At 60.3% G+C, this 136,464-nt stretch overlaps 6 protein-coding genes across 8 annotated transcripts in view; 3 read left to right on the top strand and 3 right to left on the bottom strand.

Annotated features, from left to right (window-relative positions):
- The window catches only part of SLC6A3 (solute carrier family 6 member 3), a 34,192-nt gene extending 6,252 nt beyond the window's left edge, over window positions 1-27,940 (top strand). The window contains exons 3-14 of the mRNA XM_007191657.3: window positions 1,151-1,376; window positions 5,598-5,736; window positions 6,703-6,837; window positions 10,477-10,580; window positions 12,029-12,153; window positions 15,785-15,897; window positions 17,055-17,183; window positions 17,823-17,922; window positions 20,340-20,440; window positions 21,601-21,768; window positions 22,538-22,609; window positions 27,917-27,940. Of these exons, the coding sequence (XP_007191719.2) occupies window positions 1,151-1,376; window positions 5,598-5,736; window positions 6,703-6,837; window positions 10,477-10,580; window positions 12,029-12,153; window positions 15,785-15,897; window positions 17,055-17,183; window positions 17,823-17,922; window positions 20,340-20,440; window positions 21,601-21,768; window positions 22,538-22,609; window positions 27,917-27,940 (1,436 nt within the window). The remainder of the gene's footprint in view (window positions 1-1,150; window positions 1,377-5,597; window positions 5,737-6,702; window positions 6,838-10,476; window positions 10,581-12,028; window positions 12,154-15,784; window positions 15,898-17,054; window positions 17,184-17,822; window positions 17,923-20,339; window positions 20,441-21,600; window positions 21,769-22,537; window positions 22,610-27,916) is intronic.
- Window positions 27,941-28,890: 950 nt separating this feature from the next.
- On the bottom strand, window positions 28,891-33,170 carry LOC130707066 (splicing factor 3A subunit 2-like). Its single transcript, XM_057539726.1, has 4 exons — window positions 33,080-33,170; window positions 31,196-31,229; window positions 30,118-30,929; window positions 28,891-29,036 (listed from the first exon to the last, which is right to left on the bottom strand). Exons 1-4 carry the CDS (start codon window positions 33,168-33,170, stop codon window positions 28,891-28,893), a joined length of 1,083 nt encoding a protein of 360 aa, XP_057395709.1.
- Window positions 33,171-51,917: 18,747 nt separating this feature from the next.
- On the top strand, window positions 51,918-65,090 carry CLPTM1L (CLPTM1 like). 2 transcript variants are annotated; one of them, XM_028168897.2, is made up of 17 exons: window positions 51,918-52,329; window positions 52,717-52,817; window positions 53,807-53,996; window positions 55,494-55,639; window positions 56,762-56,840; window positions 57,134-57,251; window positions 57,462-57,556; window positions 58,056-58,140; window positions 59,079-59,182; window positions 60,107-60,172; window positions 61,123-61,173; window positions 61,966-62,048; window positions 62,538-62,572; window positions 63,076-63,131; window positions 63,233-63,277; window positions 63,978-64,093; window positions 64,597-65,090. In XM_028168897.2, the coding sequence occupies exons 1-17, from the start codon at window positions 52,168-52,170 to the stop codon at window positions 64,679-64,681; spliced, it is 1,617 nt and encodes a 538-aa protein (XP_028024698.2). In that variant the 5' UTR covers window positions 51,918-52,167; the 3' UTR covers window positions 64,682-65,090. The 2 variants fall into 2 exon arrangements, with proteins under 2 accessions (XP_028024698.2, XP_057397359.1); XM_057541376.1 differs by having other exon boundaries at window positions 55,491-55,639.
- Window positions 65,091-74,214: 9,124 nt separating this feature from the next.
- TERT (telomerase reverse transcriptase) lies at window positions 74,215-94,182 on the top strand. Of its 2 annotated transcripts, XM_057541224.1 has the most exons (16): window positions 74,215-74,433; window positions 74,539-75,901; window positions 79,582-79,777; window positions 80,981-81,161; window positions 82,046-82,225; window positions 82,856-83,014; window positions 85,578-85,673; window positions 86,179-86,264; window positions 87,038-87,151; window positions 87,568-87,639; window positions 89,340-89,528; window positions 91,003-91,129; window positions 91,772-91,833; window positions 92,516-92,640; window positions 93,444-93,581; window positions 94,079-94,182. In XM_057541224.1, exons 1-16 carry the CDS (start codon window positions 74,215-74,217, stop codon window positions 94,180-94,182), a joined length of 3,411 nt encoding a protein of 1,136 aa, XP_057397207.1. The 2 variants fall into 2 exon arrangements, with proteins under 2 accessions (XP_057397207.1, XP_057397208.1); XM_057541225.1 differs by lacking the exon at window positions 89,340-89,528.
- Window positions 94,183-97,751: 3,569 nt separating this feature from the next.
- On the bottom strand, window positions 97,752-115,402 carry LOC103011305 (sodium-dependent neutral amino acid transporter B(0)AT3). The gene is given in 23 exon segments (XM_057539725.1): window positions 97,752-97,983; window positions 98,821-99,202; window positions 99,572-99,719; window positions 99,836-99,867; window positions 99,870-99,997; window positions 101,142-101,301; window positions 101,617-101,645; window positions 101,647-101,807; window positions 102,386-102,429; window positions 102,432-102,476; window positions 102,479-102,531; window positions 104,698-104,835; window positions 105,469-105,581; window positions 106,411-106,521; window positions 108,249-108,433; window positions 108,966-109,012; window positions 109,014-109,098; window positions 109,776-109,849; window positions 109,851-109,887; window positions 109,890-109,913; window positions 114,829-114,855; window positions 114,858-115,025; window positions 115,333-115,402. Coding segments are annotated over 23 exon segments (2,493 nt in total).
- A 1,229-nt stretch (window positions 115,403-116,631) lies between these two features.
- Window positions 116,632-134,437, bottom strand: SLC6A19 (solute carrier family 6 member 19). The gene is made up of 12 exons (XM_007191658.3): window positions 134,140-134,437; window positions 127,544-127,684; window positions 126,992-127,129; window positions 126,020-126,201; window positions 125,513-125,623; window positions 125,131-125,243; window positions 122,951-123,079; window positions 122,692-122,848; window positions 120,830-121,034; window positions 120,507-120,666; window positions 118,776-118,938; window positions 116,632-118,619 (listed from the first exon to the last, which is right to left on the bottom strand). The coding sequence occupies exons 1-12, from the start codon at window positions 134,339-134,341 to the stop codon at window positions 118,416-118,418; spliced, it is 1,905 nt and encodes a 634-aa protein (XP_007191720.1). The 5' UTR covers window positions 134,342-134,437; the 3' UTR covers window positions 116,632-118,415.
- Window positions 134,438-136,464: the final 2,027 nt, after the last annotated feature.

Raw genomic sequence — 136,464 nt, 5'->3', positions numbered from 1 at the left:
GTTATGGTTATAGCCCAAACTAGTCGTAGCAACAAAGCCGGGAAAGAAGGCTGAAACAAGAGAGCTCTGCGTGGAGCCTGACACGGTGACCCGCAGTAATGGGACCCGGCACTGCTTGTCCGGCACTGAACAGGGAGGAGGTCTCCCGGCCAGACCACCCGTCCACCACAGCCAGGAAGATGCGTCTCCAAAGACTGCTCACCGCTCTGTTCTGCTCCAGGAGCCAGGAGCCCTTCAGGGCCTGTCACAAATTCCAGGGCTTGTGATCCTGGAGAGGGCACTCTGACGAGCCCTGGGGGGCCCTGTGTGGTCATAGGTGACCCTTGGAGACCCTGGATGGTCGTGCATGGTCCTGGGTGATGTTGGGTAGACCCAGCTGACTGTGTTTGCCCTGAGTGGCCTAGAGGGGCACGGTTAGCTGTGGGTGGCCCTGGATGGCCTTAGGTAGCCCAGGGAGGCATGGCTTGTCTTGGAGGCCCTGGATGGTCCTGGATGAGCCTGGGTGGCTGTGGAAGAGCGTGAAAGGCTCTAGTTATCCTTTAGTGACTATTGGTGGCCCTGCATGGCTCTGGGAGGCACTGGGCATCCCTGGGTGACCCTGGATGGCCTTCATGGCCCTACTGGCATGGGTGGCCCTGGATGGCCTTAGGTGACCCTGAGTGGTTTGGGGTGGCCTTTGTCGACTTGGTGTTGTTCCTAGATGGCCCTGGGTGGTCCTGCGTGCCTGCGGATTATTCTGATGGTTTTGTTTGGCCGGTGGCCCTGGATAGCCCTGGGTTGAGTTGCCCTGGGTGACCCAGAGTGGCCCTAGATGACCTTAAGTGCGCCTGGATGACCCTGACTGGCTGTGAGTGACGGTGGACAGCCATGGATGGCCCTTAGTTACCGTGTATGTCTGCGGGTGACCTGGCTGTACCAGGGCGTCCCTCGATAGCCCTACATGTCTGGGTAGACGTCAAGGGCCATGGATGGTTTTGGAAGTGCGCAGCCCCTTCTCTGACCATGATGCCAAGTCTGGGACCCACCCTTTCCCTCGTCCTCTGGCGTGTCTAAAGGCGCTGCCTGGTTTCAGGACAGCCCAGGTGGAGCTGCGACCCGTGAGGGGAGGGGCAAGGGTGAGCTGCTGATGGGGCCGTTCTCTCCCCACCAGGCGTGGGCTACACGGTCATCCTCATCTCACTCTACATCGGCTTCTTCTACAACGTCATCATCGCCTGGGCGCTGCACTACCTCTTCTCCTCCTTCACTACGGAGCTGCCCTGGACCCACTGCAACCACACCTGGAACAGCCCCCGCTGCTCCGACGCCCGCGCCCCCGCCTCCAGCCCTGACCCCAATGACACCTTCAGGACCACCCCTGCCGCCGAGTACTTTGAGTAAGTGGGGGCCTCGGGATCTGGTGACACCCCCGGGGGTGGGGAGGGGGAAGCCGGGCCAGCCACCCGCCCCTGCTGCCTCCCGAGGATGTGGGGAGGACCCCTCCCTGGCCTGTGCCGCGTCCCGTTCCTCTGGGCTCTTGTGGGCTTATTTCTGGCCCCACCTCTAGCAGCTCAGCACAGCTCCTGCAGGGAGACCTCGCAGGGAAGGGAACCTGGGTGGCCTGCCCCGCCTGCTCCCTGCGGCCCTTTGGGGTCTGTTGGGGGGGATGGCCTGTGACCCTGCAGATGCCGCAGGGAGGAGGCGTGTGGGGCTGGGCTCCGGGGGCTGCAGCACCGCCTCCAGAGGGGGCCGGGCTCCCCTTTCTCAGTCACCTTCCCCTTCTCCCTCCGCTCGCGTCCGGCCTCCAGCCGGAGGCGGGATCATCAGACAGTTGCCCGAGGTCTTCCCTGAGGGAAGGCACTGTCCCACTCCTGGGGCCTGTGGAGCTGGGTGAGACACCCGGTGTGCAGGAGAGAAACTGAGCCTTCGGGCCCTGGGAGAATCTGTCGTGTGGGTGTAGGAGTGACACCGCCAGAGGGCAAGGGATGTTCATGGAACCTGCGGACATTCAACGTCTGAAGTTGCGTGTTTCAGATACTCAGGGTCTAAGTCCTTTGCTCTAGAATCCCCGCCACACGTGGGGAACGTATCTCCAGGATTGGCTGCTTCAGAAAGTGGCAGCAATGGGCAGGAATGGAGTGAGGCGGGGTTTGAGGGGCCTGGGGGGACCGCCGGAGGGATGGGGTGCCTTTCTCAGGCATTATTAGGAAGAGCATGGTTAGGCGGGGACGAGGGTTGTGTGTGATGGGACTTGTTTAATTTTTTGGAAGATACTCTTTTTGGCGGTTTGGGATTAGAGAGTGAAGGAGTCTGGGGAGGGCAGGGAGGGAGGTTCTGTGAAGGGGGGAAGAGAGGGGACACTGAGAACCCGCCTGCCCAGAGGAGGGAGAGTCCAAAGCTGGGGGGTGAGGGCCTGGGTCTCCAGGAGCTCTCAGGAGGGGGCGAGCGGGTTTCAGAGGACGGGCTGGAGACGAGAGTCCACCTGGGATGGGTCCCATTAGATCTGCCTGATAGACACCGATACGGACGTACCCGCGAGAAATGGAAACCCAGACCCTGTCACCTGAGTGTGTGGGCAGGACTCAGAGTGACAAGCAAGCAAGAAATGATAGATTCGTCCAAGTAAAAAAGAGCAGAGCATTCATCAAAGTTGCTTGTGCATTCTTAGGAGCTTGCTGCCGGCCGGTTCATTACTGCATTTCCCAAACTTAAGAGCATCTCATGGACAGGTCAAAGCCCGGGCTGCAAGTACTCTCACCAGTGGCCCAGCTCTCAGGTTTAGCGTGCGATGGGAGACGGGGGACCAGGAAAGAGAGAGGGAGGGGTGGGGACCCCTGCACCAGAAAGCAGAAAGGGGAGACACAGACATGGCTGTGGGCGAGCGCCTGGGAGCGTCCCACCCGTCCCACCACTGACAGACGTGTGGAGACAGCTCTCGCTAGAGCTGGGTTTAAGTTATCATTTCACCAACAAAACGATGGCTAAGTTTTCAAGCTAGTGTGTCTTTTACAATTTTAAGATGGATTTTGGTGTAATTTAGAACATTTAGAAAGCTTTAAGAGGTATCAAATGTGTCAGGTGAGACCATTTGGGGATACTTACCTTTTGTTTGGGAGGTGTGGAAAGAGTTGATTTATCTAAGTGATTTTTCAGATGAGAAAAATAGAGGGAAAAAACTGATGAGTCAATGATTTATTATTAAGAATGCTAGAAGGAAACATATGTGATAGATGAATTAAAAAAAAAAAAAAAAGAGCTGACTAGTGAAGTGTGTTTGGAAATTCCAAGTCTGGAAGAGAAAGATTGAGCTGGAAAGCTGCCTGAACCCTCCGCATAAAGGGCTGTTAGCGAGAGCAGATGTCCAACCGCAGTTGGAGGTGACCCTGGGACAAAGGCGGGGCCTTTGAAGGTTTACGACGAAGTCATAGATCATTAACGACACGATGAGTTATTAAACTGCACTGATGACACACCAGGTGATTTCACTAACGGTGGTGACTGGGTTTCCCTAAGACAGGCCCCACTGACTGTCAGGTCTGCAAAGGTTTTCTGGAATGTAAACCCACTTTATAAAGCGGATCTTTGTGGAAAGCATTACATGTTCTTGAAGGCACATGTAATTAGGGAGCTCACATCCCACCATGAAATTCCATAAAGGCCAGGATAACTATAGTCATTGAAGTAGTAAAGCTGTAAGTGCTACAAAGTGCATGTGGGCTTTGGAAACCCCAAAATTGGCCCCTGTAACTCCAACTAGTTTTAAATTTCCCTCAACTCCGTAAACACTTATTAAAACCACCTTCACCTACTTTCTAATATAAATTAGAAAGCTATATATTTAAACCTACAAACTTGCCTCTAAAAGACTTCTTTAGCTGCCTCCTGCACGTTTAATATGTTGTGTATTAAAGTATTCCCTGATCTGCCTTGTGATTTCTCCTTTGATTCACAGGAGATTTTTAGAAGTTTGTTGTTTGATTTTAAAATATTTGGAGGTTTTCTAGATATATTTCTGTTATTGATTTCTAATTTAATTCAAATTTGGTGAGATAATATATTTTAAAACCTCATTATTCCTAAAGATACTGAGATTTGTCATATTGCCCAATATATAGTTTATCCTGGTAAGTATTCCACATGCACTTAAAAAGAACGTGTATCCTGCCGTCATTGGGTAGACGTGTTGGCTAGGTCCTGTTAGCTCCTAGTGCTGTTTAAGTTTTCTACATCCTTACTGTCTATTTGTTCTATCAGTTACTGTGAAAGGGGTGTTGAAATCTCAATTATAATTGTGGATTTGCCTATTTCTCTTCACAGTTCTATCAGTTTTTGCTTCATTCATGTATTTTAAAGCTCTGTTCTAAAGTGCACACATGTTTATGACTATCAAATCTTTTAATTGAGCCCTTTTCCATTATGAAATGTCCCTCTTGGTACTATTCTTCATTCTTTTTTTCTTTTTCTTTTTTTTGGCTATGTCGGGTCTTTGTTGCTGCGCGCGGGCTTTCTCTAGTTGCGGTGAGTGGGGGCTACTCTTTGTTGCGACGTGTGGGCTTCTCATTGTGGTGGCTTCTCTTGTTGCGGAGCACAGGCTCTAGGCACACGGGCTTCAGTAATTGTGGCACGCGGGCTCAGTAGTTGTGGCACACGGGCTTAGTTGCTCCACAGCATGTGGGATCTTCCCAGAGCAGGGCTCAAACCCATGTCCCATGCATTGGCAGGCGGATTCTTAACCACCGCGCCACCAGGGAAGTCCCTATTCCTCGTTCTGATGTCAGCTTTGTCTGATATTAATATGATCACTCCAGCTTTCCTATGAATAGTGTTTACATGGGATATCTTCTCCATCCTTATGTTTTAAACCTATATGTATCATATTTGAAGTGGGTTTCATGTAGACAGCACAGAGTTGGTTCTTACTTTTTTATTCACTATGACAATCTCTGTCTTTTAATTAGAGTGTTTCCAATCAATAATTATCAGTATGGTTGGGGTTTAGTCTTTCATCTTGCTTGTCCCTCTGGTTGTTTCTTGTTTCCTCTGTTTATTTTCTTTGGAATTAATTAATTATTTTGGCTTCCACTTTATCTACTCCATTTGCTAATAAGCTCTAGCTCTTTTTTTCTTGTTTTGTTTTGTTTTCTTGCCCACACCACACGGCATGTGGGATCTTAGCTCCCCGACCAGGGATCAAACCCGTGGCCCCTGCATTGGAAGCGTGGAGTCTTAACCACTGGACCACCAGGGAAGTCCATCTAGCTCTTTGTCTTAATTTTTAGTGGCTATTACAGGGTTTGCAATCTACGTCTTTAAGTTATCACAGTCTACCTTCTCCTGACAGTGTGGCCCTGGGCCAGGGCTGGGCTTCTGTGGGCTCCCAGCGTGCGGTGGCCCACCTGCTCTGCTCACCTGGAGGGTGGGCCCTGCATCTCCACCTAGGCTGGAGTCCTGGCCTTTCTGGGGTGGGGGGCGAGGGGTGGGGGTCTCCAGGCCCATCAGGCCAGGTCCCTGCTGCCATGCCGAGTGGGGGAGGGCAGGTCTCTGCACAAGCGCAACCCCCTGGTCCAGTTCTGGGAAGGGAGGCAGCCCTCCAGGACCCCCATCTCCTTCCTCTCCAGGCGCGGCGTGCTGCACCTCCACGAGAGCCAGGGCATCGGCGACCTGGGTGCCCCCCGCTGGCAGCTCACGGCCTGCCTGGTGCTGGTCATTGCCCTGCTCTACTTTAGCCTGTGGAAGGGAGTGAAGACTTCCGGGAAGGTGAGGCAGTGAGGCTCGCCAGCTGGGGAGTGGACAGGTGGCCATGGTGGGGTGGGGAGTGGGCTGGTGGGCCGTGGTGGGTTGGGGAGTGGGATAGTGGGCCATGGTAGGGTGGGGAGTAGACAGGTGGGCCCTGGTGGGTTGGGGAGTGGGCTGGTGGGCCATGGTGGGGTGGGGAGTAGACAGGTGGGCTGTGGTGGGGTGAGGAGTGGGCTGGTGGCCGTGGTGGGTTGGGAAGTGGAAAGGTGGGGGGGGGGAGTGGGCTGGTGGCTGTGGTGGATTGGGAAGTGGGCTGGTGGCCATGGTGGGTTGGGGTGTGGGCTGGTGGCCGTGGTGGGTTGGGGAGTGGGCAGGTGGGCCGTGGTGGTTTGGGACAGGTGGCTGTGGTTGAAGAATGATGTCAGGAGAGTGCTTTCAGCATGAAGACAAGCACAACAACATATTTTTGCTGATGAAAATATTTTGGTCATTATCTGGGCGCCCAAAGCAACGATGACCAGAATGTCCCCGTCACTTGGGCTAACGCTTGCAGGGACCTTCCAGCACCTGAGAGTCTTCCGATGGCCACAGGTGCTCTCCTCCACTTCCCCCACGGCCCAGAGTCCATCTTTCACAAGTGATCCAGGTGCCCATTTGCACAATCAGTGCAAATCACTCACATCTCCCTCATCAGAAATTCAGCCACTGCTGCCTACTGCCACGGCCCAAATGCAGAGAAGGAGTGCTCCTTCCTTGCCAAATTGTTCGTCCTATTTTAATCCCTGGGAAAGACAATGTACAGGATAGAAGGCACTGGACAGTCTCGCTCCAGGAGGCGTTTGTTGAGCTGGTGTCCTGTGACTGTTTGGGAGGCCGGGCTTCCCAATCCGAGGGCCCCCTCTCTGAGCACAAGCCATGAGGGTGACCCTGTGCCCGGCCACGCCAGCCGGTGGCCGGTGCGGCCCAGTGACGCTGTGCTCTCCCCAGGTCGTGTGGGTCACGGCCACCATGCCGTACGTGGTCCTCTTGGCGCTGCTTCTGCGAGGCGTCACGCTCCCCGGGGCCGTGGACGGCATCAGAGCGTACCTGAGCGTGGACTTCCATCGGCTCTGCGAGGCCTCGGTGAGCATGCCCTCCGCTCGCGGCCCCAGTCCGTGTGGGCTGCCAGGTGGCTCGTGGGGCTCTACATCCCAGGCAGGAGACCCCAACGTCTGCAGCCGGGCAGCAACTCTCACTCGGCCCGCTGTGTGCTGGGCCTAGCCAGCAGAGTTCCCTGTCCAGGTGGGAAGGGGCCATGTGGGCACAGCGAGAAGCTGAATGGACCAGAGCAAGGCCGTTAGGGGAACAGGTCGCCTAGGTTTCTGCAGGGAGAGAGCGGGAGTCAGCTGCCCCTCGACCTCTTGGCTGTGGGCCACGCTCTCCCTGGAGGAACGCTCCCGCTTCCTCGGATGAGCACCTGTGGGCCGGCGGTCTGTGCCCGAGGGCATTGCCGCTCAGCTGGATCGCAGCCGCAAGCTCTGGCCCCGGAGGCATCCTCGGGCTGGGCTGAGGCTGCGTGAACCAGGGCCCCCCTCGGGGAGCCAGACCTTGAGGGTCAAACACCCCGGCGCCCCCGGCACAAAGGTGTGACGTGACCGCATCGTGGCCAAAACTTAGTCCACAGTCAGCCTGCAGGTTTCTTCAGCAAAGGAAGAAGTAATTCTGGGTTGAAATATGAGAAGACAACCTCATGAAGAGAAGAGGCTGGGCCGGCAATGGTGGGGCGGCGGGGGGTGGAGAGAGAGAGAGGCAGCAGCATGGCAGGGACACAGGCCCAGAAGCAGGGTGGCCATGGGCGGGAGGCGGGGGTCATTGGAAAATCAGGTGGACTAGACTGGGGCAGAGGGAGGGGCCCCAGGGAGGCTGAGTTACCGGGGGCAGCAGGAGGGGGAGGGCGGTCTCGGCTGAGGTGTGGGGCCGGGGCCTGACGCTGCCAGGTCATGAGAGAGTCGGCTGTGGGGCTCATCGGGCTGGAGGAGGTCCCCCGGGGCAGCAGTGGGGAGGAAGGGCGAGAAGGGGAGGCAGACGCGGCTCTGACCCCAGGAGCCCTGGGAATGGGGGGAGCTGGCCGGGCGGAGGTCGGGCGCTGAGAAGCAGCGGGAGGAAAGCGCCACGGTCTCGGCCCCGTAAGCGCACAGGCGAGGGCGGCCGCGAGCAGTGCCGGGCACCAGCTCGGCAGCCCGCCCGAGGGCCGAGGCTGTGAGGGCAGCACACGGGTCTCCACGGACGGCTAAAGGGAGAGTCCGTCCAGCGGCGGGTCCGGGGCCCCACAGCTGCGGAGCCGAGCCCGGGGAGCGGAGAGGTCAGCAGGGCATCTGTCCTCGGGAAGGCCCGCGGCAGCTGCGGGGTGCTGGCAGGAGGAGGTGGCCTTGGGCGTCCAAGGCCAGGTGGGCGTGATCTGGAAGTCAAAGAGAAGTGGGGCGTCAGGCAGGAAGGGCAGGCAGCATGGGAGTGCGCGAAACAGATGCCAGGGGTGCGAAGAAAGCAGAGAACAGTAGGAACCGGTGGTTGTCACAAGTGAGGTACAATGGCAGAGGGATGAGACAGATAATAGATTTCAGGTGGACGGATGATAGATCCTAGACAGGCGGTAGATGACGGATGGATGACAGACGGACAGGCGTAGGTGGTGCGCGACGGAGACACAACAGGACTGGACCTCACCTGCGTGTCCCTGCCTCTAACAGTCCCGTGAGCTAGGGCGGGAAGGAGCAGAGACCAGGACAGAGCAGGCCCACAAGCGCTGGGCTCCTGGGAGACCGCGGTCCCCGAAGGGCAGGTCTATGCAGTCCCAGCTTGGAGGGTGGGGCCGTTCCCGGTCCCTCCGCGGGGCTCTGGCTGACTTTGCTCCATGTCCTTCAGGACAGGGCAGGGCCTGGGCCTCACCAGCTTGATGGCCGTCCTGAGCTGTCCTCCCAGGGCTGCTCGGGCCCCGGTGCTGCCTGTACGCCCCCTCCCAGGCTCAGGCCAGCCTCCCTCGGAGACCGAGCGGCCCTGGCACCCTTCCCCTGGGGCTTGGCAGTGGGGGGCCAGGTCCCACAGGCCCCGAGGGGCTGTGGTTGGGGGCTGGCCCAAATCGGGGCGCAGGGCCCCAGCACCGTCCCAGGCTCGTCCCTGACCACCCCCTGGGGGTTCAGCCATGGTGGCTCAGTCCAGAGGGTCCGCAGGGAGAGGCCTGGCCAGGTCCTCACTGGTCCAGGCCGGGTGGGAGCGGAGGTTCCACTGAGGGGCCTGCCCAGCAAGCGGATGGGGCGGAAGTAACTGTCGGCTCCGTCCCTTCTTGTGCCCGTGGCGCCGGGGACCCTGCGCTGCTCTGACGTGGAGGCTGCCCTGCCTCCTGGGGCCACTTCTAGGTCCCCATGGGGACGAAGGGACCGCCTTTGGGGTCGGCGTCACTGTCCTCAGTGGCATGCAGACACCCAGCCCTTTCAGGCCGTCCAGACTCTCAGCCGTTCATCTGCAGCTCTCGTGGCGCTGCTCCATCGGGCAGGCGGGGTCTGGGCTGGGGCAGACAGAGTGCTGTCCGGGAGAGCTCCATTCCAGCAGGAGAGAGGAGGCCGGGAAGTAAAGGAAGGGCAAGTCCAGGTCAGTTCTGAGAGGCTGCCCAGGCGGGTCCCAGGGTGGACCGTGGCCTGGGTCTGGAGCTGGGTCCTAGGAGCGGCAGTGAGCAAAGGCCTGGACAGATGGCCGGGAGGCGTGTCCTGATGGGTGAGCTGCACGTGCAAAGGCTCTGGGGTGGTTGCTGACCACTGTGAGGACCTGGGGTTGAGAGGAGATAGGAGCCCCCCTGCGACACCGGCTCCTGGCTGCAGCTACCTGCCCAGACGGGCTGGCTGATGACCAGCACGAGGGGGCCCCTTGGCCCCCTGCCCACCCAGCCGCTCTAGGCCTTGAGCTGGGAAACATGCTGTCCCCAGCTGGGGAGCTCTGGAGTCGCTGCCTGAGGACCCCGGCCCACAGGCCTGCACCACGGGCTGTGGGGACAGCCCCCAGGACCCGCCAGCCCAGCAGGTCTGGCCAGTCCCCCAGGGTGGGTTTCCACTCTCCTCCTCATCCCTGCCCCAGGCTGTGCAGGGCCAAGGGGGCCCACATCACCATCACCAGGTGGTCTCCACATCACCCTGACCCAAGAGGGTCGTGTCTGACTTTTAAAATACCTCCTTGGTCCAGTATCGACTGCAGGCCTTCACTTGTCATGTGTGTCAGCGCGTGGATGTCACCTGCGCCACCCCCAGCAAGCACACAGTGTCAGAGCCACGGTCGGCTCCACAGGCCTTTCTGCATGTCCCGCCGCGTGCTCACCCTGCACTCACCACGTGCTTCCGTGGGAAGGACAGAAAGCGGGTGTTGGTGGGCACGTGTCTGATTGAGGCATGCACGTCACACAGCGTTTTCATAAATTACTGCTGTTACCAGGGTCACGGGCCAGACCAACCCTCACCAGCTGGAGTGATGGGAAACCGCAGGGCCTGCAACAAGACGCAGCCCCCTGTGTATCAGGCTCTCTCAGGCCAGCAACACGGGAAAGGTTCATTCCCTGAGATGACATTTGCTTGTTGACAATGATGTCGAGTTTAAGTTTGACCCTGTTCCTTGGAGCCCCTGGCAGCGAAGGTGCGGCCGTCTGTGGGACCACCCCAGGACCGCTCCCTGTCCTTGGGCTGGCTGGGCCCCCGCAGGGACCTCTCACCGCCGCTCTGTCTGTCTCCCTGCCCCGCGCAGGTCTGGATAGACGCCGCCATCCAGATATGCTTCTCGCTGGGAGTGGGGCTTGGGGTGCTCATCGCCTTCTCCAGTTACAATAAATTCACCAACAACTGCTACAGGTGAGTCCTGGGCTCCCGCAAGAGGGTCTGCAGAATCAGGTGGGGACACAGCTGATATGGGGGGGCCATCGCTGACTTTAGGAAATAATGTGTCCCTGGATGAAAGGAGGGGAAAGTGAGCTGTGCTTGCAGCTCTAAGCCAAATGGCTTTTAAAGTGGAAATTAAACAGGGAAGCTGTAGGCACAATGTTGACTGTGGCTTTAAGGGAGCATTGAAGCGGTGGAGATGCTGATCACCTCCCTGGGAGGAGGCCTCCCGGACCCCCCCCCACCCAGGCCCCTTCCTCTGCCCCCCTCCTCCATCCCTGCCCCACCCAGCCGGCCTCATCCTCCCAGCACTCAGGGTCGGTCTCCTCCCCCACGTGCCCCACGAGGAAGGGCCTGCGTGTGTCCCCACCCGGCCTGCACCTAGGGATCCTGGACCCCAGGGGCTTCCCAGACTCTGTGCAGAGGCCGCCGGGGACCCGGCAGCAGGACAAGCAGGGAAGTGGCCGCACTGTGTACCCAGAGCTGTGGCGGCATCTCAGCTGGGGCCGCCCAGCCCGGATGACCTGAGCGACCCGCAGCCACTTGCTGGCCCTGAAAGCCTTCTGAAAACAGAGAAAGAATTTCATCCAGGACTGCTTTCTTTGACCTTCATGAGCCTGTATTTATTCTCTTTCATATCATGAGGATAAAAATGCAAAGGCGGTGTGCACAGCAAAATGGCCAGACTGACTGCTACCCAGAGGGCCACACAAAGGTGGAGTCTGGATGGCAGGGCCAGACAGCGCCTGCCAGCGCCCACCCTGTGCCCACCTGGGTCTGAGCACGCTGCAAACGTCCTTCCACTCGGGCACCAGGAGGGCTGGCCCCGCACCCCCTCCTCCCCTGCTCTCTGAATTCTCAGCCGTCAGAGTGGGGTCCACAGCCCGGCAGCACTGGACCCCCAGCAGCGAATGGGAAACACAGCATCTGGGGCCCACCAGAGCCGCCCCGTCAGAACCTTCATCTTAGCAGGCTCCCCGGGAGACATCTCAAAGCCCCGCCTGGCAGCCCCTGTCGAGCAGGGGTAGGGACCCTTGTGGTCGTCTGTGCTGCCCACCTGGAACCCCAGCTTTGCTGGTGGGACTGTCTCGCCTTCAGCACTGAGTCGGGAGTCCCAAGAGTCCCTTGGTCCCCAGGCAAACATGGACGGGCCTAGCCAATGTCTGGCCAGAGCCCAAAGCCGCTCAGCGGGGGGTCCAGGTGGGAGGTCCTGTCACCGTCACCGTCACCGTCACCGGGTGCCAGCCTCCCTCCTGCAGGGCAGCGCTGGACAGCCTCTGGGGCTGCAGGAGGGGCAGGCCTGCTCGACTGGGGAAGCGCCCCCGGAGCTGCCTGCCCCAGACGCAGTAAATTACGAATAATGACGGGAAATTGCAGCGGCTCCAGGCCGGGTGCTGAGACAGCGCGTCTCGTTCCTGCAGAGACGCGATCATCACCACCTCCGTCAACTCGCTGACGAGCTTCTCCTCCGGCTTCGTGGTCTTCTCCTTCCTGGGGTACATGGCCCAGAAGCACAGTGTGCCCATCGGGGACGTGGCCAAGGACGGTGAGTGCCCTGGGGCCGGCAGGTCCCCCCCGACCCCGCCCGCTCCCGAGGTTCAGGCTGCCCAGTTCTTGACGAGTGTCTTCCCTGCAAACCTAGAGGGAAATGCACAGGCCTCCAGAGCCCTTCCCAAAGGCTGCTGATGCGACTGAGAACAGGATCCTGGGTGCAGCGCACCCACCGCCTCCCCGCGCCCCCCGCTCCTGCCCCCTCGGACCACCGTGCTGCACGCGGAGGCTGCCGCATGTTTGCCCCTTGTCCCCGTGCTCCTTGCAGAGGCCACTCGGCTGCAGGACGAGGGTCTGGTTCCCCTCCCTGGGCGGCCCCCGCCATTGTTTACACCTGGCCAGGGACGTGAAGTTCAGGGCTCCGAGTTGTTCCAAGCGGCACGGACCTCGGTGTGGTCAGCCAGAAGGAAGCTGGGCTGGTTTGGACATAGCAGTTAATCTGTTCCAAAGCTTTTCCTCCAAATACCCCGTGGCCGTGGCACGTGTAGACGGGATTTGGATAATAGCCGAGAGTCCCCTGAAGTCTCTGGACACGGTGACAACAGAGACCCATGTTCCCAACCTGCTCACCACGCCGACACGGACACGGAGTGTCTGCAAACTAGGAAGTTAGCTGAGGGGGAGTGGGCGGGGGAGGGCATGGGCCCAGGTGACACAGGGACCAAGCTGGGCGCCGCAGGAGAGAGCCCCCGGGGTGCTGGGCAGAAAGTCACGGCTTAGGCAGTCTGAAGCTAGGTCAGTCCAGGACCCCGAGGCCTCCCGCGACGGCTGCCACCCTCACCAGCCTGCAGGATCACTCTGTGCGTGAGCCAGGAGGACCCTCCCCCGGGACTGTCCCGCTCAGGGCTGGGCCCCTCCCTTCCCCTGGGGAGCCCCTATTCTCCCGGGGGCTGGGGGACTGATCTCCTCCTGGGTCTTCTCGCTCTTGAGCGGGAGGGTGGCCTTCAGGGAGGGGCTGAGGGGAACAGAGGGCCAACCCCACCTGCGCCCTGAGCTCTCAGCGGGTCGGCCCCCTCAGCCCATCCGGTTCTTGAGATGTTGAGTGTTGGGAGCCGCACTTTTTTTTTTTTGAATTTTTGAATTTTATTTTATTTATTTTTTTATACAGCAGGTTCTTATTAGTCATCAATTTTATGCACATCAGTGTATACATGTCAATCCCAATCGCCCAATTCATCCCACCACCACCACCACCACCACCCTCCGCTTTCCCCCTTTGGTGTCCATACGTTTGTTCCCTACATCTGTGTCTCAATTTCTGCCCTGCAAACCGGTTCATCGGTACCATTTTTCTAGATTCCACATATATGCGTTAACATACGATATTTGTTTTTCTCTTTCTGACTTACTTCACTCTGTATGACGGTCTCTAGATCTGTCCACATCTCTACAAATGACCCAATTTCGTTCCTTTTTATGGCTGAGTAATATTCCATTGTATATATGTATCACATCTTCTTTATCCATCTGTCTGTCGATGGGCATTTAGGTTGCTTCCCTGACCTGGCTATTGTAAATAGTGCTGCAGTGAACATTGGGGTGCATGTGTCTTTTTGAATTATGGTTTTCTCTGGGTATATGCCGAGTAGTGGGATTGCTGGATCATATGGTAATTCTATTTTTAGTTTCTTAAGGAACCTCCATACTGTTCTCCATAGTGGCTGTATCAATTTACATTCCCAACAACAGTGCAAGAGGGTTCCCTTTTCTCCACAACCTCTCCAGCATTTGTCGTTTGTAGATTTTCTGATGATGCCCATTCTAACTGGTGTGAGGTGATACCTCATTGTAGTTTTGATTTGCATTTCTCTAATAATTAGTGATATTGAGCAGCTTTTCATGTGCTTCTTGGCCATCTGTATGTCTTCTTTGGAGAAATGTCTATTTAGGTCTTCTGCCCATTTTTGGATTGGATTGTTTGTTTTTTTAATATTGAGCTGCGTGAGCTGTTTATACATTTTGGAGATTAATCCTTTGTCCGTTGCTTCATTTGCAAATATTTTCTCCCATTCTGAGGGTTGTCTTTTCGTCTTGTTTATGGTTTCCTTTGCTGTGCAAAAACTTTGAAGTTTCATTAGGTCCCCTTTGGAGCTGCACTTTGAAAGCAGGAAACAGAGGTTTGGAGACGGGGCAGGCAGACCCCTCCAAGACTGCGGTGGGAAAGCCGGGGGCTGGGATGAAATCTCAGCAAGTGTTTCCAAATCCATACTCTTTCCTGTAAGAAAAAAAAAAAAAAATCCAATATAGGCAGGAGAAAGGGAACATAATGCAAATAAATACAGAGCAGTGAAATTTACTCACTGTTGCATTTATGCATTTTCACCGCTCTTTTGCCCTTTATTATGATAAATAGCAATAGTTTGCAAGAACCTCCATTAACCCCTGAAAGTAAGCTGAATGTATTCTATGCATTTCCGTGACAAGCAAAGTAAATGTCATTTATAGCTCTAATTCTCAAGAAAACAGGGTGAAATGTTAGCCCAGGAACAGAAATGAAAGGTGAGGATATTGGCCTTACGTTCAGCCGAGCAGATGGTTATCTTCCTGGGTTTGTGGCATTTAGACTTTAGAGCTTTTCAAACGAGCCACCCCTTTGTTCCCCACCGGAAACCCTGCTCCTTCCGTGGGGTTGGGAGTCGCAGAGCACAGGCCTGACACGAGGGCTCCTAAGAGACCTTGGGAGGTGGACCCTGGCTCTGGCCTTCGTTTGATTCTCTAGAAGGGTCAGTGAGTGCCCTGTTCCTAACAGCTGGCACCCGACCCAGGCCCCGCTGAGGACAAGGGAGCCGGAGAAGCTATGTCGCGCCTCAGTGATCAAGTGCGCGGGAGATCGTGCCAGTGAGCTACATGACACACCTTTTTAGGTTAACCACGGAGATGATCGGCTACCAGCTTCCTGTGGGCATCTTGTTTTACTTTGGGATCAATTGCAGCCAAAGTGCCTGAGTCTTGGTTGAGTCCTGAGCCGCTCCGTCCCCACCTCCACCCAGATCCCGCCTGCGGGGGGTAAGGGAGCAGGTGTGGTTCCCGCCTGTGCCCATCCTGACCCAGCAGCCCCGCTCCCAGGAGTGCGTCAGCGGGTCAGAGGAGGCTCGTGCGTGAGCAGAAACACGCTGCCTTGCCAGGAGCGTATGGAGAAGCGCTCCCTAAACTGTGGTATCTCTGTAACAGCACGTGGTTTTTAAAGACGATACTTAGAGTAATATGTCGGCGCAGAAAAATATCTACAGTGTGGGCTACACGAACCACAGCATGCCCGAGTGTGTGCGCATGTGTCCACGACAGGCACAAAAAACCAACCAGCAGGCGCCCCGAGTGTTTGGAGGGATGAAGGGTAGGACCCCGGGAAGCCGCTCCCGCCCTCTTCCCGTTGGCTGTGCCCCCTCCTCTCCCAGGGCCCGCGCAGCCCCGGGAGACGGCTGGGGGCTGGAGGGGACACAACAGAGGCCCTCCCTCCCATGGATCCGGTTTCCATTCTCCAGAGCCCTGGGCCCTGAATTCCAGGAGGGAGGACTTTCCAAGGAGAGCGGAAAGAAGGCAATGGGCAGGGTTTTGTGCCCTCTTGTGGTCTCCGGGTGGGGGCAGGGCTGGGGGTGACGGGAAGCAACGGCGGGGTCTGCTTTCAGGGCCGGGGCTGATCTTCATCATCTACCCCGAGGCGCTTGCCACGCTCCCGCTGTCCTCCGTCTGGGCCGTGGTTTTCTTTGTCATGCTGCTCACCCTGGGAATCGACAGCGCCGTGAGTGACCTCGGTGCTCCACATGCCGTGGGCCCACCAGTGACAGCCAGCCCTCACAGGGCCAGGCCGGGCCCGGATGCCCTTGCGGGTCTCCCAAACCCCGGTGCCTGCACAGAGCCCCTGCGTGGGAGGCAGGGTCCCACAGTAACTGGCAAGGAGACTTCGGACCAACTCTCCCCTCTTCTTTCCCTGGGAGGGGGGCACAGCAAGCCCCCTGCAAGTCCTAAACACACAGGCACAGGGCCGGGGGCAGCAGGGCAGTGCAGGAAAACGAGGCAACGGGGTGACGGGACACACAGGGCCCAGGCAGCCTGGCTCACGCTCTCCCTGCCCCTCAGCCGCCAGGAGGAAGGGTGCCCCTGCAGGGTGGGAAGCCGAGGCTCCGGCCTGGCCCTCTGAGCATCCTGTGGCGGCCCTGCGTGCGCGCGGGCGCTGGCTCGGCAGGCGGACTCCCTCAGGCTCTTCCTGCACGTGGCCTGCTGGGGACCGACAGCCGAGACCTCAGGCCCCATGTTCATCCGAGCTTCCTGGAAAGTGCAGAGGACCACGGATCCCCACCACGTGACCGCTGGCCACGCCCTGTAGCGCTCCCCCTCCGCCTCACCATCAGCCTTGTCACCTGCCCACTGGGTGGGCACAGCCCTTGGCGGTGACCCCCATAAACAGCACTTCCTGGACGAGGTGGTCCCAGCAGAGCAGGGCAGAGAGGCTCCCCAGCTGGCCGGGCTTCGTGGGCGACACCCCATCACGACAGTGCTGAGGGTCAGGAGGGCTTCATCAGTGAGGACGTGGCCAGTGGCCGGGCCAGGTCCTCCCTGGGAGCAAAACGAAGCTGTGCTTGTGGGACAGACACTTGCTTAGAAAAACCCAGCAGAGCTGAGCCTTTGTGGCGATGCAGGGGACGGTATTACGTGGGCCACGTAGCACTCCTCCCCCTCTGGCAACTCCTCACCAGAGGGCAGGGTATCCACCCCAGGTCCTCCCTCTCCAGTGGCCGTGTCACCAGAGCAGCCCTTGCCGAGGGTGCATTCCGCACCCCGGACACCGCGCAGCTCCCGGCTCTGCACGCGTCCGCTGAGTTACCCGTATAGCGGCCTAGGCGGGGTGCAGAGCGCCGGCCCCGCCCCCAGCGCTCCTCTGCCCTGTGTCGGCTGCAGATGGGCGGGATGGAGTCGGTGATCACCGGGCTCATCGATGAGTTCCAGCTGCTGCACAGGCACCGGGAGCTCTTCACCCTCCTCATCGTCCTGGCAACCTTCCTTCTCTCCCTCTTCTGCGTCACCAACGTACGTACCTGCGTACCTGCGCTCGCCCGCCCGACGATGTCTCATTAGCGTTTGGTGTTGGGCAGCAGTGGTTAGTGCTGTCAGACCAGACAGAACCACAGCATTTCCAAGGGCTGCACCCCTCCACACAACCCGTGACCTGTAATACGCGGGTGGCTGTGGTCACACTCGGGGTGGCCTTGGACACATGCTGGGATCCACGGCCACTCCGAGTCGCCATGGTCTCACGCGGTCCCTGGGCGCCTGAGCGCTTGGTCTGGAGTGTTTCAGAACCTGGACAGCTCCCTGGGAAGAGCCCTTGGATTTGTGGGGCAGGAGGGTCGGGGGAGGCCTGTCGGGGGGGTGCAGGACCCAGGTCCTCCCCCTCACAGAGGCCCTGCCAACTTTGGCATTTGCTTGCTTTCATCCCTAATTGTTGGGGAGGAGAGGAGTTTTTCTTTTTGGTAATAGGTGGGTCCCTAAGTAGCTGCTTGTGGACTGAATTTTAGTGATTCAAATAACACCCTCTAGGGAGTAAAATAGAAGTTGTCTGTCAGCTGAAACTGCAGGCCAGGTTTATGCTTTGGAAAGAGCACGTTCGTGGGCGAGGCGTGCCACACCGGGCACCCCGAGTTCAGCAGGCGCTCCCCTCTCTCCTAGGGTGGCATCTACGTCTTCACGCTGCTGGACCACTTTGCGGCCGGCACGTCCATCCTCTTCGGGGTGCTCATGGAGGTCATCGGGGTGGCCTGGTTCTACGGTAAGGACGGAGCTTTGCTCGGGGGGCTGGTGTGCTCCAATCGCAAAGACCCAGCCACTGTGCCGTCATCGCGACCGGCCGGGCCGGCATCCTTGGGCTTGGTCGCTGTGCTGCTTGCTTTCTGGCAAAGCTGCCCTGCACTGTGGTCACCACACCTCCCAGAGGAGGCTTGGCAGCCCGCTGCCCGATGGATCAGTGAAGACAGCCTGGACGGCAGCCCGAGATCCTCACTGCGGTCAGAGCACCCGGTGTGGTCACATAATCGTGCTGCTGGTTCTCGAGGAGGAAGGATTTGCGAGGACGCTGGGACACTGGCTGGTGCTGGAGGCGAGGTCCCCGCATTTGCTGAGCGCGGTCGACCAGCGCCGAGGCGGCAGGGGAACAGGCTGAGTGGGCTTCTCTCTGGGGACGTACCACTAAGGCCCTCGGCTGACGGGGGGGATGGTGGTGTTCAGAGAGCCGCCGCTCAGCGTCAGGCCAGAACTCCTGACCCTGCACGACAGCACCACCCGGACCCCAGACCACCCCCCACCCCGGTCCAGCGCTCATTCACGCCTTAGGACTGGGAGCCCCTCGAGGTCAGGGACCTGCTGGTCAGCAGGCAGCCCCTGGAAGAGGCGCGGCCCAGCCTGCAGCCGTGCGCCCCGGCCCCTCCTGGGGTGTCCCCCATGTTTCCCGGGATGTGCTGCTGTAGGTTTGACAGCTGCAGAAGCTGTGCCCTTTCCAGCCTGCTGCCCGGGCCCACCTTTCTTTCTCTCTGTTTCTTCCCTGTGGCCTGGGGCCGTGGTGCCGCTCAGCTCTCCTGGCCAGGTGTCTCTGGGGGAGTTTGCAGTGAAAGCTCGAGATAACGGGCACACTTCTCTGCATGTGCATGTGCTTCAGCCCGAAGCCAAAGGCCTGTGCTGCTCAAGAACCACAGTTTCGCAGCAGCCCTGGCGTCACATGAGGGGTCATGGTCTCTGCCTCGGCCCTGGAATTATAACCTGAAAAGCACTCTAGCTTTGAGAGGCTTAACCTGGCAACTAGTTCATGTTCCAAGAACACTCTTCCAATTATACTTACTTTTCTACAGAAAAGGGAAATATCAAGCTCTCTGTGCTTTCATTGGCACCTGGAATCAATACTTGCCTATAGCTTTAAATTATAATCTCCCCACCCCAAAATAAAACCTCAGAGAAAGAGAGAAAGTGCTTCAAACGTATCCCACAGCCATGAACATGGGGCTGGCGGAGATGGGAGGGAGGTTGGCCCTGAAGTGACAATGTGCTCCCCAAAGCCTCCGAAGACAGAGGTCACGCCGTTTCTCCAGACGGCAATTCACACCCAGAATGCGCCCACCTCTCAGTGACCCCAGGTCCCTGTGGTCTCAGAGAGGATGGTCGGGCGCAGGAGGGGCTGGCCTGCCCTGGACCTGCTTGAGGGGCCGAGGGGCCTGGTGGACACTCCCGTCTTTGCTGGCCTTTGGGTTCAGCCTCCTCCACCCCACTTCTCCAGGGTCCGAGTCCGGGATCTGACGATGGGGTTGGAGTGTGAAGAGGGGATTCTGCATGGAGGTGTGGCTCTGCTGTGTCCCCACATGTGACACAAGACTCGGCCAACCAGCTGCTGTCACGTGACCAGAGGCCAGGCCAGGCTCAGGGCAAGGGAAATCACTGTAAGATGTGGAGAAAGCTGCGGCACATGGAGCTTCTAGAGTAGCTTTCCTTACAAAAGAATGACCGTTTACATAAACGGAATGTCATTCAGCCTTAAAAAGGACGTTCTGACACGTGCTACAACATGGATGGACCTTGAGGGCATTATGCTCAGTGACATAAGCCAGTCACAGAAGGACAGATCCTGTAGGATTCCCATGAGGTCCCTGGAAGAGTCAGGTTCACATAGACAGAAAGTAGGATGGGGGTGTGGCATGGGCTGGGTGAGGGGATGGGGAGTGAGCATTTAATGGGGACAGAATCTCAGCTGGGGAGGATGAGAAAGTTCTGGAGATGATGGTGGTGGTACTTGCACAACAATGTGAATGTACTTAATGCCACTGAGCTGTGCACTAAAAATGGTTAAAATGGTAAGTTTTATGTTATATATATTTTATCATGATTTTTGTAAATGAAAAAAAAGTGATTACAGAGGGGAAGCAGGGATGGCCGTGGGCCACAAAGAGGAGGACCTGAGATGGGAGGAGGGCGGAGGCCCCATGGGCCCCCTTGGGGTCATCAGTGATCCCAGTGTCACCACGGGGACATGCACCGGGCCCAGGTCAACAAGACCCCTGGGCGGCTGGGTGGGGCGGTCTGGGCACCAGCGTGCAGCCCGAGCTCCAGGTCTGCCGGGGGTGGCCCGGGGTTGGTGAGGGCCCGGCAGGGCCCGCGTCTTGGGCAGGTGCCGTGCTGACCGCCTGCTTGGCCACCTTCCCGCAGGCGTGTGGCAGTTCAGCGACGACATCAAACAGATGACCGGGCAGCGGCCCAGCCTCTACTGGCGGCTGTGCTGGAAGTTCATCAGCCCCTGCTTCCTCCTGGTGAGGCCCCTCCTTCCCCACTACCCTGCCACCGGGTCCAGCAGGGGCCACGCACGCCTGATGCTGGGGGAGGGGCTCGGTGCTGCCCGGGGACCAGGGTCTCCACGGGCGGGAGTCAGCAGGTCACCGGACTCAGGCAGGAGGGCAGGCTGGCCCCCCAAATCCTCTGGTCTCCTGAAGATCCCCCCCGACTGGAGCCACTGAGAAACCACTCACGGGAGGCAGGGCTCCCGCCCGGTTAAGGCCCGTGTGCGTCCCGCTCGGCCCCTGTGCTTGGAGGGCGTCAGCTGACCTCTGCCTGGAGGCCCGAGAGAAGGGTTAGAACCTGGGAAGACAGGTGCTCAGACGCGAGGCCGGACGGGAGCCGCTCCGGTTCTGTGACAGCGCGGCCCCCAGGGCTCCCCAGTAGCTGCTTGTCGTCCCGGCCAGGGGTCTGCAAGCTCGGGCCTGCGGCCAGGGCCACCCACCGCCTGTTGCGTTGGAGCACGGCCGTGCTGGTTCATCCACGCATCCGCACCACAGCCTCAGAGCTGGGTGGCTGTGACCGAGCCCCGATGGCTCACGAAGCTGGAACCTCCTGCCCTGTCTGGTGGCCCCGGGCCGCCGTTCAGCGGCCGTCCAGCTCTGAGTGCAGAGCCCAGGCCGGCGAGCACCTCGTGACCTCGGCCCTCCTCCTGCCCAGCCAGCCCAGCGGCCCCCAGGGTGTCCACGGACTGGGCAGGGGCCTCGGGCAGCACCCCCTCCACCCCGAGGACCAGTGAGAGAGGAGGCAGAGTCGGGGTGAGGTTCCCAGTTCAAGCCCCCAGCTCCCTGAGCTGCTCCAAACCTGCAGCGGCTGCTGGTCACCCCCAGCGACCCAGCAGCCTGGGGCATGTGACCTCCAGACCAGCCAGGTGTCCTGCTTCTCCCCGTGTGGCAACCTGTGAGGTTTACAAGGGACAGTGAGAGAATCCCCGCCCATCAGACCTAAGAACTGGAGGGATGTGCGCCCCCCGGGCACCCCTGCCCCGTCCTGCAGCAGCGCCAGTCTGCAGAGTGCACACAGACGCCCGCTGCCCAGGTTCACGGCCTAGTCCCGTTGCGCGGGGGACCCTCCCCTGGAGCCACCCGCTCGGTAGCCCTGCCCCCGGCCGCCCCTGACCCCCGTCCCTCGGTTCCAGTTCGTGGTCGTGGTCAGCATCGCAACCTTCAGGCCCCCGCACTACGGAGCCTACATCTTCCCCGAGTGGGCCAACGCGCTGGGCTGGGCCATCGCTGCGTCCTCCATGTCCGTGGTGCCCATCTACGCTGCCTACAAGTTCTGCAGCCTGCCCGGCTCCTCGAGGGAGGTGTGTATCTGGATGGGTCTCCCTCACCTGCCCTCCCCCCCTCCCCGATTGTGAGGCCACCAACAAGGTCAGGCGGGTGTCCCTGTCCCAGGCCTGCTCCCGCCTGCTCATCTCTGCCCAGCAGGAGGGGCTGGAGGGGCCGGTGACCATGCCAGAGACACGTGGGCTGGTGTGGGGGGCTGTGCCTGTGCGTGTGTGTGTGTGTGTGTGTGTATGCCTGTGTGTGCCTGTCTTGATGTGTGTGTGTCCTCACGTGAGCACATACACGTGCGTACTTGCCTGTGTGTGTCTCTGTGTGTGTGCACACATGCTCTACAGCGTGCAGTGCAGGTGGAAGGGCAGTGGTCTGAGGGTGGGGTGGTAGCAGGGGACCCGCCCTCTCCACCTGGGGCCAAGCAGGGCCAGGGGGATCCCCAGGCAGGCACCCTCGTGTGGGCTGGGGGTGGCTCTGGGCCTCGCAGTCGGTCAGGCATGCTCCTGCGTCACCTATGAAGGAGAGGGTGGGTGAGCTGGGCACAGGGGTCCCTCCACCTCATATCTTGGTGCCGGAATTCCTGGAAGAGACGGAGGACACCTTTGCTCAGGGCCCACCGCGAGCTTGACGTGGAGACGAACCTCCTCCAGTAGCGGCTACTTCGAGTTGGGCTGAACTTTGCTCCAGGGTCTAAGGAGACCCAAGCCATCAGCTCCCACATCGACAGCAGTTGACCAGGGCCCGTTCACCCCGCTGAGGCCGGGCCAGCGCCCACAGTTGCTCCTTCTCTTCTAGAAACTGGCCTACGCCATCACGCCCGAGAAGGAGCACGAGCGGGTGGACAGAGGGGAGGTGCGCCAGTTCACAGTGAGTGCCACTCTCCCCACTGCCGGCCGGGGGCGGAGGTGACCTGGGTGGGTGCTCCCTGCTCCAACGCCAGGGCGAGGTGCTTGGTCAGGACGCCAGCGTCAGCTGTGAATGCTGCACAGCCAAGTCCTTCCAGGACGTGGACACTCTGACTCAGAAGCTGTGTAAGGGGCATGATTTTAGGCAGGGGTGGGGTGGGGGCCTATTGGGACAGAGAACTTCCCCTTATGCAGTTTGAAGGGTCACGACTTGGTGCAGGATGCTCTGTTTGTGCTTTGCTTTCTGTCTCGTTCATTTCAGCTCTGTCATTATTTCTCCCTTCTACTTTCATTGGTCTACTCTGTCATACATTTACTAACTTCTTAATTTGGACCGTGGATCATTAATTTTCAACCTTTCTTCTTTTCTAACATAAGCATTCAAGGCTAAGAATTTCCCTCAAAATGCCCTGTTGGCTGTGTTCCACAACTTTTTTTTTTCTTATAATTAGAAATTTTTGTTAACGTCTTTATTGGAGTATAATTGCTTTACAATGTTGCGTTCGTTTCTGCTGTATAACAAAGTGAATCAGCTATATGTCACAACTTTTAACATAGCATTTTGTGTATCATTTAGTTCTAAGCATATTTTAATTTTCATTGTGACTTCTTCCACCCATGAATGCTTAGAAGTCTGCCTTTAAATTCCCAAATATATGGGGATGTTTCATTTATCTTTTTGTTATTGATTTCTAAATTAATTGCATTGTGTTCAGACACCTTTTTACTCATTCTTTGGAGTGTATTGATACTCCTTTATGGCCAAGTACCTAATCAAATTTTATAAATGCTACGTGTATCTTTAGATGAGATGTATTCTCCAATTGTTGATATGCAATTCTCCTTCTGTCCATTAAATTGGGCTTGTAACTGCGTTGTTCAAATCTTTTGCAATTTTGCCCATTTTAGCTCTGTTTAACCATCAGTAATCAGTAGATATTTATGGGATATCTGACCTTGAAAGCATATTTGTCCAATTTTCCCTTGTAGTTCTACTGGGTTTTGTTTTGTCTATTCTGAGCCTGTTTTCTGGGACAGGTATGGGTTCAGAATGATCACATCTACTTGGCTGATCCTTGCTCCCTTGCTGTGTTTTTGCTCTTAAAGTCCTTCTTGTCTGAGGTGACTACAGCTGCACTAGGTTTCTTTTGAGTTTATCTGAAATGTCTTTTGTGATCTTTTAACTTCCAACTTTGCAGTCATCTTAACATTTAGGTGTCTTTTGCAAACCTCGAATACACTGGAATGCTTTAGTCTGGCAACTGGGCAGATTAATCCATTTATATTTGCTGTGATTATTGGTACAGTTGGACTTGATTCTGCTATTTTTTAACTCTGTTCCATTTTTTAATGTTTATTTTTCCACCTTATTATTGCCTTTTATGATTGATTTTTTGGTCTTTTTTTTTTCTTGTTCTACTCTTTCCTCTCTGGAAATTTATATACTTTATTCTATTCATTTTATAGTTGTTTTTGAAATTGTGCTATGCATATTTCACTTTAAGTATAAAGTTAAACATTATCTGAACCCCCATCCTGAATATCACAAGGACTTAAATTTTCCTCCTACAGATTAACAAGCTATTATTGTCCAATATTCCATTTATGTCATTTTTAACCCACAAATTAGTCACTATTTTTATTTGTTGTTATCTTGTCCAGAAACTTCCCTGGACAAATGTGCATGTCCAGTGTTTATTTGTTTACTCTACTTTTTGGCATATACATCTTTCCTTTGAGGACCATTTTTTTGCCTTTTGAAGAAGCATCCTTCAGACATTCCTTTAAGGGGGTGTCTTAATAAACTTCCTCACTGTTGTGTGTCTGTGAATGTCTTTACTTTGCCCTTATTTATGACAGAGTTTCCGCAGGCACGTGGCTCTCGATCAAGTTATGGTCTTTCAGCATTTTGAAGATGTTGGTTCTCCACCTGCAGCCCTGCGGTCCTGCTGAGACATGTGGCCCCATGGGGCGGGGTCCCCGGACCCGTTCCAGCTTCCTTTGCATTTGGTGCTGCAGTTTCCCTGTGATGTGTCTGGGCATAGATTTCTTTTATTTATATTATTGCAAAGCTATTCTAAGTAGTTTTATTTACTTATTCCTCCCGGCATCTCTTGTGTGCCCAGGGTCTGTAAATTCATGTTTTTTGTGAGTTCTGGGAATTTTGCAGCCCTACTGAAATCTTGCCCCTTGCCTCTCTGCTTCTGTCCTGGGCTCTGCCATATGAGGCTTCCCTGCCTCCTCCAGGTCTCATACTCTTTCAGGTGTCTTTTTAGGTTTTGTGTCTGGGTGCACCATTGTACATTAGTCCACCCGTGGCTGGTTTTCATTTATTTAATCACATTACAAAATAAACTCTTGTGAACAACCGTACAAAACTCCACCTTGATAGTAACTCACATCTACCTCCCTGTCTACCACCCTCCTGCGCCTGAAGTCAACACCATCTCAATCTAGCTGAATATTTCCCATGCATTTTCTGCTGCACAGTTTTGTTGCATCTGTAGGTGCTGCTATATTCCTGAAAAGTAGACTGTTTGGTTTCAGTTGTTTTTAAACGTATTGAAAGGGCATCACGCTGACTGAGTCTTTGGGTTCATTTCTCCACTGTGCTTGGTTACAGCACCGTACTTCATGCTTCTCACACCCACAGTCCACTGAGCCTGTTAGAACGTTGGGTTTATCATTTTCAGTGTATTTGGAAATTTTGGGCTGTCATTTCTTCCATTTTTTTCTGTCCCACCCCCTTCATGGGCTCCAGTTACACATATTTTAGGCCACATTAATTCTCTTCCCTGTGTATGTTTTATTTTGCGTGTTGCTTTTGTTTAGTCCACTAATTTTTTTCCTCTGCAAAGTCTAATCTGCTAATAATCCCGTCCAGCACACCTGTCATTTCACACATTGTAGTTTTCATCTCTAGAAGTTCATGCTGGGTCTTTTTATGTCCTTCATGCCTCTACTTACCTTTTTTGACATATGGACTGCAGTTATAATCACTGTGTAAGTCTCTCATCTGCCAGTGTCAACATCTGTGTCTGTTCTGGGTCAGGTCAGTTGACTTTTCTCATAAGGGGTTGAATTTTTCTGCTGCTTCACACATCTGGTCATTTTTAATTGGATTCCGGATATTGTGAGTTTTACCTTGTTAGAGGCTGGATATATTTGTGTTCCTTTACATATTCTTGAGCTTTGTTCTGGGTCGTCATTAAGTTACTTGGAGACAGTTTGATCTTTGGGGGAGTTGGTTTTTAAGACTTGTTAGGTGGGACCAGGGCGGCATTTAGTGTGGGGCAGTTTCCAATGCTGGTGCAAGACCTGGGTGACACTCTACCCGGCGCCCTGAGATCCAGGAGATGCTCCAGCCTGGCTGCAGGGCGGGCACAGCTCCCGTCCTGTGAGTTTCAGAGACGTTTCCCGAATCCTGCCGGGAGGGTGTCTCCGGCCTCGAGTGCCCTGAATGCTCAGCTGAACCCTCGGGTCCCCGTGCACGTGCCCAGGGCTCTCAGTGCCGCACTCGCCCCTCTGCAGCTCCATCCTGTGAACTCCAGCCGCCTTGGGCTCCCCAGCGCTCACCCCACCTCATCAGGCCAGGGGTTCACTGCCCCACCTGGGCGTCCCCTCCCCCGCTGAAGCCTAGAAAGCCCCTCGAGGCCGCAATGGGGCAGTTGGACAGATTGTCTGCTTGTCTCCCTTGGGGAATCCGTCCTTTGTCGTCTGGCCTCCTGTGTCTGAAAACCCATTATTATATATATTTTGTTCATTTTAAGCTGTGTCAGATGGTAGAATATATTCAGTCCCCATTACTCCATCTGGATCAGAAATATCTTTTTTTTCTTTTTGGCTGAGCTGCGCATCTTGCGGGTTCTTAGTTCCCCAACTGGGCAGTGAAAGCGCCGAGTCCTAACCACTGGACCACCAGGGAATTCCCTGGACCAGAAATATCTTTGTCTGCAGCTGTGGCCGTTCACTTTGACGCTGCACGTGGAAGTGTCACGTGTGCAGTTATGGAAAAGCGTCTCCATCACGTACCCCCTTCCTGTGTCCCCCTCACTGACAGTTACACTGTTCACTCTCTGGAAGCAGCACTTGGCCTTGTGAATTGTGCAGAACTGTAAGTGGCATCTATCACCTTTTAAACCATTTCTTACACAGCTGCCCGGTAACCTGAGGACCACGACCGCTCTGGTCCGTGGGCATCTGAGCTGAGCTTCTGGCTCTTGCCGACCCGCTCGGAGTGGTTGCTGCCTCTGCTTCCCTGCGTGCAGCTTCTGGCTTGATCTCCACCTGTGGGGGCTCTGAGGGGCCCCGTAAGCACACCTTCCTCTGAGAAGGTCGCCTTCGGCTCATCTGCGGCCAGGACAGAGGGCCACTTCACCCCCGGGGGCGGGTCTCAGCTGGGGTCCCAGGTGTGGCCCCCCCGGCCTCGGCACTGGTCTGAAGTCACCACAGAGCCACTGCTCCGGCCCCCGGGGCGTTCCTGGTCCAGCCCTGCCCTCTGGCTGCCCTCTGGCTGCTGTGTGGGTGTGTCCTGAGCAGGTTCTCCCGATGGTGACGGAGGGCCCTGCGGTGGGGCCAGAGGCAGCATCTTCCTACCCCCGGTGTGGCTGTGTCAGAAACAAGCCCTGCCCGTCTTTGTCTGGAAATGTTTACAAAACACGGTTCTTTGCCATTTAGTGCCATCGAATGGCTTGTGCTCAAAAACAGGCTGAACTAACAGCTGGGTAATAACAGGCGATGACATTTGTGGACAACTAAATAGGGCCCCTGTCCATCTCACCCTTCCCCGAGCGGTGAACGAGGCCTCATCCCACACCTGCAGGTCACACAAAGCAGACAGCACCACGGGGTGCAGGGTTCCACTGGGTCGGGATCAGAGGCCCCAGGAGAGAGGCCACAGGGGGCCAGGGGCATCGCAGGTCACATGTGAGCCAGTAGGCGAGCGCTCTGGACCAGCCCAGGCATGCTGGCATCCAGTGTCCATCCAGCAGCTGACGTCACACTGGCCAGGGATGGCAGAGGCTGCTGGTCCACGCTCTGGCCCCTTGAGGCCACTGTGCTCACCGACATCTCTTTGTGAAGTGATGGCTTGTCTCCATAAAGTTAAAAAGGGCGTCAGGTCAGTGGTGCCCCGGGAGCAGTGCTGGTTCCACAGCCGCCCGCTCTGCTCAGGGATCTCCCAGCTACAAGCCGGGCCGCCGGCCCAGGAGCTGCTTTTATCCAAGGAGCTCCTCACTTCACGTCCGAATAAGCCCTGTTTTCTTTCCAGCTCCGCCACTGGCTCGTGGTGTAGAGGGGAGCGGAGGCAGGAGGCCCGCAGGGCGCCATCCACGGCAGGACAGAGGCAACGAAGAAGGAACATCTGAGCTTTGCGAGAAAGGAGGGCTGCTCCCACTCCGTACCTTCTGCTTCGCTGGACACGCTCAAGTCCTTCCCTCGGACTGGCCACACCCTCTGTGCCACAGGGAGGTGACCCTCTGTCCGCCGTGTCGCTGTGTAACTTACCTAGTCTGTGCCCGTCCCGCAGGTAGAAGCGTCTGCATCGTGTTCTGTGCGTTAGAGCTGCTCCCTTCTCCCCGTGCCCACCCTAGGGCCCCCTGGAGCCCACAGCTTGCTGTCATCTATGTGTGGAGGAGAAATACGATAATTATAGATTACGGATTCTCTGCTGAGAATCCCAGCGCTCACAATAGCTTCTTGGATCCTTTGTTTTGCTCGTATTAAAAAAGCCAAGTGTCATATTTTGCCTAATTGTGCAGAGGTGAAATGGCGGAAGCCATACAAAAGGTGACAAAGTGGGACCACGTGTCCCCACGTCACACAGGTCTGCTCAGAGCCCACAGAGGGCCAGGACCCGGGTGTGAGATGGGGGTGCTGTTTATTTCCTTGTAGCTACAAGAAAACTCCATAAAATCCATGTGGGCTGCCACCACTGCTGCCTGACGTGGACCCCCAGCCACAGAGAAAGTGAGCTCGCCACGAGCAGGGGTGCGTCCCCCGTGGTGTCCCCGGCCTTGCAGAGCCCCCGAGGTGGCAGCCTGGAGCCCCGCAGTCTTGGGAGGGAGACCCCACCGGAACTTTCTCTGAGGCACGTGTCACGTCAGGAACAGCACTTGTTTCCTTAGGGAACGGCTTTTAGAATCGTACTGACATGGGAATCAAAGCCAGTTCTCAGGATGCAGGGCTGGTTTCTGAAATCTGTTTGCTGACGTTCCTGTGGTCCTTGGCGAGGATGTTGGACTCTCAGCTGAGAAATGCTCCCAGCACTGCCGTCCTGGAGGGAGCATGGCCGCAGTCCAAGGACGTGCTGCTGGGCCGCAGGAGAGGCACTGCCAGACAGGCCCACGGAGGCTTCTTGGCCATCCCTGCGAATGGACCTCGGCCCAGGCCTGTGGAACCGGCCGCTCAGGGGAAACCAGCTTGCGGACCGGAGCTCGAGAGGAATCGGGCCCACCCCGTCCTTCCCAGGAGTGTTGAGCACTTGTGTAGAAACCCCACGTTGTCCACGTCCATCTGTCTCACAGTGGCCTCTTGTGTGGTCGTCACCAACAATAAAAGAAACCCATGGGAAAATGGCCGTGGCTGAGTAGCCGTGTTCCTGCTCGATGTCGTTTTGTGCATCAGGCTGCCTCGGGCCGCCACCTCCCCCTCCCTTGAGAACCTGCCTTCACTCACCTCTCCCTGGCCAAGAGCAAGCACAGCCCCTGGGCCTCCCAGGTCCAGTGGGCTTAACCCAGACCCACCCCAGGGCCCCCGCTGGCTGTGCGCCATCCCCTCCTGCCCCACGTCCCCTCCTGCCCCCCATCTGTCCCACCTCTCTCTCAAGCCCTCACCTGCCTGGTCAGCTCCCCTGCAGTCTCCCAGGTGTCCAGACTCCAGCCATGTGGTCTGACCACTGCTACTGCCCAGCCCAAGAGCCTCTTCTGGGGAGACAATGCCAGAGTTCTGAGTGGCTCCCTGCCTTTTGTCCCTAAGGATCTCTTGTCCACTCTGGCCAAAGGGGTCCTTCTAGACACCAGTCAGCTCTGGCCACAGCCCAGAGGAGAGCTCTGTGGTTTATCACTATGCTTGGACGCCACCTCTGGAAGTCTTCTCTGACCCCCGCTTCTGGGCTCTGCCCCTGCTCAGTGCTCCTTGAACCCCCAGTCTCCCCAGGCCTCCCCAGCAGGTGTCCCATGGAATGGAGAGTGCTGTCTCCCCAGTTTGTGCAGGAGCTCCCCTGGGAGCAGGGGCTGAGCTGGTCTCATTCGCTTCTGCCATTGTCTTAAATAGACCTGGTACACAGTAGACAGTGGCACTCAATTTATATTTACAGATGAATGAGTTAATGGATGGGTATTTAGGAGGATGGGTAGGTGGATGGATAGAAGGGTGGTTGGTGGATGGGTGGATTGATAGATGGATAGAAAGAGCAAATGGAGAAAGGAGGGAGGGAAGAGGGGTAGAAAATGGATGGATGGGTGTGCAGACAATGAATGGACAGATGATGGAAGGATGGATGAATGGATGGATGGAGGGCTGATGGGCAAGTGGTTAGATTGATAGATGGATGATGAATGTATAAGTGGAGGAATGGTGGATGGATGGATGGGTGAGTGGATGGATGAGGGGATGGATGGGTAGATGGATGGGTGGATGGATGGGTAGATGGAAGGATGGATGGGTGGATGGATGGGTAGATGGATTGATGGGTGGATGGATGGATGGGTGGATAGATGGGTGGGTGGGTGGGTGGATGGGTGAATGGATGAATGGATGGATAGATGGATGGACGGATAATAGGTGGATGGATGGATGGATGGATGGATGGATGGATGGGTAGATGGATGGGTGGGTGGGTGGATGGGTGAATGTATGGATGAATGGATGGATGGATGGATGGATGGATGGATGGATGGATGGATGAATGGATGGATGGATGGGTGGATGGATGGGTGGATGGATGGATGGGTAAATGGATGGGTGGATGGATGGATGGGTGGATGGATGGGTGGGTGGATGGATGGGTGGATGGATGGGTGGGTGGATGGATGGATGGTTGGATGGATGGGTGGGTGGGTGGGTGGATGGATAGATGGATGGATGGATGGATAGATGGATGGATAATAGGTGGATGGATGGATGGATTAGATGGATGGTTGGAAGGATAGGTGGATGGATGGATGGATGGATGGATGGATGGATGGATGAATGGATGGATAGATGGATGGATGGGTAGATGGTGTGTACTTGGGTGGATGGACAGGTAGGTGGATGGGTGGAAACACAGATGGTAGAAGGTCCTGTATTACATCTAAAAGTCTATCATTCTGGTCCAGTCTCACACACTCCAGTGGGGCTAGCCATCTGAATGCTGTGTTTGGCGTCTGTTCTCTAAGGGGAGGTCAGGCTCTTTAATACAAGTGAAACGTGTCAATTTTGAAACACCTGAAGAAGTGTTTTCTTTCCACACTAACCTGGTGCAGAAACCAGCTCCCTGGGTAGGAAGAGGCTGCCTGTGCCCTAATTCTGTTGATGGGAGGCCTCGGTCCCTCTGTCCACACCGCACTTTGCCATCAGATTGACAGTCTTCACCCAGTGACCTTTAGACACAAAATCTGGGTGTTAAAGCCCAGAAAAGCCATGTGATTCTTCCTTTGAGAGAAGCATTTTAATAAAGGTTTGGCAACAGTGAAATAGGTGATTTAAAGGGTAACCGGATTCCTCCGCAGTTGGCTCTCTTTGGTTTTGCTCCACAACTTCTCCCTTAATCTCTGTAGATGCACCTGACCAGCATCTTTACCTGCCTCCTGGTCACTGACGGCAGGAAAAGGTCACTTTTTTTGAGACACTTAATTAGCAAGTCCTGTGTTCCATGGTCCCCTGTGGAAGATGCTGCCACGCCCTGACCTCGGGGGAACTTCCTGCTCCCCTCGTCCCCCGCAAGGACCCCCAGGGCCCCAACGCCACTGGCAGAGCCTCCTAGCAGATCGGGGGCCTGCAAACCAACCCCCCACTGAGCACAGAAGGCCCACCCAGAGCTAGGAAAACAAAACCAAAGACGACAGTCCACCTCCCCAGCCGCTGGCCTTAGGTAATGGTGCCCCAGGTGATCCCGGCCGCCCCTGCACTGGGCCACGGCAGACAGTTTTTGGTGCCATTATGCAGAATGGGAAACGTTGGGCTATGCCAATTTAGTGGGTCTGGCTTGAGTTTTTTTCAATTTAACAAAATAGAAAATATCAGAGTCAGTGTACCTAAGAGGGCAAGGTCTGCGTTGTGAAACACGTGTTTCAGGTATGCATCTTACCTGCATGAGGGAGCGACAGAGAGAGAGACAGAGTCAGAAAGTCAGAGACAGAGAGAGACAACAGGGTGTGGGGAGACAGGCCCTTGCGGGTCAGGGTCAAAGGCCTGGGGGCCCCGCCCTGGGTAGGGCAGCGACCACCCCAGTCTGCCCGGTAGCTCCAGAATGGCCTAGTCCCCAGCCCCCTGGGGCCCCACTGCGTCCCTGTGCGCAGGCTGGCGGGGTGGCTTCCATTTACCTAACAAAACTTAAAAATCAAGTCAGGATTGACTCGGTGCTGAAGATATTTACTTAGAATTTGAATAATTCTACTTATTCCAGGAACTAAGTTCTTCTTTGCTTCAAGTCATTTGTTGTGTAGACGAAGGATTCTGTGGGGCAGGACGTTTCTCTGGGTTAAAACCCGCCTGGTGTCTGTATTTACGCAGCAGCTCCCGCAGCAGTTGGCCAGCTCCTTCCCACAGGGATCAAAGGCTAATATTTGGAGCGGTTTTTCAATAAATGTATTCAAAGATGGTGTTACGACCCATCAGCTATTAAATGCTCTGATATCTTTAAAGCCTTGTTCACACAGAGAAACTAAATGTAAATTCTAAAATGTTGAAAGCTTAGAGATCCAGCCCCGAAGGCAGTGGATGAGAAGCCGCCCGGAGGGTGACCCTGGGCTCCACCTCTGGGGATGATGCCGGGCCCGGGCTCACCCTTTATTTCCCGGGTGGGGACTTCAGCTGTCTGAGGAGGAAGCGGGAGAAGGCGGCAAGGACAGGGCTGGCCCGACTGCCCAGGTGAATAACTGGCCCTGCCGCTGCCTGGGTCCTCACTGCCCACCTGTTTGCCCACCTGTTACAGGTGCCTCCCCCTGCCCACCTGGGCGGCTATTGAAAGGATTAAAGTGTTACAATGTGGAAAGTGCCGAGAAGCCCTGGATGAGTTTGGCTGGTGGTACTTCCATCTGCTCTTAGCGGTGTCTCAGACGGAGAGCTGACGTTTTCTAATATGCTTCCTGGCTATGGCTGGCATGTAGAAAAGTTGTTCTTAATCCAGTTAATGGTTTGTTTTTATGGCTCTATCTGACTTTGGAAATGCAAATTTATTTGAACCCCTAAGTTGTCCGTTCCTTCCCTCTCTGACCCACAGCACCATTACCTTGTGGGCGCGTTGGGACGCCCGTCACTCTGACGCGCCCCCTGTTGGCGTGGCCCGGGTACGCCTCCCTGCAGGCATCCACGGTGCCCATGTGGATACGGGGGCCAGGGCTTTGGGGATGTGGGCGCGGCCTCGGCCGGGAGACGCTCTGCCCGTGCAATGAAGTGTCCGTAGCAGCCGACGAGGACCGGGAAGGAAGGGCAGGAAGGAGGGCGTGGATAATGCCAGTGCGGATGGGCACTCCCGGGTCCGAGGCACACACACCCCCCCCCCCCGCTCCCGTGGGCCCTGCTCTGAGAGCCTCGTAGATGCAGACTGAGCGCAGCGCCCACAGCCCCTCCTCCAAGCCCCCATCCCCTGGCGCCACGCCTGACTGATGGGCGTGACCCTGGGTGAGATGGGAGGGCCTGGCCGCGGCCTCCCGCCCTGCGCTGCCCTGCGGGGTCTCTGGGTCCAGGTCTGGAAGTCGGGTTTTACATACCTGCCCCCTGTGCTGAGGTTCTTCGGCTGGGAGAAAGTCTGAGACCTCCTCGTGCTCTGATGGAAAAACACATCCCTGCGTTTGGGCTCATATCAGGAAACGCTTCCCTGTTTTAGCAAAACAACAGACTTTTACCAAAAAAACAAAAAATGCTTTGAAATTAAAACGGCGCAAAATGAGATTCCACATGACAGGCAGGGCTGGGAGACTCCAGGGACACGAGGGCAGAAACCGACTCTTACGCCAGCGCCTCGGACGAGTCCCAAAGCCCCCCACACAGGCCTGTCGCCCGGGACCAGGAGCAAACGGGGCAGGTGAGGAAGGAGCAGTGGGAATGCCCCCCCCAGCCCCTGCCTGCAAATGCCCTGTGAGTCTCCGAGAGTCCCACCGACCACCGTCCGGCCCCCTGGGTCCCTGAGCGGCTTCTCCGTCCTGCTCACGTCGACCAGACCCCGATGCACGTGTGCACTGGCCTGGCTGGGGCATCTTCTCTGCTATCCCCGCCCCGGGAGGGTGTGGCTCACGCACCCAGGCTGCCCCACCAAAGCCCCCACCTCCACCCCACAGAGGTGTTCGTCCTCCGGGGACACCTCCCGTCTCAGCCACAGGTGCCCCAGGCCCCGCCGTCGACCCTGTCTCCAGTCGCCATTGGAGGAAATGAGCCGGAATGGGGACGCGTGACCCTTGCCCCGTGGCTTCTCCTCTGCCCCATGCCGCAGGCCACCTCTGCTCCGAGGGGTCTGGCTGCCCCACCTCCCAGAGCTCAGGCCCTCCGGTGCCCTGCCCCCGCCGCCCAGCCTGCAGCTCCCATCTAACTGACAGGACGTAGCAGAAATGAAGGGACAAACCACGGAGGCTGCACCCGTTTTACTGGAGTCTCCTCCGTGATGAGGACGCAGATGGCCCAGGTCACGGGGGCAGCGGGAGTAGCCTCCGGCCAGCAGCCAGCAAAACCGAGTCCGGGCCCGCGGCCACGACGGCAACCTGGGGGCTCAGACACAGTCCTTCCCCGTCGGGCCTCAGACAGGCCGCGGCCCGAGACCCTCTCCTGCCCGGCCCCCAGCCTCCCGTCACGGCAGCAGTGGACAGACTGGCAGACCAGTGGCTGAGCAGGCCAGGGCGTGAGGCCCCCATAGCTCAGGGGAGGCCGGGAGGGCTCCGAGTCCCGCAGGGCTGGGGCAGGAGGGCGGAGCGTTCGAGGGGCCCCTTGATGGCCCACCGCCCTTCCTGCATTCGGGTTTGGGAGCCAGCTGGGTCCTGCGTGCGTGTGAGCCCCTGGCCAGCAGGACTCAGCACTCAGTGTGGACGCGTTGAGTTGGGGCTGAAGAACGATGGAGGCCCCGAGGGAGAGCTGGGGCCCGCAGCCTGGACGCTGGACCCCGGGATTTCCAGGACTCTCCCCACTTCTTGTCCATTACCTGGGAGTGTGACCTTGTTAGAAATGGGGTCTTTGTGAGTAGATTTGGTTAAGATGAGGTCGCACTGCAGGAGGCCAGGCCCTGATCCAGTAGGACTGGTGTCCTTGAAGAAACAGGACATTCGGAGATAGACACATTCACGGGAGACGCCATGTGAAGATGGGGCAGAGATGGGGTGATGCTTCTACAGGTCCAGGGCGCCAAGGACGCCAGCAGAGCAGAGAAGCTGGAGGGGGCCTGGACCAGATTCTCCCTCGGCCTTAGAAGGAACCAGCCCCACTGACACCTTGACCTCAGACTTCCGGCCGCTGAACAGGGGTTATGGCAGCCCCGGGACACTCACACTGCCCCTCCCTCATCTTTCTGTCCAGTGAACACACATGACATCCTACTGGTGCCAGGCACCTGGGAGGCGCTGTAGAGACAACGGGGCCCCAGACAGGCCTGGCCATGTCCTGGGGTCCACAGCTCACCGGGGAGACTCTCAGCCTAATAAACACGGCAAATGCACTTACGCTGTTGTGCAAAGAGGCCCCAGAGCCCCAGGGTCCCAGCACAGCAGGCAGGATGCAGAAGAGATGCTTCAGTGGCAGCTGCAATGATTCGATGAGCTCACGGGGACACGGGAGAGGAGAGCGCTGAGGCCCCGCGCGGGGGCTGCCGTGGGGCGCGTGTGGCCAGCACAGCCTCTCCCTGCCGCGCTGTGAGCCCCGCCAGAAACACACAGACAGGGGCGGGAGGGCCGAGGGCCGTGCTTCCCGGCCTGCAGGTCGTAACCGTCAGCGTCTGGAGGATCCAACACAAGGGTAGCAACTCTTTCTTTGAATAAATTAGAAACGCCACGTGTGCTGTACGCTACAAGGGTAAGAATTATTTCCGGAGACTTTTTGTTCAGCTACTTACACGCAGGTTGCGCGTGCGCTGGGCTGAGGAGTAGACTGCTTCCTGTCTGACGCCGCGAGTGCCCACCAGGAGCCAGATGGACACGACTGATCCACAGCTCGATGCCCACCCTAGGACGGAGGAGGCGCCCGGGTGCCGCGACGGCCCCAGTGCCTTTCACAGCGGGCGGGGCCAGGGTTCTGGGGCCACACCGCCATCCTCTTCCTGAGCGACGGCCGCAGGACAGACCCTGGGTGCCGGATCCCAAAACCTCACGGGCCGACGGATGCCAGCTGTGCGTGCCCTGTGCTGGCGGTCCCCATCTGACGCTGCACGGGACCCCAAGTCCCACCCGCTGCCCATCCTGGAAAGCGCAGGATGGCCCAGGGAAAAGAGGATTCCCACCAGCATCACTGGTGTCGTGGTCGAGAAAGCACGTCACGTGGTCAAGGGCGTGATGTAGGTGTGCTCGTGCCACTGCACGCGTGAGTGTGCACATGTGTGTAGATGTGTGCTCATGTCAGCATGTGCACACGTGTGGGGTGTGTGTGTGTGCACTCACCCACACACACCATCGTGGTGCCGGGCTAGGGCTGCAAGGTGCCTGGATCTCTTCCCCAAGTGACTCAACAGCCACTGGACGGTGAAATCCGGGGGAAGCAGGGGTCGCTGAAGGCGACGGAGGCGTGGCCAGCCCTCCAGGTATCACAGCAATCCGGGCCAGGCCAGGGGCGGCCGAGAAGCGGGTGCTGGGAGCACCCAAGGCGCTGCCCTCGCACCCAGTCCAGCCAGGGCCCACCTGAGGCCGCATCTGGACCGTGCTCTGCACCTCCCTTTCTGCCACCCTGCGAGGGGCTCCCCTCCGCGCCCCGTGCCCCCCCGGAAGCTGGAGGACCAGCCGCGTGTCCACGTGCTCCACGAAGGAGCTGCGTCCCGAAAGGTGAGTCTGCGCAGGATGCGCTAACAAGGACGGGGGCCACGAAGCTTCTACAGACCCCACCCACGGCGCCGGCCAGGCTCAGCAGCTACAGCGGACCGCGAGTGCCTCTGCAGAGCTGCCCGCCGGGGCTGGCCGTCCACATGGCCACTTCTGACCGCTGGCCAGGCTGCTGAGCGCTCGTCCCGCACAGGAGGGGCTGCTCTGCCGTTGGGCACTACCCCCGCCATCCTCCCTCTGGTCCTCACAGGAGTGACGCTAAGCCGTTGCCTCACTCGTGACGTTAGTTTAACTAAAACTGAATGACCTGGGTGACCAGGCGCAGATAAAGCACAAACACATGCCAGGCCCGGCCACCGGCCTGGTGCCCAGCTCCTGCCCCCGTCCAGCCAGACGGGGGCCAGCACTCCCCTGGCCCAGGCCTGAGTGTCCCCACGCCCCTCCCTCTCCAGCCCTGCATGCCCCTCCTCCCTCAGCCCCCCTCACTGGGCTGGCCAACCGTCCACTGGACCTAGGGTGTGTCAGCCCAGCCTGTGTGGGTGGACAGACGGACACCTGACCCCAGCCCAGCCCGGGTCACTGGAAGACGGTGTTTTGACTGAGAAGTGTAAGACGTAGAACTGTGCCCTAGTTAGGGCGTTTGTTTTGCACAGAGATGAGTGAGCCATCCTGAAATTGCTCTGTATTTATTCTAGAATTGGGCAAGCAGGCAAACGCGTAGGTAATCAGAACGGCTGCACAATTGGCAAGTTCTGTTCAAAATGAGAACGCGGGGCCCTCGTTCAAAACTCGTTGAGAATTTCAGGATGGCAACAGCAGAGCCGTGAGCCAAGCCCCTCCAAGCGCGAGGCCCTGGATAACACGAGTCTGGGCTGGAGGAAGGAGCCGCGGGTCAGCAGGGGAAGCGGGGAGAGGGGCTGCCGCCCCACGTGGGAGTCCGCACGTGCTCAGGACTGTAACACAGACGCGGGTGTGGACACGCACGGCCAGGCAGGCGGGCGGAGACCTGGGCACAGGTGTGTGTGGAAGCATGTTCTGAGCTCTGGTCTCAGAGGCCGCAGCGCCCAGGTGGGCTTGGAGCCCGCTCTGAGCCCGGACCGCGGTTCCGAAGATCCTTCTCCTGCCAGAGGCATCAGGGCGCCCTGGAGAAACCGCTGATTCCAGGGCTCAGGCCCAGAAGGCGCCAGCGAGCCTGGAGTGTCCTTTGGGGCCACAAAGGGAGGACACAAAGGGGGGCCCATGGGAAGGACAGAGCCACCCCGAAGGGCTCCCGAAGGCCAAACCTGGGACAAGCTGACCAAAGAATAACAATAATGACAGTGACGGGTTACAGACTCCTGCCTCAGCCCGGGCTGCCCCGACAAACAGCACAGACGGGTATTTAAACAACAGGCAGATTTCTCACGGCCCCGGAGGCTGGAGGCCCCAGGCCACGGGGCTGGCAGGGTCCTCACGCAGTGGACCCAGTCACCAGTCCCACCATGGGCCCCACCTGCATGGGCTCGTCTGAACCTAAGCACCTCCAAGGCCCACCTCCCCATACTTCCCACTGGGGGTCGGGGCTTCAACATACGGATTTGGGGCGCACAGATGTGCAGTCCATCACACCAGCTAGGAAAACAAATGCCCAGGTAAGGAGGAGAAGCCGAATTATGGTTCATAAACGCAGAAGGGCCAATGGACTCAGAACGGCCCCCCAGCAAAAACCGCAGTGATCGCTGATTTAGGCCAGAAGCATCAAGGGATGTAAAAATTGGTGGGAAAATTATGATGAGAAGTGAGATAGTCTCCCCATGAGACAGTGAACGGAGAAGCAGCAAGCTCACGGTGGAGCAGACCACCTGCCGTGCACACGCGGACAAGAGGCCCCCAGAAGGGCCCAGTGCCGCCCCCGTGGGTTCCTGCCCAGGGGCGCGGCCTCAGCGTGGCCGCGAGGCAGCAGCAGACGAGCCCCAGCTGAGAGGCCTAGCCGGGGCCAGTGTCCCCCAAAGGTGCCAAGAATGAGGCGCTGTGCGCTTGGAGGAGACCCAGGAGACACGGCGACTAAACGCCGTGCATGTCCTGCAGCGGGTCCTGCTCAGGAAAAGAGGTTCAGATGAGGCCATGCTGCACCGGTGTCAACAGTGCTCACGGAGCTGGGTCAGTGTTCCCTTCCCCGCCGTGAGCAGGGCGTGGTGGCGATGGGGTCGTTGGCTCCGGGGGTGCAGCTGCAGGACACGCCGGAACGCCCTGTGCGGTTTTGGTCCCTTTTTTATGAGTCCAAAGTCATTTCCAAACAAACAGTTAGGACGTGACCCTAAAGTAAACGATGTTCCTTTGTCCTTGGCGTATACCTCACTGACATACAGTGTGAGTGCTGTGCTCGAAGGCGGTTTGGAAAAATCCTTCAATTTGCGTGGTTACGTCACCGCCGCTTTGACCTACGGCTGTGCCCGCGTGGAAGGGCGCCTCCCCAACTTCACGTCCACCCAGACCCAGAACAGGCCCTTATTTGACGTAGGGTCTCCACAGACGTGGGTGGTCAGGACGAGGCTGTACCGGGTGGCGCGGGCCCAGTCCAGCGCGGGCGTCCCGTAAGAAGAGGGCGGGCACGCAGAGGGGAGACGTGGGAACAGGAGGGTGGCCCCCGCCCAGGGACCCGGCCCCGAGCTGCCAGAGCGGGGCAGGTTCTCCCCGGGCCTCGGCGGGAACCACCGTCTGGCACCTGCTCCCAGACAAGAGACAATAAACCCGTCGTTTTAGACCCTGCAGTTTGTGAGCTCGCTGGGCAGCCCCAGGCGCTTGTTCCCGTCGCCTGTTTCTTTTCTTTTCTTTTTTTTTTTTTTTTTTGGCCACAGCGCGCGGCATGCGGGATCTTAGCTCCCTGGCCAGGGATCGAACCCGTGTCCCCTGCAGTCCTGCAGTGGAAGCGCGAGTCCTAACCACTGGACCGCCAGGGAATTCCCAGCGGTTGCCCATTTCTTTCTTTCTAACGTCATGATATTATTCCGTGTGTGGGAACTCCACGCCCTCAAGTGAGAAGACGAAGCCGATTCCCCCGAGGTTGGCCATCCTCACCCCCGACGGCTAGACCAGTGCTTCCATCGTTATAGTGTCATACAGAGCATCCACCGGCCTAGAAGTCCTCTGTGCTCTGTCTGTTCATCCCTCCCCACAATCCCTGGTGACCACTGATTCTTTTACTGTATCTATAGTTTTATCTTTTCCAGAATATCATACATTTGGAATCACACAGTCTGTAGCCTTTTCAGATTGGCTTCCTTCACTTGATAATATGTATTTAAGGTTCCCCAGCGTCTCTTCACAGCTTGATAGCTCACTTCTTTTCAGTGTCTGATGTACCACAGTTTATTTATCCCATAACCTACTAAAGGACACCTTGGTGGTTTCCAAGTTTTGGCAGTTATGAATAAAGCTGCTATAAACATCCATATGCACGTTTTTGTGTGGACATAAGTTTTCACCTCCTTTGGGTAAAGAGCACAAAGTATCATTGCTGGATCGTATGGTAAGAGTAGGTTTAAATTTGTAAAAAGCTGCCCGACGGTCTTCCAAAGTGTCTATACCATGTTGCGTTCCCACCAGCAGTGAATGAGAGTTCCTATTGCTCCACACCCTTGTCAGTATTTGGTGCTGTCAGTGTTCTGGATGTCTGCCATCCTAATAGGTACATGATGGTGTCTCATTGTTGCTTTAACTTGCACATAGGATGTGAAGCATCTTTTCATATGTGAATCTGCCATCTGTGTATCCTCTTTGGCAAGGTGTATATTCAGATCTTTTCCAATTTTTAAAATGGGGTTGCTGGTTTCGTTATTACTGAGTGTAAAGGGTTCTTTGTATATGTTAGATAAAAGTCCTTTATCAGATGCGTGTTTTGCAAATATTTCCTCCCCATCTGTGACTTTTTTCATTCTCTTAGCTTTCACAGACACTTCATTAATTTTAAGGAACCCCAACTTATCAATTCTTTCTTTCATATATCATACTTTTGGTGTTGGGTCTAAAAACTCATCTCCAAACCTGAGGTCATCTAGGTTTCTCCCATCTTATCCTCTGGGAGTTTCATAGTTTTGCAGTTTCATTTTAGGTCCCTGATCCATTTTGAGTTGGTTTTTGTGAAGGGTGTGAGGTCTCAATTCATCTTCTGTGTGGACGTCAGTTGTTCCAGCACCATTTGTCAAAGAGACTGTCTCCGCTCCATTGCGTTGTCTTTGCTCCTTTGTCAAAGATCAGTGACCACATTTATAGGGTCTGTTTCTGGGCTCTGTTCTGTCCGTTGATCTATGTGTCTATTCTGTCCCCGACACCGCACTGTCTCGGTTTCTGTAGCTTCACAGTTAGTCCTGGAGTCGGGTGGTGTCCGTCCTCCAACTCGGTCCTTCTCCTTCAATGTTGCCTTGGCTGTTCTGGGTTTTATACCTCCTCTCCATGTAAATTTGAGAATCAATTTCTTGATATTCACCTACAATAACTTGCTGGGATTTTGACTGGGTACATTTCATTTTAAATGGTTGCACTTACTGATCTTTTATTTGTTCTTCTGAATTGTAAACTGTAACTAGAAAGGCTTTTCTCCCCCGTGTTTTCCTCTAGAACTTAACGTTTCATTTTTTTATATTTATATCTCTGGTCCTTTCGGGGTTACTCTGGTGTAGAGTATGAGCTAAGGATTCAGTTTTATCCTTTTCTAATGGCTGCCCAGTTGTCCCAAAAATATTATTTTCAAAAGTCCATCTTCTCCCACCTTTACCATAGGCCAAGTGTCTATGTGCATCTGATTCTATCCCTTCTATTCCACTGGTCTGCTGTCCAAAAACTGAAATTTCAAATTTTCAGACCAATAGAAGAATTTACAAGAATTAATGATGAAAACCCTCACCTCCATCCACCTGGGCACGAGAAGGAGCCGAGAGTTGCCTCCAGGGCATTCTCGGGCTGCTGTCGCCCTTCGGGTGACACACGTTCTGTGGTCACCCTTCCCTCGGCTGTCGTAGAGGATGTTCACTGGCTGTCCATGGGTCCCAATCTTGCCGACCTCGGTGCCTGCCTTTTATAACAAACATTTTCCCGTCCCCTCTTGCTCTGCGGAAATGAAAGTCAGGGTCAGTGTTACCTACTTGTACGTATCATTTCGGAAAAAACAATGTAACGGCCTGTGATAAAGGAGCAGAGGGTGACTAAGTTTGCACATGCAAACAGGTACTTTGGTATCTAGATGCACAGATGCCTCCCCTGGAAGGCAAGGTATTGGAACCAGCGTCCCCATCGTGGCGCTGTGGGGCTGCAGCCGCGGGAAGGGCAGTGACACAAGTGCCCTGTTGTCCAGAGTGACGGCCACTACCTGCTTGTTCTCCACAGAGCCGAGCACCATCCACCCCGACCACCTTATTGCAAATTCCTAGAAAGATCAGACATGTTAAAATCATGCAAAAATTATGTATTTATATGTAAATAATCAGAATGTGGGCTCAAGCTTTCCACCGGGCGTCCGGCAAGACCTTGCAAACCTCTCACACAGGGCCAGGGCATCCTAACGCCCAGGCACGGGGCGACCAGCCAAAGGTCCACAGTGTCCAGAGCAGCCCTTGGGCCTGGTCCCTCCCGGCAGGGGGCACCGGGTCACAGGTGAAGACAGAGGGAGGACAATGACAAAGGCAGTGGGGGAATCTACGTAACTGGCTGCCTGGACCCATGGCCACGCGGCACCACCGTCCAGAAGCTGCCTGTGCGCGAGGCCCAGCTGCCTCCTTCAGCTCTCGGCCCCCGTCAGAGGCCGTGGTCGTCACCAACTTGCCCCTCCAACACCGGCTTTGACACTGGACAGAGGCGGAAAGAGCTGGCTGGGCGTGTTAATTCTTGCCCAGGGTCTGTCTTCCTCAGGCCTCTCCTCACCGAGATGACGACCAGGACGGCTGAGCAAGTTGGACTTCCACCCTGAAGGGCGATGAATGCACCTTGCCTTCCCCTGGGTAGATAATCCCAGCCCCTACCCTGCCAGCCTCCGCCCCCCAGGTGCCTCCCACCCCCCCTCGCTGACTCCCCCCCGATCCCCTGCGGGGTGACTGGGGGTCCTGGCCGCGTTGCACCCCAGGGTGGTGGTCTCCTCACGGCGCTGAGCGGCCGGCCTTCTCCGCCGACCCCCCGTGTCCTTCTCTTCCCTCTGCTCTCCTCCCTCGGCCTCAGGACCTTCCATGTCCTGACTGCTTGCTCTCGACTCCTGTCCCCGGAGCCGTCACCTTCCACCCACCTCGCCCCACGTGGCCTCCTCTCTCTGGCTGTCCTTCCAGACCTCTGGGGTCATTTGTCCCATCACTGCCACCCCAGCCATTGGTCGGGCTGGTGTCACGCCCCCCTTCCCCCAATGCAGACCCCGCGTTCTGGGCCTGAGCCCCTCCTTCCACGCAGCCGGCCCTCCCTCACCTGACAGCCCAGCCACACTGCACTCAAGGCTCCAAACGTGTCCAAGCCTGGCGGCAATTGTGCCCCCGACGTCACCCACCTCCCAAACCCGTAAGGAGCTCCCATCCGCCCACTCCTATTGCCACCTCAGACCGCGGGCCCCCGAGCCCCCATGCCTGGTGCGAATGGGGTCCTAGGGGGCGCCCTGCCCTCCCCCTCTGCTGCAGATGCGCGGTCCTGCTCTGCAGAGGCCTCAGCGCCCTGTGCTCTGCAGCCCTGCTCGGCGGATCCCCGGCGCTCTGGCCTCTGCGTCTCCCTCCATGCGGGCACCCCGCCAGCCCCGAAGTGGCACCTGCAGTTGCCCTGCTGACCGCCCGCCCCCCCTGCTCCGCTCCCCCAGCCCTGGGACTCGCCAGCGCTGGTCTCCTCCTCCTTCGGGTGTGCACGTCGGGGACCGCGCGGCAGCCTGGGGTGACAGCACGTCCACCGTCGCCAGGGGCCCGGGAGGATGCAGCCATGGCCAGGGCTGTGCCCCCCTCCGAGGGACTGTAGGGCCCCCCCGGGACCCCTGAGGCCATCCCCCGTCCTTCGCAGCACCTCCTCCGCAGGGGAACCCTGAGCTGCGGGGCATTCGACGCCCACGGCACCACACCTGCCACAGTCTTGGCCCCCCGCAGCCCACCCTGCCCCCAGGTCATGTGACATCATCCCTGTGGGGGGGGTAGGGGGAGGGAGGCAGGAGGCACGGTCTTGCTGCAAGTCCCCCCCACCGGCCCCGCCCCAGGTCTGCTCCGTGTCCAGGCACCGGCGTTCCGGGTGATGTTCTGCAGCTGCTGGCCGTGCAGTGCGAGGATCCCAAGACCGCCCTGAGGTTCAGTGATGCACTAGGACTCAGCTCAGCAAAACCGACTCATGACTTATGACAGCCAAAGCGTCCAGATTACAGCCAGACGGGGCGGAGGGGGAGGGGTGTGCAGGGGGAAGACACAGAGGCAGGGCCCAGGGGAGCCCAGGCACCCTCCCTCCGAGGAGTCCCGGACGGTGGCAACACGCCCGGGGTGCCGACGGCCAGGGAGCCCGGCCTGAGCCCTTGAGTCCAGGGTTCTACTTGGTGCGACCACAGGGCAGGGCTGACCTGAGTCACGTGGCCAGGGAAGCAAGGATGATCTCATCAGGCCAGACATCCCAGGGCCTCGGAGTCGGGGGCAAAGGGCCAGACCCCACCTGGGCAGGGCAAACCCTCCACTGCACAGGCCGGCCGTGGACGGCGGCTGACAGCCTCAGTGCCCGCATCATGCGGGTCCCGGAGAAGCTGCACCATGGAGATGGTGGTGTGTACGGTCCCGGTCAGATTTTTAGTTAATTCAAGTGGGGACAAGGGACTGGCCAATGGAGCTTCTGCTCTTCTGGAGAAAAGACAGCAAATTCTGAGACACTTAGCTTCACACGAGAAGGAGGAGCCTTGAGTCAGCTTAAAGGGAAGCAAAACTCGAGATCAAATTAACAGAGACGTGAAAACTGGAGGCCACCAGTGAAGAACTGGAAAACCTCAGATCTTAACTCAGGCTGGAAAGAGAGACATTGAGAAAAGATGTGAAGGAAGAGAAAGCTAACCGTTTAGAACAAGACGACCTGGTGGCCAGAGGAGCATGACCTGGAGCTCCCTGGGGACGTGTCCAGCTGTGAGCAGCTGAAGGGAGTGGCCTCGGAAGCCTATCAGGAGAAGTATGGCTGCAGACAGCAAGGAAGGCTCCCTGAGTCGCAGGATCCCTCCTCACCCACGCGCCCCAGACAGAACGGGCGATTCTGGAGGCCCAGGGCCCACCTGAGGTCACATGGCTGTGCACCAGCTCAGGGGGAGGTGTGACGGGGGTGCCTCTTCCGGGCACAGCATCACACAGACGCACTCTGTTCGGAGAGAAATGTGGTTATTTCACGAGTAGATTGTCTCCTGTTCTCCGAGTTCTGGATGCCGTACGGAGGGCTCGCAGTTAACGTTTCTGCCCAACCCCCCACCGCGGTGAACCGCACGGAGTTTGCCTGAGCAGCTGATGTCACTGGAGACATTTGGGACCCAAAGGCCACTGAGCGAGGGCTGAGCTCCCCCTGCAATGAGATGTGAACGCTGACCTGACCAGTCCGGCCTGGAAGAAAGCCCTGCTCACGGCTCTAACTAGCTCAGTGTAAGCAAGGCCCGGCCCGAGATGGGTCAGCGGGAGGGGCCGGGCGGGGACATCGTGCGGGACGCCACCCGCCCCCGGGAGCCCGGCCCCAGCCGTCCAGGTCTTGAGCACGGGGCCCGGCCTCTCCGTGCCCACCCCGCTCCCCCTGCTGAAAGGCTCCCTCGCTCCCGCCTGGCCCTCGCCCTGCGTTGGGGCAGCCTCTCTGGACTCAGCCCCGGCTCCCCGTGTGCACCTGCGGCAGGTGTGCAGAGCCTCTGTGCCCTCTCCTGGGAGGGATCCGCACCCTCGCAGTGGGGTCTGCACGTGGAATATCCAGGGCTGTCAATTTTGCTCTCGGTCCAGGGGGTAGTTATAGCAACAATCAGGGCCCAGGGCTGGAGCTCAGACAGAAGCACCAGAGCACAAGGGAAGCAGGACAGAGCTCCAGACATGGCCACGTCAAACTGGCCTCTTCCTGCCATGAAGCACTATCTCCTGAAGGTTTTTGGCCTTCAAAAGCCGTTTGGCTCCCCGCATGTTTCAGAGAAGAGAATCTATTATTTGTTCAAAAACACGTTTCCAATACTGACACGGAGTCATATTAGAGGCGCTGCAGGAAGGCTAGCCCGGCTTTTTGTGAGATAATAACAGGGCTGAGTGCTCTAAGGCTGAAACCTGTCATCACATTGATTTTCCTCCTGGAAAGTTGGTCCGTCGATGCGGGTACAGCATCTCGTTGGGGGCAGAGGGATCTACGGGTCTACCTCCCGAGCCCCTCAGGACACGACCCACACCAGCCCCCAGCTCGGGCAAGGACGGCGCATGCTGCCCCCCGGGGTGGGGACTGTCCCCTGGGGCCAGGGCCCATCCAGCTGTCAGAGAAGCAGAGGGCGTCCAATTCCTGTGGGGGTGAGAGCTGCTGCACCCGCTTGTCTGCACCCCTCCCCTCCCGTGACCTCACGCGCCTCCCCGCCATCCCCTCTAAGCCTCAGAACAGCAGATTTTGGTGACATTCCGGGAGGATTCGCAATGGAATTGGAGCAGGGGCTGCATGGGATGAACTGTTTCCCTCCAAACTTACATGTTGACGCCCTAACCCCCAGGACCCCAGAATGTCACTGAATTCAGACATAAGGTCTTTAAAGAGGTAATCAAGCTGAAAGGGGTCACCAGGGAGGGCGCTAATCCAATCCGAGCGCTGTCATTGTAAGAAGAAGAGATTAGGACACAGACGGGGACAGATATGAGGGCACAGTGAGGAGACGGCCCTCAAAGAGACCGTGATCTTGGGCCCCCAACCTCCAGAACTCAGACAAGGGATGTCAGATGCTGAAGCCGCCACGGCAAACCCACACGGGCCCAGAGCCAGACCCTTCAGACCCTCCCTCCAGGCCGGCCAATGCCTCACAGGGCAGCCGTCCAACAAACGATGGTCCGGCGGCCAGGACAACCTAGTTGGGCCCGGCTGCTCCTTCGTGCTGGGCTCTGGGCCGCGGGTTTCCAACATCCGCTCTCCTCAACTCTCCGCCAGTAGGCGATTATCCCGATTTCACCAAAGGTAACTCTAGGAGGAGTTACACGTCTCACCTGAAAGCTGGGTCCAGTGTCCAGGACTGACTGGTCACGGCCAACTTCACTCCGCTAGCTGTGACCACACCTAGGAATACAAGCCAACCCGCCCCAGGGGAGAAGGGGCCCAGAGGCCGGCGCGCACCCCATTCGGGGCCTCCGAACTGTTCCTGCTGTTTCCACGTAGCAGCACCTCCACTGCACTTCTCACAGTTACTCTTCACAGGGTTTTATTTTTACTGATAAAGAAACCCTGCCGAGTCACCTCCGACGCGCCAAGATGAGTGGGCTCAGGAAACACCCCAAGTTCAGCACAGAAGGGGGCTCAGGACGGCCACAGCTCTGCTCCAGCACGGCCAGGCGTCTCTCGTCTTCAGAGGGACGCCCACGAAGACGCCCACCACGTAACAGCAGCTCACCTGTCGGACTGTTTGACGCTGGACCCTGAAGGCAGAGCACCAGAAAGGCAGGCATGCTCACACTGGCGGTGAGAATCTGAGCAGTGTGCCAGCCGGGGAAGGAACGTGGCTGCCCCTGGTGAGAACACCTGCACTTACCATCTGAATCTACCCCTCCACCTCTTAGAGCCTATCTCAGACACACCGTCAAACACTATGAGAAACTGTATATTCAAGGGTATGCATTACAGCCCTAGTTTTAATAACTAAAGGCTGGAAACAACCCAGTTGTCTATCAGCATGGAGACCATTGAACAAACTGTGGTACATCCACAAAACAGAAACATGTGTGGCTGTAAAGAGATACAAGGAATACCACTATTTACTATAGGGCGTTTACTCCAGATGCAGGGAAAAAAAAGAATAAAAAACTCAACGGAGGGGCTTCCCTGGTGGCGCAGTGGTTGAGACTCTGCCTGCCAATGCAGGGGACGTGGGTTCGATCCCTGGTCCAGGAAGATCCCACATGCCACGGAGCAACAAAGCCCGTGCACCACAACTACTAAGCCTGTGCTCTAGAGCTCGCAAGCCACAACTACTGAAGCCTGTGTGCCACAACTACTGAAGCCCGCATTCCTAGAGCCCATGTTCCACAGCAAGAGAAGCCACCGCAGTGAGAAGCCTGCTCAGTGCAACTAGAGAAAACCCGCACACAGCAACAAAGACCCAACGCAGCCAAAAATAAATAAATAAAATAAATAATTTTTTTAAAACTCAGTGGAACTTCTAGAGATGAAAAATATAACATCTAAAATGAAAAATTCACAGGATAAGCTTAATAGCAGTTTGGAAACTGCAAAAATATACCAGGGAGCTTGAATAAATAGCTTTAGAAAGTACTCAAACCTAAGCAAGAAGGAGATAAAAGCTGAAAAAGTAAACAGCCTCACTGACATTGGGAGAGCAAGCTGTCTAATATACACGTCAACATACATACCCCAAAGAAGAGGCAGACAAAAAGTATTTGAAGAAATCCTGGCTGCAACATTTTAAAGTTTGATGAAACTCACAAATTGAATAAGTTCAACAGGCTTCACACAGGACAAACAAGGGAAACCACTACAGCAAACTGCCGAAAACCAGTGACATTATATAAAAATTCTAAAAGCAGCCAGAGAAAATAGACAGCCTACATAAAGCAAAACAAAGATAATATAGCTATAACCGCTAACTTCTCATCAGAAACAGTGCAAACTGGAAGATAATAAAACAATATTCTTTAACATGCTGGAAGAAAAAATGCCCATCAACCTAGAATTATACACTTAGTGAAAATCTTTCAAAAAAGTGAAGGCAAATTAGAAAGAGTCTCATACAAGCAATAGTTGAGAGAATTTACCACCAGCAGATTGGCAGAACAAGAAATGCTAACGGAAGTTACTGAGGCTAAAGGAATAAACACCAGCTAGAAGCCAGGACACGTACACAAGAGCCAAGAGCACAGGTGTATGTACAGAAACAAAATGTATCTTTGCTCATTTTAAATTTACTTAAAATATAGTTGACTGTTTAAAGCAAAAATAACAATGGACTTCATGGCGTACCTGGAAGTGAGGGGGTACGGAGGAGGTTTCTCCCCCTGATGGCAGCCCCCTCCCTTATCCCGGGAACCTGGGTCTGTGGCCTCCATCCAGGGCTTTCCACAGTTATTCATCCTCGGGGACGTGGTGAGTAGTTCTTGGGGCCAAAAAATAAGATAAAAACTTGGGATCATACCAGGAGTCCGCTCGACTTGGGAATTACCATGAATGAAGTAAAGAAAGGCCCTTGGGTGGGGTGGGGGGGGCTCCCTGCAGCCCTGGGCGCAGCAGCAGCTTCCCCTCTTTCTCCAGGTGACCCAACCCCGTGAGGAAACAGCGCAGAGCACCAGCTGTGATGGCCTGTGTGGTGTGTGTGTGAGCACTGGAGATCTGATCTCACACAGCGCCCGGGGGCTGACATTTGAGGGGCCCTGAGAACAAGCCTCACTCTGGAGGAAAGTGATTAGCATTCGAGGGACCCCACCCAAATGCCCACCCTCAACAGTAAGTTCTCCAGATATCACCTACAAACCAGCACCAGGAGGGCCGCTCAGAAACAGGAGAGCTGTTATGAGTAACTTTCCAACACTGAGTATTGTTCGTGGGTGGAAAAGAGAACCCCGTGGGAACCACATCCTCACCAGGAGGGCTGGGTATCCGACACAGGGCGTGACCTGGAGTCTGGAAGCTGTGTGGGCCCCAAGCTCCCACACACCAAGGCCTTTTCATAGTTCCTGGACGCACAAACAGCGGGACACCCAGCTCTGCGGGACGGCTCTCCTCCCTGCAGAACAATAACTAGCTGCAACTGGAACAGAGTTCAAACTGGATCAAAACTCAGTCTGCGAGATTGGGAGAGGGATCTGAAGCTGCACCCCAGAGTCCCCCCCCCCGAAGCCCGGCTGTATCCTGGCCTCTGGATGCCGTGAGATGCCCTGCCCTGGGTACCCCACCCATCCCCTCGTAGGCTCACACAACTGGAGCTGGCCTTTGTTCCCTGCAGACTAAGAGGCCTATAGCATGCCTTCCTCCGCTGCACAGAGTAGAGCGCCGAGGGCAAAGCTGCGGGGTGTGGAGCAGCCCAGCCCCGTAGGTGTTCCCCAAGTGTGGCAGGAGCACAGCGCGTGGCAGCTGAGGGCAAAGGGCTGGTAAGCCTGCTAAGGAGGATGGATTTTATACTCAGGGTAACAGGAGTCAGCAAAGGGTTTCCAACAGGAGGGCAGGTGTGCTGAACAGGGAGCAGGCTGGAGGGGAAGGTGGAGACGGGGGTCCAGCTACACGCTATTCCAATGGCTGAAGCCAACATGGCCACAAGAAGATGCTACAGGGGAGGGTGAGTACATGAGGGTGTAAGAGGCAGGGAAAAGTCTCCGATGCCCGTAAGTCTCTGACCCATATCCCAGGGGGGTGACCCAGAGCCACCGCTGCACTCTGCCCCTGATACCTTGCTCCTGGGAGGCCTCCATCCCTCCACCGTCTCTGCAGCAGCAAATCACTCTCCCATCTACTCAGCGAGTCCCCACCCCCTTCTCTGAAGCCCTGAGCAATTTATTGGGTCTTTAACAGCATCTACTGTTTCTATAAATGCTTAGCAATGTTTTTGATTGTGAGACAGAAGGAAAAGAGGAGAGGAGAGAAGTGGATGTGAACGCAAATGAGGATGGCGCATTCTCCATCACAGAGGGCCAGCCACTGGGCATGGGAGGCTCCAATGAATCAAAGGTCCTGATTCCACGGACTCTTTAATGCAAACAGAAAGAGCACGTGCCCTTCCAGGGGCCAACTGGGCAGCTTTCAACAGGAAAACATGAGCACCATCAAGCCTGGACAAGGGGAATGAGTTCCCTCGCTCCCTGGAGCCCCAGTTGAGCTCTCCCTCTAGCGGGCAGGCGGCTGGCCCTAACAGGAGCTACTGAGGATCCGGTCCAGCCCTCAGCAGCCTCGGCTCCTAGGAGGCACTGGAGGGTGATTTAAAAAAAAAAAAAACTGTTCACATATTGAGATATAGGGAAGTCGTTCTGGCTTATACATGAATTAACGTGAATTTGATGCTAATTAAAAGAGCCTGTTTGTGGCCTATCAAACATACATTGTACATCTGCTCTAATTATTAGAAAAAAAGGACACATTGACCAGAAGTCAAGAATGTCCATGTTAAAAAAAAAAAAAAGATTAAATGGCGCTCTTCCTGCGACGCCAATGCTGGTCCTCCTTTGATGATAAGAAGCCCTTCCTAGGCGCCAAGGCCATACTGATTCGCTGTGTACGTGCTGATCTGTTCTTTTTATTAAAACCTTGAAGAAATGTTATCTCTGACTTGTTTAATGTTCTTTGTTCTGACAAGATATAAAACTGTGCTGAAAATCATGCTTATCCGGAGCAGTTTCTCAGGGAAACCTGGTAAGCGGGCTTCTGGGCTAGTCCTCAGTTTGGCTCAAATAAAACTCTTTTCTATTTTTATTATAGATTGTTTATCGATTACTTTCGTTGACAAGGGCCTAGGCCTTTCATTTAGAAATGCTGTGTTTTTCTTCAAAGGCGCCCCTCTGGGGGTTCATATTTAAAGATGACGGAAATCAACACGAAAGGGTCGCTGACTTTTGTGAGCCTATTTCTTTTCTCTTCCATTTTTCACGTTGACATAACGCCAGACTCAGAAAGGCTGAGAACAGCACACACCCCCTCCGCGTCTCCAGCCCGGCTCCTCCGCGTTCACACGCCGCCTCGCCGTTTGACCTGGGGGCGAGGGTCCCTCCAGCTTCTCCGGTGGGGGCGGCGCTAGGGAGCCCTGCGCCCCCGCCCTCCCGACGCCCCGCCCCATAGGTGCCCTCGGACCCGCCGAATTCCCACCGCCCGGACCCCGCGGGGTACGCCGGGAGGACGGCGCAGGCGGGTGACGTCAGCGCCGCGCCACACACGCAGGCGTGCGCGCGTGCGCGGCGGCGGGGGTCTACGCTTCCCAGGGGGCCGCGCGGCGCGCCCACTTCCGGCGGGCGGAGCGGGCCCGGAAGCGGCGCACCGGCTAATCCCGGAGCGACAGGTCGGCGGCGGCGGCGGCGGCGGCGGCGGCGGCGGGAGCATGCCGGGAGGCTGGCGGCCCGCGGCGCGCGGCGCGTTCTTTCCCCGGCGGTGGCGGCGGCGCGCGGCGGCTCTCGCGTGAGGGGCGGCGGCCGGAGCGGCCGGCAGGGCGCCGGACGGGCGGGCGGCGGGGCCCGCGGCTGCGAGGCGGGCCGGACCGGGCGGCGGCGGCGGCGGCGCCATGTGGAGCGGCCGCAGCTCCTTCACCAGCCTGGTCGTGGGCGTGTTCGTGGTGTACGTGGTGCACACCTGCTGGGTCATGTATGGCATCGTCTACACCCGCCCGTGCGCCGGCGACAGCAACTGCATCCAGCCCTACCTGGCGCGGAGGCCCAAGCTGCAGGTGAGCGCGGGGCTTCGCACCTGATCTCTGACCTCGGGCTGGGCGGGGCCGGGCCCTTCGCACCTGAACCTGACCGGGACTGGGCTGAGTCCTCTCCTCCCCGCCCCCGAATCCTAAAGCTCCTGACCCCGCACGCTGGCCCCCGTGCCCCTCTTCACCCCATCACAAGGCGTCCAGAGTCCCTGTACCCCTGCCCCGTTCATCAGCCAGCCACACACTTTAGCAGGTTGTTCCTTTGCAGCAGGCGCGTCCCAGAGCCTCCTGTCACCGAGCGGAGGTGTGTCCCTTGGGGAGTTAAGATGCACCTTTCCCTGTGTGGCTGGTCAGGTCTCTGTGTGCTTTCTGCCAGGGGCTTTGCCCAGCTGACTTTCTTGATGTCTTTTCCAGCTCAGCGTGTACACCACCACACGGTCCAACCTGGGTGCCGAGAACAACGTGGACCTAGTCTTGAACGTGGAGGACTTTGACGTGGAGTCCAAGTTTGAAAGGTATGGTTGTGGACAGGGTGACAGGCAAGCGTCATTGACGTTGAGATTGTTGACAGGTCAGCGTTCTGCGCGTGAGGAGGGCACCACGGAGAAGCATCACCGGCCGTCTCGTGCACAGTAGAGCGTTTCATTGCAGGCGTGTGTGATACACACACAAGCAAACTTTGTTATACTTGAAAGTAGCAGATGCCGAGTTTGTCCTTTAGGAAGTAGCTTACCCAGCATCTGACAGCCGTGGGATACGGTGCGGCCCTGGGGAGCTTCCAGAGGAGTGGGGATTATGGTGGGGACTACATGGGGAACAGAGCTTACACACGCAGTTTCCCACAGAAAACAACTTGTGTTTTCCTGGCAGAAGTGGTTCAGTTATGTCATCTAGAAGGGAAAAGGGAGGGGGACGGAGAGAAGAATTTAGCAGAAAATCATAATTAAGTGAAATGTAACTTTACAACAGAGCAAGCAGGATAAACGTTGACGTCTGTAGAGTGACTTTTTGAACTGTATTTAAGCTATGGTTCTAGTTTCTTAAATTCTAGCAAGTTTAATTTTAAAGATGATGTGTTTGTCACAAGTTCTCTTCTTCCCTCTTCGTTGTCTGGGAGGCGTCAGAGTGAGCACCGGGGTGCATGGCGTCTTGCAGGATACACATCCTCTAGCCGCCCGCCCATGTCCCCTCAGAGAGCTGCTACAGGGGCGGGGCACACACGTTTGGTGTTGGCCCCCTTAGCCTGTGACCTCAGCGCCCGGAATGCAGGCCTTTCGGCTTTTGGGCAGCTGCCGTGCTTTCAGGGTGTGTTCCATAAATGTGCGCACTCAGGACTTCAGTAACGTCCAGGTAGCTGGGTTTCGTTTTCAGTATTTCTCAGCTAAAACTAGTTGGCTTTGGTTTGAAACAACATTTTTTATGGAAATATTTGCATAGTCTCTATTCTGTGTGCACACACAACATAATGTGTGCATGGTTGAAGTCATCATTTGTTTTGTTGCAGGACGGTCAATGTTTCTGTTCCAAAGAAAACCAGGAACAACGGGACGCTGTATGCCTACATCTTTGTCCATCACGCCGGCGTCCTGCCCTGGCACGACGGGAAGCAGGTGCACCTGGTGAGCCCGCTGACCACCTACATGGTCCCCAAACCGGAAGAGGTCAACCTGCTCACTGGGGAATCTGCCACGCAGGTGAGTGGTGCTGGCTGAAGGAAACCTGCTGACCCCCTTGTAGTTCACACACACATGTCTGCACGTACAGTTTGCATCTGGCGCTAGACTGATGCTGGGAAGTGAAGCGATCAGATGTTATTGGCACATACGTTTTCAGCTCAGTAACTTCTCATGGGTTTGCAAATAAATTTATGTCAAATTAGTGACATGCAATTTAAGTAGTTCAGTGATTTTTGTTTTTTATTTTTTCTGACTGTGCCGTGCGGCATGCGGGATCTTAGTTCTCCAACCAGGGGTCGAACCCGTGCCCCTTATAGTGGAAGCGTGGAGTCTTAACCACTGGATTGCCAGGGAAGCCTGTTCAGTGACTTTCTTTACCCAGATTCCTTCTCAGGCCACAGGACCTCTCAGCCCCCAGGGAGCGTGTGTGCACCCCAGTGGGTCCAGGGCAGCCCCTTCCGCAGAGCTCAGCTGCAGTCAGAACTTAGAGTTGGGAGACACTGCACTGTGTGTAGGACAGGACAACGCTTGAATGTTTATTCTAAGGATATTAACTCAAAATTATGAAAAAGGTGTGTGTGCAAATTGTATCTTGTACACCCATAGAAAACTGTACGTACAGCGAAAGGCTGGAGATCGCATACGCGGTCATTACCGCAGTGGAGGGTGGGACAGAGGGATCCTGGTATTCGGGTCCGCGTTGAATGCAAGGGAAGTCATCCACGCCAGGGGTGGCAGCTTTCCGGGATGTGTCTGCAGCTGTCTCGTGTGTGTCCTTGGAAAGACTCCTCAGTTCTGTTTCCCTGGGGACCGCACGACACTGCCTCATGGGCCTTTCTGGGGTGCCAGGCGGTGGTGTGAAGGGTGGAAGGAGTCTCTGGAACTTACAGGTGCTGCATAAACGTTAGCTATCGCTACTCCTTGGAAGGCTGTCTTTAGTGTAAATATTAGGGCTAAATTGTAGCTTTAGGGAGGACATAAATATTAATAGAATGACATGGTTCACAGAGCTTCTCAGTGAGATCTGAAATCAAGACTTCCCAGCCGGGCAGAGTTTGTTTCTGAGTTCTGTAGCTTTAGGCTTGTTCCCTAGACGTGGACATGCCCCTTTCCAGACAGCTGGGTGGCGCTGGTTTAGAAGCACCTCCCTTCAGCCTCCTTGCAGAGGGCGGGGCTCTCAGCTCCAGCACCTCCTGCAGATGTGCCGGAGGCTTGTCCTTCTCGGGATCCCGGCTCCAGACAAGGGCCCGAAACAGGAGGCGGTGAGATCCAGGACCCCATGGTGCGAAACAGCACCCCTTTGGCGTCTGTTGCGAGAAGGAAGTGCGGGTATGAGAGTCGGGGAGCTGGCAGCGTGGGTCCTCCCGTGCCCCGCTGGCCCTGCTTCTGGTTGTGCTCTCGGCTCGTGGGCTGTTCCGAGATGAAGGTGCCAGCGCCCTGCTGCCTCAGAGCCCCCCGGCCCCTCCCACCCCAGCCTTGGTCTTTTCCCACTAAGTCAGCCTTTACGTGTAGCAGCAGATCGAGGCTGAGAAGAGGCCAACAAGTGCCCTGGATGAACCCGTGTCTCACTGGAGACCAAGGCTGACCCTGAACGTGATGGTGGATGACTTCATCTTTGACGGGGCCTCCCTGCCCGCAGACGTGCATCGGTACATGAAGATGTAAGTGCCGCTGGTCTGGCCGCTGAGCTGAGGCCCAGACGGTGGGAAGGCCACCGTAGTTCATGTTCACTTGCCCGGCTTTGCGCGTCGCTCGTTCACTCCCTGAGCGGACAGCAAAGGGGTGACCTGGTGGGTGGGGGGTGGAGGGATTGTGGCCGGCCAGAATCCTAAAGCAGATGGGCCGCACCCGCGTTCCTGAGCCCTCTCTGTGACGAGGGGCCTGCGGTGCTTCCTGGAGCACCCCAGCCTGTCCCTCCTCCCTGGGGGCCTTGCTGATCACGGCTGCCGCCAGGACATGGAAGGGAAACGATGACACGGCAGGCAGTCATCTTGCTCTTTGCTCTTGGCGAAAGCTGGAAGGGAAAATGGAGAGCCTTGATGAGACCCTGTCACTTTGCACCCTGCACAGGAGGTTCTGTCCTGTCTGCGTCCTGTTAGCTCTGACTCGATTACCTTTGCTTAAAAATTGATTGTTAGGTTGTTCTGTCCCCATCACTTGCTATCGTAAGCATGACTGTTAAAATTGACTGACTTAAATGATCCCGTGTCTCTACACTTCAGGGAGCCCCCCTGTGAGATCACAACTTGTCACTGGGTCGTCACATAGCACCTAGAAATGGCTCTGATGAGAATTGTTTCCTTCTTCAGTTTTCAGTGGGTCCTGTGGTGGTGTCATGAGGTTTTCCCTTTTGTAAAACTAAAGTCTAATTTCTGAACACGTGATACATTCACATGGTTGAGAGTGTGAAAGGCACAGAAGGGTCATGGGGTGAAGGCCAGGCGTGGAGTGTAGATGGCTATTCACTTCTCAGCACGTCGCGGGCTGCCCCGTGTCGGCGCACACGCGGCCCCTTGCTTCCCCTCGCGTCCTGAGTGGTGTCCCACTGTGCGCCTGGTGCCCACCTCCTCACCCACCTCCTCCTGGTGGCAGCTGTGCAGGGCAAGAACGTAGCTCATGGCGCCCCTGCTGCCCTGGGCAGGCGTGTCCTGGGACTGTTGTGACCAGAAGCCACTGAAGGTGCGGGGGGATGAGTTCTGTGAGGCAACCCCTCGTCTTGGGGCTGCCTTCAGTCCTGGGGGCACGGGAGCTCGCAGTGACCTTGAAACGGCTCTGACCCCCAGGGTCCAGCTGGGGGAGGCGGTGCACTACCTGCCCATCCTGTTCATCGATCAGCTCAGCAACCGGGTCAGGGACCTCATGGTGAGTAGCCAGGGCTCCCTCGGGCCTGTGCTCGGCTCGGCCACTCGAGCGGGCCCCCAGCTCCTGCCCAGGAGGCGCCAGCGCCCGGGGCTGTGGTCGCGAGAGATGCGTAGGGCCCGGGTGGTGGGCGGGAGGTCAGGGTGCCAGGGCTTCCTGGGGGGGAGCGCCCTGCCGGTGCTGCGAGCTGGGGCTGGGGCCCCACGGGAGGGGAGGGCAGGGCAGGGGAGACTTGGCCTTGGGTCCGAGCAGAGCAGCGTGCGTGGGGCTGGGCTCTCACGGCGCCCTCCCCGCAGGTCATCAACCGCTCCACCACCGAGCTGCCCCTCACCGTGTCCTACGACAAGATCTCACTGGGGCGGCTGCGCTTCTGGATCCACATGCAGGACGCCGTGTACTCGCTGCAGCAGTTCGGTGAGGCCACTGGGCGGGCGCCCTGGGTTCAGGGGGTCAGTCCAGCCCGGGAGCCCCGGAGCCCGGCTTCCATTCCTCCTGTGAGATCATCCCCCTTGAAAGGCCACGTTTGGCCCGAGGAGCTCTTCCTGCTGATGAGATGTAGCCTTGCCAGGGCTCTGGTGTGGGGTTGGCGGCGTCCGTCTCACGCAGGGTCTCTGTCCTTTGCAGGGTTTTCAGAGAAGGACGCTGACGAAGTGAAAGGGATTTTCGTCGACACCAACTTGTATTTCTTAGCGCTGACCTTCTTCGTGGCCGCGTTCCACGTGAGTGCTCCTGGGCCCTCAGCGGGGCCTGCCCCCCTCCCCCGCTCAGGAGAGGGTCTGCACCTCGCGCACCAACCAGCTGAAGGACCTGGGGCTTCGTCTGCTGCTTTTGGAAGCTGTTTTGAAAACAAATCCAAAACCAGTGAGATCAACGAATGACTTTGCAAAATAAGCCTGTCCTTGTGGGTGGTATGGTGTGGCAGTTCAGAGAGTGACGGATCAGCCCTGCCGGGAGAATCCCTGTTAGACACAGCGGCTGGCGGCTGCTGGGGAAAGCCAGCCTGGGGGCTCGGGGTCAGGGGGCGGGGATGAGGCCGCGAGGCACGGGCGCCAAGCTGCAGCCGGTTCCCAGGGCCTGGGAATTGGCCGCCAGTGAAGCCAGGTCTCGCCAAAGCTGTGCTGGGAGACACGGGTGTTACTGAAAGGCCAGCATCTCAGGTCGAGCCCGGGCTTGTCTACACAGCTTGAGGGGCTCATCGCTGTCCTGTTTTCTTTGCAGCTGCTTTTTGATTTCTTAGCGTTTAAAAATGACATCAGTTTCTGGAAGAAAAAGAAGAGCATGATCGGAATGTCCACCAAAGCAGGTAGGTGCGCTCAGAACTTGCCCCTGTCCCCAGGACCTGTCCCACCGCGGGCTGATACAGGCAGGTGATAAAGCTCGTTTTGAAACCTACAGTTTGTGATCACCCGTGGCCAACATGGCTCTTGTTCGGGAGGGGCTTTTAGATCCCCTGTGCTAGCAACCCGGGAGGGTGCTGTCTCCGCAGTCGTGGCGAGCGTCACAGAAGCCTGGGACCATGGAGGGCAGGTGACACGGATGCTGATTCTCAGTGCCCGTCTGTGTCGGTTCACAGTCTTGCTCGGCTCCCAAGCTGGGTCTCCAGCAAGAGACGGTTCTTTTTCTCCTGCGGAAGTGACACCCAAGTGGGTGGTCTGGGATGCTGGGTTGGCCCCCGAGTCCAGAGTCCATGTCTCGGGGTCTTCTGTCCTGACCTCTGGCTTCCTTGGAGGGGAGGGTCCCTCGCTGAGCCCTCCTGCCCCCTCCTCTGGCCTTTTCAGGCTGTGGCACGAACGGGGCTTGTGGGCCCCGGGGCCTGAGCTCCTGGCGGGGAGCGCCCTACAGGGAGTGTTTCCACGGCTGTGGCACCTCCTAAAGCACAACCTGAAAGGACGAAGTGCAGCTTGTAAGGGACAGCTGCAGGCACCGCAGGGCCAGCGTGAGAGCAGGAGAGCCTGGGGTTAGGGCGCAGGATCCCTGTCAGGAGCCCATTTTCGTAGCACGCCTCCTGTGCCTTTCGTGCCTGTGAGTGTAACTCACACGCGTTCACCTGCTGAGCTTGCCTTCCGTTGGGTCCGTAGCCTTTTGTAATCATTTTGCATTTCCCGTCGCCGCCTGTGGTCCGCGGTTCCTCTTTAGTGGACAAAGCGGGAGAAGCGGTTAGAGAGCTGGTGCGCGCGGGGGCCGTGGGCGAGGCGCGGTGGGGCAGTTCCCCGGCCTCAGCACGGCCCGGTTTCTCCCCAGTGCTCTGGCGCTGCTTCAGCACCGTGGTCATCTTCCTGTTCCTGCTGGACGAGCAGACGAGCCTGCTGGTGCTGGTTCCCGCGGGCATCGGAGCTGCCATCGAGGTGAGCTGCCCGCCAGGGCGCCGGTCTGAGCGCGTGTCTGGGGTTCCGGGGCCCAAGCGCTCGGCGCGGTCGGCCCGCGTCGCTGCCCAAGGAGCGGCCTCCGGCCTGGCAGCCGGGTGAGGGCGCGGCTGCCGCGGCTTCTCGGGCAGCGCTGCCGACGCCTCCACGTGTCTCGTGGCCCAGAAGCTTCAGCTTGTCCCGTCCGTCCGCGGGATGTGCTGACACGGTGGCTGAAGCCCGTGCGGCCCAAGCCCGTGCGGCCCTTGCTGCGCTGGACGCCTGCGAAGCAGAACGTGTGATGCAGGGGCAGTGGAGGGGGCGGCAGGCCTCTGACACCACCCTGACCGGGACCCTCGGCCGTGCTCGTATTCCAGGGCCCCTGCCAGTGGGCGCTGGCTCACACGGCTGTCGGGCTGGGGGCTGCGCCGGCACCGCCCATCAAGGAAGCGCTGGCGGGACCCCCTGTGGGCACTAGGCACCACGCGGAGCCGACCTCACGGCCGTGGTGCAGGCCCCACCTTAGGGAGGGTCCCGGAGAGACCCGGCCACAGCGGGGCGTGGGGCTTGGGGTCCCCCGGGGAGCAGAGGAAGGTGCCAAGGCGAATCTGGAGACGGGCGGGGCGGGGCGGCAGTGCAGGCGGGCTGGGCGGGGGGATGGCCCCACCGACGCCATCTCGGTGGTCCCGGGCAGGTGGTTGGGCCCGCGTGGGCGGGCAGACTGGGTGGGTGTGGGCTGGAGGCCAGGGGCCGTCCCGGGGCGTACCCGCCGGCGGGCGTGAGGGGCAGTGGGTAGCTGAGTGGTCGGGCTGGGCTGGGGCGGGAGGGGCCTGAGCAGCCGATGCCCTGGTCAGTCGCCATCCGAGCAGCGGGTCCCGGCTTCTCCCTGGTCCTGGAACCTGAAGTGTGGGCTTTTCACCTTCTCAGCTGTGGAAAGTGAAAAAGGCCTTGAAGATGACTGTCGCCTGGAGAGGCCTGAGGCCCACGTTTCAGGTAGGGACCCAGCCGCATCCTCTCGGGGATCTGTCACCTCCTCCCGCTTCTCCCAGCCCACCTTCTTCGTGTTTCGGCCAGTCTGCTCGTGCAGGTTGCTGATGTGTTTCCTAGTTGCGTCCTGAGGAGATGCAGGTCTCCGTGAGGGCAGGGGATCGTCACGTGGTCACGTCGCTGACCTTCCGACCCCAAGAGCAGCTCGTCACCTGCAGAGCGGCGGGGAGACGCAGGGGCGTCTCGGGGCGAGTGGGCGGCTCACCGCACCTCTCTGCTGCTCTGCCCACGAGCCTCCTCGGCTCCGATGCACCTGGGGTCCCCAGTCGTAGACCCAGCACCTCCGCCTCCGTGAGCAGACAGGACGCTGGGCGGCCAGGCTCAGGGGTGGCACTCCCCACTCCTGCGGGGGTGTGATGCCGCCACGTGACAGCACAGTTCCTAGCTCCCCGAAGAGCTGCCCTTCGGTGTGGAATTTCCTGGGCAGGTGCGGGCGGGGGCTCGGTCGTCAGTGTGAGGTTTACGGTCGGGCAGCTCACTGCTTCCTGTGACAGGCCTTGGGGTTTATGACGCTCCAGGTTTCCAGGTCAAGGGCAGGTCACTCGCAGACAGGGTGCAACTTCCCTTGATCTGAGTCAGCCCAGTGAATCCACTTTGATTTAAGAGCAGTGTCTTCACTGCAGAACTCCACGGAACTGGGAACAGGAAGCAGCGCGGGGAGTGAAGCGCAGGTTGATGGCCCTGCTTCCGCCTCGTGTCCCACGCGGTGTGGCTCGCGGGTTGGGGCCATCAGGTCCTCTGCGCCCCCGGCTCTGAAGCGGGGGGGCTGCCACGCCTGGGCTGAGCGTTCCTGCCTCTCAGCCCGCAGCCCGGTCCCTCCTGCCGTGGCAGCCAAGCTGAGCCCAGATGCCTGCCTGGGCCGCGATGTAACGTGGTTGTATTGAATTTTGTTGCAGTTTGGCACTTACAGTGAATCTGAAAGGAGAACGGAGGAGTACGACACTCAGGTGAGCGGTGGTCTGGGGCACGCATGCCTGCCTGGAGGTGGTGTCCTGGCTGCAACCGTCCCTGTGGAGAAGCTGTGTCCTGGAGACAAGGCCCCCAGGGAGCCGGCCTGCCTGCCTGGGGTTTCTGACCCGGGAGGGAGCCCAGGGGCTTCTCTGTTTCCCAGCCCCTGCGGGCGCCCGTACTGAGTGCTATACCACCGGGAGATGGCTTATTCCCGGTGGGCGGCTGTGGGGCTGCGAGCTGAGCCTCTGTCCCTGAGACGTGGTGACCCCACAGGCTCTGCGTCCTAGGCCATCGGACTCCCCCTGCCAAGGGGAGCTGTGGTTTTCATTTTGAATTAATACACGTTTCCCGAGCAGGGATGCTTTTATGTTCTGGTTTGATGGGCATCGACCGCATCCCAGTTTTTATTGGGTTTTTGATAAAGTTCAAATCAGAATTAAGGGTGATGCACTGCGTTAGTTGGAAGGCAGCCCTGAACTCGGAGTTCTGGGAGCATTTCTTCAGAGTTCTTTCCAAGACGTTTAGTCATTGCTCTGCCCTTGGTTGGTCTGTCAGTTTGGCTGTTTTTCGCGGGCCGGTATTGTTACTGTTATCTCTGCTGTGCGGTCTTCATGGTGGACGTTCTGTGGGGTTTGCACAAATGCTCACCGACACACGTCCTCCACACAGACTAGCTTAGCTGCCCTGAACGTCCTAGGTGTTTTCCCCTCTTTGTTAGTGAGTTCCATCGAGAAAGTTTCCGCAGGTTGGATGGTGGAGTCTCACTGGACGTGTTCTGTTCCCCGTAGGCCATGAAATACTTGTCGTATCTCCTTTACCCTCTCTGCATCGGGGGCGCCGTCTATTCTCTGCTGAACGTCAGATACAAGAGGTAGGACGTCACCCTGCTACTCTTCAGCTGGAGCCCAGGGTCACGGGCTGGGCCAGCAGTGGGGCCGGCACTGGGACGCCCCTGGGCCGCAGTCCTGGGCCTGCCCGCTGCTGCTGGCTCTGCGCGGCTCTCTCTGGTCCTTGCGGGGTCGGGAACGCTCACGGGAGCGGGCCTCGGGCTTGAACACACTGCCCTGGGCCAGAGGGGCCGAGGCGTCCACGGGCATCCGTGGTTTCCCGTCTCACTAGAAGTCGTGAAAGAAAGTCCGTCGGTGCCGAGTCTCTGCCCTCACCTTGGTGAGGGCTCCTGGGAAGCCGCTCCCCGTGCAGGTCGCCCCCGGCCAGCCCGCAGGGTCCCGGGGCTGTGGGGAGCAGACCCCAGCCCTGGGGCTGGCGCTGGAGGGCGTGCGGGCGTGTGTGGGGCTCGGCGGATAGCAGAGGCCAGCGCCGGGGCCTGCGGCCTCCGCCATCACCTGCTCCTCCCTTCCAGCTGGTACTCCTGGTTGGTCAGCAGCTTCGTCAACGGTGAGTCCTGGGTCTCCCGTCTCAGAGACAGCATTTGCAGCGGGTCACTTTGTCCCACCGCTGCATGGCCCGGTGTGGTGAGAGGTCCCCGTCAGGCCCCGCCCTGCCCCGTGCTCTCCTCTCCGGGCCCCGTGTTGCCTGCTGGGCCCGCGGGACTGACCGTGGGCGGTGTGCTCTCCGTGGGATGGTTGGGTGCGGGCAGTGAACCCCGCTGTCTTAGGGCACCCCAGAGCCCCAGCCCCTAGCCCTGTGTCCTGGGAGGAGCGCCCGCCCACTGGGCTCGCCCTGACCGCGCTACCGCCCTGCAGGCCAACAGGGCCGTGCTCGCGGGCTGCCGTGTTCACCAGTGTGGACAGGGGCCCTGTCTCAGCCCCGCGGGCGGGGGGCGGGTGGTTCACCGCAGGACGGGGCTCTCGGGCGTGGGGTGTCAGGTGGTCGTGAAGCCGGGGGGGCGGCCGCAGGCCCGAGCACGGCACGTTTCCACGCCGCGTCTGTCTCCTCAGGAGTCTATGCCTTTGGCTTCCTCTTCATGTTGCCCCAGCTCTTCGTGAACTACAAGGTAAGACGCATCCCCGCGTCCCCGTGCCGCCCCCCGCGTCCCCGTGCCGCCCCCCCGCGTCTCCGTGCCGCCCCTGACGTGCTCTGTCTCCCTGTCCCCAGATGAAGTCGGTGGCTCACCTGCCCTGGAAGGCCTTCACCTACAAGGTCAGCGCCTCGCCTGCACAGGGCCCTCGGGGACTTGTCGTCAGGCTGGGCCGTGCATCAGGCGGCCCTTCTGCGGAACAGCGTCGGGGGCTCCTTTAAGACATAGGGTGCCCTGCGGCGACTCTGAAAGGCCACGCTTCTTTGTCACAGCGGCACAAGGTGTTCTCCGAGTTAGAGCTGTGCTGCTTCTTGCCAACAGGCAGATGCCCTTGACCCGGTGGCCAGTGTCTGGGGTGCTGGGTCCGTGTCCACCCAGACGGCGGGTCCAGTTTCCCGGGGCCGGGCTGGCCGAGGGCTGTCTTGGTGCATCATGCCTTGTCCCACACACACAGGCGGGGACCACACGGCCCTCCGGTGCTGTTGGCTGTGAACTAGAGCGAGCGGCATTGGGGTGGGGGAACGGTTAGAACATCCTTCTGTCTTCGGAACCGACTGGCCGTTCTCGGGCAGGCCGGCACCGTGATAGCCAGGCTCCCGGGTGGTGCTCCTGGGTCCCATGTGCGGAGAGCAGGTGGGATGCTGGGCCTTGGGGTCTGTGCAAGGGGGTACCCTGGGCGTCAGCCCCCCCCTCCAGCTGGCTCCTGCTTCGTGTGGTGGCTCTGAGGTCACTGTGGGCGGCGCGAGTGCAGGGAAAAGACCGCGTGCCTGGGTGGTCCGGGTGGGCGCTGGGGCCCTGTCTCACGGCCTCGCCCGCCCACAGGCCTTCAACACCTTCATTGACGACGTGTTCGCCTTCATCGTCACCATGCCCACCTCCCACCGGCTGGCCTGCTTCAGGGACGACGTGGTGTTTCTCGTGTACCTTTACCAGCGATGGTGAGTGCCGGCCTGAGGTGCTGCTGCCCCAGTGGACTCGCTCGGGCCGCAGACCCACGCCTGGTCCTGCGGGGAGAGATTTGCGGGTGGCGGATGGGGCCTGGCGCTCTGGTGCCGGAGCGCTGCTTTCTGTCTGATTCGATCGCCCCTCGAGCGCACGGCTCTCCTGCGGCGTGAGGGTCGCTCGCAGCTGCTGTTCAGCAGAGCCGGCCGGAGGAGCTGCCTCAGCCCGGTGCTGCACGGCGGGGGCCCGGGCTCAGGTCCCCTGTGGACGTGTCCCAGCCCTGCCTCTCCCTGGCCATCACTGTCCTCGTCCTCTCATCGGCCTCGAGAGCAGAGCTCTGGCCTGACCATCACAAGAACGTCAGGCGGGCACGAGGCCAACCCGCACACACCTCTCCCGTGGAGAACCGACCGTCCGGGTCTTGGCTGTCGAGCGCCCAGGACACGCGCGTGTGCCTGTCCAAACCAGCTGGCGTGACGCACGCGTGGTCTCGTTGCAGGCTTTATCCCGTGGATAAGAGCAGAGTGAACGAGTTCGGGGAGTCCTACGAGGGGAACCCCCAGCGGAAACCCCACGCAGACTGAGCCCGACCCTGGCTGCTCGCAGCCGCGCGGAGGCTGTGGTGGAATTTCTGACGTCACGCCCCTGCGTTGCCAAAACCCCGAAAGTCCCTCACGTCCCCGGGTTCCGTCACGCTGTGTCCAACGGGAGCTGGCAGCCCTGCCGCCGCCGCCCGCGTGGACGTCTGTCCGGTGGCCGTGGCTGTGGGAGCGTCCGGTGCTGGCGGGGGCTGCATCGTCACTGCCCTGCCCCCACCCGGGGGAGTCGTCTCGGGGCCTGTAAACAGTCCTTGAGGGGATATCAGATGTCTCTGAATCCATTCCGTGCAGACTCTGGGATCAAATGGCTTTTTTCCTTTTTGTTTAAAATTTGACTATTTTAAGGCTTAATGTATGTATGTTTCTATTTTAAAATAAATTTCTCTGGCTGTAACACTCTTTTTGATCTGGTATAACATGTAAGGTTTCAGATGCTGGCGTTTACCCCATTCCCGGAAATGAACGTGTGATGTGGTTTGTCCATATGTTTGTTAAAAGGAGCAAATTTAAAGAATCTCTCAGGCCAGGACTGTTCTTAAAATGCCTGCGTCTGGTATTGAAGCCTAAGCCATCACAGTCTTGAGGGGTCAGGTGGATGGGGTTTTGTTAGAGAAACGCCCTGGGTAGCGCAGAGGGAGAAATAGGGCAGGAAGGCATCTTCCCTGACAGGACAGGGAAGGGTGAGGTCTGGAGGGTGCCAGGACCGAGTCCTGTTCAGTGAGCTTAGCTCCTGAGGGCCAGTTCTCACCGTGAGTGGGCACACGAGCACGTGCAGGAGGCGCGTGCGTACGTCAGCATCTCAGCCCCTGTGCCTGGCTCTGAATCCAGGCTTTCTCATTGATGCGATCATTCCTCGGCGATGTCTACACTGGCAGCCTGTGGCCTCCAGAAGTTCGTCAAAGGGCCCCTTCCTGGGCAGAACATGGAGCCGAGGCGGCTGGGCACTGGCTGGCGTCTGGAGGCGGTTCTCAGGGTCAGGGCTGTGTGTCCTTCCCACGAGTCCTCACAAGGCCAGACAGAACTGCATCCAGAGGTCAGCGGCCAGCATGCACCACCCGTGTTTTAGAAGAGAAGCTGCTGATTTAGAATTCTTTACCCACTGAAGGTATGTCTCAGAATACATTTTAAAATGGGATTTACAGACATCCAAAAGCTGGAAGAATTCATCACAGCAAATTTGCTCTGTGAGAAGTTACAGGGAGTCCTTCCATCAGGGGTGAGGGCAGCAGGTACAAATCTGATCTGCACAAAGCAGGGGAAACCCCGGAAACAGCAACCACATGGGCAAGTACAGACTTATTTTCTTATTTAAATGATCTAAAAAATAAACCACTTAAAGCTAAAATAATAACAATGTTTTGTGAGGTTCATAACATGTAGCAGTAAAATGTGTGACAGCACAAAGGCCCGCAGGGAGGTTCTCGCACTGGGTGTGAAGACGTGATGTGATTCCAGATGGATGGAGACGGGTTAGAGACAAGTGGCCTCTGAGACAAAACAGCCAATCAGGAAGACAGAAACGCTCAGCACAGGAGAAGGCAGGGCAATGGGGAAAGGAGCGAGAGCAGTTGGGATGAGCTGAAACCAGTAGCAAAACTGTATACTTAAACCCAACTTATTAATAATCACATTAAATGTAAATGGTTTAGACACCCCAACTAAAAGGCAGAGATTAGCAGACCAAATAAAAAAGCAGGACCCAAGAACACAGACAGGTTAAAATCAAACACTGAGAGAAGATCCACCATGTTAACATCAGGAAAAGTATATTTTAGATAAATAATATTACCAAGAAATAAAGTCTTTTCATAAAAATAAAGGTATCAGTTCATCAAAAGGACATAACAATCCTAAATGTTTATGTACCCAATAACAGAGCTTGAAAATATATTAAGCAAAAATGTTTAGAAATGCAAGGAGAAATAGTGGAGTACACGGTTATAAGAGATTTCAATGCCATCTCAGTAATTCATAGAACAAGTATTAGGAAATCTCTGTAAGAACAGAGGAGACTTGAACACTTTCACTCTATGTGACCTATTTACAGACACTCCACCCAACTTCAGAAGTGTACACATTCTTTTCAAGAGCATACAGAGCATTTACCAAGAAAGAATATTCTGGGCCATAAAACCAGCCTAAACAACATTTAAAATGCGTCAAGTCATACAAATTATGTTCTTTAGCCCCAGTAGAATTAAGTTAGAAATCAATAACACAAAGATCTGGGAAAATCTCCAAATATTTGGAAATTAAATATCACCACTTTGAAATAAGCCATGAATCAAAGAAGAACCCAAAAGGGAAATAAAGTATTTTGAAGTGAATGAAAATGAAAACACGAAATATCCACATTTGTGGTACTTGATGGGGAGATGGAGGCCCAGCTGAAGCCATGCATAAGAGGGGTTTAGGGCACTAAAAACCTATAGCAGGAAAAGGTTTCCACATCCTCAGCTTCCACCTTAGGAAACTAAGAGCAGATTAAACCCAAAGGAAGTAGGAGAACATAACACGTATGAGCAGAAATCAGTGACACAGGAAAAAGACAATACTGGGACTTCCCTGGTGGTCCAGTGGTTAAGACTTCACCTTCCAACGCAGGCGGTGCGGGCTCGATCCCTGGTCAGGGATCTAAGATCCCACATGCCTCAGGGCCAAAAACTCAAAACATAAAACAGAAGCAATATTGTAACAAATCCAATAACGACTTTAAAAATGGTCCACATCAAAAAAAATCTTTAGAAAAAGACAATACGGAATATTAAGGAACTCGAAATCTTGTTCTTTGAGAAGATCAATAAAATGAATAAACCTCCAGCCAGACTAATTAGGAGGAAAAGAGTGAAAACGCAATCACAGCATCAGTTATGAGGGAGGTGACATCACCAGATTCTACAAATGTTTAAAGAATAGTAAAGAATATCGGGGCAGCTTTGTGCCGATACAGCCAAAAAACATGGACAAATGGACAAATCCCTGGAGAGACACAAACCACCCAGGCTCTCACAGGAAGAAACCTGAATAGCCCTGTCTCTTCTGAAAATTCAATTTGAAGTTAAACCTTTCCCACAAAGAACCTTAGAACCAGATGGCTTCTCGGTGCGTCCACCTGACATTTAGGGAAGAAGTGGTACCAGTGCTATGGTCTTCCAGAAGACTGAGCAGGATGGGATGCCCCCCGACGTCCAAGCAGCATCACCGCACGTCCAGGCCAGACAGGCCTCGTGGGAAGAACGTTCCAGGACGTTTCACTCTGACCCCACCTCAGTGCCGCTCCTGCGGGCTCCTGGCTGTTTCTCCCTGAACCTCACGAGTGAAGCCTCCTGCTCTCACACGTGCTTCCGTTCCCTGGCCCACGTTTCTTAGACCAGACCTTCCTTCCTGAAGCACATCCTTTAGAAATCCGGCTGCTGGTAAGATCCTTCCAGGTTTATTCCGCACACAGGCCTTCACTTCACCCTCATCCTTGAAAGATGCTCCCGGGGGATGGTGGTGCTTCTCCCGCTGCCAGCAGTCTTTCCAGAGCTGCCGTGGCTTCTCCCGTCTGAGTCCGCGATGCTCTCTCTACCACGTGTGGCGTCCTTGCCGTCTCCCTTTCCATGTGTGATGCACTGATTCCAACAGCGTGTTGGAGTCTCCCATCGACAATGGGAGAGCCTCGGCCACTTTTCCCAGAAATGCCTCTTCCACACGTTGCTTCTCCGCTGAGATTTGTTCTGTTCTCCCTCCTTGTTGTCAACCCCCTTGCCCCTCTGTGCTGAAGGCAGTGTTGTTTTCAGAGAGATCTGTGTTTCCACGGTGCTGATTTTCTCGACTTTGGCACTTAGTTCATTTACTGAATTGTTCATTATTCAGTCATCTATATGGTTCCAGACGTTCTATTTGATTTTAATTTTATTAATTAAACCTCCTGGTCTGTCTGAAGGGTCTTCTCCTCTGCCTGCTTTCCCGCCTCTGGGTTTGGATAGAGGACGGGTCGGCACTGGGGGTGAATGTCCTTCGGTGGCTGCAGAGTCTGCAGGCCTGATCCGGCTGCTTTGCTTTTGTTGGGGTCCATCTGTTCTCACTCACAGTACTTTGTCCTCCTGTGTGTCCAGAGGTTTTTGGTTGTGAGCTCATATTTGGTTAAGACTGATCTGTGGGAATCCTGAGGCCAAATGTGTGGGTGATTCCTTCCAGGAAGCATTAGAGCTCGTGTCCCGTCTGCCGGGTCCCGGGCTCTGTGGGTAGAAACACCTTGAGACCCTCCGAGGCCCTGTGAGCCCGGGGTCGGCCGAGGCGGATAATGTCGGCTTCTGGTGGCCAGGGTGACGCGTCTGGGTTTTATTCCAGGAGCAGTGGAAGGCTCTGGAGGGTGTGATACGCTCTGACTCGGGCTTTTCTGAGATCATTCTGGCGCTTCCTGGAGCGTGGCTGGCGGCCTGGAAGGAGCTAGAACCCACCCACCCCCTGCCCGCGCCCCACTGCCCCCCGAGCTGCAGCTGCCCTGCATCCTGACCGGGGACTGGGTGTGTCTGTGAGGAAGACCCTGCTCACTCCTCTCAGCGAAGCTCGGACCCCGGCCTCTTTCCTCCCCCTCCCCCCTCGCTCTTGTGACGGGCGGGGCAGAGTGGCCCCATGGCTCACAGCTTCTCAGTGACCCTGGTGAGGACCCCCTCCGCTGAAGGGCTTTGTAGACGCCCCCGCCCCGGCCCTGGGCCGTGCCCACTGGGGAACTGGGACACGGCTGGGCCAGGAGCGATTAAAGAGCTTAATTCTGTAAGTAAATTCCACCATTCCGCATCCAAGTGGATAATTTTATCTTACCGCTTCCTTAAACTTCATCAAATAACTTTCAAGTGTGCAGAAAGCCAAAGGTGTGTGTATAACAGGAGCCGAACTGTGTTTGCCAAAGTGCGAGGACTAAATGCCCCATTTGGAGGGATTTTTAGTCCTAAGCACTTTATATTGGTTTTCATAAGGTGGTTTAAGGTGTGAGAGAAAGTACACAAAGGCGTGGAAGCCGGTCAGACGGATCTGAGGCCAAGCTGCCAAGCTGCCGGGGGAGATCAAAGGCCTCGTCCCCGAGAAACTGGGGAAAGATGACTGTATCCCCCAGAGTCGCCCTGGGGGCAGGCAGTGAGCCTGTGGGCTGTGTCCCTGGGTCCCCCACCCACCTTGCTGCCTTTCCTCCTGGCTATGCGGTGTCGCCCCAGCGCCAGCTGGGCGTGCAGCGGGACACCGTCCTGGCTCTGCCCCAGATTCTTGGGGGCTTTCAGGAAGCCGCCACGCGGACCTGCAGGGCGGGGTGATGACACCTGCCCACCTCCTCCAGGGCCGCTAGGAGCTGCTGTGTGGGAAGTCGCTGTGTGAATCGTAAAGCTCCACGAAAACGAAGACCGTTCTTCATGTTATTTATCTTTACCTCTAAGAATGAAACAACCGTTCCAATAAACTTGAGGCAGGACAAACCTCCACAAAGTAGGGGCATAAAACACCCACTGCATGAGTCTGCTCCCGGAGACCCGCCCAGGCTCCTGACCCATGAACCCCATGAGATAATAAAACGGTTGCTCTGAGCCCGCACGTTGGAACAACGGGATCCTTGGACTCAGAGAACCTGGGAGACGGGACGGAGGCCGAGGTCCTGGAGGGCAGCCCTCCACCCAGGCTGGCTCCGGGCAGGACGGCTGCCGCCTCCTGCCTGTGTGGTCCCTGCCGCCAGGACCGACCTCCTCGTCCTCTGCTCCGTCCCCTTCCCAGCGGGCCCCCTGGCTCTCCCTCTGGTGCCGAGAGGAGGTCCGGCCCCTCTGCCCCTCTGCTTCTCCAGAAAACACTTCCTAAATGCCAGTCCCTAAAGCTGCCTCGGCAATGTTCTCCCCGCCGCCCGCCCCCTTGGTGTCCAGCATGAAGGGCAGTGCTCTGCCCGTCATTTGTCTTCTCTGTTCCCTGAGCCAGACCCACCTCGGCCCACGTGCAGCCCTGCTGTCGCATCAGCGCCCCCTCCCGGGTGTCTCCAGCGCTGCTGGAGTCCAGGCCTCTCAGGACCCGTCTGTCCCGTCTACTCCCCGTCAGAGCCCCTGCAGGAAAATTCAGGGACACCACCAAGTGCAGGCGAGGGACCTCTCATATGGCGCTGGTTGGGATGCAAAACAGAAAACTAGACGTATACTCATGACGTGACCCAGCGACCGGAGCCCTGGGCGTTTGTCCCCGAGCGACGAAAAGTCATGTAATTGTGTACACTATGTACAACAAACACCCTGTCTGCAGTCATTCATGGTGGCTGTATTTGTAATGGTTCCAAAGTGGGAAAAACCCAAATGGCCCTCAACAGGCCGCGTGGCTACACTAGCTGCCCATCCAGGCCTGGAATGCTTTCCAGGATCAAAGTGGCAGACGATTGACACACACAGGAATTCTTCTGAGTGGAAAAGCCACCTTGAGGTGACGTGTTATATATGGTTCCATTTATGTAACTGTCTTGAAATGACACGGTTCAGCACAGAGTAGGCTAGTGGTCACCTGGGGCGCTGGGAGAGGAACCCAGAGGCAGAGCCGCTGCCCGTGACAGCTGCACGCTCTGCTGCATTGAGTGTCGCGGGCAGAGGGATGGCTCAAGGACGCCCCTTCCTAGCTCTGGAACCTGGGCGTGCGACCTCCTACACCAGGGGCTTTGAGGCCGGGACACGGCCCGGACTAGCTGGACCCTGAGTCAATCGCAGGCTCCTTGTCAGGGTCACGGAGGGGGGCGCAGCCACAGAGGCAGAAGTCGGGGCCAGAGAGCGTGGCGGGTCCGCAGGCCATCCCTCTTCTTCTCCCTCTCCCTCTCTCTCCCTCCCTCTCTCCCTCCCTCTCTCTCTCCCTCTCTCTCTCTCCCTCTTCTTCTCTCCCTCTCCCTCTCTCCCTCTTCTTCTCCCTCTCCCTCTCTCCCTCCCTCTCCCTATCTCTCTCCCTCTCTCTCTCTCCCCCTCTCCCTCTCTCCCTCTCTCCCCCTCTCCCTCTCTCCCTCTCCCCCTGTTCTTCTCTCTCTCTCTCTCTCTCCCCTCCCAGCATCTGGTCCTCAGGCCCCAGCACTGGGCTCGGGGCTGCGCTGCTGGCCTGCTTTGTTTTTACCCCGTTGTGTTCAGAAGTCTGCATGTGTCCCTACATTGCACTGCATCTGTTTCAGCCACCAACCTCCTTAGCTGAGACCCTTTTGGGTCCTGGTGGTGCCGTCCCACGTCTTGGCTGCAGATCCGAGGGTGCCTGGGTCGGGGGGTGGGCACGTGCATCGGGTTTGCCAGCCCGTGGGCATGCGGTGGTGCCAGACACGCCACTGTGGCCTGTCCCCCTCCCTGGGCTGCCCTCCAGAGCCGGCCCTCCTGCGCCCGCGGGGCTGCGGTGTCCCGAGGCCAGTGGCAGCAAACACAGGAAGCAACCGCTGCCCCTCGGACAGCCCTGCTCGGGAACCAATGGCTTAATCGTTTATTTAAACACTGGCCAGGGCTCCGGTCATGCCCGCTGGTTGGATTCTCTGGGACCCTCTTTCCTCCCTTTGCTGGGCTTCTCCCTCTTCACCCCTTGCGGTGACTCCTCGCAGACGGGGGTTGATGGTCCACTGCCAGCCCTGCAGGCCCCCCCACCAGCTCCCCAAGAGCAGCCCCGGTGTCCAATCACTGCACACGCTGTAGGAAACCTCAGTCGGGCTACTGTGTAATTGGCGGGCAGGTGGGGGTTCTGTTTGCACCTTCAGTGACAAATGACATGTCAGTATTTGGCTCCTGGCCCAGAACCCACTGTTTAGAAATGTCCAGGTATGAAGTGTGAAACCCATCCATTGCCTTCCAGAAGATCTAGAATCGGATTTTGTCATAAGCCAACAATATGAAATGTTTTCTGGGAACATCTTCATGTTTTACGATGCAGTGACTTAAGACCACCCCTAGCTTTCCAGAGACAGATTAACTGCACGTGTAATAGTGCACAGAGTATTCAGGAGATGAACGATTTCCATTCTCTCTAGGAAAAGTTTCCTCACTTCAACATGGTATATTATTCACACTGCTTCTGTTTCTTCTTTAACAAAAAAAAATTTTGTTTTCCACGCTGGTTTCTCCGGTTTCTAGTTGTTGGAAAAGAACAAATTTCCCAAAGCTGTCCCAAATCCTCTACTGGCAGAAACAAGCGAGTCTCAGAGAGCTCGCGGTGCTCATGCAGTGGACTTCCAGGAGAGCCACCCTTAGTCCCGCGGGTTACGAGCCAGGCAGACCAGAGCGAGCGGGATGAATGTGAGACGGCGTCGTCGACGGAGGGGTAGCGGAGGCCTGTTTACGCCGTGAAGACAATCAATTTCTGACCATGCTTCTTAACGTTGTGAAAGGCTAACATTTGTTCAGCCGCTCAGTGTTTGCCAAACTCAGGTGCATCGTCCCCGCAAGCCTTCCAAGACCCAGAAGCTTCCCATTTCTTAGGACTCAACCTTGAAGGACCTGCAGCGTCTGGGCTTGGGTGAAATGTCATTAGGGTGACTGCTCTGAATTGCCTGGTTCGCATGACCAGCCGGTGTCAGAACTGTGCCCCAGGCCTGGGGAGGGTCTCTGCGGCTGGGCTGGAAGGCGGGGCTCCTGCTCTTCCTGGGGCCGCAAGCCTGGGGGCGGGCCCTTGACCTGTCCAGTCTCACCTTCCTCCTGGTGCCTGTGGAGGAAATGGCAGCTCTGGGTATGGAGGGAGGCCATGGGCAGGTGCCAGGAGCCTGCAGGTGGTGCCCCAGGGAGCCCGCGGCTCCACTTCTCCCCTTCCTTCGCCCAACCCATCAGGTGCGTGATTAATAGGGAACCGATTTGAGGATTTTTGGTTTCGGTGGGGATCCCAGAAGAACTCAAAAAGAGAAACTACAGCCTGGGGTCAGGGAGACCAAGCCAGTGGGGTAAGTGCTGACCACTGCCTGCTGACCGCTGCCCGCCGACCGCTGCCTGCTGACCGCTGCCTGCTGACCACTGCCCGCCGCCGGAGCCGGGCAAGAGCTCCAGGAGCCCCACCGCGGGCCGGTCCAGGTCCAGGATGCGCCTGCTCCCTTGGTTTCCCTAGGCCCGCCGGGCAGGGGCGGTGGTCCATTCTCTCCCTTGCACATCATTACACATTCGCTGCCATGAGTCCCTGCTGGACCCCAAAGCATCCCTCACTGCCCGGTCACGGCCCACGTGAGAAAGTAACACACCAAAAGGACCCGCTCCGCGGGGGCGCAGAATGCACCAGGTCCCCCAGGGACCCCACGTTATGGTCCCTTCCCTCGGTACCATAGACCTCTCCTCTGTGCGACCCTCGCAAGACCCCTGCGCCCTTGGAGGGGTCACGGCGTGTGGGTGGGGACACCGCCCGGAGCAGCTGCGCGGTCGGAGCAGGTTTTCGTAGTACCTGGGCGCAAACACCTCTCGGGCCACACCCGCGGCCCGCAGGGTGAACCAAGGGCGGGGCTGCGGGGCTCCCGCGACCCCGCCCCTTCCTCCTCCCGACCCCGCCCCTTCCTCCGCGCGGACCCCCCCCTTGCTCCGGTGATGCCGCGCGCGCCCAGGTGCCGGGCGGTGCGCGCCCTGCTGCGGGACCGCTACCGGCAGGTGCTGCCGCTGGCCACCTTCGTGCGGCGCCTGGGGCCCGAGGACCGGCGGCTCGTGCGGCGCGGGGACCCGGTGGCCTTCCGCGCGCTCGTGGCCCGGTGCCTGGTGTGCGTGCCCTGGGATGCGCAGCCGCCCCCTGCCGCCCCGTCCTTCCGCCAGGTGGGCTGCCTCCGGGGACTCCGGTCGGGCCCGCCGCGGTGGTGGTGGAGGGGGTGGGGAAGGACGTACCTGCGTCCCCAGCGACTCAGGAGCCCTCCCCCGCAGGTGTCCTGCCTGAAGGAGCTGGTGGCCAGGGTCGTGCAGAGGCTCTGTGAGCGCGGCGCGAGGAACGTGCTGGCCTTCGGCTTCGCGCTGCTGGACGGGGCCCGCGGCGGGCCGCCCGTGGCCTTCACGACCAGCGTGCGCAGCTACCTGCCCAACACGGTGACGGACACGCTGCGCGGCAGCGGCGCGTGGGGGCTGCTGCTGCGCCGCGTGGGTGATGACGTGCTCACCCACCTGCTGGCGCGCTGCGCACTCTACTTGCTGGTGCCCCCCAGCTGCGCCTACCAGGTGTGCGGGCCGCCGCTCTATGACCTCTGCACCGCCGCCGCGGCGCGGCCCACGCGACGCGCGGGCGGAACCCGGACTGGCCTCGGACTCACGCGCCAGGCCGGGAATGGCGGCGACGGGGAGGCCGGGGGATCCCGGGAGCTGCCGGCCAAGGGCGCGAGGCGGCGTCGGGGCGGCGCGAGGGGCCGTCCGTCTCCAGCCAAGAAGCCCAGGCATGGCCTGGAGCCTGAGCGGGGTACCGAAGGGCAGGCGCCCGGGGCCCACCTGGGCAGGGCGCCTGGGCGGAGCGACAGCGATCCCCGCGTGATGACACCTACCAGAGCCGCTGCGGAAGCCAAGTCTCGGGAGGGCAACGTGCCCAGGACCCGTCGCCCCTTCCCGCTGGTGGGCGGCGAGAGGGGTGTTCGCTCCCCATCCTGGCGACCGTCACATCCCCAGGGCGAGCCCGGTCCCCGAGCGTGGGCTGAGACCAAGCAGTTCCTCTACTGCTCGGGGAGCAAAGAACGGCTGCGCCGCTCCTTCCTGCTCTGTTCCCTGCCTCCCAGCCTGGGGGGCGCCCAGAGGCTCGTGGAGACCATCTTTCTGGGCTCTGAGCCCCGGCCCCCAGGGGCTCCCCGCAGGATGCGCCGCCTGCCCGCGCGCTACTGGCGGATGAGGCCGCTGTTTCGGGAGCTGCTTAAGAACCACGTGCGGTGCCCCTACGGCGCGCTCCTCAGGGCGCACTGCCCACTGCCGGCCTCCACCAGCCCGGCGGGGCCAGGCTATCAGAAGAGCCCCGGAGTGGGCGCCTGCTCCGGGGAGAGCCCAGCCGCTGCCCCCGAGGGGGACGCGGGCTCGCGACGCCTGGTGCAGCTGCTCCGCCAGCACAGCAGCCCCTGGCAGGTGTACGGCCTCCTGCGGGCCTGCCTTCGCCGGCTGGTGCCCGCCGGCCTCTGGGGCTCCCGACACAACGAGCGCCGCTTCTTGAGGAATGTGAAGAAGCTCGTCTCCCTGGGGAAGCACGGCAAGCTCTCACCGCAGGAGCTGACCTGGAAGATGAAGGTGCAGGACTGCGCCTGGCTGCGCGGGAGCCCAGGTGAGGACCCCGACCTCGGGACCTCGAGCGCGGCAGGGCCTTCTCCGTACCTCGCTCGGGGGGCAGGGGGCTTCTTGGTGGCTGTCGGGGGGCTCCATCTGAGTTCTCTGCCTCTGTCCCCCCCTCCCGTCCAGTTTGCATAAATCTCCCGACGTTCATGGGCTCAGGCAGGTTCTGGGCGCTGGGGAGGGGCGGTGAGCGGGCCAGACACGTGGTCTAGGGCTGCACCAACAGACGGAGGTCAACAGGAGGTCCTGTGAGCGTGTCGGCGGGTCATTCATAACCCTTTTTGACATCAAGGTTTATCGCCTTGGCATGGTGCCCCGCGGATAGAAATGGGGGCTGGGCCCAGAACCCCGTTTATGGGGTCGGGAGGTGAGGCTCCTGGGTCCCCCGCTGGATCTGGGCAGCCCATACGCGGATCCGGATGTGAGTTCTAATTGTGCCTCTGCTAGGCCGGGGCCAGGCAGGCGGGAGGAGTGAAAAGACCGTGTCCTTGAGCAGGGCCCCGGCATCACCAGGGGTCGAAGGGGAGCATCCGGACGCCGTCCGCTGTCCCAGGGCAGTGGGCAGCCGCTGTGGGTGCTGGCAGGACTTTTTGTGAAGCTGAGCCTGCGGTGTCCCTCCCACTGTGGTGGTCTGGGTTTGATGTTGGGCTTCCTCCGGCCCAGCCGCTCGCTGTCAGCCCCGCCTCGGTCAGCACCCTCCTTGTCAGGGCGGAGCCAGGAGTGAAAGGCCCAGCACCCTCCCTGCTCTCCCTGTGTTTGACCAGCCCACGCTCCTAAGATGATCACGACTTCTAGAAGGAAGTCATCTGTGAGAGCCAGGCTTGCCCCCCGCCTCCCCCGTGCGTGTGACAGTCCCCAGGTGGGGGCCCCAAAAATCGCGACTGTGGTGGCCTCAGGTGCGGCCGGGGCACGCCCTTTCTGGCTTCCCAAGAGACCCCAGGGGCAGGTGACGCGGACAGTCAGGGTGACCTTCAGCAACTTGGTTTAAAAAAATGTTTTAATTGTGGGAACGTAACATGAGACCTACCCTCTTAAACAACGCTGAAGCGGACAGCACGGTATTGCCCAGTGTACGCTCGGTGTCCTACAGCAGATCTCCAGAAACTTTGCATCTTGCGTGACTTTTACACCCCCCGGGCGGCAGCTCCCCGCACGTGGGACGCCGTGGATGAGTCTCCAGGAGGCGGGCTCAGGAGACAGGCCCTCACCTGACCCCTTTGTGCTAGTGGGGCCCCAGCCCGCTTTGTGGAAGGCGGCTCTGAGTTCTGTGCTCTGGCCCCGATTTCAGACGGGGTCCCCGTGCCCCTCGAGCTGCAGGCACTGAGGAGGTGGTGTTTTCCCAGGCGACTGGGCCCCGGCCCCTGGACCTCCCGGGACCTGCTCACCTGAGCTGCGCCCCTGGCCATTTGCTCCTTTCCCTGGCCTCGGCCACGCCTTCTGCCCGCTGGCTGAATAAATGCTGCTCTGAGCCTCGGCTCTCCGAGGTCACCCCTTCCACCCCCTCCTGCCGGAACGCTGCCCCCTCTGCACCGGCCAGGTGCTCCGTCCACAGCGCCAGCCTCCTCTGCCTCTGCTGAGGCCATTGCCCTGCCCGCCATACTGCCCACTGATACCTGTCAGCTCCCTGATGCCCAGCCCCGGAGGCCAGACAGCTGGCTGTCCACATCTGGGGCCACGTGTCACTAGAGACGCCACCAGAAGGACTCCTGCTCGCTGCCTTAGCCTCTGGTTGGCCCGTCCTGTCCGCCTACATCCGACCACGGTTGCTTTTCCTGAGCTGTGGGGGGGGAGCGTCCCCCCACTCCCGCCCCTGAGCCCCATGGACCTGAGGAGTGGCTGTGATGTCTCAGCGGGGTGTCGGCCTCTCAGTGTCCCCACCTCTCTCCTCCTTGGTCACCTGCCGCCCCTCCGACTCCCGGGCTGTGCGTTTCCCCAGCCCCGCGATAGCTGCCCCGTGTTTATATCAGCCGCTTTTCGGTGTTTTCTGTTTCTACTGTGATTTCTCCTTTGATCTTGGAGTTATTTGGATGATTATTTTTTATTTTCCGAATGTGTGGCAGTTTTAAATTGCCTTTTACTGTTGATTTCTGACTCAGCCGTGTGCAGGTCCGTAGGACCACGGTGGCCTGGAGCCCCTGGAGACTGGCTTGGTCTCGTGTGCGGCGTTTGCACTAACGGTTCCCAGGCGTTCGCAGGCCGGGGTGGGTGCTGTGGTCACCACGTCAGGTGCCGCGCAAAACGTGTGTCCTTCCAGATGCCGCGACGCCGAGGGTACACGGCCCCCTGGGGTGGGTGTGTCCTTTCCTTCTTGTCCCGCTGGTCTGCACGATGGGTTGTGTTAGCTGCAGGCACATTTTAGACTTACTCTTCCTCATGAATGTCTAGTGGCTCTTTTTACCGTAAAGTGTGTTTACCTGCCTTCCCGTTGGTTAGTATTTCCTGCTTGTGTCGTTTTTCGTTACTTAGTTTTTATCTTCAACCTGTTCGTAACCTGAGGATACGTGGTTTAGGTGTCTTATCAACAGCACTGAGCTGACGTTTTACGTTTATTTTCAGTCCATTCTGACAGTCTTTACCACTTACCTGGAGTAATTTTTTTTCATTTTCTGTGATGGTAGGCGAGTGTGGATGCATTTTTTCACCTTGCAGTTTGTCCCCCTCTTCCGTGTTGTTATTCCTCGTTTCCTGATGTGCATTTTCTCACGTGTGTGTGGTGCGTTGGTTTTGCTTCCAGGGTTAGCTTTGTATTCTCCACTTACCCCCTCTGGGTGGTTGGTTACCTTGGGAACCGTGTAAGGGCTTTGCGTGTTGGAACCAGATCACTCTTGAGCTGTTCCCTCCACTAACCCGGTTGTGTTCCAAGTTAGATGCTGCTGGTACTGTTTCTACAGTCGATGTTTATGTAGCTTCATCCCCCCTTCTCTTCTCCTTGCTCACCGTTCATTCTCCTGCCCCAGACCTGCCTCTGGGGCCCCTTTCTTCTCCTCTGTGTTTCTTTCACGCCGGTTACGGGTGGTAAAGCCCCGGCTCTGTCTGCACTGAGCCCCCCCGGCAGCCTGGTGACAGCTCTCGAGAGGCACCTCTGCTGGAGATGTTATCGAGTGCACAGAATAAAATGCAGAGGACCACAGGGGAGAGCACTCACCTTGGCCCGTGGTTGGGTCCGGAGCCCCGCGGCGTCGGGCGTCCCTCGGCGTGTGGCCGCGTCTGCTTGCCCGCGGTGTTCAGCCTGGAAAACCCCAGGCGTTTCTGGCTCTTGCCACCCGGGGGCGATGCCTAGACTGCACGCCAGCCCCCACCGCACGTCCCCCGTGTGGAGCGCGGTGTCTGCTCCCTCCAGCCTGTGCGTAAAGGGGACAGAGGATGAGGTGCCGCATCGTCGCTGCCCAGTGGAAACAGAACGTGAGCTACATACATTTCAGATTTTCCATAGCCCCAGTAAGAAGGTAAAAAAGGAAAGGTGAAACTAACTTAAAGACATTTTTTATCAAAGCCCAGTGATCCAGCATCATCACTTTAACATGCAATGGGGGAAGCGTCGTTGCTGAGATACCCGCGTTCTCCTCTGCCCGAGGCGCCGAGTCGTGGCACGTGGGCCGCACGTGCAGCCGTCCAGGCCCGAGGGGCCACTCAGGCAGCACGTGGGGCGAGCGCCGGCCTCTCTCCTCCCAGGGGCTCGCTGCATCCCGGCCGCCGAGCACCGTCTGCGCGAGGCCGTCCTGGCCAGGTTCCTGTGCTGGCTGATGGGCGCGTACGTGGTCGAGCTGCTCAGGGCATTCTTCTATGTCACGGAGACCACGTTCCAGAAGAACCGGCTCTTCTTCTTCCGGAAGCGCGTCTGGAGCCAGCTGCAGAGCATTGGCATCAGGTACGGCCATCGGGAACCACGGCCTCTCCCTGCCCAGGGCTCCTCACCCGGCTCCTCCAGGGACCCCGCCCTCGGCACGGACTCCTGAAACCCCCTTCTTACCTGAAAGCCGGGGGCTTGGGCTGGATGGTCTGTGGGGTCTAGGAGTCTGTCTGGACTGAAACAGTACGGGCGGGCCGCTTACTTCCCCCTGGCACGTGGGCCCGGTACTGTTTAATCTGCACAGAACAGATAGGATGACGCGAGATGACAAACCCGCCTATTTGACGCCGTGCAGTGGAGCGCGTCTGGGGCAGAGGCGTTGCCGTGAAGCAGGCCTCCCAGGGGCTGAATGGCCGTGGGGTGGCCGTGAGCTTTGTCTCAGTTGCTCACTGACTGTCTTACGTCCATTTTGAAAGACTGGGCAGGTGTCAGCTGGATTGGGATCCAGCCAGGATGGATGGGGTGACAGCCCGAAAGCCACGGGCCGGGCCTGGCCGAGGCACCCGGTGTCCGAGGGCTCAGCTGTGCACCTGCGCCAGAGCCGTGCCCTGCGCCCTGCGTTAGGACGTCTGTGGAGGGAGCCGGGCCGGGGTCCCTGAGTGCACGTGCTGCGGCCCGTGTCCTCCTGTGTCTGGTGGGGGGAGGCTCTGGAGGCCTTCATCGTGGTCTTGAGTGAAGGCGCCCCGTTTAAGTATTTCACACCATGTGATCCAAAGCGGCCGTTTAGGCTCTCCTTGTGGGGCCCTGGGGCCCGACCCCTGCCTGGTGGGGGTTTGAATCCCACGATGGGCTGTGCTTGGACCCACGCTTCACCCCTGGGGCCACCGGCCCAGCCAGCATCCTCACCCCAGAGGCCAGGAGGCGGGGGCCACCCAGGCCCTCCCTGTGGGTGGTTTTGGGCTAAAGGCTGAAGGTCACAGGTAACAAGGAGCTGGCAGGCCCATGGGGGACAGTTCTGTTCCTCGGGGGGATACGCTGAGCACTCCCTGCCCATTCTGTGTGGAGGAGGGCGGGGTCTCTGGCCCACGGGTCCCGGCCTGCACCAGCCAGGGCTCTGTCCGCCGGGAACCGGGTGTCCTGGCCCTGCTGAGGAGGGGCCTCCAGCAGACCCCCGGCCACCCTGCAAGTCTGGGGTGCTGGGCATGGGTTCAGCCGACTTCTTGGGCGCTGGTGGCTGCCATGCTTGCCCGCCCCGGCTTCCCACGGGCACCTCTGTTTCAGACAACACTTAGAGCGCGTGCAGCTCCGAGAACTATCCGAGGCAGATGTCAGGCGACACCAGGAGGCCAGGCCGGCTCTGCCGACGTCCAAGCTCCGCTTCGTCCCCAAGCCCAGCGGGCTGCGGCCCATCGTGAACATGGGCGACGTCGTGGGAGCCGGGAAGTCGCACAGAGACAGGAAGGTCACCGCTTGTGCCGCTTTTAGGCAAAGTGCATTTGAACCCCAGGCCTGGTGGGTGTAGTCAGAGTCTCGGGGGCCAGCAGCCCCGGTGAGGCCATGGAATGGTGGGGTGCCGTGGATGGGGGTTCCCGGGCCCAGAGAAGGAGCTCCCGGGAAGGCCAGTCCTGTGAGGTGCTGGATGGGCTCCGGGAACCCTCTGTGGCCCTGGCGCCTGGAATCCTCCGGGGATGGGGTCGGTGTGCTCTCCGGGGCAGAGGGACCACACGATAGCTGTCACCAGCCTGCCAGGGTCCCGAGGACCCCCGTAGGACCTCGCCCCCATGGTTAGCCCCCGTGACTGCTCTCCCCGCCACGGCACCTCTGCCTCACCAGCAGCTCTGACCCCTTCCATGCGCCTCCCTGTAGGATTTGGGGGTGATTTGGGGGTGATTCCACCGTTAGTGAGAAAGAGAAGCTGTCGCTGCTGATGGGGGTTTGGTCCATGAGCGAAGACAAAGTGCTCGCCCAGTGGGGCTGGGGTCCGCTAGGAGGTGGTGCCCCCCTCTCCGCTGGGGCTGGGGTCCCCCAGGAGGCAGCACCCCTCTTCGCTGGGTGGGGGGACCAGGTAAGTAGAGGGGACCAAGGGTGTAGCTAGTTGCATTTTTCCACATGTGGTGTCCATGATCCCAGGACGGGTCCCTGGGGAGACCCTGGGGTCTGGGGTGGGCGTGGGTGGGGCAGCCATCTGGCCCTTCGGCGGTCCGGGGTAGGCGGGGTAGGCGGGGGTGGCAGCGGGGGCGGCACAGAGCGGGGGCCTGCCTCTCGTCCCAGGGGGCTGTCTGACCCCACATCCCCTTTGTCTGGGGCCCCTCTGGTGACACCGCCCGTCCTGGGCTGGGCCTGTAGGTCCAGCATCTCACCTCCCAGGTCAAGACCCTGTTCGCTGTGCTGAACTACGAGCGGCTGAGGCGCCCCGGCCTTCTAGGGGCCTCCGTGCTGGGCATGGACGACATTTACAGGGCCTGGCAGGCCTTCGTGCTGCCCCTGCGGGCCCAGGGCCCGGTGCCCCCGCTCTACTTCGTCAAGGTGGGCACCCAATTCCCACCCCCCACCAAGGGAACCGGCCCTGCAGGTGACCCCTCGCGTCAGGCCCCCGCCGGTGTGGGGAGTGGCCAGCCTTTTGCAGTCCCGTGTTTGCCAGAACGAGTCACCCCTTGGTGGAGCTGCGTCCGTGTCCCACAGATTCTCCTGTGAGCGGGAGGGCAGGGGACCCCATCTCCATTTGGGGGTGCCTGGCTCCCAGGGGCAGAGGCTTTGTGCCTTCCCCTCTGGAGTGGACTCCGTGACTGCACCCCAACTCCACGGGAGCTCCTGCCCTCGGGGTCCCCTTCAGGGAGGGAAACACCTACTCAGGCCCCAGCGCCGGGTGCCCTGGTACCCTGGTCATCCGCCAGGGGCCTCCTGGTCCCCAGCCTGCAGCTCAGAGAGAGGGGCGAAGACCCGCCCTGAGGGTGCTTAGAGTCCGGGGGAAGTGGGTATCTCAGCGGGAGCCCCTTGGGGATGGGGACGGGACAGTGTGAGGGGAGGTCCAGGGTCTCCCCAGTCCCCTGGTGTACGATTCACCCCAGGGTTTGCTGACCGCAGGTCAGAACCAGAAGGACCCGGGAACTCGGGGCCCAGGTGAGCGCGTCCTCAGGCACTTCGGTTCCCATGTAGGTGGACGTGGCGGGGGCGTACGACGCCCTCCCCCAGGACAGGCTGGCGAAGGTGATAGCCAACGTGATCCGGCCCCACGAGAACTCGTACTGCGTGCGCCAGTACGCCGTGGTCCAGAGGACTGCCCGCGGACACGTGCGGAAGTCCTTCAAGAGACACGTAAGCCCCACGGGAGGCGTGTTCGGTGGGGCGGAGCGCGCTCTGCGGGAGGCGCGCGCTGGGTGGTGGGGGGCGTGGTCTGCGGGAGGCGCATGCGCCGTGGCGGTGGCGGTGGCGGTGGCGGTGGGCGTGCTCGGCGAGCCCCCTCACCCCGCGCGCGGTCGTTTTCTTCACTCTTGGTGTTCCCGTCGGGTCCTGTCCTCCCGCTGCCCCTTCACAGCCCCGGGGCCCCGACTGCACACCGGGCTGAGCAGAGAGGAGGGACCCTGGTGGCAGCAGAGCCAGGCGTGTTTCCGTGGTGTCCCCCGGCCACGCAGCAGGGCCGCGCGTGCGCCATGGGAGGGGAGGTGCCACAGGGCGCGTCGCCCGGGACTCCTGGGCCGCGCTGCCGTCCGTGTGTGCGCAGTGGGGGAGGGCGGAAGGGCAGCCCCTCGCCGCAGCCGCCTGGGGCCTCCGGCCCAGGCAGGGCTGGGAGGGGACAAGGGCATTCGGTTGACCCCGAGGCCATCAGGGTGGGGGGTTTCCTAGCGCTTGTCGGGAAGGCTTTCGGACCACCTCCCCACCCCACCCCGGCCGAAACAGCGTGTGTACCGAGGTGGGGGCGGTGTGGGAGTTCCCCCAGAACTTCTTAGAAGAGGCGCGTGTGAAGACCCCAGGACAAGGCGCTGGTGAGCGTGGTTTGCGAGTCCTGAGTGTGCGACGCAGGGATCTTGGGTTTGTGGACCGGGATGAAGCCTCCTCCGCTTCACGGTCCAGAACAGCAGCGCCCGCGGGACTCCCTCCCGCCCCCGGGGGCCACCTCTCCTACCCCGAGCACGGCGACACGCTCGTCTGTCTCTAACTCTGTAATGTGAAATCAGGGAAACCCTGCCCTCCTGTCCGGTTTCCGCCGCGTCTGGGGTCCAGCCGCCCAGAGCAGCCTCTCCGTGTTCCGTCCGCGGACGCCGTGCGCGGGGAGGTCTCGCCTTCCGCTGGGTGGGCGTTTGCCGGTTCCTCTTTGGACGTGAATGAGGCCGCTGCCTCATCTCCGTGATGTGCTCTTTCGGAAACAAAGCCCTCGTTGCCGTGGGCGGATTCCAGGCTTGTGTAGTTTCAGGAGATGTTGCCCAAGAGGTTCCAGCGCGGCTGCAGGCGCTGCAGGGGGGCCCTGGCGGCGGTATTGGTGGTACTAAAAGACCAGGGCTGCAGCTTGCAGCCCGGCCGCCCGGTGGGTCAGCGCAGTCCTGTCTGTGGAACTCGGTCTGGGGAGATCCGGTTCTGGGCACCTTGTGTACCGGCCACGTGGCTGTCCTCTCATGGGGCGCTGCTGCCAGGCTGTCTCCTTGGTCGTCCATCTTAGGGGATCTTCCCACGTTCTGGGGACAAGTCCTTGGGCAGCTGTGGGCTCCCAGGCGCCTTCTCGGCCTGTCTCGCCTTTTCTTTTGCAAGTGGAGTCTCCACAAACACATCCTTTGTCTTGATGGATACAGTTTATCCGCAGCTTGGGGCTGAAGCCGTGTTGTGCTTGAGCAGCCTACGTGCCAGGCTACTTGACCTTGATGCTCCTTTACAATGTTTCTCGTTAGAGCTGCGGCGTTCAGCCCAGGGTCCGTTTTGAGTTAATTTTGACGCTGCTGCTTTAACGTGTTCAGTCTCTGCCGGAATCTGGGCGTTTACAGACCCGTCTTCTGGTTCACTCACCTTCTCTTTTCTGTCTCTGATTTTAAACCCATTTAGGAAATTCTTAATTTTAGCCAGCCTATTTTTCAGTTTTAGAAATCCATGTGAATTTTCTCACAGATTCCAGGGCTCTGGTTACGTCCTCCATCTTTTTCTTTGTTTTGTTAGCAGTGTTATCTTGAGTGATTTTAAAATTCCAGAAAGTCGATACCAGCTCGCCTGCAGGCAGGTTTCTGTCGTGTCTGTTTCTGCTGTTTTGTGGGTGGTTTTGGCCACACAGGCCTATTCTATAGTTTTTGGAATTTTATCACGGTGTGGCAGACTTTGTAAATAGGGATTTTAACTTTGTAAATAGGGATTTTAATGTAAGGGGATTGCGAGCTTTTCTCCAGAGCGGGTGGTATTTTCCTGGCAGTGGTGGAGCCGTGACCTTAGTCCTGCGGGGCCCATTCTAGGCAGTGTGGTGCCTGGTCTCCCTCACTTGGCCCAGTGGGGTCCCCTCGGGGCTGGGCGTGGCTCTGGGGGCGTGTGCTGCTGAGGGTGCTCTCTCTGCAGCCCCTCCCCCGGGAACTGCCCCTCAGTCCCAGCTGCTTCGTGGCTCTGAACCCCAACATCTTCAGCCTCAGAGCCCCCACTTTCTGCTCGGGCTTCACCTCCCGCGGTGGATACAGGCCTTGGGGAGAAGTCGGGGTGAAGGTGGGATGCACCCCGAGGGCTGAGACCCCAGCCCGCCTGCGTCCCGCCTCCCCAGCGTCCCCAGGCGGCCCTGCTCTGCATCTCATCCCTGGTCGTAGCGGCCAGGGCGGGGCCTCCCAGGCTCTGTTCCCTGTTCTGAGGGTGCCCTTGCTATCGGGGCTTGGGGAGGGGGGCTGCACCCGCCTCACTCCGTCTTCCTGGCCAGCAGGTGTCCACCTTCACGGACCTCCAGCCTTACATGAGACAGTTCGTGGAGCACCTGCAGGCGACCGGCTTGCTGAGGGACGCCGTGGTCATCGAGCAGGTCAGTGTGGGTGCTCGCTCACTGCTGGGTCCGGGGCAGCTGTGGGCACCCTCCGTGGCTGGCAGAGACTTGCACCCGCTTTTGGCCACATTTTCCCTCTTTCTGGGCCTCACGCACCCTCTGCCGCCTGCCCGCAGCTCCTGTGAGATTTGCTGTACATCTTCGCTCTCGGTGTTGGTCTCGAGGTCACACGAAGGCGAGTCCCCTTCCTCTAGGAGGACAGAGAGGGCGTGCCCCGTAGACCCGCCTCGAGCTAGCCCACCGAGTGACCCGTTTCCTTGTGTGAGCAGGGTGTCCCCATGCCATCGTTGCCAGCAGTGGGTCGGCCCTCGCGGTCCCCGTGCTTTGTGCACGGTAGTCTCGGAGCGACCCTGCCACCACGTGAGGCTCCCAGACACCAGGCGCCTTCCTTTGGGTCCGGGGCCCCCACCACGCGCCGGCCGGCTGGCCCGCCGGCTGGCCCAGGGCAGCATCCACGCTGGTGAACGCCCGCCTGCCTTCGCAGAGCTGCTCCCTGAACGAGGCCGGCGGCAGCCTCTTCGAGCTCTTCCTGCGCCTGGTCCACAACCACGTGGTCAGGATCGGGGGCAGGTGAGTCCGGACCCCCCAGCTCCCCCTCATCAGCCCCCGGACAGGCACTGCGGCCGTGCGGCCGGGTGACAGAGCAAGGCTCCCACGGTTGTGGGAGGTCCTCGCATTCAGAAGCCGGCAGATAATTGTTTTAACGTGTTTGGAACCAAACCGGCCTGGGCGAGTGCCTGTGTGAGACCCCGTGTGCGACCGAGGAGAGCAGTGGCCCTGGGGCTCACGGCCACGGTCGCTAGAGGTCAACCTGGACTGTGGGGCCTTCTCGGAGGTCGTTAACCGTGGGCCAAGCTCAGGAGACTTTCTAGTTAAAGGGTGTATTTTCATTATCCTTATATTCTCAGTAATTACAGCACTTACTGAAAGATAATTACATTAAAATATTAAAAAACATGTACACCCTTGGGAGGCACACGTGCCAACTGCACAGCAGGGCGAATTTTGACAAAGGGGACACGTCTGCACGTGCGTGTGAACGGCACCAGGTGGGAAGAGAACTTTCTCCACGGGACAGGCCACGCCTGTGGCCCCTGGCTCCTCCCCGGGGGCACCACCACCCGCTGTGACCTTCGTGGAGAGGGGTCGCGCCACGTGTGACCGAGGCATGGCAGGGCCTCGCGGGGGAGCATGATAAATCGTGATTCACGTTCCCCCAGGCGGGTGTGGCGTGGGCACGCGTGTGCATGTGTGTCTGTGCTCCACGTCTGTGCATGTGTTTACGACATGAGCATCAGGCCCACCATGGCTGGCCCACCTTTTAACAACGTCCTGCCCCCCAGGTCCTACATCCAGTGTCAGGGGGTTCCCCAGGGCTCCATTCTGTCCACCCTGCTCTGCAGCTTCTGCTACGGAGACATGGAGAACGAGCTCTTCCCCGGAGTCCAGCGGGACGGGTATGGACCCCTCTGTGTTGGCGGATGTTGCCTTGCTTGGGGCCTGTTTGTATTTTGGGTCCTGGATGTAGACGGGGCCTCACCCTTTCTTCTCGTAACGGCGCACAGGAGGTGGTCAGCAGGCCTCAAGCGGGGAGTAAACGTGGCTTTCTGCGTGGCCGGGGCTTCGGACCAGCGCCAAGCTCATGTGTTTCCGGCCCGATTGCAGGGCCCCTGCTCGGCATCCCCAGCTGGAGCCGAATCCCACAGAAACCAAAGTCTTTGGTTAGATTCTTTGGAGAAGGTCACTTTATCCGTGTCCATGTGAATTCAGACATTAAGTTTTTCAACGTTTGCCCCCGTGGGAGGACGTTGCTTGTGGGCGTAAAGCAGTGCATTCAGGGTCTCCCCTCATCTTGGGGTCAATCCGTGTCCAGGGTGCTCCTGCGCTTGGTCGACGACTTCCTGCTGGTCACCCCTCACCTGACACGAGCCAGAGCCTTTCTCAGGTAAGGTCCCCCACGCGTGTGTCTCTGCAGGCGCTTTTTGGCCCACGTACGACGGATGGGACCTGTGTGCGAACACCCGTGCTCCCCACGCATCTGCGCATCTCTGGGGAGTGTCACGCGGTGCGGCCCCGCGGCTCTGAGAGCCCAGAGTGCCGTTGCTTCCTCCTGTCGCTGGCGTGGCCGTCAGGACGCAGGTGCCACCCGCAGGAGCACAGCTCAGGCAGCGGGGCCGAGTCCGCAGAGGCTCCTTGGAGGTTCCGCGCCCATGATGCGCTGGTGGTGGACGGAGCAGAGGCTGTGCGCTGCGCACCACGGGGGACGGAAGAGAAGAGGCCTGCACGGCTCACCCGCGGCTTCCCCGCGGAGAACATCTGAGAGAGCGGGGAATTCAGACGTGTCAAGAAGGAGGGGTTACCAGGCGTGGGGATCGTGCCCAAAGTAAACCCGGCACCTGGGACCCTCTGGGCTGCGGCCGCAGTGCCCCATCCGTCCCGGGAGTCTGGGGGCTTCTTTCAAAGCGTGGTTTTCCAAGGGAGAAGAAAGTTCAAAACTGAGCCCTCAAGGCGTCCCCGCCTGACACTTTGGTCACTTTGGTCGCTGGGCTGCCTTTGGAGAAACCCACCTGGACAGCACCCGCGTATCGCGTGTCTGCCTGCGGGGTAGCCCAGGCCTGAAGCCTGTAGAGTCTGCCCGCTGTGGTGCTCTGGGGCTCCCTATGGCAGCCCCAGCACAGGACTGCAAACGTAAACTCGTCAGGTAAATCCAGCGTTGCATCCGGGTCCGCAGGGGCACCGGCCACGGTTGGAGGGCTCAGTGGCCACACGTGTCCAGTGGCCACTGGAGGGGACAGCGCAGAGGTCGTCGCCTCCGTCATGGGAAGTTCTGGGGGCGGCGCTGCCCTGTGGTCATGGGGCAGGGAGGTAGCTCTGAGCGTGCCTGTCGGGTCCCACCAGGGGGCGCAGCAGACAGGCGCACGTCCAGGAGACGTCCTGCGAGGAGTTGGCTCGCGCGATGGTGGGGCTGGCTGGGCAGGTTTGAAACCCGGGGGCGGGCGGCAGGAAGGGCAGGTGCTGGGGCTGCAGTCTGTGGGCGACCCCCGCCGTCAGGACACCCCCGTTTGGCTCTCAGGGCCCTTCCCCGATGGGTGAGCCCGCCCCACTCTGGGAAGTGGCCTCCTGTAAAGCCGGCTGGTTGCAGGTGTCAGGCCCACCTACAGACCCCCTGGTCTTACCCAGACTCGAGTTTGCACACCTGGGGACCGCAGCTTCGCCAGGTGGACACATCAGCTGGCCGTCACAGGGAGGACCCATCCCTCGGACTCTGCCTGCCCTCCGAGCCCCGTGTCCCCCGGGTCCCAGCTGGCTGCCCAGCTCAGTCGCTCACCCGTCTTACCTGGAGGGTCAGCCTGGCGTCCCCTCGTCCTTCAGGACTGGCCCTTGGGGCTTCCGTGCTCCCCTCCCCTGCTGCCTGCCTCTGCCCTTGCTGGCCTGGCCACCCTGGCCTCTGATCGTTGGCACTTGTTTGCCCAGAAGCCTGGAGGCCAGAGCAGGGCTGTGTCTGGCCTTCCTCGCGTGCCCGTGGTCCCAGCCCTCCGTTCCCCGCCTGCCTCGCTGGGCTGTTAGGTGACGTTGACCCGTGCCTCCGAGACCCGCGGGTGGCGTCCCCTCCGCCCGGTGGCTGACGTGCCCCCCCTGCTGCAGGACCCTGGTCCGCGGCGTGCCCGAGTACGGCTGCCTGGCAAACCTGCAGAAGACGGTGGTGAACTTCCCCGTGGAGGACGGCGGCCTGGGCGGCCCGGCCCCCCTGCAGCTGCCGGCGCACTGCCTGTTCCCCTGGTGCGGCCTGCTGCTGGACACCCGCACCCTGGAGGTGCGCGGCGACCACTCCAGGTGAGCGCCCCGCCACGCAGCTCCGTGCGTCCTACTCCCGCACGGCAGGGCCCGAAGCCCCAGCGGGTCAGAGGCCAGCGGTGGGCACTAGGGGATGGGCTCTTTGGGGGAGCAGCGTTCCGGGCGCTTTTTGGTTTTTTGTTTTTTTGGCTGCGTCGGGTCTTGGTTGCGGCACGCGGGATCTTTCGTTGCAGCATGCACGCTTCTCTAGTTGTGGCCTGCAAGTTTCTCTCTCTCTAGTTGTGGCGCGTGGGCTCCGTAGTTTGCGGCATGCGGGCTCTCTCGTCGAAGTGCGCGAGCTCAGCAGTTGTGGCGCACGGGCTTAGTTGCCCCGCAGCGTGTGGGATCTTAGTTCCCCAACCAGGGATCGAACCCGCGTCCCCTGCATTGGAAGGCAGATTATTTACCACTGGACCACCAGGGAAGTACCTTCTGGGCATTTTTGATAAAAGGAAATCGCGTGGCAGACTCGGGGGCATGGCATGTTCCACCGGGAAGTGTGTGGATCTGAACCAGAGCTTCCAGGACCTGCCAGACAGGGGTCCCCGTGGTCTCACTGGACACCAGGATTCGTGGTCACCTCTGGCCCGTCGGGGAGCAGGGCTGTCGTGCGTGTGGCCTGCTCTGTTCACAGTGTCTTGGGTCCCTGCCTCGGTTGGCTCAGGCTGCTGTAAAAAACACCACGGACATTTCCGTTCTCTCGGTCCTGGAGGCTGGAAGCTGAGGTCCAGGTGTCGCAGGCTGGTTTCTCCTGGGGCATCTCCTGTGTGTGCGTGTGGACGCATCTGCTCCCCAAGGCCTCACACGGTCACCCTCTGTGTTCAGCGCCTCAGTGTCTCGGGACACCAGTTCCATTGGATTAGGGCCCCACCTTTATGATTCCATTTTGCCTTAATCACCGTCTTAAAGGCCTTATCCCCAGACAGTCTCGGGGGCCAGGGCTTCAACCTGTGAGTTTGGGGGATGCAGTTCGGCCCCTGACAGCCCGTGCCCCCACCTCCCCCACACTGAGCCTGAGAGCACGCAGCCCAGCCTCAGGCTTTGCGCAGACGGAGGGACTCACGATGCGCCGTGGACGCAGGAACCTGGGCTCTTTCGTGAATAAAAAGCGCAGGCGTCAAGACGGTGGTGGATGGGTGTGCCCGTCCTGCGCTGGTAACCCGGTTCTGCTGGAGCCCTCGGGGCTGCAGCTGGTCCTCCTCCAGGGGTGCTCCCGGGAAGACGCAGGTGCAGACGCGTTCCACGCGCGGTTCACGCGTCCGTCTGCTGCTCCCGCCGCCCCCTCATGTCCGGGCACCGACCACGCTGGTCAGTCGTGAACTGTCCACCAGGTTGTCTGGCTCCCCATGAAGCTGTGACCGTTTGGGGGACGGGCGCCCGTTCCGGCCCAGCGCAGCTGATGGGCTGGACGTGTGTGGCGGTCAGAGTGTGAAGTGGACACACGTGTTTCCTGGAATCCCACGCTGTCTCACAGTTACGCCGGGACCTCGATCCGAGCGAGTCTCACCTTCAACCAGGGCTTCAAGGCTGGGAGGAACATGCGTCGCAAACTCTTGGCGGTCTTGCGGCTGAAGTGCCACGGGCTCTTCCTGGACCTGCAGGTGTGCGGGCTGCCCATGGGCGGCTGGGGCTGCAGAGCGCAGAGGGCAGCTGGCATCACCTGGGGGTCTGCGCGCTTCGTAGATCCTGGGGGGTCGTGTGTGTCTGCTCTTGTGTGCAGGCGCGTGCATGTGTGTGGCAGCACGTCAGGCATCACATACGTGTGCACTCACGTGTACGTGTGTGTGAACGAGCGTGTGCCTGCGAGTATGCGCAGGTGTGTAGTGTGTGTGGGTATGCGTGCATGTGCCTGTGTGCGCAGGTGTGCACTGTGTAGGTGAGTGTGCGTGTGTGTGTCCCGGGCCCCCGGCCCTCACCCTGCCGCCTGGCTGCCCCCCCTTCGCCTGGGCCCCTCCTCACAGGCTGCGGGGCCCAGGACCGCTATGGCCTCAGCGCTGCAGCCGCGGGGCCCAGGCCGTCGTCCAGCCGGGCTGGGCTCTCCCCCCTTGTCCTTCCCGCAGGCCTGACTCCACCGCAGCCGCTGAGGGGCCCCAGTGAGGACCTGGCGGGTTTCACGGGAGAGGCTGATGGATTCTTATCGAGATGGTCCTTTTTCTTGTTCTGTTTGATGGGGCAATAAAGCAAAAGACAGAAACTCAAACGCCAGAGGTATCGCCAACATTTCTTTTTCCTTATGACTCCAGGTGAACAGTCTTGAGACAGTTTTCACAAACGTTTACAAGACATTCCTGCTGCAGGCCTACAGGTGGGTGCACGGGGCGGCTGCCCCACGAGGGAGGTGGCGGCCTCGCCCTGGGGGGCACGCTGCCCCCGGGCCCGCGAGGAAGCAGCGTCCGTGTCTCAGCGGCAGACACCGCCTCTCCGCAGAGTCCTCGTCAGCTCTGGAGGCGCTGCTCCGGGCACCAGACGGTGCTGGGAGGCCAGAGCGGCCCGGGGTGGCCGGAGTGCCTGTGCCGGCCCTTCCTGCAGCGGGAGGAGGGCTGCGGGGCGGGAGGAGGGCAGCCGCAGGCGGGAGGAGGGCTGCCGCGGGGCGGGAGGAGGGTGGCCGCGGGGCGGGAGGAGGGCAGCCACGGGCGGGGGCGGGTAGGAGAGCAGAGGGCCAGTCGGTGCGCAGGAGCGTGTGTGGTCCCGAACCCTCAGGTGCCCCCAGGAGGGACGGCGGGATGCAGCTCCCGGTCAGTCCAGCGACTCTTCCGGAATGTTCCCTGCCCTTGGGTGGCTCTGCGGCCCCCCTCCGAGAACCAGGGCCGGGCAGGTGACCGTGGAGGCTGGTGCTTGTCCATCTTGGGGAGGTGGACCCCGTCCTTCATTAACCGCGCCGGCTGGCCTCGGGGACCCAGAGGCAGGCTTGCCGCCCGTGGTCTCCAGGGAGCCCTGCCCCGGGCAGCCTGGGGAGGCTGGGCCCCTGACGGAGCTGACACCCCCAGGTTCCACGCGTGCGTGCTGCAGCTCCCGTTTCAGCAGCCAGTCAGGAGGAACCCCTCGTTTTTCCTCCGGGTCATCTCTGACACCTCGTCCCGCTGCTACGCCCTCCTGAGAGCCAGGAATGCAGGTGTGCACAGGCGACCAGGGTACGGCTGACGGGCCGAGGGGTCACCCCCACGCACTCCGTCCTGTGCCCGTCCCGGGTCCCTCGCGCCCCGCGGCCACCGCAGCACCTGCCTCTCCAGCGGCCACAGCAGAGACGGGGCGCCGGGGCGCCTTTAGCTTGCTAGCAGCTCGCCGCCGTCCGCCGCGTGCCTGGAGAGTGACGTGGTGCTTGGGGGCAGCTGGTGGCCCCCCCCAGCTCGCTCCGCCCGCTCCCGGGCAGGCCCTCCTCCCCTGGGGCTCTGGGCCCTTGCGTCAGTCCAGGCCAGGGTCCGCAGGAGGCCCTGGGCCACCGCTGCCCACCTCAGGGAGGAGCCAGGGAGGGGCACCCGCGCCAGCCGCGCGCCCATCTGCTTTGGGTTCACCGCCCCTGGGCTCGGCCTCCTCCGGGGCGTCCCCACCTGAACGCTCCCGCTGGAGCCCCTGCGTCTGCACCTGCGGCCTCGTCCTGGGCGTTTCCGATCTGTCTGAGGTTCAGGCCGTGCGTGTCTCTGAGGTCCTGGGTGTAACAGGCTTTGCCCTTCGTCACGTCTGTTTGTGGAGGTTTCTTGGAGAAGTTGAAGAAAACGTCTCAGTTTTCAGAATTCCTTGGTGCTCGTGTCGGGGTGGCCCCTGAAATGAAGTGGCCAGTCTCCCCGCCGCCGCCCCCAAGACCCCACTCAAGCCATCACCCCCGGCAGGAGGGCAACGTCTGGGGCCCCTGGTATCCCCGGGGTGGAGCACTGGGGCGGGGCTGGCGGGGCCTCAGCCTCTCTTCGTGTCCCCCAGGGATGTCACTGGGGGCCAAGGGCGCCTCCGGCCCGTTTCCTTCCGAGGCCGCGCAGTGGCTCTGCTTGCACGCCTTTCTGCTCAAGCTGGCTCGTCACCGCGTCACCTACAGCTGTCTTCTGGGGGCGCTGCGGTCAGGTAGGCGTGGGTGGAGTGCAGAGCGCCCCTTCGTGAGGTGCAGGCCCTGCCCTCCGGTGTTGGGGCCCCTCCGTGTCTGAGGGGCAGGCGGGCGGGTCTCGGAGCCCCCAGGTGAGGGGTGCGGGTGCCCCGGGGGTTACAGGCCCCCTCGCTCATCCAGGGGCCTGGCATGACCACCCGGTCTCGCCGCCTCTCTGCCGCCCCTTGGGTCCTCGTCCTCCGTCTCCCCTGCAGCCCCCCACCTGCGTGTCCTTCCTCGCACCCCCGACCCAGCTCCCCGTCGGGCCTCTGCCTGACAGCCCCCGTGCCCCCGGCAGGGGTGGGGTGCTTGCTCCCTCCTGAGGTGCCCACCCCAAGCCCGCCTGCACACGGGTGCTTGGCAGTGTAAGTGCCTGCTGGTCTCAGCGGTGCCCCGGGCCCTGGGGAAGGGCGGTCTCTGGTTCCTCCGGGGCGTGGGTGGGGGGTGTGGTGGTCTGACTTCAGTCACTGCCTTGCAGCCAGAGCCCGACTGTGCCGGCGGCTCCCCAGGGCCACTCTGGCCGCCCTGGAGGCAGCAGCCGACCCGGCCCTGACCGCGGACTTTAAGACCATCTTGGACTGACGGCCAGCCCTGCTCACAGCCTGGGCTGGGCTCTGGAGCCCTGTGGGAGGGGGCCAGCTCCACAGCAAGGCCTGGGCCCTCCCCCGAGACCCCGGGAGGGGTCGGCCCCCAAGTCCTCAGGGAAGCAGGGCCCACGCGCCGTGGCCTTTTCATGACGGGGTCCGTTTTCCAGCTGCTGACTACCAGGAAGAGGCAGGTGGGAGAGCCGGGCATCGGGCGTCAGGCGTCTGGACGGGGCGGGGGGGACCTTTGTCACCCCGTCCCCTCGCTGCAGGGGCTGCCCCGGTCTGGAGCGATGGCACGTGTGTCCCCGAGGGCACGGGGCGGCACGTGGGGCTGAGTGGCAGGCGTGGGCTCCTTCCTGCTGACCTGTGCAGTCAGTGCCCAGCTCAGCCGTTCACACCCATCTCGGGAGCAGTGCCTGCCCCGGGCGCCTCCGCCGGCTGCATCCACGGTTCACGCCCCATGGTGCTTTCCCCAGAAGCGAAGGGCCCAGTCAGCTGTTTGAGGCCCGGTTCCTCCCGGCCCCGCCCTTGCTTCTGACCTCGCCTGTCCCTAAGCTCTGGACCCTTCCCGGCTGGTCCCCTCTCAGCACACGGCCCGGGTCATCCTGACTGCGCTCCTGTACCGCCTCCTGCCCCCCCCCACCCTGCCACCCCAGTGCAAGGAGCCTTTGCTGATTGTTTTCACAGCTTACAACTGTTCTCTCAATGTTTGTATTAAAACGCGTACTAGTAAGTACTGTGTTCTGCAATTATAAACACGTGCACCTGTTGGGGTGCGAGATACACGTGGGTCCTCGGCCTGGCGGGAGTCGGAACAGGGTTCCTGGGGTGGGGATGTGGAGGGAGGGGCGGGTGGCTCAGCGAGGGCGCCCCCACGGGACCCGGCCCAGCACCCACCGCTGCCTGCAGCCAGCTCTGGCCAAGCTCCGTGGACACGTGGGAGAGGATAGACAGGAAAGTTCTGAGGACGTCAGGATTCCTCCTGAGCATGTTTCTCCTCTGCCCGTTATCTTCTCAGTGGACCATGGGATTCTCCTCTTTCCAGAGGGCTCTGTGGAGTGGGCAGCAAGGGCCGTGCACACGGGGGTCCGAGTCCGGCCCCATCTCTCCCCCAGGGCACTTGTCTCCTCACCTCCTGTCCCCGTGTGCTGGATCTGGGCAGGTGGACATGCTCAGGCAGGCAGTCTCTGGCTGTCCACCTCGTCTGCCCCCCTCTGTCATCTGGGTGACCTGTGTGCTGACCGCTGTGGGGCTCCTTTGGTCACATGCTGTCACATCCACTTAGCTGCACTCAGGCACAGCGCCTGGGGGGGAGCAGGATAGGCCTGGCAACAGGGCCTCCCAGAAATGGGGGGCTCTTCAGAGGGGAGCTGCTTGGGTCCCCGAGGGTAAGATCTCTACGGGAGTCTTCCTCATGCACAGGGGCCTCCCTGCACTGCCGGGGCATATGGGACTCTGCTCAAGGTCAAGGATCGTGCTTCGGGGGGCCGTGTGGAGGACCCAGGGAGAACAGTGGTCAGCCCCTGACCGGGCCATGGCCAGGTGCCCCAGAGAGCTTGTCCAGGGAGCCGGGGGGCTCAGCAGCGAGGGGCAGATTGCAACCTGGGCTCCCTGGTGGGGGGTTGAACCACACAGATGCCACCCCTGGTCCCCTGGGGGGGTGGACCACACAGATGCCACCCCTGGTCCCCTGGCGGGTGGACCACACACGTGTCACCCCCACACGCACACACGTTTCCGGCCCAGCAGGTCTGGGAATGTGAATCAAACTATTTCCAGGTGGTATTGGTGGTGCTGGGGGGCAGGGAAGTTGGAGGCTGTCTTCCATGCAGTGATCCCCCGGGATGGAGCCGACAGAGACTGGCTGGGTCCGGCGTCAGGGTCAGGGCTCAGGAGGTGGGTAAGGGCGAGGTTACAGGGACACGGCTCAGCCGACACCAAGAGGGACTGAGGTGCCGGGGGGCTTGTGTGAGAGCAGGCCCTCCTCGCAGCAGCCCGTCAGAGTCCCCGCCTCCGCGTCCAGCCCGGCTCAGGTCCCTGTGGGGCGCCTCCACCCGGAGAAGCCATCGCCCGGGCCTGCCCTGCTTTGTCTGCACTGAGGCTGTGCCCTTCAGAGCCCTGCGGGGCACACAGAACAGGAGGGGCAGCTCAGGGGGTGACCTGGGGGTCGGCTATCTGCCCTGTGCCCGGGGGCGGCACGGAGGCTGGAAAGCGGCATTTCGATGACCTTGAGCAGTTCCCAAGGCTTCCCTCCGGGATGTCCCTGCTGAGGCCGCATGATGTGGCAGGTGCCGTCAGGTGTACCTTGGACAGGGTCGGTGCTAACGCAGCCCAGATCAGCTGAGCGTGAGTGCAGGGCGCCTGCCGGGGTTTATGGCTGTTGCCTGTTTACTGCCACTGCTGCAGCGTCCGAGTGACCGAGCGTTTATGATGGACCCAAGTCCACAAGTGCATCATAAATAATCAGTGCGGGACTGACCCCACCCGCCTGCTGCCGGCCTGGCGGTGCCCCTGCTGGGAAGGACTGACCTGCTGCCCAAGGCGGAGGGCGCTCCACGCAGGGGGAGGTGACCTGGCCCCCACAGCTGCACCCCACTGACCCGCCACCGGCCACCGCAGGCTCCCAGCAACCCCTGGGCCTGTTTCTGGCATTTCCAGAAACAGGCCAGTCATTGCTCAGTTTTCTGATTTCTACATGCCTCTAGAACCTTGTTTGTCTACTAAATGCATTTTGTCCCAATTTTACTCAAAGTCACTTGTATTTTTACTAAAGTGTAAAACCCTTGGAAAGGGCATGTGCTCTGGTCAGGCTCCACTGAGTAAGACCTCACTCTGATTTATCTATTTTTTAAAATCACCATGCAGACTGCCAAGTCTCCTCAGGGTGAAACATGAAAATAATAGAATTCTGAGAAGCAAAGAAAAAACATCTAGTTTCTTGGGCTTCCCTAGGTCTGAACTGCAGGTGAAGGAGCCTCTGACTCACGTGCCCCCAGATGTGTGCGCAGCCAGAGGAGCCAAGGTGAGAAAGGCATGAGGGGCAGGAGTGAAAGCAGGGCACAGACGATGCCCGGGGGCCCTCAGCCCCACGGCTCTGCTCCCCTCACCGCCATGACCCTGGTGTGTGCTGGCGCCCAGCCATGGGACGCTCACCTGTGAAGGTCGCTGGAGAGCAAAGGGCTTCCCAGACCTGGCAGCTCAGCGTCCCCCAGGCGCTGGTGGGAGGATAATGACCCCCAAAGACACCACATCCTAACCCCAGAATCCACATCACCTGACGTGGCAAAGGGGCATTACCGGTGCAGGTGGAGTTTGTAACTAATCAGCTAACCTGAAGGCGGGACGTGATCCCGAATGCCCTGGGCGGACCCACTGGAAGCCCAGCGTCCCTGAACGTGGAGGAGGGAGGCTGAAGAAGACTCACGGCTGTGTTGGCTTTTTGATGGAGGAAGGGGCCACGAGTCACGGAGTGTGACACAGAATGGGCAAGGTGCGGGCCCCGGCCTCCCCATGCGGCTTAGGACTCACTTTGGGGGCACTCTTGGGTTAACCCCGCTTTAATACTCAGCTCCTCTTAGGTGGGCAGTAGTGCACGTGCTTCTGTTTACTGGGGTCTGGGCTGCCGAGGGCCAGGAGGGCCCCCTCACGCATGCCTGGCCTCACCGTGGTACTTGTCAGCTGGGGATGGTTCAGCACCACGGACAGCGTTTGCCCGGCCTGGGACTGGAGCTTAGCGGGAAGTGTTCCCAGCAGGACACCAAGGACACACATGGTCTCCTTGAGTGAGGCCGTGGGGCTGGGGTTGGAAGCAAGCCCGCGTATCCAAGTGCCCAGCGCCTTAGAGCTGACCTATGGCTGTCGGAGGAGGGCCAGAGCAGAGGAGGGCGGGTGGAGGTGAGTGGGCTCAAGAATGGGCAGGTCTTGGCTGAAGGAAGGACCGGGCGTGAGTGAGGATGGCCTTCCCCTGGAGACAGTCGAAACCTGCGTGATAATCGACCTTTTTGTTCTTTCCTGACACATTTGACTGAGAAAGTCTCAAAAGAATAAGAGGCAGTGCTTCTGAGCCAAGCCTGGGAAGAGCCGGCCTCCCCGCTGGCTTTCTCGCCGCAGCTCCCTGGCCTTTGAGAGCGGGATGGGCCATGCTTCTGTGACGATCCTCTGCACTGGGCGGCCCGAGCATCGGTCGAGACGGACCCACTCCCCCGAGATTCCCCATCACATGCAGCCACACCAGACCCTCCCCATGACCCCAGGGCTCTAGGTAAAGAAAGGGGCTTCTATGGGGCGGGGCCTCATGGCAGAGAACGCAGTCTGCTCTTCCTTGGAGACCGGCCCTGCCTGCAGATTCCCAAACTCGCGTGGCACGAGACCCCTCGGCTGTGGGGTGTGGCTGGGCCTTCCCAGATGCCCCCCTACCGCTGGCCTGGCTGTCGGGACCCCTGTTGTTTTGCCCATGGAATCGCCGGGCACAGTGCATGGCCACCCGCCGCAGGGCCCAGGAGGCGGACGGTGGGCTGTCCCCCATTTGGGGCAGGAGACAGGTCCCCCCCACCTCCACTCCTGGACGGAGCAAGGCGGCTGCTCGGCCACAGGGGCCGTGAGTTGTGTGGGGCAGGAGACAGGTCCCCCCCACCTCCACTCCTGGACGGAGCAAGGCGGCTGCTCGGCCACAGGGGCCGTGAGTTGTGTGGGGCAGCTTCGCCCCATCTCTTCCCGAGACAAAGCACCCAGGGTGGGTGGATGGAAAAGGCACACGGCCAGGGACCGCTCCCCGGGGCAGTGGGGACCCAGGCAGCTGAAGCTCCGGGACTTGGCTGAGCCTCTCGTAGGGTTTTGGCTCTGAGACATGGGCCTGGGATCTGGGGCGTCAGGTTCTGCGAGAGCCACTCCGGACACCCCTGGGGCTGCAGGGTCTCGGGGCTGCCTTGGCCTGATCCGCTGGGCGTCGTCAGAGCCTATGCTCCCTCCGTAAGGGGGGCAGCGCCACCCACCCGAGCTGAGGCACTGTGGCGAACCTAACAGGACAACAGTCACGGAAAGCTCTTGGAGAAAGATGACGCCATCCCTCCTGTGCCTGCCTGGTCCTCTGGGGCAGCTCCTGTCCGGGGAGGGTTTGGAAGCAGCTGCTTCAGCGCTCCAGGCAAGGGGCAGCTCTGAGCCTCCAGACAGCCGGCAGGTTGGCGGGGCCCGCGCGGCTCAGAGCACAGCCTGGGGCCAAGAGCTGGCTCGAGTCGGGGCCACGCGCCCACGCTCTGACCAGCTCGGGGGCGGTTTCTAGTCTGGGACCCGGCTGGGCATTTGCAGAGCCCATCCGCACGGCACTTGGGAAGTGTGGCTTGAAGCCACGTCCCTGTGGGAGGGGCTTCAGGGACCTGTGAAGTCACCGGAGTCTGGAAACTGCTCCTGTCCTCCCGCCACTGACTGAGGCCCTTGCCCAAGGTCACCGGGTCTGCTGGAATCGGCACCGTTGCCCCAGGGGACATCGGGGATCTGGGGATCTGGGGTCTCAGAGCAAAAGCAGCCCACGTGGCCCTTCGGGCACAAATGTCCACTGTGAGGGTCTTCCGGGCCCTGGAAGGCACCAGGGAAGGGCCAGGCCGGGTCTGAGGTGGCCCCAGTGCTCCCGCCCCCCCCACCCAAAGACCTACGTATTGGGGGTTCCAGGCCTTGTCGCCCGGGGTGAGCTGGCCAGGAGGGCAACGTAGGCCACAAAGATGGTCAGCAGCAGCAGGGGGCTGACAACCTTCCAGGTCACCTGCCAGTAGAGGCCGGGCCGCCTCCCGGTCATCCACGCTATGTCGTCACAGAACCTGCCACGGAGACACTCAGATCTGCCATGGGCTCAGATCCCCCAGCCGCTCGACCAGTAGCCTTTGTCCTGCCACAAAGGTGTGGCCCATGGGGCTGCCCCACCTCCACTCTGACCTTTGCCCCACATCTTCCTGAGTGGCCCCCGGACCAGGCAAACTTCTGGGGTCCTGATGAGGACTCAACCCCGAGGTCAATGTGTGGGGAAGGCCAGAGGGGCAGGTCAGCCTGGCCCAGGGCGCAGCAGGACCTGTGGATTTGGCCCTGGGGGCGGGGATCCCCGGCTCTGAGGGGTAGAGAACCCTCCGCTGGCCCGCTGGGGGAGGCGAGGCGGCGCCTGACCCGGGCGCCCGGGATGGGGACAGAGGCCCAGGATGTGCGGCAGCCACCGCAGACCCGGGAGAAGGCATCAGCCACCCAGGAGCCGACCCTCCTGGGGCCCCTCCCCTTCCTGTCCCCCCCGCCCCAGGCCGCTCCTCACGGCTCCTGAGGGTCCGCTTCTGAGACCCACAGCCCGTTGAGCCCTGGGGCTCACTGTGCCCCCCTCGTCACCATGGACCACTGCCTCTTACTCCCGTCTCCCGAGGGGGCAGCATGCCTCCGGGGACAAGCCCGCTGTCCCAGTGCCCACAGAGCAGCATGGAGGCCCTGGCATTTGGGGCCTCTCAGGATCTCTTAGAATACAAGGTCAGGGGGCACAACCTCCAGGGTCATCTGGGCAGGGCTACGGTCAGGGTGACAGGTGTGAGTCCAGGCGTGAGTGGCCCTGAGAGTGACAGATGTGAGTGCAGGTGTGAGTGACAGGTGGGCCGCAGGCCCGGGCCAGGTGTGGGTGGGCAGGACCAGAGGCCTCCAGGAGGGTGGGGCTTGGAGCCCTGGCGGGGCCTCCCGGTGCCCTAGTGTCCACCTGTCCTTGGACTTTAGGAGTCCCCCCGCGTGGCTGGGGACTGGTCGTTTTGTCACTGGCGTCCCCATAGCCCAGCGGGTGGGTCCCAGGGGTGCATCTGTGGACGGGTTTGTTTGGGGCGGAACTCAGATGGTCCGTGTCATCCTGCATCTGTCCAGGAGACCGGCTGCCCGATGCCCACACGTGTGTACTTGGGGACGCTTGGAGCAGAGGGGCAGGACCCCTGGAAGCTGACTCACCGTTTCCTCCCATAAACATAAATGACACCAACCACCTCGGAGAACGCGAAGAGGGTCAGGTCCAGGGAAGCGACGTAGCGGTCAAAAGTCTCGAGCCAGTCGTTCCCCAACCGCAGCGTGAAGCAGGTGGCCGAGAGGAAGCAGAGCAGGCAGGCCAGCCCTGGACACAACCCCCATGTTCAGGCGTCTCCCCTTGTCCACCCCCCTATCGTGTCCCCCTGCACCTACGGACCTGGAGGACGCGCTCGGCTGGGGTGGCCTCCGTGGGCAGTGTGGGACGGAGTCCCCTGCCGCCGCCCCCCCTGACCCTCGGCTCCCCTGTGATGGCCCTTGAGGCACTGAGCCAGAGCCGCGGGGTCAGGGCCCTCGAGCCTTGTGGAGGAGGGGCGTCTGGACACCGGGCAGAGTGGACGGAGGGTAGAGGCAGGAGGGCAGTGAGGACGGGCCCTGCAGGGAGGCCTGGCTGTCCACTCACCAGTCAGGGCCTCCTTGGGGACCCACCGAGTCCAGGCGTGGTGTGATGACGCTTTCCACGTTCCCGAACACGGATGTCGGGCCCGGGCTGAACAGCATCCCGAAGAAGAGCACGGCCCCGACGGGGGCCCCCGGCATGTGGAGGACGGCCTCCGTGAAGACAATGAAGGCCAGGCCTGTGCCCGAGGCACTCTGCAATGCAGCGCACGGTGGGCCCCCACATCCACGCCGGGGCACGCGTGTGCGCCAACACGCCCACGCGGGAACACGCGTGTGTACCAACACCCTCCTGAGTCAGGCTGCGGCAGCCCTGTCCGGGCTGGCTGTGTTATAACAAACTGCAGGCGCACCTCTGAAGGGGGGGGACCTGTGCCCCTAAACCCCCTGCAGCAGGTGCCGTGGGGGCTGGGGGCCTTGGGCTCAGGAGCCCATCCGACCGCTGCCCTGGGGACCTGTCCCCTGACTGCCCCCGGCCTGCTGTCCCTGTCCCCGCATCAGCTGGCCCCGTGCGTGTCTCCTCCAGCCACAGCCTGGCTCTGTGGCCACGCTCAGGCCCCTCTCCCCGGGCTCTGGGCACCCGCAACGCCCGCTCTCGGGTCAGCCTGGATCCCCGCCTGCTGGGCAGGGCCCGTCGGACCGGCTGCGTTTAGGCCGTGGGGTTTTCTAGGAGCTCAGAGAAGCGGGGCACAGGGTCAGCCCCGAGCCCTTCACTGCTGACCCCGGCTCAACGCCTGCAGCCACCTGCAGCCCGGCCACAGCCCCTGGGGTACCTTATCCAGGAAGTCCTCCAGGCAGCAGGCCTCCAGGGGGAGCCCGCCACCCGCTCGGGCTGCGTGGCGTCCAGGTGCGCGAGGGCAGCGCGTAGTCCTCCCTGGAGGTGCTCCGGTCGGGGAGATGGAAGGCGTTGGTGAGGCGGGGTGGCAGGTGGGGTGAGCAGGTGCCCTAGCGGCGGGGACGGGGAGGCCCGGCCTCGTGCACACACGGGGGACAGAGGCTGCAGCCTCGGGGCCCGGGTACAAATGGGCCTGCGGCTCCCTGCCTCCCCGACTCGAGGGCCCGATTGCCCTGGGGGTGGCGCTCCTAGAGCTGCCGTGGCGGGGCTCGGGGGGCAGCTCTCCTTGTGCCTCCACGTCTGTCTCAGGCCTCGAGGCTCAGACTCCGCGGGGCTTCCACGTTTGCGAACTCTCCTGCTCGCTAGAAGGAACTTGTCACCTTGCATCCAGTCCCCACACCATCCCGAGGGCATTTGCGGACGTGTCCAGAGTGGCCAACGCGCCCGTTCCCGCCAGGCCCCCGGGACGCTGTGCCCTCTCATCCCCAGAGCTGTAGACAAGCCTCTCCCAGGCTGGTTGCGGCCGCGGTTTTCGCATTTTTGTGGTTTTTTTTTTTTTTACACACACACACTGTATTTTATTTTTACAAGAGATAAATAGACTGACACCAACCATTGTAAATGGATGACCACAACAAAAGCAACAATGATTGCAATTACCAAGCACGAAACACACTCATACTATGTCATAATATTGACATTCAGTCCAGTAATCCTCCACTATAACAGCTCCTTTACTTTGCAGTGAAAATTGATTTGTATATTTTTTGCCTCTGAGTCCTTGCGGGATTTTTTTTTTAATTCAAACAGAAAGTCACAAAAATTATAATCAATCTCATCAGTTCACTCAGTTCCATGTAATTAATTTTTTTTTCATCTTGATCTTTTGTTAGCACTTTTATGAGTTCATCAGTTTTTCATTAGAGTTCTGAAAATGTTTATTCATTCAGTTCAGCGGTATAGTCAGTTACCAGAAACCTGTACTTGTCAGAGTCTTTTCCATGAATTTCTTGAAGAGGAAACCCTTTTGTAGGAACATTTTTGCAAAAGCATCAGAGTACACCCAGAACTGTCTGTAACTGACAAAAGACTTTAAAATGACCACGGTTAAAGATTTGATGAAAGTTCAAGGAAATTTAGTTATTTCTGAGATATACATTTTAAAGTGATAGCTAGAATTATGACTTATAACATTATACCAGAACATATAAGATTTTTAGAAATTTCGTGTAATGTCTGAAACATTTCTATTAACATTTTTGTCCTTTTTGTCGGTGATTTTGCTGTTTAAGTGCTGTCCAGTGTCCCAGATGCAGCAAGAAGACGGGGATGCCGCCTGAGGCACGGCCGTGGGCAGGAGCCCAGTGGTGATGGGTCAACAATTTTGTTCGCCGGGCGTCTCGGTGGAGCGGCTGGAAGAGCTGCTGTCCCGCGGGGGTGATGCTGCTCACCGCTCGGGCGTGGCCACTGCAGCCTCTCCGGAACATTCCAAGAGGCGCACTTGCTCAGCAGTGCCCGGAGCGCCTGGCGGCTGCCCTTCTTCCCCCAACACAGCCGAGCAGGGTCAGGACAGGCATCCCCCCACGCTCTGCTGACATGGCCATCATTCCGCTGGCCGTCCGGGGCCGCGGGGACATTTAGCAGCACCCAGAGGGCAGGCTTGTGCAGCTCTGATGGGCTCTAACCGGGAAACCATGTCTGAAGGCCACCAGGCCGTCCGTCTAACATGGTAACTTCACGGTGGGGGCATCCTAACGGCATCAGCTCCCGGGGCTGTTGTGACAAATGACCTCAGCCTGGGGGGGTCTTAAAATAACGGGGATTCATCCTTTCCCAGCTCTGCAGCCAGCCGTCCAAGATCAAGGTGTGGGCAGGACCACGCTCCCTCCGGAGGCTACAGGAGAGGGTCCTTCCTGCCTCTTCTAGCCCCTGGGGCCCAGGTGTCCCCGGGCTTGTGGCCACGTCCCTCCAGCCTCTGCCTCTGTGGTCACCCGGCCTTCTCCTCCGTGTCTGTGTGTCCCCCTTCTGTCTCTTATCAGGACACCAGCCATGGGATTGGGGACCCACCCTGTCCAGGACAGCCTCACCGTAACCAGTCATCTCTGCAAGGACCCTGCTTCCGGGTCAGGTCACATCCCAGGCTCTGGCTGGACCCCCCACCCCACTGCTCTGGGGAAACAGAAGGTCATCCGGGGGATCCCCACGAGGGGGCCGAGCTCGGGGCCGCCTCGCCCCAGAGCCCGAGGGCACCGTGCTCCCTCGTCCCGGCAGCGCCCGTGGTCGCTGGCCGCCTGGAACCCCAGGACAGAGAAGACAGTGATGGACGCACGGAGGGAGGTCATGCCGTTGACCAGGGCGATGGTCACCGCGTCCCTCTTACTGTTGTTCCTGGGCAGACGCGCCTGTCGTCAGGGCCCCCGGGGGCCTGCCTGTGCTCGACCTGGAACACGGTGCGCTCCCGTGCTCTGAGGACATCTCAGACCCCTCCCCGCCGACACCCTCCCGGGGCCCGGCTCACACTCACCCAGTGGTCCCCAGCCCCTCTCCTGCCCCCCCCGCCTGTCCCCACGGACAACCACCCGGAGGTAGGTTTAAGCGCATCACCGCTGGCACTGTGTGGCTTACGGCTCGCGGTCGCGCCTGGACCCACGGCCAGTCCGTCTCATAAAGAGGCGCAGGCCTGGTGTCTATTCTAAGTGACCAGGAGGTGGACACAGGCGGTATTTCTGCTTTTATGGCCCCATGCGTCACACACAGGCGGCCCCCGGTTATGGCCTTTTTCCGGGGTTTGATGACCCAGGTTCTCTTCCTGCAGCCGCTCCGGAACTTGCTGGAAGCTGCCCCAGAGGGCCCCAACCTCCCGGCCCCTGGGGGATGACTCAGTAATTGCCAGATCTTGACAGTCTGTTCTTATCAGAAGCTCACACCAGATCACCCTCCATCCCCGGCAGGAGGTCACGGCAAAGAAGTGCTTGGTGTGTCTCTCTGAAGCCTGGCTCCCTGCCCCCGGCCCGGCCCTACCTGGGCGGGTTGTGACTTGCAAAAGCGATGTGTCCTCTGAAGGCCAGGGACAGAGAAAAGAATACCTGGGTGGCTGCATCCAGCCACACCCGGGGGCTCTGCAGGAGCTGCATCTGCAAGGACATAGGGGCCCGAGATCAGCAGACAAGCTGCCAGTGGCCCAGTGCCTCCCGTTCTGGAATGTTCGCAGCGTCCCTGGGACCACTCCCACGAGCAGTGCCACCTGCTCAGGCCCCAAGTAAAGTTTGGGACCGCACGCGAGGAGCAGTTGACGTGGCCAACTCAGGCTGCCTGCTCGTGACGTGTAATGGCCCCCCGGGTCCCACCCACACGAGACGTGCGGCCCTGAGCGCTTGGGGCACAGCCCCCTCGGGCTGGGAGTCAGGGCTGAGCAGCTCGGGCTCAGGGTGCTTGTTCTGTTTCCCCTCAGGCCCGGGGTTCTGAGGACTTGAGGGCCGGGTGAGGCCCCCGTGCACACGGTGCCTGATGTTTCTGCTGCCAGACCGGGCAAACCTCCGCCTGCCTGCATACCAGGGGCCCGTCCCTCCCCCGGGCAGGGCTCTGCCTGGGAGGCTGCGGGACGAGCCCTGCAGCCCCTGGGGTCCCGGCGGTGCTGGGGTCCCGGAGACTGTGGAATGGCCCAGTGGCTCCTCGCCTGGAGGGGTTGCGCTGCTGGACGAGGGCCTCAGAGGTGTGGGGCCTGGGACCCCAGCCGGCCTCCCCCGAACCCCCATTTCACAGCGGCCCCCACGTTCCAGACCGAGTCTTCGTCCTGCTCTCTCCCCTCCGAGCCTGACCCCTGAGACCCCAGGCCGCCCCTCCTTGGGGCCACGTCTCTGCTCCCACAGCCGGGGGTTGGGACGAGCTGGGCTGGGCAGGGGCCCCAGCTCGTGTGCTTCCTGAGCCCGGGCCCCAGGGGGCTCGGATTCGGGACCCGCTCACGTCGGGCATGAATAGGTGGGTCAGTCCTTCGGTCGCCCTGGGCAGGGTGAGTCCCCTGGTGAGGAAAACCGCGAGGAGGAGGTGAGGGAACGAGGCCATGAAATGAGTTGCCTGAAAAAGGCTGGTTGTTAGTCTTCCCAGCGTGTCTGTTCCGCGTGAACCCTGGAGAGCGGTGGGCGTACCGAGACGCTTGGGTGCACTGCCACGACCCCCGTGGGGTCCGGGTGGGGGTGGGGGGGCGTGAGCTCCGGTCAAGCTTGCGGCGTTCGGGGCTCCCCCTGAAGCCCATACGTGGACGCCGCTGAGGAGGGCGATGGCCTCCCCGGGGCGGGCGGACTCCCCCTCATCCACAGGACCCTCTTCCTTCCACCCTGAGGCCCCCAGCCGGCCGCTTCTCAGGGGCCACACACCTGCCCACACCTTCTCCCGCAGAAGGACCAGCCCCCAATTCTTTCAGGGCTGGGGAGGGGTCTGCACACACGGCGTCTGCGAAAAATAAACCTGCAAGTGGACGCCCTTCCCTCCTGACCCCCAGACCCCAATGCAGACACTGGGGAACTACCCAGTGCATCTTCAGGGACTTTCATGGCAGGATTATTCGGGATTTCTGGCTGGCTTGTTGCGACTGATGGCTGCTTCCAAAATTCCAGTCCCCTCAAGCTGGGAGCCCCTCACGTGAGAGTAATCATCACCCTCACGTGGTAACCGAGAAAAAGCACAGGCACACATGCACACTCGGACCTGCAAACCTCCATCACCACGGATCGGGAGGCCTGGTAGGAATGCATGGGATATCGTCACAGTCATTGAAAGGACAGACATATAAAATATTGGACTTATCCAAGCCCAGAAGGAAGAGAGGGTGGGAAGCCCTGTGCTAGGTGCAATTTGAAAGGCAGGCTTGGGGGCTTAGGCTCAGGCTTCCCTGATCCTTACTGCATGGAGACCAGGTAACTATCAATATGTTTTTTCTCATTGTCTAAGTCTCTTTAAAAGATAATCCACTGTTTGAAACAAAAATGCTGAGAATGCAGGGGTTTCCTGGCAGTCTAGTGGTTAGACTTGGCACTTTGGTCAGGGAACTAAGATCCCACAAGCTGTGCCGTGCAGCCAAAAAAAAAAAAATGCTGAGAATGCACTTGCTGTTTATAGCACATTGCAAGTCCAATGTATGACAACAGTGTGGACACTGTGGGGAGGGAGGGTGGTGCTGAGAGCTTCCTCTGTACAGTGGTACAGCGTTGCTTGGAGACAGACCATGATGCTACAACCCCTAATTCAATCCCCAAGCTGCTACTAATAAGCAAAGCACATAGAGTGGGATCAAAAAATACTCAGCAAAAGAGTGAAACAGGAACAAAGAACAGAGGGGACAAGCAGAAAAGAAGTACAAGATGACAAACTAAACCAAACCAGATCAATAAGCACATTATATGTAAATGGTCTAAGCACCCCAGATAAAAAAGGCAGGGATTGTCAGACTGGATAAAAAAGCAAGACCTAACTATATGCTGTCTACAAGAATCACACCTCAAACAAAAAGGCCCAAAGAGGTGAAAAGAAAAAAATGGGAAAAGTGCACTGTGTTAATTTAGTCACAGATGGCTGGAACAGCCCCTCCAGTATCACAGTGGACTTGGAGCTGACTCTCGCCAGGCGGAGGAGCTTCACCTCGTGGTGACAAAGGCATCAGTTCTCCGGGGACACGTGACAGTGCTGGTGTTGCGCCCCTCCTTGCCGAGCCTCTGAACCCCAGAGGCCAGCAATGACGGAAGTGGGGAGGGGTCCTCTGGGGCTGGCGGGAGCTGGGGAGCGGGGTCTGGCCTGTGGGCTCTCACCTTCCCAGTGGGCTCAATGCCTCTGATGACACACAGGTACACAGTGGCCCAGGAGGCCATCAAGCAGACCAGCAGCCGCCACCGGACAGAGCCACCGTCGTTGATGTCAGCCGTGGTGTTCAGTGTCTGCCGGTACCAGAAGTAGCTCACAGCGCCGCTGTCCCGGCATTCCTGCACAAAGCCCGGAACCAGCCCGTGCAGTCATGGGCTGGCCATAGACTGCAGACGACCTGGGCACACCGGGCAGGACCACTGCCACCCTGAGCGAGGGGCAGGGAGGCTGACTGCCAGTGGCCTCTGTGACCGACATGGGGAGCCTCCCAGGCCCGACCCTTGGTCTGAGCACCCAGGGCCAGCCTTGTCCAGCGCGTGCCAAGTACAGGTTTCTCTCAGCCAGAGGCAGGAAGGGAAAGAGGTCAACCCAGCTTTACGAGCAAACTTGAACACCATGACCGTTCCCCACGTCGGGGCGGTCTCCCCAGACAGCGCCCTTGGCTGGGGTCTCCACCAAAGACTTAGTGCAGGGACACAAGCAGCCTGTCCCCCACCCTCCCGCCACCGGCACACGAGCAGCTGCGAGGGCCTTGGTGCTCCTCAGGGAAGGAACAGGGCCTCCGGGGCCCTGGGTCCCGCAGTGAACAGGCAACGGCAGGGGTGACAGGACCCAGTCTCAAGGTGCCGGCCGAGGCTGGGCTTCTTGCCCGAGCGCGGTGCCCGCGTGGTTGAGGGCCGGCGGGCAGGCGCTCCGGGGCAGCGGGTGGGGAGGAGTTGGGGAGGCACCACAGCACCCGTGCCAGGACCGTGTCGCAGTGCGTGCTGACCAGGACAGACGTGATGAAGCCGCCGAGCCCTGCGGGCACCAGCCACGGTCAGCGTCCCCCTCCTGGCCCCCCGTTGCAGACCGTCCTCAAGCACATCCCACATTTCTGCTCCCTACATCGCCCCAAAGGGCTCCCGCTGTCTGCCCGCTGGCCTGCGTCTGGCTGCGTCCGCCCGCAGGCAGCCCGTCATCTTCCCAGCCACGCGGTGCTCTCGGGCTGGGCCACGTTTGGCTCTCCACCAGCCTCAGGCTGCTTCCAGGTGGGGCTTTCAGATGGCCTGCAGCCACCAGGTGTGTCCCAGGCCTGGACGGTGACGCTCGGATCCCTTACTGCAGCACCCACCTCAAGGGTACACGGGGAGCTGGGCCTGCCCTCTGCCCGGTCTCCCCTGGTGCGTGAGCTCCTGGGACAGGCAGCTCTGCACGCGTGAGCTGGGCGATACGGGACAGCCTGCTGCTGCGCCGGGGCTGGCCCGCCGCCTCTGCCACCGCACCCGGCATCCAAGTCCTCCACAGGGATGCCGCTGCCCAGGCCCCTGCATCTTTGCATCAGGGCACCTCCTGTGTCTGCAGGTTCAAAGCCACTGGATGTGCACTGGAGTGATGATCAAACACCCATGAAACACGCATGGCACACGTAAATGCAGCCCCGCCTCCGCCCCGCTGCCCCCAGCAGCTGCGGGCAGGGATCAGAGGGAGGTGGGTACCTACTGCACCCAGGTAGGGCGAGATGGCCGTCCACACCCCGATGCTGGCCCTGTGCAGGCGCTGGCCACTGGCGCTCGATGGGGAAGAGCGGGCTGCCCTCGAAGGCCAGGCGATGGGGGAGGGGATGAGGAAGGCGCCTGAAAAGACGCGGCGGTCAGCCAGCGGCGCCGTCTGCCCGGCCAGGCCTCGGGCCGGAGGACGACAGGGGGGTGAGGGAGAAGCGCTCGTGGCCGCCCGAGGGGAGGATAGGGGACCCCCGTGTCAGGGGGTTGCCGTTGTTTTAAACGACTTGGTGTCACCCCACCATGTGGTGCTTTATTGGCGGTTTTCATCCACGGACAGGCTGCGTTGTTCTCCCTGAGGCCCTGTGACCCCTGGTCCCGGGGCTCCTGAGTCGGGGAGCTGGTCTGCTCACGGGGAGCCTCGGAGTAGGAGACCCCCAGACGCTCTCCCAAGCTTCGCCCTGAGCTGGGGCAGGCACCTGTCTCTCCAACCCTTCACCCCAGTCCAGACGCTGGGAGGTGGACCCAGCGGCGGCAGGAGAGGGTGCCGAGGCCCCAGGACGGAGCACGTACCGGCCGATGCAGGAGCCCGAGGGAAGGGCAGGCAGAGATGGCGGCGGCCCTTCTGCGCCGCGAGCCCCCGTGGACAAAGTGGGTGCCGCGAGGTGGCAGGGCCTGGCCCCCCCGAACCCACAGACCTGCCAGGCCTGCTGGGGAGACCCCGGTTCCCCGCTGGATGCTCCCACGCTGTCGGGAGGACCACTAACTCCCCAGCGCGGAGTCGGCGATGCTGGCGTCTCACCTGAGGGCCCTCCCCTCTGGGTCCCCGCCAGTCGCGTGCTTCGGGACAGCGTGTGGGGCACGTCGATGCTCCAGGACCGCCGGCAGCTGCCCCCCCCGCCCCCGCTGCACGCACAGGTCCAGGTGACCCCAAGGAGCAGCTCAGCCTCTTAGGTCCCCTGACCAACGGGGTCGGCCGGCTGCGTCCTCCCCACACCGTCTGCAGGAAGCTTGCATTCAGCTTCGAAGAGCCACTTGCACGCACCACAGGCCCCTGCACAGCCTCCATCTGGCTTTTCGTGTCACAGTCCGGTGTTTGGAGGCCGAGTTGGGGCCCTGGGGGAGCAGGTGGCCACGGAGCCCTCCACCCACGTTGGGCTCTGGCAGGACTCCAGGGCCAGCGCTTGGGGCAAACGGTGCTTACGGGTGTCTTCCATGTAGCAGCAAAAAGGCAAAGCCGCGTTAAAGGAGAAAGTTAAATTCTGGAGGGACTCAGCCTCGGGGGAGGCGCCGGATGCCCCAGGGACGGGAGGGCATCTGTGGGCTGGGACTTGGAGCTAGAGCGTGTGGACAAAACCCAGGTCACCCAGGGAGCCCCTGGGGGGAGGGGCCGGTCACAGGGCCAGGGCCGGGGCCCAGGGCACAGGTGGAGGGGCCCTCTTCCCTTGCCGCCCCGTCTCCATCCTGCCCTGCGGGGTCTCCTGCAGGCGGGCCTCCCAGCCACCCTTAGGCCTCAGCACGCACAGCTGCAGTGCGGCAAGGACCGACATGGAATGGCCACACGGGCAGGGGCTGAGCCCTAGGTATGCGATCCACTGTCTAGGAAGGGCCGTAGCCTCCAGGCTAAGCAGACCTTGGCCCCCTTCCCCCACCCCCTGCTCTGAGGGGAAACCCCCGGCCGGACGGGGCCCGGGTGGGGGCCTTAGGGGCGGCTGAGGTCAGCATGACCGGATCCACCCAAAGGAAATATGCAGGGAGGGCGGGGGGGTCTCCTGTGGCTGAGCCGCCACGCTGGGGGGGGGAGAGAACCAGAGGCGTTTCTGGGACCACGTGGCGAGCAGCGTCCACTCCGTGCGTCAGAAGCATTTCATCCCCAGCGGGACTGCCATGCAGACAGGAACTCATACCACAAGCCAGGCTGGGGCACTGGGGGCGGGGCTCAGAGGGCTCCACGTCCGGCGTGGGCACCTACCTCCCTCGAGTCCCACAGTAAGTTCATTTCTGCTGGATCTGAAGGAGGGAGGAGAGTTGATCCACCATCGGGTGGACCTCAGCGCAGGGTTCACAAGATCCGTGATGCTGGGATGAAGTAAGACAAGCGTATTTGGTCCTCAACCCGAAAAGAAATGCATTTCGGAGCTAGCTCAGAGCTCCGAAGACCCTCAGCATTTCGCGGGTGACGGGAGAGAGAAGCAGCTTCTGCCGTCCGTGATAAGTCCTTTAACCTTACCTGGGCTCATGCCAATGAGGTAACTCCCGGAGGATGGAGCTGGTGGCCAGAGGCCCCGACCATGCCCACCAGGGAGACCGAGTTAATCACCAGCCAGTGGCCAGTGGTTCCATCAGAAACCCCGCCTGGCGGGACTTCTGGGTGGGTGACACTCAAGGCACAGGAGGGTGGCCCCTGGGGAGGGCAGGATCTCCATGCCCCTCCCTGCGCCTCGCCCTTCACGTCTCTTCCATATGGCGGTTCTGAGTTGTATGCTTTATAATAAACCTGTAAACCTAAGTGGTTTCCTGAGTCCTGGGAGCCATTCTAGCAAATTATTGAGCCTTAGGAAGGGTCATGGGACCCCTTGAATTTGTAGCCAAGTTGGATAGAAGCTGTGGGTGACCTGGGGACCTGCTACTCCAGATTGGCATCTGAGGGGGGCATCTTGTGGGTGAGCCCTTGGCCTGTGGGGTCAGGCGGTGTCAGGGTGGGGTTAGGGCGTGGGGCACCCAGTTGGTGCCCACTGAGAACGGGAGACCCAGTCGGTGTGGGGAAAACCTCACGCATTTGGCGCCACGGCCCTGAGGGAGAAGGGGCACCGAAGCACCGGTGACGCGGGGCACGCAGCCCCGTGGGGGGGCCCGCTGTGCACGGCTGGGGGCACTGAAGTGCTGGTGACGTGGGGCACGCAGCCCCGTCGGGGGGCCCGCTGTACACGGCCGCCCGCTGGCGGATCTCGGAGAGCCCCACCCTCACCCCGCCCTCCACCAGCCCGGGGGTGCTGGGTACAGCACACACCAGGCCAATCCACTAAGAAACTGTGGAGAAAAAGAAGGTTCCGGTCGGAACAGCAGCAAGAGCCTGGGTTGCCCAAGATCTTTACGGAGAGAATCACACTAGGACAGAAAGGAGAGTGGCACGCTGTGTGTGTTTGCGTGTGTGGAGGGGTGACTCACGTCGCTGGGGGGACTGCTTCCCAAACCCACCTAGACAGTCGACACCACGCCAGACACCCGGGCTGGTGCGTCCGTGTCTCTGGTTCGCACAGAAGAGTGACGGCAAAGGCGTTTGAAGGACGAGCAAGCCGAGAGGATACTGCTGGACACCAGGGCTCCTTAAAAACCCGCGCCACTTAACTCTGGGCCGCTTTCGGTGCCGGGGTCCACAGACCTCCAGGGACACGGAAGTCCGGGCGGGACAGGGCAGCGCAGAAATCGCAGCCTCTTGGTGAGGGACCCCGTCTGTGTGGCTCCCTGGGGTGAATCCCGAGCCGCAGCGCGTGTCAGAGCCCCGCGATCAGTGACCTGAGTCACCGCCGGGCCTCTGTGCTTCTAGCGTCCTCTGACTTAAAGAAAGCTCGCTGCAGAGTGGCATCTATGTGACAGAATCCCTGGCCATCTCTGTCCAGATGTTGTGCTCAATTCTGCCACAACGTCACCTTCCGTTTCCAGGCGGGGCAGGACGTTGAGGTGGGGACTCTGTGCAAATCAGCGTGAGGCAGCGTGTGCTTGTTGCCCCCCTGTCACCTTCGAAGGCACCAGAGGCGGCCAGGGCAGGCAAAAAAGGGCCTCTCGCACTGTGAGAAACTTAAGTATTTCATGACGTTGGATCGAGAGCTTCCACGTCTGAAAACAGAGGCAACGGAAGTGTTTCAAAGCCCCGGGCACGGCTGGGGACCGGGCTGCCCTGGCCGCGGGCACGGCCGCCCCGAAGGCCTCACCGTCTGGACCGCGGGGAGACGGACCTCGCAGGAAAGGGGTTCCCAGGCCCCCGGCCCCGGCAGCCCTGAACAGCGGGTAAGGTTGTGGGCGGTGAAACGTTTGCAGACGTCAGACGTACGGAGCGTGGCCGAGACCCTGACCTGACGCAGAGGGCGCCGAGAGGCCCCCGGGAGCCCCGGGTCGGGTCTGCCGCCTGTGCTTCTGCACTTCCCGAGGGGCCCCCGTCAGAGAGGCGCCGGCCAGGAGACCCGGGGCCCAGGCGCCCGCCCGAGCCCACACCGTGGGGGCTCTGGCATCTCTGGGGCAGCTGTTACAGGCGTACCTGCATTTTCAAACTTTCCTGCATGCCCTCTATCTTCTCACAATCAGGAAACAAAGACTTTATAAAGACGCAGCGTCCTTATGACCAGGAAGCTCGGCGGGCGGTGCTCACGTGGGATCTGCTTGCCCACCGTCCACTGCCCACCTGTCTCGTGAGGAGGGCTGGCTGTCCGCCCTTGAAAGGGCAAGGATGCCTGCCCGACCAGAAGACGTGGCGTGAGTTGTCACCAGCTCAGCCTTTCCTGTCTCCTGGGCCCTGAAAGAGACGCTCCCCAAATTTCCCACCAGAGACCAACTCAGGCGGGAAGGTCTGCAGGCGCTGGGGAACCGCCGGTCTCGCAGGGGCAGAGCGAGCCTCAGCTCAGAGCCCACAAGAGGACGAGCCTGCCTGAAAAACCCCCGCCCTGAACCTGGGGACGGAACGGGCCACGTCCGCCCCCGAAGGCAGTGGTCCGGCCAGCCTGCGGCCTCCTGTCCCCAAGAGCGAGCGTGACACCAAGAGAAGGCCGAGCGAGAGGCACCCCAGGCCGAGCCGCTGCAGCTCCAGCCCACAGGCTTCGGTGCTGGGAGCCTGAGCAAACCCCTGGGCTCGCGGTCTGCGGCGTTGTCAGCAAGGCCGCAGCGCCCGCAAAGGGGGCCTGGGCGCCCTGACCGCCGCACAGCCCAGACGGGCAGGCTAACGTGCAGCACCGCAAAGCTGAGGCCACTGGGCCTCAGAGGGACAAACCCCCCGGGGGCGGCAGGTCCCCACCACCCTGGAGGCCGCGGTGGGGACAGATGAGGGTGCGCGGCTCACCTCCCCCGTAGGTCTGGCACAGGTACAGGACCTCCAGAGGTTGCCCAGGCCCACGGCAAACCCGACGCAGCCCAGGAGGTTCTGGAGCTTGTTGCCCCACGTGGGCCGCTCATCCCCACCAGCATCCACAGGTGGGTCCGGCTCCGGGGTGCCCGCCACGCCCACCACCTGCTCCTGGCCGCAGCCCGGGACCTCCACTGGGGATGGGAAGCCGCAAGCCGTCTCCCCTGCAGGTGTGATTTTTCATGATTTAAAGGAAAACCAGTGGAGCCGGTTAATTGGTAACAACTCCCCGCCCGCCACAACTGCGTGCCCCTGCCCCCCGCTGGCTGCCGCCTGATACCAACAGCCCGCAGCTGCTGCCACCACCAACACGAGAACCTCAAGGATTCCAAGGCTGGGGCACATTTAGTTGTTTTTATAAAATTTTACTTTTAATTAAGTTCGTGAGATAATTGCAGACTTACACGTTGCCGTGAGGAATAGTACCACGTGCCCACGCACCCAGCCCCCCAGTGGAGACATCCTGCAAACATCTCGCCAGCGTCACAGCTGACACAGCGGACATGTCCATCCCCGAGGGTCCCTCTGTCCCCTGTGTGGCCGCACCCCTGGCGGCCTGCATCTGCTCTGCGTCGCTATAGATTTGTCATCTCAAGCACATTGTATAAACCGTGTGACCCTGGGGTTGGCCTCAGTCTCTGGAGACCCAGCAGGCGGGGTGTAGTACGGCCATGGGGCTCCGTGTCCGCTGCGCACTGACCGGGTGGGGCTGTGAGGAATAGCTGAGATGAACATCTGCACACGGCTTTGTGTGGATGTGGGGCAAATGCCCAGGCAGGACTGCCGGGCCTGGGGCCGTGTTTATTTTTAAGCCACATTTATTTTCCAAAGAGATTTCCAAACTTCTCAAATTGTCTGAACGTGAACTTTCCCTCTGGTTCCCAATGTTCCTCTTCTGAGGATGCCCAGGTAAGTTCCAGAAGATCAGCCCTCCCCTCTGCATCCACTGGCACCCCGGTGCCCAGGAATCCATGCTGGGTGTGAGCCCACCGTTAGCCACAGGGGTCGCGGAGGGAGTGGGGGCCTGGATCCCCAGGGGGCCCCCTGGGGTGGGAGGGTGGCACCAGGGCACAGGGGAGGGGGCTTGGCCAGGCGGGGGGGACATGTGAGCCCTCCCCTTAGCTCGGAGCACCTCCTGCCTGCGGGCTGGAGAGGTAGTGAGCTGACACGGTGGATTCAGCCTAAGCCTCCCGCTGGGGGCTCCCTGGACACGTTCCCGCCCGACCCAGCAGACGCTTCCACTAGGACAGGCCAGGGCCCTACGTCCATAATCTCACGTTTCCTGGAAGCTAGTCTTGCAGCCGGGCAGCAGGATGCCAAACATGGGGGTCCCGGAAACTCAGGCTCCAGGGGACACATTTTTTAGAGATCCCTTTTTGGGTGAGAGGAAAAAGTGAGAAAAGGGAGAATCAGAGAAGATGGAAAGCAGTGGGGGGAGAGGGAGGGGGAGGGGAGGCTGGAGATGAGAAGGGGGAGGGCAGGCCCAGCCCCGAGTTACCCGCACAGGCCTTCCCCTCCATGCTTCCTGCTCCGTTTTTTCCCTGTCCCCCCCACAGCGACCTGGCCAGCAGCTCCCATATCCTGAGGTCAAGGCGCACCCACCCCTGCACTCCACCGGGTGCCTCGGGTAATGGAGGCTCCGTGGGCGCAGCAGAACCGCAGTCCGGCCCCGTCCCTTCGAGGCTGGGGCTCCGCTGCTTGTGCGTCCTCTGCACTTAGACAGCATTTAGGCCAAGAGCGTGAAAGGCAGTGATTTATTCAGACAGGTACACGCGATGCCCACAAAGCCCAAATTTCTAACAATTTGCGAAATGTGAAGTCTGAAAGGAACCCTCACCAAGCCACAGAGAGACGGACGGACCAGCCCCGTCCAGGTCACGCGTGGGAGCGTGTCCCCCTCCATGCCCCGGGGCGGAGGCAGCAGAGCTGCCCCAGAGGAGGGTCGGAACGCTCTGGGGAGCAGGGAGGGGGGGTCCTGCGGAAGCTGGCGGGGCGTCTCCAGGTGGGAGGGACATAGCGCCGGGACCCACTCCCACTCGGGTCTCCCATCCTGCGCCGAGAATCCTCAGAAGGTCCTGTTTAACTTAAACTTCCAGATCTTTCCATGGAAAGTGGAGGCGACTAGTTCTTGGAAACCAACACCCAAGTGCCGCGTGGCCTGGGCTGAGACTGGGTGCGGCACCCCGTCCCTGGCTGGGAGAGAGGGGCCGACGTCCGCTGGCGACACCCGGTGCACGGCCCTCCGGGCCTTCGAGGCCCCTGATGCTGCTCAGGACGCAGGCACGGTCCTCCACCGCGGTGGCCAAGGCTGAGGTGGTGACCCAGGAACTCGTCTTTCCCGACACCTGGCTAAGTACTCACGCAGTTGCTGTCCGCTCAAGAAAGCGCGAAGTGGGATTTTCTGCCCTAAATCGCCCAAGCTGAGTTTTATTAACTATTCGTCTGTTCATGGCGGCCAGATGCAGTGATTAAGTGGGTCAGCCTTCACGACGCCGGAATGTGGCCAAGACTCGGGGGCTCTTCACGGCCGGCAGGTGGGCGGGGCCCCACAGGGCTCTGCCAGGTTCTCGCAAGCTCACCGGCCTCTTCTGGACAGGCCTTGGGAAGGGCACTCCTAGCCACGAGGTCAAAGCCCCGACCTCACGGCGGGAGTCCCGAGCTTAGGAGGTGACAGCGAGGGGAATGGGGGGCGGGCAACGAGATTATGTTCCTAGGGGCCAAGATGAGCAGGACACGCCCAGCAGGCACACCCCCGCTGCAGCTCTGACTCTCCCTGGGAATGCGGGCAGGGCGAGGGGACCACCAGTCTGCTCCTGGGCCGCTGGGCCTCACCTGGCAGGCATGTGTGCCGCAGGGCAACATGCATGTGTACACACATAGCCATAGGCGTGCATGCGTACACACAGACACACACATAGCTGTGCATACACATACATACGCACGGATATACATGTGCACGGTGCATAGACGCACGCACATGCATGCACACTCACACGTGCGAGTACATTCATGCGCCAACTCATGTATACACCTGCTCACACATACATGTACAAGCACACATACACATGCATGTGCATACACACTCACACGTGTGTGTCCCCACACCAGGAGGGTCCCTCCTGTCCCCTTTTGTGCACACATGCTTACATACACCCACACACGCACACATACACTTGCACATGTATATACACTCACCCATACACACATACCTATGTAGGCACACACCCACACACTGTGTACACACGTTTATACTTGTACACTCGCAATGTACACATACACACTCACACACGTGCACACTCACACAGCATCCACTCATATGCAAACACTCTTGTGCACGTACGTATATACACTCACACACATGCACACATGTGTACATAGGCACACGCTCACGCCCATGTATACATGCCCCCACGCAGGCACACTCACACAACACACACACACGTGCGCACACACGCTCACACACGCACACACATGCAGCCCACCCTCTCCTCTGACGCCACCCCCCATGCCGTGGGCTGGGCCACTCAATACTTCAGGTCCCCGTTCACCGAGACCGTGGACGGCGCGCCAACCAGCCCCTGCCGGTCCCCTGCCCTCTGGAAGCGGTTCCTGATGAGCTTGTAGATGGCGAAGCCAGGGATGACAAGGCAGGGCACCCCAGCCACAATGACCACCACGCCGTACACCCAGTTCGGGTACTTGAATTTCTGGGATTTGGGAAATTCCTCCTGGAGAGGGAGAGCGACGTTGGGGTGAGCAGACAAGGCAGCCGGGGGGTCCCTCGGGGCGAAGTGCCCTCTCCCCCCTGTGACTCTCTCCTGGCCTCCAGGGTGAAGGGAGGGAGAGCCCGGCCCCCACCCCCAACCTGGTGGCCCAGGGCTCACATAGGCTGGGTTCCAGACGCTGTATATCAGCTCCTCGTTGACCTTGATCACGAAGAAGAACAGGAAGATGGTCAGCATGAGCAGGGGACTCACCACTCTCCACGTGACCTGCCAGAAGATGTTGGGCTTGTGGCCGATCATGAACTCGATGTCCCTGTTGAACCTGGAAGCAGAGGCCGAGGGGGCCGTCACCGGTGTACACGGAGAGGCCTTTAACCCCAAGAAGGCAGAGCCTCTCCACTGCCAGACAGACGGCCCCAGTCCCGCGATGCCGCACTCCGACCCGTCACATCCTTCTGGGCAAATACGCGCCTCCCCTAGGAAGACCACCACGGGCACGGCAGAAGCCGATCTGGAGCCTCTGAGAAGCCCCGCCGTCCCACGGTGCCGCTGCCCAGCTGGACCTGGGGACTCTTGTCAGAGGTGTCCTCCTCCTCAGGCCCCGGGCAGGCACTGATGCGAAGGAGGGGTCAGAGCCTCTGGGGATGGAGGAGGGAAGCCGTCGAAGCTCCTGCCCCAGCCTCCTTGGCATGGCAGCAGCCCTGACCTTGGGGAGCCTCACCATCTCCCCCCGTCCTGTGCCCAATGCCCTTCTGCACAGATGCGTTTGTCGTCTGCAGAAATCAGAACAAAGTGGGCAGAACGTAAACGTGAGCTGTCCAGAGCCCTGCGAACCCAGAGGATGCTGCTGGAGAAGCACAGGCGCCCAGGCCTTGTCGCCTGCGGGGCTCAGGAGCCCCGTGACCGGACTCTTCCGCTCGGCCCGTCCTCCCCGAGGCAAGCGACACAGGGTAGCTGCCCGGAGCCGGTGTCTGGCTTCAATGGTCCTCCGGCCGTTCACAGAGGGATGTGCTCTTTCATACAGTTTCACACCCGCTGCAAGGCCAGCATCACACGTGCGGTGGCATCCGCACCTTTCCATCCCCACGTTCCTCCCTGACGTCTGCTGATGCTACACACAGCAGGTGTCCCAAGTGCGCCTCGGTCTCCCCACGGCACCACCAGGCTGGTTCAAGTTGTGTTGCTGAGTGAGCCCCTGCACGTGTGTCCTTACACACGTGTGCTCTTGGTGGCGCAGGGAGGGGGCCCCGAGGCGGCCCCTCTATGGGCTCGTGCAGTTCAATGTTCATTGATTCCAGGAGATTATTTCTGGATCTGTGGCGAGTCCAGCTCCTGCTAAGAGCCCAGGGACCACCTTCTGGGTCCCCACCAATCCCCGATGCCCTGAGCGACTGGCCAAGGGATGGCTGACCGGGCCACACTTGTCTGCCTTTCTTTGCCTGAGAAGCCCTCCCCAGACCCCTGGGAGCGGCCCTGGCTGTGCAGCCCGAGCTGGAATAAAACACCCAGCTCCCTCCCCACAGGTGGGGTCCTGGGGAAGCCCCTCTACCCGCAGCAGACGGCCTGCCTGTGCACCTGCCCTGGCTTCTCTCACCCGCCCCGAGACTGTGCTGTCTCCTCCCGCTGCTGCCAGCGCTTATCCTGAGGCCTGGGAGCATCTGGAAGCTGGAGGGGGTACGGTTTGCATCCATGCGGGACCCCTCTTCTCTCTCTGTCGCCCTCCCAGGGCCAGGCCCCTGCCCACATCACGCCGGGCCAGAAGGGAGAGGCAGGCTTGGTCCTGTGTCTTCGCGGGCCTGCCGCCCCCTGTCCTGCCCCGAATGCATCCCCTCGTCCCGTGATGGGAATTTCCCCTGGCCACTGGAGACGGTCCTTCGCCTTCCCTCCTACCTGTCTATGCCGTACACGTAGACGACGGAGAACATCTCGAAGAAGGCGATGATGAGCAGGGGGATGGAGCCCGCATAACTGTCCAGCAGAGACAGCCAGTACTGGCCCGAGTTCAGGGTGAAGACGAAGGCGATGAGATACATCCCCAAGCAGATGAGGCCTGCAGGGCACAGAGCAGGGCCATGGTCACCGGGGCAGAGTGGGCCGCCGGGGACACAGGCCCCACGTCTGCACCCTTCCTCTGGCGGCTGCACCACGGCCACGACCCCCGGAGCCGGTCCTCCCAGCTCGGCCCGCACGGCCCCGGCCCCACTCCGGCCTACCTGTGAGCAGCTCCTTGGGCCAGTTTTTGGGGATGACCTTGAGGTCCTGCAGGGGCACCACCACACCCTCCATGTTCCCGAACATGGACGACAGGCCCAGACAGAAAAGCATGATGAAGAAGAGCACGGACCAGAGCGGGGCCACCGGCATCTTGGTGATGGCCTCGGTGAAGACGATGAAGGCCAGCCCAGTGCCCTCCACGCCCTGCAGGGTAGGGGAGGCGTGTCACCCAGGGCCTGCCTCTGAGGCACCCACAGGCCAGTCTGGCCCTGTCACCGGACGGCTCTCCACCCGCCAAGCCAGCACCACGCAAGCATGGCTGATGTGAGCCATTTTGTGAAATGACCAGACCTTGTCTTTTAGCCCTAAGTGTATTTTAAAAAGCTGAACTAGTTTCACGACTGGAAGTGGATCACATTGTCCAGCAGTGGTCAGGGCCCCGTGCAGCCGGACAGACACACGCGGCAGACGCACACGGACTGCCAGCTGCTCGCTGATGGGCACCCCCCCACGTCTGGGGCCAGAGCACTAAGCGACTTCAATGGGCCTGAGCGCGAGTCCCCAAAGCAGACACCCTGGACGTGCGCCCGCCAGCGGTCAGAGCAGCCCGCAGGGCAGGCAGCGCCAAGGACGGGCCCGCAGGTGCGTAATGACCACGCTCTGCCCGGGGTGGGTGGTCCTGTGCGGCCACATGTGGCCCACACAGGTCAGCGAGGCCTCAGGCACCAGCTCGCCCTCTTGGGGGCCAGGGTTCCCGGGGGTAGAACCTCCGCAGAGAAACCTGAGCTCGGAGGGACTGAACGGGGAGCCGGCAGCCCCCGCAGGACTCACGCGGGGCCGGGATCCCATCAGAAGCCGGGGCCCAAGTCAGTGTAGCAGCATTTACACGAGGGCCCGGGACACGAGGACTCGGCTCCACGCAGAAGAGTGGGAGGCTGAGGGGCCTGGTGCCCACACCGTGGAGGAACGTGTCCGGGGTCTCACAGCCCAGACCCCGTGGAAAGACAGAAGCACGTCTGTGCTGCCCGGGGCGTGGGGGAGGCGGCAGGAGCACAGCTGATGGAAGACCTCCAGGGTGCGGGACTGCGTAAACTTACGGCGTAAACTTACTAAAACCCTGCAAACTGCGCTGGACACGGGAGAGCTTCCAGGTGAGAACTGACACCTCGATTAGGTTGCTTTTTAAAAAGAAAGGAAATTCAGGCTCTCAGCGGGGTCGGGGGGCAGTCACTGTGACTCCCTCCCTCTCACCCGGGGCTCCCAGGGGAGAGCCAGGCAGGGAGGACCCTCTGCTCTGTGACCGCTCCTGGCGAGATTGTGCTGTCGCCGGAGAAACAGTGCCAGGCCCTCAAAATGCTCCACGTGCCCCGAAATGTCGGATGGCTCCAAATAAGAAAATTGCAAAAACAAAATTAGTAAATGTTGGCCCATGAGCATCACAGAAGGAACCGTCACTCATCACTGGGGTTGGTGTTCAAAGCATTTGTGCGTCAGGCGAGGGTTTCCCAGCACCGTGACGGCCACCAGCTGTCGAGTGATTTCAAAAGTACAGTTATAATGACTCTGACCTTTTCGTAGAAGAAATTAAAGTAAATATGGACCACGGGTGTTTGACCTGAGGCCACGGAGAGGTCAGGCCCATGGAGGCCCTTGGGTCCCTGCCTCTGCATCACGGGGCCTCACACGTGGGATTCGTGGCCCAGCAGACGCTGGTGCCCTAGACCCGGCGCCCAAGGGGCAGGAGGGGCAGGGCGGGCCGGCATGTGGCAGGGGGGTGAGCCTGTCAGAACTGAGCTCCCGGGGGAAGCTCGGCGTCCACCCGAGGTGCCCGCTGCCCCTCCTCACGGCCCCAGGCGCCTACCTCCGAGAGGAAGGTATTCATGTCGCATGTCTGGAACTTGAGCTCTGCGTAGGCCGCGGGGTTGGAGGCATTGCACCACCGCTGCATCTCAGCGAAGTTCTCCTGTGTCACGTTGCCTTCGGGCAGGTCGAACCCATTGATAAGCGTCAGGATGTTCCTGGAAAGAGAGTGAGGCTGACCCCAGCCCTGGCGGGCTCCTTGGAGGCGGAGGCGAGGGGCAGGGATGCAGCGGCCGCCAGGGCGCCAACCAGCCACTCACGCGCTGAAGCAGTCATCGAAGCGCTCGGTGGCGCGGAAGCCGATGATGGAGTAGACCACGGTGGCCGCGTACACGGACGTGAAGCCGTTGATCACAGACACAATGACCGAATCCATCTCGCAGTTGTTGCTGCGGACGAAAGCAGCTTTGGTGACCACAGGCCCGGGGACGCCATGTATGCCCGACCAGCCCGCGCCGGCACAAGTGGGACGGTCAGAGCCATCGGGCCAGCCTGAGAGGCTGAGCCGCCCCTGGGCATGGATGGGGGAGGGGGCTCTCCCACAACCCGCCCAAACGCCAGGTGACGGTCCCCAAGCCCTGCTGCGACCTGGTGGCCCCTCGGTGCCCCCCCCAAGCCCTGGGGACCCCCAGAGCTGGAGCTGGAGATCCCTGTGTTCAAGTCTCTGCTGGGCCAGCGTCTGCTCTGGGCTCAGGAGGTGACTCGTCAGCCCCACGCGGGCAGGACAGCCTGGACCTTACAGACCACCAGCCACAGAGGCTTCAAAGAGGCGGCCTGGACCAGGTGTCCCCCACCCCCTGGCCTGGACCCCTTCCCTCCCCCCTCCCTCCCCCCCTGCCCCTGCCAAGGACCCCTCCTGCCGGCCCCAGGCCCTCACAGCTGAGGACCCCCCACCTCCACCTGGACACCCAAAGCCTCCCCCAGCTCAGCACATGGCCACGGACCTCCCCACCCTCCCCCCCTGCTGACGACACCATCCTTCCAGACGCTTCCATCAGGAGCCCCCAGGGAAATGCAAATCAAACCACAGTGAGATGCCACGGCACACCCACCAAGGAGGCAGGAACCAAAACATTTGAGAGTGACAGGTGTGGGCGAGGGTGTGGAGGAACCAGGGCTTCCCACACGGTCCTGGGGGTGCTGCGAGGTGGGGCGGCCGCGGTGGAGAGCTGCTTCTCAAATGGTCAGACCTCGAGCCGCCCTGCGGCCCAGCAGCCCTGCCCCTTGGGGTACACCCGCAGGGAGCCAAAACGGGTGCACACGGAGCTTGGACGCAAACGTTCACAGCAGCCAGAAAGTGGACACAGCCAGATGCCCAGCGGCCGAGGGGTGGTAAACGGAGCCCAGCGCGACCCATCCACAGGCCTCAGGACGACTCAGCCACGATGGAAGGAGCGTGACATGTGTGACAATGTGGACGAACCCCGAGGGCCTCAAGCTCAGTGGGAGGAGCCAGACACAGAGGATGAAGGCTGGAGGAGGCCTGTCTGTGAGATGCCCAGAAGGGGCTGGCCCGCCGGGGAGAAAGCAGCTGAGTGTTCCCGGGGAGGGCATGGGGCTGACTGCTGAGGGGCGCGGGCTTTCTCTCAGGGGTTGGAAATATTCTGGGATTAGTGGTCATTGTTGCATGACTCTGTGAACACACTAAAAGCCACGGGACTGTGCACTTTAAAGGGGGTGGGTGTGTGCGGCTGGAAGCAGCTGAATCTTCACCCTCAACTACCTCCCTCCTTGCCAATCCGCTGGACCTCACGGCACCCTCGGCCTGGGCGACCACACTCAGCTCCCACCCGCCGTCGGAGTCTCTGTTCACGTGGCCTCTGGAGCCCCAGCCCGCCCTGACGCCAAGCCGGCCCAGCCCCAGGCTCCAGACCCCTCGCCCTGCTCGGTCCTTCCTTTTCTCCGAGTCTCGCATTGCCTGCGACCTGACAGAGGCTCACTGGGCTGGTTTGCCCCTGCCGACGCAGGGACTCAGGACCCAGGAGGATGGGTCCTGGCGCACGGGAGGCGGGGACGGGCACACAGCAGGCGCTCCGTAAGTGCTTATGAGATGAGCGGACACCACGGCGTTCCTCTGGAGGCCCTGGGGGGTTCTGGCGCTTCCTGTGTGGGTGTCGGTCTGGGGTGGACTGTGGGGGACCCACACCCGGGGTGCTGGATGCCGAGGGGTGGGGGACGGAGGGGGGAGCACCAGCGCCCGCTGCCGCAAGGGCCAAGGCACAAAGGAGAGGCCAAAGGGTAAGCAGGTCCCGCCCGCCTGCTCACGGCCCTGCCGACCACAGTCCAGAAGACTCGGACCAGCGCCTCTGGAGAGCGCACGTCCCCTCCCTTCATTCCCACGGCGGGTCCGACGGGGAGACCAAGGCTCCGAGTGAGCGCCAGAGCGCCTGGTGCGCTGACAGCCCTGCCGCCCACGGGACCCTCTGTCCCTCGCACTCACTGGACGGAGTTGTAGCTGGAGAAGGAGATGAGGCCCCCGAAGGCCAGCGAGAAGGAGTAGAAGACCTGGGCCCCCGCGTCAAGCCAGGTGACTGGGTTGGCCAGCTCCGTGACCTGCGGCCAAACAGACCCTCAGCTGTGCGCCGCAGGATGGGGGGCGCGGGCGACACAGGAGGGGCGCCCAAGGGGGGACAGGAGCCTGGAGGCAAGGTGACAGCCGAGGCCACCAGCTGGCAGTCAGAGGGGCGACAGCTGATGACCCTCCAGCCAGAGCCGCAGCTGAGCCGGCTCGTGACCCGCACAGGCCCGGCCCACACCCAGGGGCCCTGGGACCCGGCAGGCGCTGCAGTGCCCAGCCCAGCGGGCGGACGGCGGGGACTCACGTTGGGCGTGAAGAGGAAGACGATGCCACTGGAAGCTCCCTTCAGCGTCAGGCCCCGGATCAGGAAAATGGTCAGGACGACGTAGGGCAGCGTGGACGTGATGTACACGGCCTGGGGAGGTGGCAGGTGTGGGACGAAGGAGGCCGGACTGGGGGTGGGGGCCCCGGCCTCGAAGAGGAGGGCTGGCCACGTGGGACCTGCGCGGCTCTCCCCCGTGCGTCCCGGGCCCCGGCCTCCCTCTCTGGTTTCTATGTTCTGCTGTGAACGCGGTTACTGTTTAGCTCCTGCCAATCAGATGGACGTCACTGTCACTCCCACACTCGGCTTCTTAAACACGTGCTTGAGAGCCGTCTGGTCCAGCACCGAGTCTGCGGCGCCGGCCCGGGAGACCAGCAGAGCCCTCCCAGACAGAGGGCACGCAGGGGCTGGACCCTCGGAGCTGGCTGAAGGGGCGGCGGCATGGGCGTGCCCCCCCGACGCCCCCAGGAGTGCCCGCAGTGCCCGCACCTTCCCAGTGGTCTCGATGCCGCGGATGGTGCACACGTAGAGCACGCTCCAGGCGCACGTCAGGGACAGCAGGATCCACCACTGCACGGAGCCCGAGTCGTCGATGGAGGTGGAGATGTTGAGGGTCTCCCGGTACCAGTAGTAATCCACGGAGGAGCTGCGGGCACACTCCTCCACGTAGCCTGGCACGGGCACCCACGTCAGTGTGGGTCACAGAGCGCACGGACCCCCAGGGAAGAAACTCAGGCCCAGATGCCAGGGCATGGACGCCAGGGGTGCAGTGCGCCTGTGCCCAAGCATGCACATGTGTGTGCACACCCACACAGACACACACAACAGACAACATGCACACAACATACTTACAGGCGTGTGCACACACGAGCACACTTGCATGCAATCGTGTGCACGTGTGCTACTTGTGTACATGCATAAGCATGCACACACCAAACAGACAGACTTGCATGCAAACTCACATGCAAGCCCAGGTACATGCACACACACAGGCACACGTGTGGCGTGCACACAGGGCCTCGACTGCCTGCCTTCTCCCCCCACCCCCACCCCATGACACTCAGCCATTCAGGGGGTCACCAGTCTTTGGGGGTCCCAGGCCGGAGCCCACACCAGGCAGCTCTGTTCAACCTCACACACTCTCACCACTCTGAGCCCCGGGGTCCCAGGGTCCTGATTGCCCCCCGGGCTCACGGAACCACAGAGAGACCCTGCCAAGGGGGGCATGGTCTAATCCTGGCAGACCTCCCCTCACTCTCACCCCACCCTCCCTGATCCCCAGAGACAGGGAAGTTGCCCTGAATGGTCCCAGTGCGGCCAGGGAGGCCACGGGGGCAGGGCCCGCCCCTTTCTGTGCACTGGTTTTTGCCAAACTTGGGCTACAACCATGCGAATTTTGGAGAATCAGAGGGTAGCTGCTTGTGGGCCGGCGCCCCCCCTCCCAGGCCCGCCAGGGCTCACCTGTCTGGTTGGCATTGAGTGGGCACTGGCTCCACGGCAGGGGGTCCTGGAAGGAGTTGAAGAAGTACCACATAACCCAGGCGATGATGGTGTTGTAGTAGAGACCCACCATGAAGGACACGAACATGGATGCGATGCCTGAGGGGGGGTGGGGAGGTCACCTCTGGGGGGAGCCTCCTGACCCACTGCGAGTGAGTGGACGGAGGCCCCAGACAGCAGGGGGCAGCCCCAGCGGTCAGCGTCCCTCCCGGTCCCTGCTCTGGGCAGGCAGTGGGGCGCTCCGCTCTCCCCACGTGTCTGCCCCTCCCAGGCCCTGCACGCCTGGGGACTCGGGACGTCCTCTGCTGCCCGGCTAGCCCCTGGTGGCCTGGACCCTGCAGCCGCACCCCAGGAGATTCTAAGGAAGGGTTTGCAAAGGCCTCAGGGCGGGGGCCATGGAGCCCTGGGACCTTCCTCTCCCTGAAACGTAGAGGGAAGGAAGGAGGACGGGGTGGCGCTTGCTGCCAACACGGGACCCCAGGCAGGCCCCCGAGTCCGGGCACAGACACGAACCTACGCCCTTGAGGGCCGGGTGGATGGAGCTCCAGACGCCCACGCTCCCCTTCCGCAGCCGCTGCCCGATGGCGAACTCCAGGTGCAGCAGCGGGATCCCCTCCAGGACCAGCAGGATGAGGAACGGGATCATAAACGCCCCTGGGGTGGGAGGGGCGGCGCGTCATCAGCGGGCGGCTCGCTGGACCGCAGAGGCCACCTGCACAGGTGTTTGCCACAGCACAAAGGACGTCGCCGTCGACAGTGCCCGTGCTGATGGCCATCGGCGTTGCTGTGGGCGGGGCTCACGCCACCTCCTAACGGGGGCCGGCTCGTCCTCGTCTGCCATCCCTGCAGGACGCTGTCTGCCCCGCCGCCCCTGGAGAACTAGGGATGGTGTCCGCGTGGAGGTGGGGCCCGGGGCGGGGCGCGTGCCAGGCTGAGCCCCTCGGGGGGCGTGGACACACATAGCACCCTCACACAAAGGTAGGGAAGGGCAGAGGGGAGAGGCCAGGGGTTCAGAGGCCGACCCGGACATCTGGCAGGAGCGTGTCTCAATCTGAGGCTTAGGGACCCTGCTCTGGGGACGTGGAGGAGCCAGACGCAGCGCCTGACGGCTCTGCTCCCTGACGGGCACCAGGGCCCAGCCTGGCACTGACCAGGAGCCCCATGAACATCTGCTGAACGTAAATGAAGGACGGGGATGTGGTGACACCTGCTTTCATGGTGCACGTGGCCCCACTGGGCTCTGCTACCCGGCCCACAGTGACGCCCCTTCCTTTCTGTGCCCCTTCCCACTGCTCCGTCCTCAGCACCACCACCCCCAGCCCCCAAAAGCCATGGTTGTACCAGCCGCCCTGGCCTGAGCCAGGTCGGGACCCCCAGCTGCTCCCAGCCCCCTGACCCGGGCTCTGGGGAAAACAGGGGAGGCCGTCCAGGTGCACACGGCCTGGCACCGTGCCAAGCGCGATGCAGCCGAGATTAGCACAATCGTGGTTACCAAAGGTCGTTAGCAGTAGTCGGGACGGAGCTCGGAAGCCGAAACTGGGCGATAAGAAGTGGAAACACACGACTGCTTCAGGACTTGAGAGTGGATCCAGGTCCATCCTGACGGGGTCTTGCGGTTGGGTTCCCTGGACACCGGGGCCGCCAGCACTGCCCTGGCATGCTCGCTCTGTGGCACTACCTCTCCGCCCCAAGTGGCCGGGTGTCCAGCTGTGAACCTACCAAGTGAGGCGGTGCCCCGCATCTGCCCCGCACCCTGGGTGTGACACCCCGTCTGGGGTGTTTGTGCAGCCCCCGTCTCCCTGCCTTCCCTCCGCTCACCTCGCCCCCTCGTTCTCCCCGGCCCCGCCTCCTTTTTCCGACACGCTCATTCTCTGTTCTCCCCCAGATATCTCAAATCCTTCGCTTCTGCCCTGTTCTCTCCCCGACCCCAGCCAGGCCACCACCTCCCCACACTGGCCTCCCGGTCAGCGTGGGTGTCAGACCCTGAGCTGGAGGTCCTCATTGGCGTGGCACTGTGTGTGTGTGTGTGCCCGTGTGTGCGTGCATGTGTGCATCCACACGTGTCTGAGTGTGTGTGTGTCCACGGGTATGTGAATGAGTGTGTATGTGTGAGCGTGTGGGCGTGTCCGTATGTATGTGGACGCTCGGTGTAAGCGTGCACATGGATGTGTGTCCTTGTGCATGTATGGGTGCACGTCAGTGTGTGCGTGTGTAGGCGTGTTTGAGAGTGTGTGTCTGTGTGCACACGCGTGCTGAGAGTGCGTGTGTGTGTGTGTCGAGAGGGACTTGGAGGGGTGGGCAGGGGGAGGGGCGGGGGGCCCACAGCCTCTGCCAGCCCGGCTCTCCCTTTAGCTCCTGGGTTAGTCCCTCGGCCTTTTCTCTTTTTTCCCTCCTCCGTCTGCCTCCACAGAGCCCTCACGTTGGGGGGGACAGGCCCCAGAGCCCAGCGGCACCTCCTCCCTCCCCGTGGGCCTTCCTCGGTCTCCACGTCAGGACGCTGAGGGGCCATCGGCCGCAGGCCTCTCTCCCAACCTGGGGCTCCAGGGACAGGCTTCTTCCGGTTCCAGGGCTGCCAGGGGGCTGAGGGCCAGGAAGCAAGGGGTGTGGGCTGTGACCATGAGGAAAGACCCCAGGAAAGGAAGGCCCGCCAGACGGATCCCCTGCGGGAGGGGAGGGGAGCTGCCCCAGGTCTGTGGACACGGCCGGAGACGTAGGCTCAGGGCAGGGACTCCTGCGATCCCTCTGTCAGTGAAGGTAAAGTTGAAATAAGATTTGTCTATCTGACGTTTTCTCGGGAGCTTGATTTGAAAATCTTTTGGGCAGAACTACCAAGAAGAAAACAACCCCATGGTTCCAAATCCTGTCCCCTCCCCTCACGATGCCACTTTTACTCACCCCCCACCCCCAGTCTCCCTGCACCTTCACCTCCATCAGGAAACTCCTATTCATCCTTGAAAACCTCACTTGGATAGCACCTCCTCCAGGAAGCCCCCCCCTCCTGCCTGTGGTCCTGGCACCTCTCCCTCCCACAGGCTCCTCGGGGACCAGAAGCTCAGCTTCAAGAGGATGGGAGGGTGGGACCAGCACATGTCCACTGCACCGCAGAGGTGGGCTGGGCCAGTGAGCCCTCCCGTGTGCCCATGTGCAGTCCGCCTGCCCGGCTCCCCCAGCCCTGGCAGCACCAGCAGGAGGCGGGCACTCAGGCTCCAGGGAATATGCATCTTTCCTTGTAAACGGGCTCCTCTTCTGTGGGGGCAGGTGTGGAGGAGGTGGAGGGACAGAGGAGGGAGGGCTGCGGGTCTCAGTGAGCGAGGAAAGCCACCTAAGTGCCCGGTGCCCGGCATGGTTCCAAAGGCCCCCAGAGATGGGGACGGCCCCCACGGAGGGACACACATGCACAGAGAGACGCGGGGGCAGGAGAGGTAAACACCCCCGGGAGAATGACACGGAGTTTCTCTCCGAAAATCAGGAAGCGAGATGGAGGAGGAGGGAGCCGCCGGAAGAGGGCCTGGCGGTGGCCCACGTGGCACAGGTTCAGGTGCGGGGTACCTCTCGGCTTTGGAGTCTCCCAGGGGTGCCTCACTCTTGTTTAATCATGAAGGATAATCGCAAACCCTCAGTCGGCTTCCAGGAGGAAAGCGAAGTGGAAACTGAGGCTGCTGCCCCCCCGCGTCGAGGATTTACCGGGGGATTTGCGGTGGCTCTGCGGCTGGGCTTGTGTGGGGGGTGGGCAGCAGGTGCCTCAGCGGACGGCCAGCCTCCCCTGGGCACTGCCCACTTCCCCAGACACCCATGGAGGGGCCGTGGGTCCCCCTGCCATTTCCCCAAGTGACACCACCGCCCGCCCTCACCCAGGGCCTTCCCTGCGTCCCTGCCAGCTCCGTGATCTGGACTTAGTGCCCGGGAGAAATTGCTAGGCCGCCGCGGAGCCGGCCCGCGGGAGGGGCCGAAGTCGCGTGGGCGGGTCCTGCCCTCCCTGGGCCTGGTCCACCCTGCTGGTCTGTGGGGTCCCAGTCAGCGTCTGGCAGAGCGGCCCCCTGAAAGGCATCCAGGTCCCCCAGGCCAGGGGACACCAGAGCCCCGTGGCACTGCCCCGCGGGCACCGCAGCTGCCCGGAGGGCCTGGGGGTGGAGACGAGGCCTGGGTTTGTCCAGGGCCCAGAGGTCACGACCCCAGAAGTGGGACCACCCGGGACCCCGCACTCCCGTGGGCCCTGCTCTGCCCTCCTCGCCTGGGCCCTGTCCCCCATGGGAGCACCCAGCCCGTGTGTGCCCCGGATCTGCTGGATGGGCAGAGGTGGCCCTCGCAGAGGGAGTGGACAGAGCCGGGGTGTGGAGACTGGCGATCCAGGCACCCCGGGGGGGGGCCCACCTCCTGGAAACCCAGCTGGCACGGGGGAGGGCGGGGTGCGGCGTGGGGCCAGGGAGCTGAATGCAAGCGTGGCCCCCGGATGCCGGACTCCTGGTCAGAGCAGAGGGCAGGCAGCAGGTACACTGCCCGTCTGCCAGCTGGATTTATAACCGTGCGTGCGGACCCGACGACGGAACGCTCGCCCGGGGACTCGGGAAGGAGGGGCACAAAGGACAAAGGAGGAGATTCCTGAAGTGAGACCACCCTGCGACGTGGAGGGAGGAGCGGTGCGGACGGGTGGGGGAGGGAGGCGGGGAGAGATGCCAGCGTCCCCCACATCCCTCGCCCAGAAAAGCAGCAGGTTCTTCCCAAACCCCAGGGAGCTGACACAGCCAGGGCTCCCACACCCGCCGGCCCAGGGGGCTGCTCTGGGCCAGCAAGCTCCTCCTCTGTGGCTGGGGCCACGAGCCTGCCCACAGGGGGACAGCTCCTTCAGCGTCACAGACCCCTGCTACCTGCTGACAGCAAACACTCACCCCAGAGCAGAGGCAAGCGGAGGCCAGACCAGCCCGCGGGAGGGTGGAGGCGAGGGCTGCACCCCCGCACCCCCTGCTCGCCGAGATGCCGGGACCCATCGGAGACCCAGACCCAGAGGCCCGTGACAGCTTGGTCCCCCAGGGTCGGGCAACAGCCGGCTCGGCTTGCACACGGCTGCACACGGCCACACACGCAACAAATACCGGGAAAACGTTGTTGGTGCTCAAGCCTCCATCGGGGGCCTGGGGGTCTTTATTGTGGCTTTCTCTACTTCTCTGTATTTACTTTTTTTCATAATATAAAATTTAAAGTAAAGTAAAAGATCCTTTACTTCTTGAATTACCCAAAAGTCCTGGAAATAATTGGAGACAAAGTAAGTTTTCACCAGACCAGAACTGATGGTCAGGGTGGGAGGAGCTCAAATACCTTCAAAGGTGGCATTTTCTCCTCAAGCTGCACAACTGCTCCTCTCCCTCACAGCTGGCTCTGCGGGGGCGGGAACGTCACCCTGATGGGTCGCCGGCCACCCACGGCCTTGTCCTCAGGGACTGTCCCCCGGGCGTGGAGGACAGGACACCCAGCTCCTGACCCGTGAGCCGGCCCTCCGGGTGGGGCGGGTGGACCAGAGTCCCGACCTGTCCGGGGCGCGGCGGCAGCCTCGCCCGGGTGTCCGGGGCTGGACCTCCACCCTCGCCCAAGCTGCGGGGCGGGGCCGCGTGAGGGACCCCAGCTGCCTCCATCAGCGGGGTCTGCAGGCTGCTCTCGCGCTGCCCCTCGGGCTCCCGGCCAGTGTGCAGCTGGGCCCGGAAACCCCACTTCCCACGGGGAGTTCTTCCTAGTCAAGGGCCTAGGCTCTCTGGGAGTCTGAGGTCTTGGTTTCTGCTCTGTCACTCTCACTGAAGACCTTGAAGCTGCTTCCAGCGTGTTCCTCCCGGGCGTCCCTCCCCGGCTCTGGGGTCCCAGGCCCCTCTTCTCAGGGACAAGCACCCGGCCTCCACCCACAAAGCGGGTCCATCCTGAGCCGCCCTGGGCGCCACGTGCGGAGGGAGCGGTGAGCCCCTCCTCCCTCTCCACCTCCTGTGCCTGTGCTGAGCTCGATGCTGGGACCCTCCCCCAGGATGGCCCCTCAGGGGCCGTGACCAGCACCTTTCAGAGCGGGGGCACCAGCCTCACTGAAGCAGCTGAGAGCCCGGCAAGAATAGGCCGGGCTCAGCCTGGGGGTCCCTGACCTCGCAGGCTCCCTGGGGCCCCAGGCACAGAGGGAAGCGCAGGCTGGACCAGAGGCTCAGAGGACACACCCTCGCGGACACCCAGGAGCTCGAGTCCTTGGGGGGAATCACTGAGGGGACCCCGGGAGGCCACTTCCACGTCTGCTCTTCTTGAGGACACTCGTGTCACAAAGCCTGGGAGAGCCTGCAGGTTCTTCAGAGTTAGAACTGACTCACGTCCCTGGAGAGCATTCAAGAGCCCACAGAACCAGAAGCATACCCTGAGCATCCGACCGGCCAGCTCTCGGGGCCGTCTGTCCCACGAGCACTGCACCTTCCCCAGACCTCCTCCCCGGGTCCAGTTCCCCTGCCCCAGGCTGGCATGGGGGCCAGAGGGGACCACAGTGTGACCTGTATCCCTGCAGCCTGTGGACACCAGGAGGCAGGGGGGGGACGTGGCCACGGGGACCCAGATCCAGAACCTGGGGGGGAGGGGGTGCCTCAGCCCCTGGGGAAGGAGACCCCTGGGCTCCAGGCAAGGCCCCCAGAAGCCTCTGGCGGCAGCGGGATGGGGGGAGAGAGCCCCTGCCTCGGCCTGTGTGCACATGGGTTTCTCCATGGTTTCCTGCTCCCGGCCCGGCCCCTCCTCGGTCCATCACGAAGCGAGCTGCCCAGTGAGGTTGGGATGCAGGTGACACACAGGGAAGGCTCAGCCCGGTGCCTACTTGGTGGCCTCACCAAGGGCCGGCGTTACTGCCCGTCGGGCCAGCACCTTCCACACTCAGAGGAGGGGGATCCGCCGACCCCCACCCCCAGGTCAGACCAGGTCTGGGAACAGGGCTCCAGGGCGCTGGAGCGTGGGGGCCTCCCCGACGCGCAGGCCCTGGATGTGCGGGGCTGGGGCGGTGCTGCCAGCCTGGCACGAGGGGGACGCCGGCCCCCAGGCCACAGCCTCCCGCCTCCGCGCAGTGGGGCCCGGCGCGGAGGTGTGGGTGCCGCCCGCCCGCCGCCTACCTCCGCCGTGGCTCTGGCACAGGTAGGGGAAGCGCCACACGTTGCCCAGGCCCACGCAGAAGCCCACGCAGGTGAGCATGTACTGCGCCTTGTTGTCCCACTGGGGCCGGGAGCCGCTCTCCTGCTTCTCGAGGCTCTCCAGCTCACCCAGCGTCGGGATCCGGGCCTCCAGGCCAGGGTTGGGCAGCACCAGCCTGACCATGGTGGGTCCGGGTGGGTCCCTCAGGCGCGGCCGGAGCGGCGGGTGAGTGGCCGCGGGCCGGAGCCCCGGCACTTTATAGGGAACCTTTGGCACCTCACCCCGATCACCTGGGCCGAAAGGAAGCGTCAGCAGATCTGGAGGGCGAGTCCGCCAGACTGTTAATGCCTTATCTGCAGAGGCGCCGCAGACCCTCCGGGCTGCTCCCTGGGCGCTGCCGGCCCCTCCCCCTGTGCAAACGCCAAGGCAGCGGCTCAGGTGAGCCTCGCCCACCCCCCCCCCCCCCAACACACACCACAACCGCGCGCACACCGGACTCTCCGGGAAGACCCGATGGTAGGACAGCCGCCTGGCTCTGCAGGACTCGGGTTCTCCCCACCCTCGGAGCCCCGCCCACCGGCCACAGCCCCACCTGCGGAGGAGGGGAGGGGGCCCTCTCTCCCCGGCTCTCACTGCCAGCGGGGGGTGGGGTGGGGGGCGGGGTGGGACGCGGGGCATCCTGACCCCCTTCCAGCTGGAGCCCTGGGTCCTGGGAGCAGCCTGCAGCCCTGTCCGCACTGAGCTCAGTGCCGCCTGGCCCCTCCGGCCCGAGCTCTGGGCTCTAAATAGGTCCTCAGAGAGCTGGGCCACCAGCGCCCGGTGCCCAGAGCTGCTTCAGGTGGGGCCTCCAGGCTCGGCCCTCATCCCCACAGGCTCTCCTGGGGGCTCAGAGCCATTGCCCTGCTGCCTCCCGCCCCTCCCCCGCCCCCCAGCTGGAACCCTCCACCAGCTCCTGTGTCTCTAAGGGCAAAGGCCTCCGGATCCTGCAGGTCCTGCCTGCCCTGCCGTGACCTCTCACCTCGCCCCCCACTCCGGCCAAGGCCCCTACTGCTCCTCCGGCCCTGCCGCCCTCCCGGTGTCCAGGGGGCCATCCTCCCCCTTCGAGCGGGACACAGACTGCGGGTGGCCCTGCTCTCCCGTCCTCAGCATCCTCTCCTGTGACGGGACGTGCGGCTTACTTAGCTCTCTTGCTGATTGCTTGGTCCCCCTGTTTCCCGGCTGCACTCTCCTCTCCCCGCCTCTTCACTCACATTTGCCCTATAGCAACTTTTTATTACGAAACAAATACATGCTTAGTCAGGAAAATTGGAGAGTTTACACCAGGAGTTTTCTCATTGTTCTGTACAGTTTTATAAACGTGTATGACACCCACTCACCCACTACTTGAAATGTCAGTGTCTGTGCATGACTTTTACTTAACATCATAACTTGAGAATGTTCCGTTCGTTAAATTAAAACTTTTAAACTGGGCTTCCCTGGTGGCGCAGTGGTTGAGAATCTGCCTGCTAATACAGGGGACACGGGTTCGAGCCCTGGTCTGGGAAGATCCCACATGCCGCGGAGCAGCTGGGCCCGTGAGCCACAACTGCTGAGCCTGTGTGTCTGGAGCCTGTGCCCCGCAACGGGAGGGGCCGCGATAGTGAGAGGCCCGCGCAGCGCGATGAAGAGTGGCCCCCGCTTGCCGCAACTAGAGAAAGTCCTCGCACAGAAACGAAGACCCAACACAGCCAAAAATAAAATAAATAAATAAATAAAAGTAGCTATAAAAAAAAAAAAAGTGCTGTGAATTGAAAAAAAAAAGGTATTAGAATTTTAAAAATAAGAAAAAAAACTTTTAAACTAAATTCAGGTTTTTCTTTATTTTGTTTTATTAACTCTTTGTTGAATTTTTCTTTCGAACATCATGTTTGACGTGGACGCTCAAACGTGCTCCGGGTGCTGGGCCCGCTGCGATTTATTACAGAAACGTTCCCTGACGTGGTGCCCCTCTGCTGCTTTCCAGCTTTCCCTGTTACAAATGTTGCTGTGATAAATGTATGTGAACACACGTCTTTTTGTTACTGGTTGACGGGTTGGTGAATTTTGGTAAAGTGGGCACACCCATGTAACAGTCACCCAGATCAACAGACAGAACGTCCCAGAACCCAGAGGCCCTGCCCCCTCCCAGGCAGCGTCTGTCCGTCCACCTGCTGTTCTGAAAGCACAGCTGGGTTTGCTGCTCCTGAGGGCACCTCCTGCTCCCGGCTTCCCGGGCTAAGCGAGGTCCCTGGGTTCTTCATGCCTGCACCCCGCTGTCTTCTCGCGGG

Source organism: Balaenoptera acutorostrata, chromosome 2 (assembly GCF_949987535.1).
Source record: "Balaenoptera acutorostrata chromosome 2, mBalAcu1.1, whole genome shotgun sequence".
Taxonomy (NCBI): Eukaryota; Metazoa; Chordata; class Mammalia; order Artiodactyla; family Balaenopteridae; genus Balaenoptera; species Balaenoptera acutorostrata.
Note: the sequence above shows the minus strand (reverse complement) of the source record. Positions and strands in the feature narration are given on the sequence as shown.

Coding starts and splice junctions, on each gene's coding strand:
- LOC130707066 (XM_057539726.1), bottom strand. CDS start 33,170: ATGGGCACCGTGGATGCCTGCAGGGAGGCGTACCCGGGCCACGCCAAC. Junction 31,230..33,079: donor CGTCCCAACGCGCCCACAAG/GTAATGGTGCTG, acceptor TTGTGTCTAAAG/GTCACTGGGTGAAGACTGTC. Junction 30,930..31,195: donor ACTGTCAATCTGATGGCAAA/GTGCGGTGTGGA, acceptor GATGTAATACAG/GACCTTCTACCATCTGTGTT.
- CLPTM1L (XM_057541376.1), top strand. CDS start 52,168: ATGTGGAGCGGCCGCAGCTCCTTCACCAGCCTGGTCGTGGGCGTGTTC. Junction 60,173..61,122: donor GCCTGAGGCCCACGTTTCAG/GTAGGGACCCAG, acceptor ATTTTGTTGCAG/TTTGGCACTTACAGTGAATC. Junction 61,174..61,965: donor CGGAGGAGTACGACACTCAG/GTGAGCGGTGGT, acceptor TGTTCCCCGTAG/GCCATGAAATACTTGTCGTA.
- TERT (XM_057541224.1), top strand. CDS start 74,215: ATGCCGCGCGCGCCCAGGTGCCGGGCGGTGCGCGCCCTGCTGCGGGAC. Junction 75,902..79,581: donor CTGGCTGCGCGGGAGCCCAG/GTGAGGACCCCG, acceptor CTCTCCTCCCAG/GGGCTCGCTGCATCCCGGCC. Junction 89,529..91,002: donor GTGCGCGGCGACCACTCCAG/GTGAGCGCCCCG, acceptor GCTGTCTCACAG/TTACGCCGGGACCTCGATCC.
- SLC6A19 (XM_007191658.3), bottom strand. CDS start 134,341: ATGGTCAGGCTGGTGCTGCCCAACCCTGGCCTGGAGGCCCGGATCCCG. Junction 127,685..134,139: donor GTGCCAGAGCCACGGCGGAG/GTAGGCGGCGGG, acceptor CTCCCACCCCAG/GGGCGTTTATGATCCCGTTC. Junction 127,130..127,543: donor CCCGGCCCTCAAGGGCGTAG/GTTCGTGTCTGT, acceptor ACCCCCCCTCAG/GCATCGCATCCATGTTCGTG.